This window comes from Clytia hemisphaerica, unplaced genomic scaffold (assembly GCF_902728285.1).
Source record: "Clytia hemisphaerica strain Z4C2 unplaced genomic scaffold, Clytia hemisphaerica genome assembly, whole genome shotgun sequence".
Taxonomy (NCBI): Eukaryota; Metazoa; Cnidaria; class Hydrozoa; order Leptothecata; family Clytiidae; genus Clytia; species Clytia hemisphaerica.
In genome coordinates, this window is record NW_027103794.1 from 181,985 (window position 1) to 323,314 (window position 141,330).

The following is a 141,330-nucleotide window of genomic DNA, read 5'->3' on the forward strand; positions in this document are numbered from 1 at the left end:
TAAACTAACGGGCCTGTAATTTTCTGCAAGGTTCTTTTATCCTTTCTTGTAGATCGGGGACACATGTGCAGTCTTCCAATCATCAGGTAGATTACTTTCTACGAAGGACTTGGCCATGATAGTATGTAAAGGACCGGCTATGTAAAAGGCCAGCTTTTTCAGCATGACTGGGTGAATCTCATCAGGTCCTAGCGATTTATTAGGATTCAAATCTTTCAGTTCCTTTTTGATCATGTCGATTGTTAGATCGAATGCTACATCTGTGTCTGTTCGTGATGGAAACTCAGGTAGTGATCCAGCAGGTTCATTCGTAAAAACACTGCAAAACTGATCCTGTAGGATGTCAGCATAGTATAAGAAAGCCGCGGCTGGAATGATAACATCTGAATTTCTACTGTTCTATCTCTGTCGTATTTGATGACTATTTGTTGATCAAGAAATAAGTAGTGTAGCATCTTTAATGGTAAACTTTATTAGTTTGTCGTTAATACTTACTTCGCAGTGCGTTTTAGACATTAATGATATGCCCTTGATAATACACGTGCATTATAATAGCATTGTTCAGGAAAGATTAACAATAAGAAATTTAAACAAGCACAAAATGGCTGGGCTGAAAGAACTCAAAAATTAATAAGGTGCCTCGAAATGCCTTCACAATATTTCAGTGAAATCTTTCTAGAAATCAATGAAATAGTACATCAAGATAATTCTGTGAAAATTTCAAGCCAGCACCTTCAAAATTTATCATTCAAACTGACAGGAAAGTTGTTATCTTAAATATAGTTCTTATAATTTTAATTTTGGCGAAAAACTATCGTTTCCATAAAATACCCCTAAAATATGTCCACAATCAGTTAAAGTGTTTCATTGGGTACAGATTCAAAGATATCTAGAAATAAAAAATCTTCTTGTGAAGGAAAATAAGAGAAAAATTTCAAAAACTATCTACCAATAATAAACTAACAATCTTGATGTTCTTATAAAGCTCGGAGACAGAGATGGAACAGCAATTAACTGAAAAGACAATGCGGTACATATTCCAGCCGCGGCTTTCTTATACTATGATGTCAGCTTTATCCTCATCAGTAAAACAAAGTGATGATTTATCATTTGGATCAAGGAGAAGAGGGGAAATTCCCGTTTTGGTCTTCATTGAGTTCCGGATATGCTTCCAAAACTTCTTAGGGCTTCTTTTTGCTTGACCACAAATTCGTTCTTCTAGTGTTCTTCTTTCTCGTCTGATCTTTCCTGTAACCTTGTTTCTCGCAGTAGCGTAAATAGCTCTATTTCTCTGTTCCGAAGTTGTACCTATTGATCTTATCCATTTGCGATGAAGGCGACGTTTTTCTTTTAAGCTTTGTTGAATATCTTGATCGATTGCAAAACTTCCCTTTTTTCCGTAGGCATGTTTCCCCTTCGTACGAGGAACGTACCGATTCCTAAGCTCGAATAATTTATCTCGCAACATCTTCCAGCAATCATTTACGTTTGCATTTTCTGCTTTTTGATGGAAACCTGTAACCCAGTCAGAGTTCTCAAGATGTCCTTTCATTGCTTCAAAATCTGCCTTATTGTAGTTATAGTTTTCAATAATGCATTCTGTTTCAAGGTAACATTCGAACGTAAATGATAGAACACTGTGATCACTTTTATGAAGTGGTGAAAGATAGGTTATGTTGCTAACCTGGCTTTCTTCATTTGTCAGAATCAGGTCAATAATTGATGGCGTATCGGTACCTCTAGCTCTTGTTGGTTCATCGACGTGTTGGTAAAAGAAGGAGTCTCTTAAAGCTTCGAGAAATTGTTCGTCTTCTTTCGTGTCATCGTGAAGAGTTGACCAGTTTTCCCAATTGATATCTTTATAGTTGAAGTCACCGACGATACACTTATGACTGTATTTCTTATTCATTGCTATTAGAATATCGATTCGTCGGCACAGCTTCAATATATGATTTTGACCTATGCTTTTCACGGTAATCAGATTGTGAATGTTTTCTACGCAGCATGCTGAAGCTCTAAAGAGATGTGTGAAAACATAACAATATCTGACGAATATGCAATCTCGAAATCGTAAGGGCTGCGTTCGTCTAAATGGACTAGGAAAGACAACAAAGTTGTGTGATTGTGTTTATGAATAGGGTGCCGTATCAGTTTTTAACTTTCCGACGCACAACAAGATTCTTGTTGCAGAATTTCCTGCGGGAAGACTATTTTTCTCAGATGTATAATTTTCAAGCGCCTTCAGAGGTTTACCGTGCGCGTAAGAAAATTATGAATAGTTGTTATCAGGTTAACTGAGAGGTATTTATTAAATACCATTTTTGTACTAAGTACGTAGTCTTTGGTATGACCTGACCGGTAAGGAACCAACGACTTCGCACACCATAGCTGGATGCTCTACCACTAAACTACGGTCAATTAAGACATTGAGAAATTAATAACTTTACTACTTAGACTCCATCGCTTGAAATTCATTCATTTCAGACTCGGTTTTCCTTAAATAGTTTTCAACGTTTTTGAGCCTTTCTATTATCATTCCTTATAAAATAGTTATTGAAAAAAGTGACTCAGCGAATATAATTGGGCAAGAAGAACTCGTAGTAGAAAAAATTAGAAAAATTATATCAATCACTTTAAGGTAAGTTATGTTAATGCAATGACCCTGGATCAAGCTATATCTACCATCTTTGATTGGAGGTTAAAAGAAATACCCTAATTGTACTACTCGATAAGGGTCAATTTGTAATTTAATTATATTCTCCGTTGAAATGTCTTTTACCAATATTGAGTTGTGCTACGGGTACAGCTTTAAAAGTCTTCGAAACTGTTTGCAAGGGTATATAAAGATCAGTGGCCATGACACGTCACAATCACAGCATAGAAAGTATTTCAAAATCGATAAATTCATTCAATTTTCATTTAGTGGTATTAAAACGTAATTTCAAAAGACAGCTGTGATTTCGGGTTGTGCTTGAGACATTAATTTTGATTTTGAAGTACATATGTATGAGATGATTTTTTTTTTAAAGAATTTGAAATAGTACACATTTTTTAAGAACAAACTATATAAGAACATAAGGGTTCAGCCAAAATGTTAAGAACAAGTTAAGAACATTTTAATAAGACTTCGTGGACTCGAAAACAGCCAATTTATTAGGAAAATGGACAAAAATACATAAAAAAATGAGAAAAATAAGAACGTGTTAAGAACATTTTTAGGCTTGAAACTCAAAAAGTTAAGAACATCTGAAGGCTTAAAAAATTCTGGATGTTCTTACAAAAAAAGGTGTAGGGCAATTTTAACTCTTTTCATATAATGCTTATAAAACTATCAATTAATTTTACTTACTTATTTTATGATCTCTACATGTTTAATTGTGAAGTAATAAAATTAGTCTTACTTTTTTGTATATAATTGGCAATGATGTAACATCCAACTTTATTTTATACTCTCTGGAAAAATGCGATAGTAAAAATTTCAGTTTAATCGAGATTTGGATTCGCATAAAAAAGATTCTGTTGTGAGTTTATTCATAACTGGTGATTTTAACTTGAATGCGTGTGGTAGATTTGATATGCTGGGTGTCATGCCACCGTCGTTTCAGGTTTGATTTTTCTCGGGATACACGTTTTTTCTACATAGTTCATTATCTTTTAATAAAACAAAGACAATAATTACAATAATCCATAATCCATAAATTTTGCAGGGTAACGCCTATGTAAGTCTCCAAAGCTTGTTTTTCAACTAACCAGTGTTTTGGTCTTTTCTCGCAAGAAAAGTGGCAGTGGAATGCAAGTCCGGAAAATGGCATCTTAACTCGAAAGAAAGGTAATAAGTGCGATAAAATAGCGGTGTTTTCTTACAAGTAGGATTATCTTTGTGAGTTATTGAGGCTTTTTACTCTTTACCAGACTATGCTGTCTGGAAAGGGGATTAAATGTTGAATGTTAATGATGGAAAAGGGATACTATATAAAGGCAATCCATGATATGAATTCTTAATTTGAACTCTATTCTATTTCCATATCGTAACATCCTTGTCTACACCCCTGTCTCACAGCTCCAGTGGAACTTTCTCCTCAGTGGGGATAAAAATTCCTATTGAAATCTCAATGGGGATAGAAAATTTATTGTTCCAAGGTTAAGAAATCCAGTGGGGATGGTTTTGAAGTACAGTTTTTAAACATTGGATCTCGAATGGGGATGAAATAAATGTCAAATTCCCAGTGGGGCTGAAATTACAGGGTATTTTCCCACTGGGGACGAAATCTTTGCCACAGCGGGTCTGTGACACAGGGATGTTTGTCTCATTAGCCTAGGAGAACTTTTCAAAGGGTGGATCTGGTTAATGTTATCAAGTTAAGCTGAACGCTAATGGAGAAAATATCTCTTATTGTCTTTAAAACTCAAAAGTCTCTTGGTGACCGAATAATACCATTGAGTTTAAAGCCCAAAGGGCTAGATTAGAATCTAACTTTTCCAAGGCAAGAAAAAGTGAAGCCAATTATTTCCCATCCAAAACGTGCCTAGAACGTGCTGTAATCATGATGGCAGATTGTATTCAGTTGTTCCCTTGTTTTTGACTTCTTTGGCTTCATTTCTCGAGTCTAGCCCTTCGGGTTTGGAAATCAATGAGTAACACTAAAATTTTGACACTCTTGAGAGTAACTAACAACGTAATCTTAAAGTACAACATTGTAATCTTAACAGTGTTATAAATATAGAATTCCCTTATGGAAACACGATAGGAGAGACTCATAAAATAACAGCCACACAGGAGCTATTAAATTTAGACCACAAAGAAAAACAATCTTAAATTTTCGAGTAGTTTTTATGACCATGAAATTGTGTTAACCCCTCGAATATGCAAAACACAAACTGAAACTTTTGAATCATCATTTTCTAAAAAGTGTGGATGTTTGAGTTGGTCATGTTTGAGTTGGTCTTTTGGTATGATTTGCGAGATCTTTATAGCCGAAGATATCTTAAACAGTAACCAGTAATCATCAATATTTCTTTACATACATAAATTTTTTTGACTTAAAAAGGTTCGTCCATCCCCCCCTGTATGGTTTTTGGTTTCTTAATGGAACAGCCCAATCGGAGATTAGACAAGGAAGAATTCAACTCTTCAGTTTAACTAACTGATTGTTACAGGAGCCCGCTGTCATTGAATTAAAGTAAATCTTTTTTTCATCGTTTTGTGTCCATTTTAGTGTAATTTCTTAAGAAAAATGTATTAAAATGATGTTTGAAAAGTTCTTGACATTACAAACATGACTTTGACATGGCATTGTATCGATGTTCAGTGCCAGTTCAGTTGTATATGTTATTCTTTAGCAATGGGTCATTCCATTTCATATCCATACAGTGGGGTGGACGAACTTTTCTCGAGGGTAGCCCAAGAAAAATTTCCAGGGGCCGTATTTAATTTTTCGAAGGGGGTAAAAATTTATTATATTATGATTTTAGTTTGTCCACCCTATATCTAATCTAAGATAATAAAAGGGTATATTTGCAAATTTTGCCATTTTCCAGGGGGTATCCACACACACATTTTCAATAATTTTTTTTGACACGAAAAGGTTCATCCCCCGGTATGGTTTTTTAATGGAACAGCCCAATCGGAGATTAGAGAAGAAGAATTCAACTCTTCAGTTTAACTAACTGGATGTTACAGGAGACCACTGTCATTGAATTAAAGTAAATCTCTTCTCCATCGTTTTGGATTTAAAATGTATTAAAATAATGTTTGAAAAATTCTTGACGTTACAAACATATGCCAGTTCAAAACCTAGGAGGTCATTATTTTTGTTGATAGGATTCTGACACTTTGGTATAATTCAGAACTTCACCCTATTCCAGATTTTGTTTAAGGACACTTTTGTAAGCGTCAATTATGGAGTTAATGAGCACCCCTGTGGGGGAGCGGTACCCTGGGGGTAATAGGGTTAAGGTATGTGCGTGCCGAACCTTAAAATACTGTCTCTGACACTGACTCTTTAGAGAGACTCAATTTTGCTGAAAAGGTGACTATTTTGAAAAATTTTCTTTTACTTTTGAAAAAAGTCCTACCCTTAGAGAGACATTTCTATAATTTCTTCTCTGAAAACTAAAACAATTTCCTAAAAATCGCGATTTTTCCGACCCTTAGCGAGACTTTAAAAGGTGAAAAAACGAACCTTAAGGCACTCAGCACCCATTTTTGCCTAATTACCCTCCTCCCGGGGTTCAATGTTCGAAAGTCGAGCGGCACATCTCCCGTTAGCCTGCAACACAAATACCCTCCGCCCTCGGGAGAACACTTCCATAATAGCAAGTATTGCAGGTTTATGCCGGTGGTGCGAGCCCTGCTTTATGTATTACCAAGAATAAATCTTAACTTTTTACTGGTTAGTATAGATGAACGAATAAAACTGGACAATCTGAAAAATTCCCGCGGTAATGAATCATGATTCTTTATCTCACCTTCAAATCTCAATTACAGATCATGTGAAAATATTTTATGGTCAGTGAGTCTCACAGACAAAAGTGACAATTTAGATCAATCATCTCCAAGATATTCCCTCTATTTCTCGATCCAAAAATATATTTTTTGAGAAAGCAGACATAAATATTTGACAGGCCAAATTACAATGTCACCAAAATATTTGACACATTCTGAGACAAATATTCAGAAATTCAGAAATAAAATATAAATTTGTCTTTTATTTCTCACGAAAACGTTTGTGGTCTCCCCATGGTCTTCATTGGTCGTAGGACAAGTTAAAGGCAACAAAATTTGAAAACAAAAAATGGTTGAATCCCGGTGAGTTCATTTTTGCATACGCATGAGCGTTATCTTGTGAAGTTATGGCAAATTTTAGTCAAAATTCAACAAAATCCTGTCAGGCTTAATAAGTATTTGTTATAATTGACTTTCTTCCGTGAAAGATCCGTTCTCATCACGGTTGGATAAAACATCCGGGGAGGGGGCACCCTACGTGCGACTCAAAATTAGGCCTTTGAAATTATACCCTTACAGTGCAGAGAAAATTTTACAAAATGTTATCAAATTTGAGCGAAAAATCGACCCTTACGGTGCATTTTCTTGAAAACTTTTGACCATTTTCAAGCAAAGTATGGTCAGGTTTTCGGAATTTTACACCCTTACAGTGCACTTTGAGAAGCTTGGAAAATACACACTTAAGGGCCGCATGTATGGTAGGTCATTTACGTTGAGTGACCCCCCCCCCCGGTGGATAAAACGCCCTCATTGGGTAACTGAAACAGGGATGTTACTCCTCGGAGTTGATGTATTCTCGTTAAGCAAGCTCTAAACTATGAAAAAACAACAAGTCTAAATTATGAGAAAAAGCTTCCTTATCTACAGTAAATTGTTTGATAATTCCATCAAAATTCTCGAATTATGACTCTAAAGCTATTGCAGAACAGTGGTTTTAACGAGTTTGAGAAGATTTCACTTTGGTGTTTTTTGACGTTTGAAAAAATTATGTCATCAGGTTTAAGTAAGACATATCTTGTTAAAAAGTCTTTGGATAACCACTTTTTTATAATTTTTGATTGCTCTAAAGTTTGAGGTTGAGTCACTTTGAAGTTGATGACATGAAGGTGTAAAGAAGATATTATTCATATGGTTCACTTTTGATTTGCTTTTATTGCCAAATTTCAAGAGTTAGCTGAGAATTTAGATTTAGATTTTATACCACGTCTACTTTTTGGAAAAAGGATTCTACCCATGAGAATTAGTTGCCCTGTCTTAATGTCCTGTTTTTTTTTCTCAGTCGGGATAGGAAAATATCATAATCCAAATAGGGATTTTATTGCTTTCAGTTCAAAAATGTGGGATATTTTACAGTGGCGGCCTGGCAGGGGGTGCAGAGTGTGCAGTGCACCACCCAGAAAGACCTGAGAGGGGCGCCAAAAAAGCTTTTCAAGGGGGCGCCTAAAATTTTTTTGATGTTTGGTTGGGCGATTTTGCGCCCTTTGACACATTTTTAGCGCCTTCTATAAGTACAATGAGTACAATGTAATTTTTTTTTCGCATGCGGCGCTTCGTTTTATTTTACGAATTTACCAAAACTACTATCAACATTGAATTGCGAAAAGTCAAAGCAAAAGAAGTGTTGTGTATCCACCAGGGGTTAAAGAGTATGCTCACCCCCAAAATGAGAGATTGATCGAAACTGCACGCTGTGGTATTTGTGCTCTTATGCGGACTAACTTTCTCCTTTTTAGAATACCTTATAAGCTGTTTGACCTTTCTTACACCAAATTTTTTTGTCTGCGGCGCCAGAATTACAAAGAACCCTTATTCTTACCAACTTTTGAATTTTTGGGGCCTCTTTCAACCATTGATCTTTAATGGAGAGTACAATAAGACCAGGAAATAACAACGAAATAGATATCAAATTATCATTACCACCACCTTCGTATAAATAAAACTTTGTTAACTCAGAGATTCCGGGCGTTACTTTCAACCAGTCACTGCTCTTACCAGTTTAATAGTTTCACTTAACGGTATAGGGCGCGTATAAGGACAAAAATACCAGGGGCGCCAATTTCATAGTTTGCACCACCAAGAAAATTAAGCCAGGCCGCTACTGATATTTTAGATGGATACTTTTTCCTGTTTCACTTTCAACGAGGTTGATTAATAGGATTTCTCAACCCAGCTGGCACACAACGTTGTTTCAACGTTTATCAAACGTTCACAATGTCCATTTAACGTTTGATGAACGTTGAAACAACGTTGCCTTAGCGACCAGTTAGATTATGCGGGTGTTTGAAATAAATAGTTGTTCTGAAAACTTGTATTCGTCTTACCAACCCCTTTCTCAAAGCCCTGTTGGGATTTTTTCCCACGGCAGGGAAAAGAATTTCTATTGAAATCCCAATTGGGATAAACGTTCTCTTGTTCCAAGGTCAAAAAAGCCAGTGGGCTGGTTTTGGAATGAAATTGTTGGTACATTGAATTTCGAATAGGGACGAAATCAATTTCAATTAACCGGGGTGTTTTCTAGGGTATAACATCCCTAAAATGTTATATAAATGTTCAAAGTAGGGGTCTTATTTAGGCACGGCGAACGGTGAATTTTGCCGGTCTAAGGCACAAAAAAATTACAATTCGCCGTTCGAAAAGTTTAGTTCGCCGCCTCAAGTAAATATTTACGCTAAACAATACACTGTATTGCTAAGAATTCGTCGGCCTAGAATCTAGAAATCGCCAGAGTTAATTTTTCATTCGCCAGCCTACAGAAAACAAAGCAAAGTCCCTGTAGGGTATAGGCATAGTGTAAATATATTTAGCTCTAAGCAAACTCTAGCAAACCCAAATAACATTGTTTGTATTGTTTCACGTTTATAAAACCTCTCATCGTGTTTTAACCGAAATCAACTGCTACACGTTTTTTATAAGCACAAATTATATAAGAAAATAAGGCTTCGATGGATCAAATGTTAAGAAGAAGTTCAGAACATTTTAAGGCTTTGCAGACTCTAAAACACCCAATTTCTTAGGAAAATGGACAAAAAAAGGGTGAAAATAAGAACATTTTTAGGCTTAAATCTCAAAAAGTTAAGAACATCCAAAGGCTTCAAAAATGTTGCTGGATGCTCTCATAAAAAAACGTGTATTGAAAAATTGCAACAAAATAAATGTTACACAGTTTTTCCAGATAGTAAAAACTAAAATACAATCCTGGAAATCCTCTTATTCCAAACTGTCTCGTTTCAAAGTATTTATTTTTATGGTCGGCAAAATTTTCCGTCAAAAGGCATTAAAACACATCAAGTTGTTGACTTCACCCGGGGGGGGCACTCGATCTGAAAACGACCATACGTTCGGCCCAAAATTTGGCTTCTAAAATCGGACCCTTACAGTGCAGTGAATTTCCATGAAAAATCATACCCTTACAGTGCAGTTTTTAAAAATTTCTCGCCCGTAAGGGCGAAAATTTTTGCAATTTTCCAAGAAAATGTGGAATTTTTCCTCCAAAATTGACCAATTTTGTGCCAATTTTACCAAAAAATTGGCCTTTTATCACAATTTCCTACCCTTACAGTGCAGTTCAGTGCAGTTTTGTAATTTCCTACCCTTACAGTGCACTAGCTGAACTATGAAAAACCTACCCTTAAGGGCCGAACGTCTGGTAGGTCATTTACCTTGAGTGCCCCCCCCGGGTGACTTCACCCTAGCTTATGTACTTAATAACAGAGTCTGACTAACAATGATGCCATTTTTATATAAAGTGGCATTCGATAGACAGTTTTTTGTGAAAACAAGGAATGTTGTTTAGTTTCATGGGAAAGTATTTTTGGTGTAATGGTATGTATGCACAGAGTTTTTAAAAGATGTTTTACCATTTTTTTAAGGCTTCAAATTTCTTTGGATTTTACAAACTCGGAAAATCTGTTATTAATTTCAAAGATTCTGTGAGTCTAACACAAGACTCAGATGATGTTATATCTGTATATGATGTTTACCAGGGACAAGCTGGAGTTTTTACAAGCTCTTTTTTGATTTGGTTGGTCGTTAACCAGTAATAAAACAATTTTGTTACTTTTTCTAAAGAACGTGTCATTTTTATTACTTCAAATGAGCAATTAGTAAAGTATCTTAAAAACTCCATCTCATCTGGTTTACCAGGACTTCCATAAAAAATTTTCAGAGACATTTTACTCAGTGGTAAAACTTTTCTGATTTGCTTTTGACTTTCCATTACGTGATTTTTTTTCGTTTGATTTGAATACCTCAAGGTCAATATAACGTCATTAAATGAGTCTTTCAGAGTTTTGAAGTTGTTTTGAATAGTAACATAGTAGGCCATATATAACTTTTTCTTAAGCATGGTTAATAATAAGTCACTGTTTCTTTGCTGCATATTTGCCAACTTTAAATTGAATTAATGGCGAGACAATTCAATGCAATGCTTATGTATCAAATGCATGTCGTCTACTCGATGGAAAGTCTAGTTTTCAATAATGAGTTGGTTTTTATTCGACCACAATAGAGTCTAACCTGTTTAACCTGAATCTCTATAAATCAAAAGTCTCCTTAACTCGAGTAAGTTACCTGCATTATCTCTTCGGTAAAGAAACCACTACAAACAACTTTCACAATTCAAAATTTCTTTACCTTGCCATGATAATAAATTTGCGTTTCTCTTGCACTTTTGACTTATGTAAACTCTGATTTCTTTTAAGTGAACTTTAGAAGGCCACACCTACCTTAGGCTTTGCCTTAGCTTAGAGAAACCTGGCTACTCGTTTGGTAGAGAAAGAGGAAAATAGAAGGAAACAACAAATAGCGAAAATGAAAGATTTTTGAAAATCTTTTATAAAAAACGATAGGCAAGTCAGTTTCCATCTTGCAAAAGAAGGTCAAAAACATGTTTCTTTCTCAGATAGCACAAGGTCAAATCAAAGTGAATTTTAAACGTTCTAAAACGTCAATAACGTCGAACTAAATGCTCTGTTTCGCCTTCGTCCGGAAATGAACAAACTTATTATTGAAAGTTATTGAAACATCCCCTTCTCAAATAGCGGACCAAAACTCAATGGGGATTTATATTTACATGTTTTCTTACGGCTGGGGGTTTGAACTCGTTTGTTTTCAAGCTAGAAAATTCAGTGGGATGGAAAGATTAGCACACTAATTTGCAGCGAGGATTGGTTTATCTGATTATTTATAGCTTGGATGATAAAAGAATATAAAAGAGTATAATTTTCCACTGTGGACGATATTTTGACAAATTTTTCCAATGGGAAGGTGTCCCAGTGGGTCTGTGGAAGGTGGTATATGGAACTTTCCACGTCCACTATCATTTTCCAAGCATAAGTCCTCAACCTCTAAATTACTGTGTCCTGTGAGAAGCAAATCATTTCGTAAAATCATATTTTGCACTAAGATGACTAATCTATGATGTTTTATTTTGATTTTTATAGAAAGAAGTAACCACAAATGCTAGTAAGTGGTATTTTCTAATTCAATGTATGAAAAATGCGTGGGCGACATGCTAAGCCTTAATGTCTCAGTCTGCCACTAACACATATGGACAGGAAATTAGGGTGGAAAAGGTCACTCATTTATAGAATTTCTGAAGAGTTGAATAACATTTTTTTAAGATATTCTTTTTTAGGACTTGAGGGATTATTTAATATCGAATTACTTCGAATAAACGCCCTGTTGTGTTTATTATTACTTTTGGATCTTTAATAATTTAATAATTTTAAATCAGGTCATGTGAATTGGAACCTTAGTTTGCCTTTTCAATATTGTTTCTGTACAAATATGAAAATTTAGGGATGTAGAAATGGGTCAAAACCATTCCGAGTACTAAAAGAATACAACTAAGTTTTTATCCATATTATACTTCTTACTGCTTCCTGTTTATGATAAACATCCAAGAAGTGAGGCATTTATTCGAAAGGGGTGTTTATGTGAGGGAGCAAAAATGGAAAATTTTTCCATGAAGGAGAGAAGCGTTTATTCGACGTGATACGAAAAACATCGAGGGTGGGGTTTTCATCGATTTTTACTTGACTATTTTTGTCTTTAATAATCTTCAGCTGAATCATTAACTGTGGATGGGTGTACATTTCGATTATAATTTTGGAGAATTTTTAATCCCAAAGTTGGCCTCTCAAAATCAATATAGACGGATTTGGGACAATATTGAACCTTGGTTAACACTTTAAACACACTTTATCATGTCACTATTAAGAAATTAAGCAAACATTCCACTGTTTCCTTCTAAGTGTCATTAGCTGTCATGTGATGATTGTTTCAGTCGGTACAGAATCTTTTATTTTGTTTTAGAAGGTTTACCAAATAGATAAAAAAATTATGTTTTGTGTTTTGTGTTTCGCTTTCGTTTCGGGCATTAAATTTAATGAGAAGGGAAAGGGAATTTCCGGCATAAATGAGCTACTGTAACTTTGGTAAAGGGTCAATCTAATAAGCAACAATACTTTCTTTTCGGCTTTCAAACCAGCTGAAACACTATCGAATTTTTCGAATCATATGCTCAAATTTTACATAACAGACTGAAAAAGCTTCTTTCCGAGTAGAAGAGTAACTTAGAAGAACTACCCATTGAAAGTTAAATTTTATCTCAGTATGTGTAAATTCGAATATCCATCTAATTGCTTTAAAATAAACTTTAAAAAATTTTTGGATACGAAAAGGGCAATGAAACTCGTCGTCGGAGGTTAAAAAATGGCTAGCACGCTATCATATGCCAGCTGGCACACAACGTTGTTTCAACGTTCATTTAACGTTATATTGACGTTGTGAACGTTAAATAAACGTTGAAACAACGTTGTATGTCAGTTGGGATACTAAAGGGGGATTAAAAGTTGTTCCAGTTATGAAATTTCGAGTATGGAGATTGGCTTATCAGGGTTTGCTTCCTGAAAGGGGACACTTGTTCGAGTAAGGAAACATCTGGAGTTGTCGAGATTCCTACGGTACTCTAATCTGAAATCAATGAAATATCTGGCTAACTCACACAAAAACACACGTGTTGAATTTAGATATTTCCTCCTCTATCTGTGCTTCAGTGGTTTGTTGTTGAGATGCAATGCAAGATATATATGATACATACATGTTTTGGTCAAAGTACACAGATAAGATATGATTATTGAATTAGATGTAATGAATAATAACAACTTGTTTTTAAACTTACAGTTTGGTATTATTGCATGGTTTAAAGATACCTTATTCATTAGTATAGTTAAAGCTTTCTAAAAGTAATGATTTAGGATAGGTAATTTTCAGGAGTATTGGATATTATTTTGTCAATGGGTATGGTTTCACTGAATCAGAGACATGCAGTAAAGTTGCAAAGTTGCAGTTATCCCTTAAAGGTTTTGTTTTTAAATAAGAGTGATATCGTTTGCTTACTCATCAATTTTAATTTACAAGCTTTTTCACATTGGATTGACACGGATGTGGAGCAAGATTGGTCAGAAAGAGGAAAAGAAAAAACATTTGTTTATATCAGCATAATATAACAATAGGCAGACACTGTCCACTGTCCTAATATGAAACATGTGTCTGATATGAAACGGGAACATTTATGTAAAAAATAAAACCTTTAAGCTCAAACATATTTCTTGGAAAGAACTTTTTTTTTTAATCTTAATGATTTTTTATGATTTTACAGGCTTTAGGTACATTTTCTAAAAATACTTTTGACGCAAGTTCCCATAAGGAAGCAATGGTTAAATAAACAAAGCACCAGCGCCCACAACCAAGGGTTTCTAATATGAACCCTCACACCTTTCACTTTTCCGTTCAACTCATAAATAGCCAAGCTGGGAACCCGTGAAAACAATCGAAAGGCTGGGTGAAAGTCCTTGATTACTTGGCTAATCATCGTGAAATATCGAGTCTAAAAAATAATTGGTAAAGTTTGTAAAAGCGTCTTGTCTTCTTTGATATCTTGAATCAACATTGATGACAAAAGGACATGACGTTATTGGTAAACTATTTGATGAAAACAAATGAGTTATTGTCTTTTCAATGACTCGGACCTCCTTACTTTAAAATACCTATTTTAGTTTTGGTTCTTTAATTTCTATATCTTTGGCACTATATGTAGCCCCCTAGGTATGTGTTTGTATTAAGTTTGACTTCCTGTTTATCTTATTACACTTTTTTTATAAGAACATACTATATAAGAACATAAGGCTTCGATGGCCAAAATGTTGAGAACCAATTAAAAACATTTTAAGGCTTTATGGACTCAAAAACACTCTTCTCACATTTCTTAGGAAAATGGATATAAATCGTCAAAAATTGATTAAAATAAGAGCATGTTAAGAACATTTTTAGGCTCGAAACCCAAAAAGTTAAGAACATCCGAAGGCTTCAAAAATTTTGGATGTTCTCATAAAAAAAACGTGTTTTAATGTTAATCGTTTGAAAGTTTGAATTGAAATACTTAAATAGGCTATATACTTTCAAATTTGCTTTCGACAGCTTTGGATATGTTAATTGCCTTGATCAAGGCAATTTTTCTCTTCGCTTCAGACCCGTCAAGGAAAAGAAATTCTACAGACCAAACCAAAATTTACACATTTCGCCCGCCTATTGAATTAATTAACGGGTACGGCGGACGGGCGCGAATGCAAAAACGCGGAGTTACGAATGATTTCTCAGCACCCTATTTCCGTAGAGCTTTAAAATGGTATTTACATTTATAATGAGAGTGAATTTTATTAATTAGTCCATTTCAAACAAGCATTTAATAATATTAATTATGATAATGAGCTTTTTATTTTTCTGTATCCTCAGTTTATAGACATAGGATTAGCTTAATTAAGGATGTATCGCACGCATTTATACGGAAGTGTTTGAGTAGTTTAAAGACTTAGATATAATTGACAAGAGAGAACTATTTATTGTATACCGAATCTTTCTTTTGAACATGGATATTCCTTTGCTAATTCTTTGTTTAAAAAGAAGATTTAGGAATTATGTTATGATTGGGTTTTGGATATGTGATTTTTCTAACTACTATTTGATATGGAACGGAAAATCGGAGGTGTTATATGAGTTTGTGGTTGAAACGCTTAGTTTTGTTGTTTTTAATGATAGTTGGACATTGTGAAATTCTTTTGAAGATTTATTCGTGTCAGATTTTAGTCTTAGGCGCCCATGGCTACTAACTTTGTCAACTGATATATGTGTACAACTACGGCCAGAATGGACCTTACTCGGGACTCTAGGAGTTAGGCCAAAGAGTACCGGCGGCACACTCGTGTATCCGCTTTTAATAACGTCCTGCTTCCTCGGGGCTTAGGAGAGTACATGGCTTGTTGTTTAGTCTGTAATATTCAAGTGCTTATGATTTTATAATGACCTCATAGGCCCCTTTGCCAGAGAATCTACCGTTTTTTATATTCCGGAACATTGATAATTTTCTGTTCCAAAGAATCGCGTGAAAGTTTTATGATTTTTTTAAACAGATCGGTCTTTACATGCATGAAGTATGTCAAAATCAAATTAAGTGTTTTCTATTGTTTTTGTCAAGTCAACAGCCATGAGATGATGATGTTGTCAATCTAAGGCACCTAACTCATTTACTGTCAGAAACTATTGAATTGGCAATGATTGTGAACTTAAGATAGCTTCAGGTTTTCTGTTTGGGGCCTTCTTAATCATAGATACTACATAACATCCCTGTCTCAGTGACCCCGGTGAAGTTTTTTTCGCCAAAATACACCCCTGTCTCGCAGCCCCGGTGGAACTTCTTTCCATCGTGTGGGGTTGAAATGTCTTTCAAAATCCTAAAAGGGATAGCATTTCTATTGTTCAAAGCTTAAAATAACCCAGTAGGGGCGGTTTTAGACTGCAATGTTTTCACTTGAATTCCAAATTGGGATGAAATCAATCGACCAAAGTCAATTTCCAAGTGGGGTGTATTGTAGGTTGTAGTGTATTTTCACACTGGTGATGAAATTTGGGTAAAGTTTTCAAGTAGAGTGGTGACAGAGGTGTCAATTCGGGACAAAAATGACGAGCAAATGAAAAACCTTTAGTAACCGTATATAACTTGCGTTTTATGCTTTAGGATACATCGTTTTTTTTCGGATATTTTTGGAGTGGGTTCGTTTGCCATCGGGCACTGATCCAGATATGACTAATTGTATACAGAATATATAAGAACGTAAGGCTTCGCTGGCCAAAATGTTAAGAACATTTTAAGGCTTTGTGGACTCAAAACTCCTCGATTTCTTAGGGAAATGGTCAAAGATATTCACAAAATGGTCACAAAATGGAGAAAATAAGAACATTTTTGGCTTAAAACTCAAAAAGTTAAGAACATCCGAAGGCTTCAAAAATTTTGTATGTTCTTATAAAAAAGGTGTACATAAGTAATAACGATAGTAACATAAGCTTTAAGTGACATGCTCCGAAAAATCATTCAAAAGCTTTTAGGCAGCTGATTAGGCAGTTGTTTCTACAAAGGGCCGCTGAATTGCTAAACGATGTTATCAAGCACTAGTGTTATATTTGAGTATATTCCTGGAGGTACATGATGTATTTTCGCTCGTGAGTTGGTTAGGCACCAATTTTTATATAAACACATTAATTTCTGACTAATTTTCTACACACGAATGACAAAAACACAGTAAAAAAGTAAAACACATTAAAATACCATTTCCCGAGAGAAATGAATTAACATCTTTCTATCAATTTAGTAATTTATTAAATCAAAGCTAGACTGACTGTTTTTTCTTACGCAAGCAAGGAAAGGTACTATTTTACTGAGAAAATAGAACGGTTAGTACATAAGATTTGACAGCGATAATGTTGGGTTTACTACACTATACAATGACGAATTTATATTGTAGGAAAATTTTACGTGCTTTTCCTGACTTTTAATTTCTGTAAAATTGCACAATTAAAATAAATCGTTGCTGATTTACTGATCAAGAATATTTTGAATAAAGGGTTTTTGTATTTAATGAAGAGTTAGAGGACGGTTCCAGAATAATTATCTTGGTCCCTGGAGGAATGCAGTAATGTAGTAGTTTTTCAGTGAGTGTATTTATTTTGGGGTGTCGATGACGTTTATGTACCTTTACCACTTGGAGCCGCTTATCACCGGTTACGCTTTCTACAATCATTGTCGTAATATTTGAGAAAGAAAGGAAATTCCTACGATATCTTATAACCACAAACAATTTGGAAGTGCTCTAAATTAGGTTGGAAGGGTAGACTTTTAACTCTGAGTTAGGACTTTAGGATCTCAAGATCAAAAAGTTCAAGAATGGTCCAATAGGGCTCAGAATAGTCTATAAACCCCTCCCTAATTGAAATAATCGAATGAATTTATTAATTAGCCCAAAATCGACTTTCTCGCCCGAACTCCAAATTTCGAAAAACTAGGAAATAAGCTAAATTCTCAATAGATTTTGACCATGATTGGGTGTATCATTTTCAAATTTCCATTCTTTATCTTTTAATTTAGAAGGGTCGGCCAACAAGTCATATAAAGTGATATTTTTATCAGAATAAGTCAATCTATAAATCTTTCTGATAGTCAAAAAATATCAAGGGGCAAAGATTGAAAAAAGTTGATTACATTTTGGTTTTGAGTGAACAAGGTCAATGGCTTATTTTTTGATTAAATATTTTTCTCACTTTTTATACAATATCAAGACTTAAATTTAGAAAGTTGTACGTCTGAAGTCTTACGTGGGTAGTCGTGCTCTTGATTTTTGCTTTGAAATGAAGATCATAATCATGTAAACGAGGTTTATTTAGAAAAATAATTGTCGGGATATGTGCGGACACTGAATTTTTCATCTTTTGAAAGTCTCTGTAAACACCAAATTTGCAAGCCCATGAGGATTTTTACCCCAGTGATTTCTATCTACGGGGTACCTTGAAAAACACGGGAGTGGTTTTGAAATTTTGCGAAAATCCCGAAGGGAATTTGTTATGTTATAGGCTGAAATTCAAGGTCAATGAAATTCACACCAGACCTATAAAGGGGAATTTGAGAAAAAAGGGCCGATTGTTTGGCTGTAAAAAAATATGGGTTAAAAAGTTTGTTAACTGAGGAACATTTTTAGATGACGCGAATTCCGTAAACAATTGTAAACGTTATTCTTTCAAAAAGTGACGAATTGGAGGGTCTCAAAAGAAAATTGTTATTTTTATAATCCACATAATGTTGATCCTACTAAATTGTGTGCGGCGCGTCAAAATAAAGCCGTAAAATAACTTAACGTTCAAGTGTAAAGAAAAAAAGACCCCTCAGTAGTTTATTTCTTATTAAAGCGATTCGGAGAGATTTGGTCTTGATCTTTATAAACTCTGAAATCTCTATCAGGGATTTCTTTTAGACTGTTTAAGTGGTTTTTTGATGAGCATAACGGATTCTCTTTGGATTAATTTACAGGTTGACTTGAAACATATTTTGTCTTGACCTGAAATCAGATTGATTCGGAAAAAAGCTGTTTCAAAATCCTCATTTTTGATCTGGAAAAGTATTGAACTAAAATGATAGATTTCTAATCGGTAGCATATTCAGTCTCGTAAGGAATCATTTTTTTTATATTTGAAGGGGGGTTGAAAATTTAGTAACACCAACCAGTTTGACCCGAGGGAGAAAATTTGAAAAACATTTGAAAAACACCAAAAAGTAATGAATGGCTGAAAATTTAGGCGAAAACATTTCACAAACCATTTTAGAAAATATTATTGGGGGTGCTAAACCCCCTTGCCCCCCGGTTGCTACAGGACTGACTTCAATATACTCGAAACCTCTGTATGCAATTTTCAGCATTTTATTCTTTACATTAGTGACAATAGCATGGGTGACTTCTTTAATGGGAAATAGAGATGAAATTAGTAGTCCTCATGAATGTCGATAGAGCTAGTGATATATTTGATCAAAATGTCAAAAACATTTAATCGTGAGGTTTAGGGAAGTGCAATTGTAGAAATAAGACACAATGATTCAACCGGGGGGGGGGGCTTACAATTACAAACCGCAAAGGTTAAAAAATTTATAACTCTTTTAGTTTCGGAATTTTGGGATTTCAAGACTATTTAATAAAATTCCTTAGCACCCTACCAATATCTTAACGAAGGAATATTTAAAAGAAATCTGAAATTGAGTGATGATTGATTGATTTTTCGATTTCTACAGATGAAAAAACATTTAACACACCCTTCACTGTAATTTTTCATTGCTGACAGCTCAATGGTTTAAACACGAAACAGATTCACTCAAAAAGTAGAAAAATCAACCGCAATGAAAAATTTCAAGAATCTGGGCTAAAAACTCTTATGTTACAAAAACTGTAGGTTTCACATTCAGGGGGTCGGTCATACACGCTTTTTTTATATAGATTATATATATTTTATATATATTTTTATAAGAATGGTGTAAATAAATTTCATCATAGATATTCTTAACTTTTTTGGAAAAATCATCCTAAAATATTCTTACAGCATTCTTCAGTTAGGATCCTAATTCAGACTAGATTTGATATTTAGTACATGTGTCTTAAGCATAAAATGGCATTTTTGTGAAATAAGTGAGCCTTACTTGGCGTCTTGGGGGGTAATTGAAAATTTATAATCGAAAGTGCTCTGAAAATGGCATTCTTAGCTTGAGTAGCAAAATTCCATGATGGTGATATTCTCAGCATTGCTCTTAATCTTTTGGCCATTTTCATCATTGACATTCTTATAAAGTGTATTCTTACAAAAAAAGCGTGTATCTTATTAGAAAAATTTTTGGAAGGCGCTAATATGACTTTTTCATCAATCTTACATATTATGTGGCTGATTTATTATTTCATGGCGATTTTCATTCTTTGTGAGGTCTACCAGACCCCATAGTTTTAAGACCATCGTCTCCCAGCTGATACACAACGTTGTTTTAACGTTCAAATAACGTTATTTGGGCGTTATGAATGTCAAATGGACGTTGTTTTGACGTTGTGCAACGGCTGGGCTACTTCAACGTCTGGAAGTAAGCGAATTCCCGAGACTACCCTGGTCTTTAACCTTCATCTTAAACAAAATGGATAAGATCTGGCCTCACAGTGAGAATTAAAAAATCCAGATTTTAAGAGAGACTCCTAAAGTTCGAAACAAACTTGGGTCACAAAAACCTCATGAAACGCAATCCTCGTCAATCTTATTTACTTGGCTAATATTTTACCAGTAGGTAAATTTTGAGTAAATGGAATGTTTTCTATCTATCATGTTTTTTATAAGAACATATAAAATTTAATAAGCCTTTGGATGTTCTTAACATGTTCTTATTTTCACCATTTTGTGAGTATTTTTTGTCCATTTTCCTAACAAAATAGATGTTTTAGAGTCCTTGACTTAAAATGTTCTTAACTTGTTCTTAATTGTTTGGCCATCGAAGCATTATGTTCTCATATATTTTTTTCTCATAAAAAACGTGTCATACTTGAAAACTTTCTGGTCACTTGTTTTATTATTTCACAAGGTGAAATTTTGTAAAGTTTTATTGAGTCAATTCCAGTTCTCTGCATTAAGATTTCGTTCGACATCATTGTCTTCATGATCTTGTGGACGCCACAGCCTTCACATATTTTACCGTGGTTGATTTTCAATATGATGTGTTGTAAATTTTCTGGATAAATCAAGCTCTTTTTTTAAAGTTACACTTAGTTTGAAAGCTGAGTTTTGGTTCTTTTTTGTGTAAATTTTTCAATGGACAACTCAATTTGACTGATTTTAAAAGACAGGGATATATCAACCATAAAACAAAACTGACCAACACTTTCAACTTTAGTATATCAGATCAAAATGTGATGAATCTAGCAAAAAAAACCCAAAAAGTGAAACTAAATTTAGTGACAATGGATTGAATTTATTGTAATACAATTCCATTGTTTTCGAAAAAGCGTAGCGAAATAAAGTAGGCGGGTAAACACGATTATCCAATCCCAGAAAACCGGTGAATTTAATAGCATTACGTGACCTCCATGGTAGGAAACCCTACCAATAATCAAATCCCACCAGGGGGGTACTACCCACAGATATCTGTAAAGCCCGAAGGGCTAGATTTGCGGCTTTTATCGAAAAGTGAAGCCTAGGTTTGGAAGGATTTCCTACCAAAGTCACGTGACTAAAATATGCAATTTCACCGGTTTGAGAGATGTGAAATAGCGTTTTTGATCTCGCGCTCCGAAAACAATTAAAATGCTAGATCCTATCCATCGGCACGAAATTTAAAAAGTCAAATTTTTGCTTCACTTTTTTTTGCTGGAGAAAGCTTAAAGTTGCCTATCTAGCTCTTCGGGCTTAGATATCTGTGGTACTACCACTACCAACCGACAAGAGTATTCCACTGAAGTTCAAAAGATTGACCCTACGTGAGACTGGTTTTTTGAAAAAATTGTGAAAAAGGTGATCCTGAAAGGGACTTAAAATCCAAAATTTTCTCAAAACCTTCCAATTTTTTCCAAAATTCTCTTCAAAATTTGCCCAAAATAGAATCCTACGAGGGATTGATTTTTCTACTTTCCTGTTTTAGCGACCCACCAGGAACTCATAGTGAAAGAATACCCTGACCTTCGGAAACTCCCCGTTCCCTTTTTGTCCGAGTGCCCCTCCCCTGAGAAAAATTTCACTCATCTTACAAGGTGTTCTATCTATTTAGGATTTACAATTTCAAAACATTTTGAAATTCTACCATTATGGAAAATGCCTTGAGGTGAGAAAAGTACGGTTTTTCATTCCTAATCCAAAAATTCGATGTGGACGCAAATTTTCGGTCAACCCTAAATTCCCCTGGACTAAATTTAATGACTCTTTGCTTCGATTTTGTGACGATTGAAATGTTACTGTTATCAAAAACACCAACACAACACAAACATAAAGAGAAGGGTGACTTAATATTTGTTCAAACATTGTAACAAAAACAAAAGAAAAAAACGTCTCTGAAGTGGTCACTAAAAAGAATGGATGGATATCTCTCAAGAGATTTATTCATGTTATGGTGGGTTTAGTTCAGCTTTATGACAGCTCCTTAATCAAAAAGTCCCTTGATGACATTTGGGTTGGTTGGGTAATGGATTGTTCATCAAAAGTTATGATTTTTTTTGCAAAAAGCTCTTTTGAGAAACTGTCTTGAGTTGTCTTTGACAAGATGAAATATTTTCCAGTTTTACATATTTAAATATGTTTGGAATATGTTTGATTATTTTATATAATTTTAATATAAAGTTATCTAATGCAATAGCGTAATTTTCTGAAGTAAATTACATATACGTAGTAAAGTTAAAGTGTGGTTATCAAGGCTGTAGAGTTTATTTCTATTTTGATGTTTCTAATCTACCTAGAAGTTGGTAAACCTAGAGTCGACAAATTTTTAGCTGACATGCACCTCATGAATTGAGCGAGTTCGCATTCATTGAATGCCAATTTTCGGTCGACTAGAAGCATCAATTTCCAAGGCCAAGAAAAGTAGCAATTATCTAATAGGAAATTCTGAAACTATGTCAAACATATTTTGTTAGTTGTTTAGTATAGTTGGTCTTTTGCTGCATGTAATTTTATGAATTCTACTCGTTTTAAATTTTTCCTATTTTTTCATACATTTTAGAGAAATACTAAATATGAGCAGAAATCTTGCACCACTGGTATTCGTCCTTTTAGGATTTTTATCCCTGGCTTCATCAAGGATGTTTATCGGTGGTAAGTAGAAAAAATGATTTTAATCTCTATCATTGTCACACCCCCGCCCCCTCCCCCCCGTGTCCAAGACCTCCGCACCACTGGAAAATTTGGCAAAAATTTTATACCCGGTGCGAAAAGTTCCCTAAGATTCCAAACCCACTGGGAAATAAACACTATTCAAAATTGAATTTAGAAAATTAGACACCTAAAATAGTATCCCCACTGGATTTTTCGAGAGAACAATATAATTTCTATCCCCATTGGGCTTTTCAATAGAAAACTCAAGGAGTTTCACTGGGACTGTAAGAGAAGAATGCATTACCATTTATGTGGAAAGTAAACTTTTCAATTTTGGGGTTTTGTATACCTTATCGGTAGAAAATTTGTCGGTCAAAAATATTGCCGGTAAAAAATATTCGTCGGTAAAAAATTTCATCACTTGGCAAAAATTTCGTCACTTTTTGCCAACGAATATTTTTGACCGACGAATTTCTTTTCCTTTATTGTTCTAAATTTCCCCTGCTGTACAGCATTTTTCTGTACTAAAGAGCTCTAAAATGAAACAATATGTTCTATTCAATCCTTCCAAAGGTAAAACGGACGATTTTACGAAAAGAGTACTTTTAATTTTGACAATTTCGTCGGTCAAAAATATTCGTCGGTCAAAAATTTCATCACCAAGCGATTTTTCGTCACTTTTTGCCGACGAATTTTCTACCGATAAGGTATTTTGTCTCATATGATCTGGCCTACGTGCCGCGCTTAAGGGTGGGGTTTTTCAGCATCCCAAAATGCACTGTAAGGGTGTGTTTCTGTGAGATTGCACTGCAAGGGTCGAATTTTAAAACAAATTCAAAATAATTGATAAAAAGAAAGGTTTTTACTTCTCGTTTGTTTGAAAAAGTTTCTATTGCCTGATAATTACACCTGACAAGAATAATTTTTCTTTGAAACTGAAAATTTCCCAAGCTTCTTTTTTCACGCAGATTTACAGCTGAAAAATATAGTGCACTATAAGGGTTGGATAAATCAAGAGAAAATGCACTGAAAGGGTACCTTTTCAGCCAAATTGAACTGCACTGTAAGGGTACGATTTTGAAAAGCAGATTTTGCGCGGCACATACCGTCGTTTCGAAATCGAGTGCCCCCTCCCTGGGACAAATCGTCATACCAAAATCGAAAGTCCATTATCATGATTTTAGGCAGTATTTTAAAGGGAAAGTCCTAAATTAATCAATAATCTTTTTCTTTGGGGAAAACATGGGAGGTTATGAACATCAAAGCAGGATTAACATAATTAACGGGAGAATCTTTTATTATGAGTGCTTTTCAAGGATTAGTTTTTGAAACCATTACAGAAAAAGAGAAAATCTAGTCAACCAATTACACTCGTTTCGTAGCTAAACCTTCTAAGCCAATGAATGGCCCTAAAAACTAATCTGAAATATTAATTTTTTAACTGAGTCCCACATATATCCCGTGCAATGCAGTTTCTGCTCGGATATCAAAGGGATTTGAAATTGTTTGAAAGATTTAGAATGCCTGCTGAAGCCACTGAAACAGAAAGTAATTCTAGGATTCATTAGACATTGGCTATGCTCCCTTTATCGCGGTTGAAAGCTTTCAGCAAATTTGGATACTGAATTGAAAGGACTAAACATCGGTGGTGATGGAAAGTGTGTCATTTTTCCCATCGTTTACAGTCGGAAAAGATGTTTTAAATTTTTGCTTAATGTCCAGTCAGGGTGACAGTTCAGTGTAGCTAACGAATTGCGATAAGATTATAGGGTTATTGTTGGCCATTGTTCCCAAAACAGGTCGTTTTTTGACCAGTTTCTATAGTGGGGTAACCTCTCTACCTGATCACGGGAGTTTCATACATCTCTTAATTGAAAATTGATCTCGAAGCTAAGTGTTAGTGCCGAAAAGGCTCTACCTAACAACAAAATATTTTCCGTGAGTCATAAATGTCTTCAAAGAAAACTACTTGACAAATTCTTTCATAAAAATGTCACTTCCGTGCCTATAAACTCTTGAAAAGTTTATATGCAGTCATTAAGTGAAAAGGCCAGCCAAATACCGACGAGGGGTACTTAACTGCGGTATTTCGATATAGTGTTCTTTTATAAATACTTTACTACTGAATCACAAAAAGTCTTTGCCTTTCCCATTTAGTATTACATCACAATTATGTGAAATTAAGGCGTCGCTGACACCATTACGTACCGAAGGGGCTAGAGGTAAATCGTTAACCTTTATCAATCAAGAAAAAGTGAAGCCTTAAGATTTACACCGTATTTAGAATAAAAGTGACTGAATCTAGCCCCGGAAGGGGGGGGGTACTAGGGTTGCGAGCTAACGGGTGGTGCCGCCCGACTTTCGAGCTTTGGACCCTTACCGGGACTAAAAAGGAGAAAAAAAAGGAAAATTTTGGGAATTTTACGACCCTTAGCGGGACAAATTTGACCAATTTTGATCTTTCAGGGGGTAAAAAGTTTTTTCAAAATCTAGCGATAGGTTTTAGTTTTACTCTCAGTTATGCGTTTATTTGAAAACCACGCGGGTCACGAGTTTTGGATGGCAATAAAGTGGCTTCATTTCCCATCCAGGAGTTTCAAGTCCTCAAAAACTTCGGGGCTTTAAAGTCAATGGTTGACACATCTTTAAATATTTTTACCAAGAAAAACCGTTTATTCAAAAGTATTTGGTAAAGTAAAACGGCTTATCTATGATATTTTTGGTGTTACCAAAGTCAAATACCTCTCTACACTTTTCAAAAATCGTTTAACTTTTTCTCCAGAAACTTCTCAATCTAATACTCAAGAGTAAACAATAATCTCTTTTTGCAAAGGATAACTTCAACTGTAAACTTGGGTTTTTGGCTTATAAAAGGTGTAGTGTAGTGTCAAGATAAATAAAAAATGTTCATAGCGCTTTCCGGCAACCTGTCAAACGGCCGACTAAATCATAACTTGCTAATACTTCCGACGGGATAAAGTGAATTTACATAAACACTTTTTGACAAGACACTCCCTTATGAAACATTCACAAAACAAACAAAAATAAAAGCGTATAAATGTTTTTCTTAGGTTAAGCTAACGTACAAACCTTTTTGAGCTTGTCGACCAATGCTTTGGCAGACCTAACCAAATATTTAGCTCTACCTTAAACAGAGCCCTTTTTTTTCTAAGTTATTAAATGACTGTCTTTTTCACAAAATCTTTTCCATTCAGGAAACCCCTTGTATTTTCTATTGTTATCTGATATTCCGATGGCGGCCGCCCACGCTAAAGTTCTAAAGGAGCGGGCCAAATTCTCATAAGAGAGGAATGATAGTCGGCCTTTGATGTGCCTCATCCCCAGTCGGGCTCAACTACTCTTGCGCGTGAAGGTAGAAATATTTCGGTTGGACCCGCCAATCCCCGAAAACGAGGCCTGGGACAACAGACCTCTCGCTGCAAAATCCTTGACGCGGTCTTGCAAAATTCCGTACTTTAAACCTAAAGCGACCTTCAGAGCTTTGGCGTGTCGGATGAAGATTTCTGCATCTGGGTGCCAGATAACTTCTACTGAGCCTAAGATTCTCTTACTGGATGAAATTATAGATAGACAGATCATAGATCGAATCATATGGATATACTGTATGCCTTTCGAGGATGGGTTCTACCTACGTGGGAACCACTTTGTTCTAGACCAATCTTGTATTTGTATCCGAGCGTCCGAGATTAGGGTCACATACCACTGCTGGAACCTCACTAAGTAATGATACACCCCTGTCTCGCAGTCCCGGTGGAACATTTTTCCTCAATCATTATGAAAATCCCTATTTAAATCCAAATGCGGATAACAATTCTTTTGTTCCAAGGTTAAAAAATCCAGTGGGGATGATTTTGAGTGCAATTTTCAAACATTGAATTTCGAATGGGGATGAAATCAAAGTAAATTTCCCAGTGGGGCTGGGGTCCCCAGCGCGTCTATGACACAGGGGTGTAATGATATTTTTCTGACTTTGATAGCTCATCTTATTGATAACATTCCAAAACTGAAAAAAGTGAATGCAAATATCTAAAAATATGTTTTCTTGCTCCAAATTTCTTTCAGATTGTTCGTACAAATTCTGTCACCAGAAATGCAATCAAATAGATGAAGAGATTATAGAATGTCAATGTTTCAAGGGATATGTCTTGGAAGCTGATGGACGAAAATGTGTTAAAGGTAGTTCTTGGCATATCAAGACAACATTGAGATTTCTGTAGACCCAAAAAGACACTTTTATGGGTAGTAAAAAACCAAAACTCTACAGTGTGTCCCAGAAAGCGGACAACTTTATATATGTATAAAATCCTCAAAATTCATCATCTTAACTGGCCTTGTGGTCTTAGAATCATTAAAATAAGGAGATTTAAATACTATTAAGTACTGACAAGTATTATATAAAATATGAGGACTTTCGATATTAATGGGACACACTGTATTAGACCCTTCTCCACCGATTGCACTAAACTCAGCCTCACGCTTTCTTTTTATTTGAAATAGTTGAAAATGATTCAAGAATCAATCGTTAATAAGTACTTTGCTTATGTCATTTAAACTGAATGTGACCTAAGATTCGGTATTGTTTCCTTCTAGGTGATGGTGATGTAAGTGATCCAACAACGATAGCAGAGTCATCAGGAGATGATATTGACGATGCTGAGCAAAAAGGATCTGGCAACAAAGAAACCACAACCAATAACTGTGATACTGAAGGTGGTTGTGGTGAAAATGAAGATGGTAATGAAGGCTCTGGTGAAGAAGAGCCTGATATTAAACCATCATCCAGTATCATACCAATGACCACAACATCAACAATCCATGAAGTAACACCTTCCATTGATGTCATCCCTGTATCAAGCAGTAGTACCAAAATTGTTCATTCGACACCTGTTAGAGCCTTGAAACCATCAACTTCGATTGTCCATCAAGAAACATCTTCAATCATCTCCTTACCTATGGTAACAACAGAGCAACCGATCTCTACAATTGCAACGGATGCAACAGAGACGACATACGAACCAAAGGTCACAACAGCGGTTAAATTAACAACCGAATCTGAGACAACTGTCGCAACAACTGAAGAATCAGATAATGGAATTATAGGAGACAAAGACTCGACAACAGAAACATTGACAACACAAGCAACGACAGAAGATACAACACCTTCAACGGAGCAACCTCAAACGACAAGAGCTGTCGATCTCACAGGTCGTGTATCATCTACAGTTGCACCAGTTGAAACAACAGTCGAAACAACAGAATCAACTGACGATAGTGTTGTTGTTATCAGTACAGAATCGACAACAGAAGTTCCTCAGCAGTCAACAAAAGAATCGACAACAGAGGCAATATCTACAATAGAGCAATCAACGCTCCCTCCCATTGGCGACAAGAAAACAACATCAGCAACACCTCAAACAACAGAAGATACCGATTCTAAAATCATCGTCACAGAAGCAAAAACAACAACAACAACAGTTATGACAAGTTCAGAGCAACCAAAAACAGATCCAAAAATCGCTGTTGTGCCAGTCGTCTACAATACAACAACGCTCAAACCTGCAGCATTCACAACAGAACGCACGACATCTAAAGAAACCGTCAAACCGATCGTAACTGATTCAGGGACACAAACAACTAAAGAACCAGTTACAACAGAACAGATCGATATCGCTGATAAAGACCGATCTACAGCTCAAAAGTCCACAGCAACAGTCGCTGCAACAACATCGACCACTGTACAACCTGATAAAACAAAAGAAAAGGTACCTTTTGTTGCTACAACCTTGCAACCGGAAACAACAGAAAACATCAAAACAACGATCTCAGTTCAAACTACCATACAACCTCCGGTTATCATGACAGAAGAAAATGCAAAGAAATCAACTGAATCTTCGGAAATTATAACAAAAACAACTGAAAACATTATAATTACAAACAAAAACATGAAAACTACTTCGAAAGCAACAAAAACATCTGCCACCGATAAACCATTGATAAATACATCAACAAAGTCGAAATCTACAAGAGAACCATTAAAATCTACACGCCGCCCATCGAAATCTACAACATTGAAGCCAGAAGTAACAACAGATAAAATCAAGAAATTGACAACAACGAAAAACACCATAAAAACAACAAAAGCAACAATAGCTCATACTACAATAGACAATGACATTAAAGATGTCTATTTCACTCAGACAGACTCTCCAACGTTAAATGAAATAGACAATGATAATGAAATTATTATTCTAAGACCTACAGAGGAAGTCGAAAACACTGTCCGAGATCAACCCGTGGTTGGCAAGAAGGGCAACAGTAGTAGTACCATTAGAATGGATTGGACTTGTCTACTTTTAACATGTTTTTTAATGCTCAGGTTTATGGTAAACTGAAATTTATAGCGTTGTTATAATTGTGGTGTTTTTGAGATGAGAGATCGTAATTGATACTCATGGTGTTAAATTCAACATCAGTGAACGCTGGTGAAAACAGGTTCATCCTTGTTAGCAATTCTGTATTGAAGACATTTTCAATAAAATGTGATAAAATGGATATAAGAGCTACGGTGAAAGCTTTTTTAGACTACCAAAAGTTTTCATTGTAGAGTTACGATTTTTTAAGCTTAAAATTTAAATTTACTGATTGTCTCATCGGTTCGCCTTTTTCTGTTATGAATCTATCCACTCGGTTGGTTTTTCTGTATGATAATATTTAGCAAATATAATCAACTGCTTAATTTCAAACCCTATACGTAGAATAGTTCTCCTCTAAGAAAATTTCCATATTTTGTCAAGGTTTGTCAACAGTGGACGGGTCTATGGGTAGATAGCCAAGATGCCTGACATGTCTGACTTAAGATGAAATTCTCCAAACCTTGTTACTGTTCAGTAGAAATATTGATAAATTTATTTTCGTGTTTTAAATTACTTATTATAAATATAAATTATATAAATTAAACTTACATGAGTTGTTCAATATACTCTTTTTATATGCTTTGAATCCACTTAAAGGACAGACAGAACTAAACAGAACAGAACCCGGTGAAAATATCCAAAAAATTCACTCTAATCGATTAAAAACAAGGAGCGAGGGGAAACAAAGATGAAAATGAAGAAGAAAAAAATGAAGATCTTTGTAGAAAAGTGCTATAACTTTCATTTTCACTGGAGAGATTCTTTGATCTTAGGAGGACATCACTGTGAAGAAATTTCACTAAAATATTTATTCAATTTAAAGTTATTATACAAAGTCAATAAGTGATTGACCCCAAAAAACAGCAAAAAAAAAAACAGAAAACAGCGTTTTTAGACGCCAACCAGCTTTTAAACTTTGTTTGAGATCTTTTGACTGAATGATTATTTTTAAGAATTTTTTTCACAGTGCTGACGTTCGATGTGAAGAGATTTACGGCAAGATAAAAACGTTGCAGAGAAAGGCTTTAGACATGTACGACTATGATATAAATAGATAATATAATATGTCATTGACCGAATTGCCATCAAAAATTTTGAACAGAATTAATAAGGTTTTCTTTTTAAATAAAAGTGATATCGTTTGCTTACTCATCAATTTTAATTTACAAGCTTTTTCACATTGGATTGACACGGATGTGGAGCAAGATTGGTCAGAAAGTGGAAAAAAAAAATATTTTTTTGTTCTTATCAGCGCAAAATAACAATAGGCAGACACTGCCCTAATATGAAACGGGAAGACTTATGTAAAAATAAAATCTTCAATACATTCCGATCCCTATTCAGCACCAGTTGAAAATTGATGCTGTGAATTTCAATAATACATTACAAAAACATTTATACAATGTTCATCACTCGTATTATCCCATTCAAAATAATCAAGAACGTCATCTCCATACCAAACTCGTAATTCTTGATGTTTGGTGACTTTATAAGGTTTGCCAGTATACATCACCAGATCCTAAAATTGTAAGTCAAACAACATCATCATACAAAGACACATATACTGAGGAAAATCATTTGAACATTTTACAATCATGGACAAAAGGTTTGCAATATTTGCAAAATACTTCAATATCGATCAAAAACAAGTTCCCAAGAGGTTCTGGGTGCTTTCCAAACCCATCCAAAGTCTTTCAAAGTCTCTCAAAGTCTCTTAAAGTCTTTCCCCTTTCAGACACATTGAAGAGTCATTTTGCACTATTTCTCATCATTTTTTTTATTGAAATTTCATTTGTCTACAACCTTTTGTCCATGATTAGACAATTCATTTCAATTTTTACTGATGATGTAGTCTGGACCCATACAAATTTTTACCCCATTTCACAAAGCTCACATGAGATAAAAATTAGTATGGTAGAATTGGAGATTTTGAATTTGCCACCAGAAAAAACCGTTTGAAAACTGGCCAATCAGAACGCACGAATTTCGCTCAAATTTATGTCATAAATTACTAATAATTAGCAAAAATGTCCCTTTAAAAATGGGGCGCGCTGAGGTAAACAAAGCAACGCGAACGAAAAGTTAAAAAGTGTGTGTAAAGACTGTCAGAAAAAGATGAAGGTTTTCTTTGAAAAAAAAACATTCTAGAGGGTTTTTTTTACCTGAAAACGATTGATCGATGCTTAAAAACATTTGCCAGATTTCTATGACGTAATTTACGAGGTGCTTATGTCTTCTTGGAGCTTCAAAATCATAAAATTATCACAAAACATTGCACTTTTACAACAGGTCTCCTTCCGCTACCATAGAACGGCAGCCATTTTGTGAAGTTTGTTTTTATTTTGAAGAAGAGAGTGTTTACAACTACGTGGTCGTTTATCTTAACATCCCTTCCTTAACTTTGAATCACCTGAATCGAGACAAGTGTGACCATTACACTAAGTTCCAGTTTATAGCCTTTAACAATTTTATTACAAAGTAGACAATTAGTTTTTTTATAAAAACCAATTAAATACTAAACACCAAGTAAACACAGTAAAAAAACAAAAATGAATAAACAAAATGAGTAGTAATTGAACAATAATTTCATAATAATTCATCATTATGGATTACAATGGCATTGTTTACTAACTAAAAAGTATAAGCAGCTCATTTGCTTTAAGCGGGAAATATAGCTAATCGAAAGTGAAACCAAAAAAAAATTTCGAAAAATGAGCGCGAAAAAAAATTAATTTTCCTCCTGGAAAGAAAAGTCACAAGGGAATATGGCAAAGAAAACCAAAAAATCAAGTAAATGTAGAATTTGTGATCACACATATAAAGATACAGATACCTCAAATGAGCCAAGGCAAGGTTTTTTCAAGCGTGATAGGGATGGTGTTTCTGTACAAACTCGAATGGCATCCCTCGGTTACATAATAGAAAAAGACTCAGAAAAGTCAGACACAGTATGTAGAACTTGTCAATCAAAACTGAAAATTCTAGAAAAAGCCCAAATCATCGAACAAGAATTTTCAAGCCATAAAGAAAAAATCAAATATGAGAATTGTGAACCCCCGGCAAAAAGAAACAAAACTTTTGAAGAGAAAAACGAAGTTGTTGAGGAGCAAAAAGAATTCATCGAGGAGGTAACATTTTAAAGATGCTCTCAAAATTCAGATGTACACATTTTTTTATAAGCAACTCCATTTGGGTCAGGCCTGGAGTTGCTAAGCATTTTTCGAAATCCAGGCCCAAAGTTGCTTGTAGGGTTGCTTAAAAACTTTCAAGCTTAAAATGTTTGAAAAGCACATTTGAATGTAGAGGCATTTTTCGAAGATTTTCAAGGCTTTCGTTTAAAGTTGTGTCAAAATTATTTTTTATTGCTGCTGAAAAAAGTTGCTCATTTGGATTTGAGGCCTCTCAGGGTTGCTAAGCAAGTTGCTTATTTTTTTGGGCCATTTTGAGGCCTGGGCCCTTAGCAACTCGGTTGCTTATAAAAAAAATGTGTACCAGATTACAACATTTTAAAATTTTGTTAAGCAAGGGTCATAAGTTCTGTGTCCACTTGAGCATAACATTTTTATGGTTTTACCAGTAACAAATATTTGTACAATGCTTTTGATAGCCAAACATAACTTGGGTTTTTTTCTGGGGGAAAATTTAAGGAAAAAATTAGGAGGACTTTAAATTTACAAAGTTTGGGGATACAGGCTCTTTGCACGCTTCTCAATCTTACCTTAGGCTGAACTTCTTGATTTGGTAAAAAGAAAATGTTACGAAGAGTCAAAAAAGATAGCCGAACTACCAAAAATGAAAGATACTTCTGTTGAAAGTATAGTAAACTTCAAGGATAGTGAATTATGTGATGAGGTTGATCAAGCCTGTCCAACACTTTCAGCTGCCTTGAAAGGTAGTCTTGGTTCGATCAACGACGATTCAACAAAAGCAAAAACAGTTCGTGCAAACTTGTACTCGTCGGTAGTGAAAGTAAGGTATGTAAGACCCACTTTTTTTAAAGTCCCTAATAGATGGGGGGACTAGAAAATGGGGGTCCCAAAATCTTTTGAAAAAATATAATAAACCGGAAGACCTAATTGTGAGGGGGTGGAAAATATACTCCTGAAAACCCCAATGAGTTAAATTAAAACTAGGCTAAAATTAGGCTAATTAGAGAAAAAATAAGGGGTTTTCCCGTATTCAACCTATCAAAATGATTAACGGGGGTCCGCAAATTTTTTAAAATTTAATAAGTGGGGTGGAATTTTTATTCTGTAAACACCCTTAAAAAGATTAAATTGAAATCTATTTTGCTTGCTTACGATAGGGGAACATCATTTAAAGGATCATGTCTCTGTTATCATTTTTTTTGTCTTTAGAAACCCGAAACGAAAATCTTCATTGGCAACTAGGAATGATCAACTTTTAATGGCTGGAGGTGCTAAAAAACGCTCATTTGGCTGGTTCAATAAAATGAATGTAACAAACTGCTACTCAACAGCTGTGAAGAAAAATGAAGAATTCGCCGTAAATCATGATAAAGTAGTACTTGAATGGAAGGAATCAATCGAGAACTATTATTCACAAATGAAAGCATCAGGGATAGATATATGTGATAAAGAACAGGTTGCAAGATATGCCTCGACTGTTCCGAGACCCTTTTGCTACCAGGTAAGTATGAAATCTTAAATTCATTTTAAGAATGATATTCAGCGTTTTCGAGGAATCCTAAAAAAATAAGTGAGAAGTTGTTTTCTTTTGTAAATATTGATCCTCAGAAAGCATTTTCAATCTTGATGTCTGAATAATAAGTAAGGCGAATTATATTTTTTCAGATAATTATGGACAACTTAGACTTTGAACAAAAGACCAGACATCAAGGGAAAGGCAATCATAACAACTCCATCCACTGGGTACAATTTATGGCAGTCAAAGATAGAATTGCTCCTGCTGATGGTAAGTCAAACTTAGAGGACATTCTTATTCCACACTTTAGTAGTGCAACTGAGGGTAATCTCATGAATTTTTGTGTTACATATTTTATAAGCACATGATCTTCAGTTGTCCTTAGGAATATTTCAAAGTCTCAGAAGCAAACTCAATATTTTTCAAAATCATCAAAATTGCAATTTTATCAAAAGATTTTGATGTAGTCTTAGTTCTGTATCTCTATGTATAGTATGTTCAATCAATTATTTTTCATAGTAAAGCAAACCCTGGAGGAATTTGCTGATTCTGATATTTTACCTGGTGAGCAGACTCACGATATTTTGACCAAGACGTTCTCAATACTGATAGCTCGCACTATCGTCAAATTCCTACCAGCTTTCAAAATTTTTGAAAAAAATGTACCAGACCATATCAAACACATTTACACAGAAGAAATGTCCAAAAAATCAGAGCGTGTAAGTTTGATTTTTAGGTATCTAGAACTCTTCTATGTATAATTGAAAAGAAGAAAAATCTCGCATTTCAGGTGAAAAAAGCAATATTGGAGGATATTGCAGCTATTTTACTTGCCTGTTATAAATTTTTTCGATCAATTTTTCAACACCACTAGGTTGGATTAGGATTGATTTTCAGACCAGAGACTACGACCAGTGACATGGTCGCTATTATGAGAATGATACAAGAGAAGTATGTTCCACAAGTTAAAGATGAAAATGGGCTTATTGAAGTGAGTTACAATTTTATAATTTTTTTTCTTTACAACACAGTTTATAAAAAATTGATTTATTAAATTTTAAAACTTTTTCAAAAAAATAGGTAATTTTGTTGTTATGGAGAGTAAAAACCTAATTTTCTTGTGGGGTCAAAAGAAACGTTCGAGTTACTATATAGAGGTTCGAATTACGAAAGCTCTATTCTAATACAGTACAGCATAGATAGAACTGTGAAATCAAAATTTAGAAATCATTTTAAAATTATCTTAACAGATTATCGCTACAATTCTTCTTGGGGGCGATCAACTTACCGAGGAGAGAGCAGCTAACTCTCAGAACGGTTTTCTTGATGGCAAAAATGATTATGAGAAGCTCAAAGGATTATGCGCTAAATTCGAAGATTGGCACCTGTGGAGGACACTTTACGGGGTTAGCAGGAGTATTATATTATTTTACACGCTTTTTTTATAAGAACAATTTTATAAGAACACGAGGCTGAAATTTGGCCAAAACCTAAGAACAAATTAAGAACAAGCTGAGCCTCAGATTTCAGAAATTACTAATAATTTTAGGGGATTTTAACAGATTTTAAGCCATTTTAAGTTCTTAAGTAAAGATACTAAGCGTATTTAAGAGCCTCGTAAGAACATTTAATCCTAAAAAATTCGAAAATTTAAGAACAGCCCAGCCTGAGCCAAAATTTACTAGTTTTTATAAAAAAAAGCGTGTAATACTTATATTCTATTGTTCTCATTTCTAAAACTTTTAGAAAAATCCTACTTTCATAATTTTCATTGAAGAAATGGGAAGGGTCATGATAAAAATAGAAGCAATTATATTTTTATTTTCATTGTTAGACCAAAGACAAGATATTTAGAACTTCAACATCAGGGGCACAGCACGGTACAACTGAGTGGTCTATGAATGTTAGTCATATGACCAATGCCAAGAGAGGGCCTCATCATGCATTTAACGATTACAAGGACTTTTCAGATGTTGAATTGGATGCCCAAATACTTGCTGCAACCATGGCATATTTCAACATGGAAACAGTCGATGGTAATATGATTATCAATGATTTATAATATTTTTTAATAAGAAGAATCTTATAAAAAACTGCATTCCGAAAGCTATTCTGATTTTTCTTTATCCTAGTATCTTATTGTTTTTTTTCACATATATTATCTTCTAAGGTAAGTAGAATAAAATGGACAAGCAAATTAATTTAAAGGTGAAATTTTTTTTCCTCATAGATGATCCAGTTCCAGCAGATATTAAGATAGGAAATCCTAAAGAAAAACATGAATGGTTCTTCAACAAAATTTATGCAATCTTAAACAGGTATAATATGAAAAAATAAACTTAAAAAAATGAAACTATAAAAAAGTACCGTGGGGCTTGGACAAAAATTAACTTTATTAAATTTATTTAGAAATTCACTTAGAAACGTGATAAATGATAAATACTGTATATTAATTTTGTTTCAGCTACACAGCCTCCTATGACACAAATATGCAGCAAGCATACGAGAAAAGGAAAGGAAAAGTTGATTCACGTATGGTGTTTCTATGCAACAAACGTTGTGATAATTTTGCATTTCTAAGTCGAGAGGAAAGAGATTCTCACGAAGTTGAAGTTCACTCTTATGAGAGGTAATTTCGATAATTTTGTAATATTTTGTACATATAGTAAAGTGTAATACTTTATATAATTTTTACATAAGAAAAAAAACCTTTAAACCAAAAGATAGCAAAACAATAATAATAATCAATGTTCCTAAACCGAAAATATGAATAAAAAAAGTATTGAAGCTCTATACTTAAGACAATTTTAAAAGCATGAAAAACAGTCGAAACTGGTCGAGATTAATTTACAGTTATTGTATTTTAGGAATGCTGACAAAAACCATCGTCTGGAGTATCAAAAAGCTCTGTTCACACTCAACTTGTTATTGAAAGCTATCAACGATTCGATCAAAGAAGGAGATGGTGCGCGTTTAATGGAGTGTTACAGGCTAGCCTTACTGTACTTCAAAGCATTTGGCAACACCAAATACGCCTTTTCTGTCATGAAGCTCTTGAATCAAATAAAACTCCAACCAGAAAAAGCTCACAGTCTGATCTGGGAACGGTTTATAAACACGAAAGGAAAAATTGGAAAAAACAAATCTCGAGATTTGGATTTAGAACATCTCAACAATTTTCTCAAAGAAAATCTGAAATCTCTGCGAAGTAATTTAAACGAAAAAAATGCTGATCGAATTTCAAAGTCAATTAATAATCTCAAAAAATTAGTTGAAAATACAGAAGCAAACCTCAATTGCAGAAAGTCACTTTCAGGAAACAACAAAAACACTAAATATAAAGAAAATGTAATGAATTTGTTGAAGGAAGTGATCAAGGAAAACCCTTTTGCAGAGAAAGCAAAAGTGGAATACGCATCATTTCCAAAGTTCGATGGAAACGTTCTATCAAAGCTGAATGTTAACAAATTTATGAAATGGGCAAAAAATAAATGCGCTCAATTTGAAAAAGAATTTTCCTTGTAAATATAGATTGTTTGAAAACCTATCTAGAAATATAAGAAATTATTCGTAGTTTTTGATAAGATTTAAATATATACTCTTGCGTTCATATTGTATCAGAAATATCAAAGTTTTATCATGATTATTTTTGAAGAAACATCCAAAAGAACTCTATTTAGACATCTTCCAAATTTACTGGTCAAAAGCTATTATTATTATTAATATTATTATAGAAAATAAATGCATAATCTTTTTAATGATAACCATCATAAGGAGAAAATAGGTTTAGCTGGAGTGCTCAAAGTCTATGGTTGATTTTTTTTCAGTAAATGTTGAAAATAAGAAACAAATAATCTTTTAACTTCAACAGTCCTTTCACATTAACATTAGAAATGCTAGAGCATAGAATTAATTTTTGATTTCGCTCGATTAAATACCAAAAAATGAAGAAAATGTCCCATAATCATAAAAACTCTAATATCATACAAAAAGGGCAAAAATTTAGAGCCTCCTGCCTAATATTCCAGTGTATGCTACTTAATGAACAAAAATAGTGTAATATGAAATTTGTGCTAAAATCTACTAAAAATATCAAAGGACAAAAAAATTTTATAAAATAAAAAATGGTGTAATATCAAGCCAGTGTGCATGTGCTAAAATCTATAAAAAATATCAAAAGACAAAATATCAAAAGACAAAATATTTCTATAAAAACTAAAAACTTTTTCAATAAAAAATTCATAAGTTAAATGTGCTCTTCATCATCATTTTCAGTATCTGAAGAGTCATCAGAAGTGTCATCGGAAAATTCATAGCGCTCCTCTTCTAAAAAAGTTAATTTTCTCTTCCTAAGTGGTGGCTCATTCACTGTAATGTCCTCCTCAAAGTGCTCTTGTATCATTTTGAATATGTTTGCAGCAGAGTTTGCTGATAGGTCTAAGTTTTCTACCAAATATGCTGGGCTGTTAATGTAGGGTAAATTGTCCACAACTTTATTTATAGTGTCACTAGTTAGCCCACTAAATATTCCAGAAGGAATAAATAATTGTTGAGAGGAACACTGTTGGCTGTGATAGCTTTGCAAGTAAGCTTTAATAGAGATTTTGTCATCAATAGTCACAGATCTTACTTCTTCGTTCTCAGTAACTTGCTCTTGTTGCTGTAAAGCACTATCAAATATATTTGGTGGGCAACTGCCACATTTGCAAAAATGTGAGCAATTACTGCAACAGCTATGGAGAGGTGTTAAAGGGTTAATCGGTTCATTGTTGGAATTAAAAGGTGCAAAAAGACATGAACGCAAACAATTCTTTGAATCAACATAATTTTTAATGTCAGATGAAACTTCTTTTACAGCTTGTGGGTATTTATAGAGTATTGCATAACTTTGCGAATCAATACCTCTACCAGCTCGTCCAATTTGCTGGTTATATTCAACCAAATTATGGGATGTTCCAAAATGACAAACGTAAAGAATGTTTCTACAGTTAACACCACAACCAAGAGCACTTGTACATATAACAATACGAATATTTGAATCACATTCATCTGATGTCAGCATTAATAAAACTTTCTCCTTTATATAAGGCAACGTGTCAGCGTGAAAAAGGGCCACGATAGCATTATCTTGATCCATAATTTTGTTTTTATACATATTAACTCCCAATTCCAATAAAAAAGATTTGAAAAGCCAACCAGCAAGTTGTTGTGTTCGGCAATAAATCAAAACTTTAGGACATTCAGTATTTTTTTCACAAATAAGACTAAACAGCCAATCAAAACAATCAATTTTCTTTCTTTTAATGTCTTTAACAATGAGAAAAATATTTGGGCGGTCACTACAAGAATGGATAATTTTCACAGTTTTTGATAATGAGCACACACTCTTGATAAGTTCTGTGTAATTTTTATCAACAGTTGCACTTAAGCATAAAACTGGCACATTTTCTTTAACAAATGAACGCATCTCCCCAATTCTGCCAAACATCTCACGAAATGGTTTTTCTCCGTCATTTGAAACGCCCCATGAAACTTTATGGGCTTCATCAACCACAATGCAGATTAAGTTCTTTGTGAAAACTGGTGATGATAACATAGCTTTCCTTGTTTTTGGGTCCCCCATCCATAGTTCTGGAGAGTCAACTATAATATTAAATTCTCCAGATAAAATTTTATCCATTTTGCTTGAAGATGACAAGGAACAAGCATTAAGGCCAAGTGGATCTTTCAATTTGTTTGCAGATTTGACTTGATCTGCTATCAAAGCTTGAAGTGGTGATATTACAAGCACAATCCCATTATCAGGTTTGGAGGGCAGCTTTTTACACACAGCAGGTAACATCTGAAAGATTAGGCTCTTTCCATAGGAGGTTGGAAGGATGGCTAACGTATCTTTGCCTTCGATAATGCTTTTCATGGCTTCCAACTGTTTGCATTTCACCTCAAAATCTTTATTCACCAATTTTATTATATTGTCTGCAATCACCTCTATCAGAGCCGCCATTTTGTTTGTTTTGATTTTGTCGCATAAATTTTTCGGGAAAACAATAGACATCATCGGCCAATCAGAAGCGTTTCTACAAAATATCGTAGAAATTTTTGTTCAAAACTACCCGTCTACTATCGAGTTCAGAAAAAATCGCCAGTAGACGGGGCCCCATCTACTGATGATGGTGATCGGAAGACACCGAAACGTCTAAAATATATGTTTTAAATTTTATTCAAATAAAATGAAAACGCTTCTGTGCTTGAACTTCGCGTCAAAAATATTCAGGAGCATCAATCAATTTAATTTGCACTTTGATAATCCACGTTGGATTTGAGTTTTAAAGAAGGTGACTTTAAAGGTCATTTTGGCGTCTAGTTACTTCATTGTGTCTTCAATGGCTAAACAATTCTGGGGGGGGGCACTCAAGGTAATTCAACGTGCATTGTAAGGATCGAAATCAGCAAAAATGAGAAAAAATACATTCTAAGAGTGTAAAACTTTGCCTGAAGATGGTAAAAAAAAATTCAAGAAAATGCACCGTTAGGGTCGGTTTTTCGCCCCAATTTTCTCAAAAGTTTTCTCTGCACTGTAAGGGTCCGATTTCAAAAGCCAAAATTTGGGCCGCACGTATGGTTATTTTTGAATCGAGTCCCCCCCCCCTCCCGGGAACAATGCTCACCAGGGTCAATAAGACTGTTTTAATCTTAAAAACCAATGCAAAGCAAACATAAATATAAATAGGTAAATATGCTTGCGGCAACAGTCGTAGGTGACTCGAATTCCAGTAGCTGTCTAGCCGAAGGTAGCAGGTAGCCCCGCCACTCCTTTCCCTGGATTTTTCCATTTATCTTTGACCCGTCTCTTTTAGTTCCTGAGCATTTAGCAAAGAAGCCTCGAATACCATTTTGGGGATCTTTGGTATGACCCGGCTGGGGAACGAACCCACAATTTTGCTTTACCTTCATGCTACGGCCGCTCAAATATATAGTTATAGTCCCTGGCCTTAAGGGTTAAGAAGAAGAATATTTTCCAAAATAAGTCCAAAGTTTTCAAAAAGCAACCCAGCTGACACACAACGTTGTTTCAACGTTTATATAATGTTCATAACGCCCATATAACGTTAGATGAACAACATGTTTTGTGCCAGCTGACAAACCTTCGACATAGCATGATATGGAGGATATCTCAATGAATCTATTACAGCGGTATTGTATTCGTTTGGGACAATATATTTCCTCTCTACATCTGTAAAATAAAGAAAAATGTTATACTGTAGGCTGCCTAAGGATTTGTTGGACATCACAAGTAAATATATGTAGCCTATACCATTGTATGAAAGTTCCACTTTCTTACTCAAGTTTAAATGTGGGTCTTTACACTTATTAGCGAGCGTGTCAAATTTCGTGGAGGAGGTCTTATTTTGGAAAGGTAACCCTCTTGGTATTTTTTCAATTTTTATTAAGGACCTCATTTGATTTTTTTTTCTCATTTTATGGACCACCCTGGATTTTCACACCTCATTTTACTGACCACCCTGGATTTTTAAACTCAAAAATCAGACCTCCCTTGATTGTAGTTTTCCAGAACACGTCAAACCTCCTGAACATAGGGTGTACAGACTTATCTTGAATAGCCCATTATATCCCAAAGATTTATTGACAACTATGGTCTCTCAGCTTACCTGTGATTACAGTCATGATAACATCTTTGGTATAATGTGTTGCACAACCCCAATAACTCTTGTCACCACTGATACATCCCACTGACCCTGACACATGCTCCATACGAAAACCTAAAAAGAAAGATTGTATGCCACAACTTTATGTTCAAACTCGTCCCCGTGTATCCCAGGCTTTATTTACGTTACTGATTGACGCCAGAGAATACCCTGGTGTTGCCTGTCAAAACAATATCTTACGCTATCAGGAAGCATCAAAAAGCTGATAATACACAGGGATGAGGTTGATGTATTTTATCTTATTTAAAAGTTTATTTTTCAAGTGTTCCCATTTCATATCAGACACATATTTCATATAAGGACAGAGTCTCCCTATTGTTATATTGTACTGAATAAACAATTCTTTTCCTCTTTTTAGCCATGATCTTGCTCCACATCCCTGTCTATTCAATGTGAAAAAGGTTGCAGACTTAAACCATAGTATAAGAAAGCCGCGGCTGGAATGATGACGCTATTGTTTTTGTCGTAAATGGATGTTTTATCTGTGTCACCGTGGTTTATAAGAACTAAGTCGAAGGTAACAAAATCCTTAACCTTAAAAGTGTTTATAATATTCAATTGAAGAACAACTACTTTTCAAGTCTCAAATTTTTCCCACTATCCTCTCTTATTACCTTATTTGAAGTATATTTTTATAAATTCCAAAGAAATTTTTATAAATTTAGGACCAAATAACACACATTTTATTAAAAGAACTATTTTCCAAATGTTAAACTTTGAATGCTTGCTGTCACCTCAATACTGTTGTTTTACAGAATGCAGCTTGAATATTTATTTACTAATACCAGTGATAATTTATCAGAATAATCAGGAAGGCATTTCAAGGCACTCAATTTTCTTCAAGTTCTTAAAGCACTGACATTCTGACGTTCTAGTACTTTTAAACCAAGAGTCTTTTCTTTTACTTTGATGTTATGAATGCTTTGAATTATCAAGAGATTTGCGTTTATGAGCAAAATTACGTCTAACGAGGTAGTTTGTTAAAAGTCAAATTAAATTGACAATAGAAATTGTCACCGAACCATAAAAAAATTCGTTCTTACGACATAGATAGAACAACAGAAATTCAGTTGTACTCATTCCAGCCGCGGCTTTCTTATACAGGGTGTCCCTAATTAAAGTATCGAGTTTGAACATGCGATTGAGTAGAAAAGTTTGTGTGTGTTATCGCTAAAATATAAGAACGGTCTCCATCACACAGGCTTATTACAAAAGGTAGTTACAACGTATAAATTAATCGTAATGACAAAGAAAAAAGAGGGAGAGCTTAAAATACAATTTTGTGAATACACACTTAAAACTTTCTACTCAATCGCATGTTCAAACTCGATACTTTTATTAGGGACTCCCTGTACTATGCTTAAATTGATGAGTAAGCAAACGATATCACTATAAGAGATAAAACCTTTAAAGAATTTTGTTTTCATGATACAGAAAGGAGGCCCAACTTTTTATCCTGGCAATGCAGATTTAACAGTAGGATGTTGTTCCTTTTTTCTAGCAATGTTAAGTAAAAAATGGTAGGAGAAATGTAGCCTATACTAGATGTCACCCATGACTTTTTACGCAATTAACGTCTATTCCACTTTGCGACTTTTTCAAATGTTTGGAGCCCAGGTTTTCAGGCTCTAAACATTCGATTGTTGACGTCACTTTAAACTGTCAAAGCCCTTGCAGTAGCAAAAACCGAATTTGCGTCAAAGCACTTGGAAGGCTTCTTTTTTTCGAAAATTGTCAAAGTGAAGAAACGGGATGAAAAATCCCGGTTTTTGGTGAGGTACTCGCTACATTAAACGATGTCCTTTTTAAGAAAATGATTCTATATTGACATCACACGGCTGGACGATGATATTGTTTTGTCTTTTCTGTTAATGGTTCAAAAAAAAACGGTTCAGGGAACTAAATTCCCAGGTTATCCGAGCTAACTTTTTTAGCCGCTTGTAAAACTTTTGAGATTCTGACCGTTTTTTTACCATTTTTGGTCAACGAGTGATCCAGGATCCTCCAAATCTGGCCCGGTTTTACTTTATTCTGCCCTATAACGGATTAATTTGAAGTTTTACCACTGGGCACCTTTCCATCATTCAGTCAGGTCCGCGTAGGAAAGATGAGCTATCCAACGAGCTATGAACAAGCTTCTAAATCTTTCTAGATCCGGAGATATAAACCTTTAAAATTTGAACTAGCGATTTTTTCTTAAAAAATATTAGAAAAAAAGGACCGTATGGTTAAAGATCTTCAAAGAGTTGAAATGAATAAGTTCTTTCAAAGTAAAAAAAACTACATGAATAGACCTTTTCATAAATCACGTCACGAACATCACTTGCCTCGTTTTCCAACAACTATGGTAATTATGTCCCTTGAACCATTGAATTATTTTTTTTATGAAAAGAAAGTAGTTTAAATAAAATACGCTGGGAAATAATCAGGTAGATTCGCTGGATTGTAGGATTGGGATTCAAGGATTCGGATTCGGATTCAGGATTCGTAAAAAGCTTTGTAAAAAAAATTGAAAAAAGATATTAACTTCAAACCAAAAGATCTTAAAAGATTACATAACATAGAGCAGTTCTTGACAAAAATTGATGTAAAAATGGGCGTGGCCTTGACGCTAATTAGGGAAATTCCCCTTTTTAGGATTCAAATTTCCAGCCCATTGCATACTTTGGCTAGTTCTCAGTCCCTTCGTTGTATTTGGATCAATTTCTAAACACCTGATCTTATGACCGGAAATGTCAATGATTAATCGTGGACAAAATTTATTGACAACAAGGGCGTGGCCTCGATGCTAATTAGGGAAATTCCCCTATTTTGGACTCAAAACCGAAAAAAAAAAATGCAAAGTTTGGCAAAGTTTGGCTAGTTCTCAGTCCCTTCGGTGTATTTGGATCAATTTCTAAACACCTGATCTTATGACTGGACATGTCAATGATTAATTGTGGACAAAATTTATTGATAAAAAGGGCGTGGCCTTGATGCTAATTAGGGAAATTCCCTTATTTTGGACTCAAAACACGAAAAATGCAAAGTTTGGCAAAGTTTGGCTAGTTCTCAGTCCCTTCGGTGTATTTGGATCAATTTCTAAACACCTGATCTTATGACCGGAAATGTCAATGATTAATCGTGGACAAAATTTATTGACAACAAGGGCGTGGCCGATGCTAATTAGGGACTTCCCTATTTAGGATTCAAAACAGGAAAAATTGCAAAGTTTGGCTAGTTCTCAGTTCCCTCGTTTGAATTTGGATCAATTTCTAAAACACCTGATCTATGACTGGACATGTCAATGATTAATTGTGGACAAAATTTATTGATAAAAAGGGCGTGGCCTTGATGCTAATTAGGGAAATTCCCTTATTTTGGACTCAAAACACGAAAAATGCAAAGTTTGGCAAAGTTTGGCTAGTTCTCAGTCCCTTCGGTGTATTTGGATCAATTTCTAAACACCTGATCTTATGACCGAAATGTCAATGATTAATCGTGGACAAAATTTATTGACAACAAGGGCGTGCCTCGATGCTAATTAGGGAAATTCCCCTATTTCGGATTCAAAACACGAAAATTGCAAAGTTGGCTAGTTCTCAGTTCCCTCGTTGAATTTGATCAATTTCTAAACACCTGATCTATGACTGACATGTCATGATAATTGTGGACAAAATTTATTGATAAAAAGGGGGCGTGGCCGGGATGCTAATTAGGGAAATTCCCTTATTTGGGGACTCAAAACACGAAAAATGCAAAGTTTGGCAAAGTTTGGCTAGTTCTCAGTCCCTTCGGTGTATTTGGATCAATTTCTAAACCCCTGATCTTATGACCGGAAATGTCAATGATTAATCGTGGACAAAATTTATTGACAACAAGGGCGTGGCCTCGATGCTAATTAGGGAAATTCCCCTATTTAGGATTCAAAACAGGAAAATTGCAAAGTTTGGCTAGTTCTCAGTTCCCTCGTTGAATTTGGATCAATTTCTAAACACCTGATCTTATGACCGGACATGTCAATGATTAATTGTGGACAAAATTTATTGATAAAAAGGGCGTGGCCTTGATGCTAATTAGGGAAATTCCCTTATTTTGGGACTCAAACACGAAAAATGCAAAGTTTGGCAAAGTTTGGCTAGTTCTCAGTCCCTTCGCTGTATTTGGATCAATTTCTAAACACCTGATCTTATGACCGGAAATGTCAATGATTAATCGTGGACAAAATTTATTGACAACAAGGGCGTGGCCTCGATGCTAATTAGGGAAATTCCCCTATTTAGGATTCAAACACGAAAATTGCAAAGTTTGGCTAGTTCTCAGTTCCTCGTTGAATTTGGATCAATTTCTAACACACTGATCTTATGACCGGACATGTCAATATTAATTGTGGACAAAATTTATTGATTAAAAAGGGCGTGGCCTTGATGCTAATTAGGGAAATTCCCTATTTTGGACTCAAAACACGAAAAATGCAAAGTTTGGTGGCAAAGTTTGGCTAGTTCTCAGTCCTTCGCTGTATTTGGATCAATTTCTAACACCTGTCTTTATGACCGGAAATGTCAATGATTAATCGTGGACAAATTTTTGACAACAAGGGCGTGGCCTCGATGCTAATTAGGGAAATTCCTTATTAGGATTTCAAAACAGGAAAATTGCAAAGTTTAGCTAGTTCTCAGTTCCCTCGTTGAATTGGATCAATTTCTAAACACATGATCTTATGACGGACATGTCAATGATTAATTGTGGACAAAATTTATTGATAAAAAGGGCGTGGCCTTGTTGCTAATTAGGGAAATTCCCTTATTTTGGACTCAAAACACGAAAAATGCAAAGTTTGGCAAAGTTTGGCAAAGTTTGGCTAGTTCTCAGTCCCTGTTTTTGCGCTGTAATTGGATCAATTTCTAAACACCTGATCTTATGACCAGAAATGTCAATGATAATCGTGGACAAAATTTATTGACAACAAGGGCGTGGCCTCGATGCTAATTAGGGAAAATTCCCCTATTTAGGATTCAAAAACAGGAAAATGCAAAGTTTGGCTAGTTCTCAGTTCCCTCCCGTCGTTGAATTTGGATCATTTCTAACACCTGACTTATGACGGACATGTCAATGATGTAATTGTGGACAAAATTTATTGAAAACAAGGGCGTGGCCTCGATGCTAATTAGGGAAATTCCCCTATTTAGGATTCAAAACACGAAAATTGCAAAGTTTGGCTAGTTCTCAGTTCCCTCGTTGAATTTGGATCAATTTCTAAACACCTGATCTTATGACCGGAATGTCAATGATTAATTGTGGGAAAAATTTATTGATAAAAGGGCGTGGCCTTGATGCTAATTAGGGAAATTCCCTTATTTGGACTCAAAACACGAAAAATGCAAAGTTTGGCAAAGTTTGGCTAGTTCTCAGTCCCTTCGCTGTATTTGGATCAATTTCTAAACACCTGATCTTATGACCGGAAATGTCAATGATTAATCGTGGACAAAATTTATTGACAAAAAAGGCGTGGCCTCGATGCTAATTAGGGAAATTCCCCTATTTAGGATTCAAAACACGAAAATTGCAAAGTTTGGCTAGTTCTCAGTTCCCTCGTTGAATTTGGATCAATTTCTAAACACCTGATCTTATGACCGGCCATGTCAATGATTAATTGTGGACAAAATTTATTGATAAAAAGGGCGTGGCCTTGATGCTAATTAGGGAAATTCCCTAATTCCCAGTTTGGCTAAAGATAGAAGCATGAAATTTGGACTGAAGTTGCATATCATTAAAAGGATCATTTTGCAAAAGAATACTTTTGAAATTTTGCTGACATCAGCATTTTATTGCAAAATTTCGTATTTTGTTGATTTCTGCTGACGAAAGCAAAATTTCGAAAAGTTTTTTTTGGCAAATGATCCTTTTAATGATATTCAACGTTGGTCCAAATTTCATGTTTCTACCATTAGTCAAACTGGAGATATTTAAAAAAACAAGTTTTGCTGACGTCAGCACTTTTTGGTTTTTGCGGTTTTTCGCAAAAATTAGGGCGTAAACAATTAGGTAACACCTCTACAGCGAAACTTCATCATGGTACCTTTCGTAGCAAATCATTGGTTTCCTCATTTTCTGCCGGCTAATGGCCTTCAAAAATTATGGTAATTTTCAGGTTTTTGAGACATGCCATAACTTACCCGAGTAATAAGCATCGAGGCCACGCCCTTGTTGTCAATAAATTTTGTCCACGATTAATCATTGACATTTCCGGTCATAAGATCAGGTGTTTAGAAATTGATCCAAATACAGCGAAGGGACTGAGAACTAGCCAAACTTTGCCAAACTTTGCATTTTTCGTGTTTTGAGTCCAAAATAAGGGAATTTCCCTAATTAGCATCAAGGCCACGCCCTTTTTATCAATAAATTTTGTCCACAATTAATCATTGACATGGCCGGTCATAAGATCAGGTGTTTAGAAATTGATCCAAATTCAACGAGGGAACTGAGAACTAGCCAAACTTTGCAATTTTCGTGTTTTGAATCCTAAATAGGGGAATTTCCCTAATTAGCATCGAGGCCACGCCCTTGTTGTCAATAGATTTTGTCCACGATTAATCATTGACATTTCCGGTCATAAGATCAGGTGTTTAGAAATTGATCCAAATACAGCGAAGGGACTGAGAACTAGCCAAACTTTGCCAAACTTTGCATTTTTCGTGTTTTGAGTCCAAAATAAGGGAATTTCCCTAATTAGCATCAAGGCCACGCCCTTTTTATCAATAAATTTTTGTCCACAATTAATCATTGACATGTCCGGTCATAAGATCAGGTGTTTAGAAATTGATCCAAATTCAACGAGGGAACTGAGAACTAGCCAAACTTTGCAATTTTCGTGTTTTGAATCCTAAATAGGGGAATTTCCCTAATTAGCATCGAGGCCACGCCCTTGTTGTCAATAAATTTTGTCCACGATTAATCATTGACATTTCCGGTCATAAGATCAGGTGTTTAGAAATTGATCCAAATACAGCGAAGGGACTGAGAACTAGCCAAACTTTGCCAAACTTTGCATTTTTCGTGTTTTGAGTCCAAAATAAGGGAATTTCCCTAATTAGCATCAAGGCCACGCCCTTTTTATCAATAAATTTTGTCCACAATTAATCATTGACATGTCCGGTCATAAGATCAGGTGTTTAGAAATTGATCCAAATTCAACGAGGGAACTGAGAACTAGCCAAACTTTGCAATTTTCGTGTTTTGAATCCTAAATAGGGGAATTTCCCTAATTAGCATCGAGGCCACGCCCTTGTTGTCAATAAATTTTGTCCACGATTAATCATTGACATTTCCGGTCATAAGATCAGGTGTTTAGAAATTGATCCAAATACAGCGAAGGGACTGAGAACTAGCCAAACTTTGCCAAACTTTGCATTTTTCGTGTTTTGAGTCCAAAATAAGGGAATTTCCCTAATTAGCATCAAGGCCACGCCCTTTTTATCAATAAATTTTGTCCACAATTAATCATTGACATGGCCGGTCATAAGATCAGGTGTTTAGAAATTGATCCAAATTCAACGAGGGAACTGAGAACTAGCCAAACTTTGCAATTTTCGTGTTTTGAATCCTAAATAGGGGAATTTCCCTAATTAGCATCGAGGCCACGCCCTTGTTGTCAATAAATTTTGTCCACGATTAATCATTGACATTTCCGGTCATAAGATCAGGTGTTTAGAAATTGATCCAAATACAGCGAAGGGACTGAGAACTAGCCAAACTTTGCATTTTTCGTGTTTTGAGTCCAAAATAAGGGAATTTCCCTAATTAGCATCAAGGCCACGCCCTTTTTATCAATAAATTTTGTCCACAATTAATCATTGACATGGCCGGTCATAAGATCAGGTGTTTAGAAATTGATCCAAATTCAACGAGGGAACTGAGAACTAGCCAAACTTTGCAATTTTCGTGTTTTGAATCCTAAATAGGGGAATTTCCGTAATTAGCATCGAGGCCACGCCCTTGTTGTCAATAAATTTTGTCCACGATTAATCATTGACATTTCCGTCATAAGATCAGGTGTTTAGAAATTGATCCAAATACAACGAAGGGACTGAGAACTAGCCAAAGTATGCAATGGGCTGGAAATTTGAATCCTAAAAAGGGGAATTTCCCTAACTAGCGTCAAGGCCACGCCCATTTTTACATCAATTTTTGTCAAGAACTGCTCTATGTTATGTAATCTTTTAAGATCTTTTGGTTTGAAGTTAATATCTTTTTTCAATTTTTTTTTACAAAGCTTTTTACGAATCCTGAATCCGAATCCGAATCCTTGAATCCCAATCCTACAATCCAGCGAATCTACCAAATAATCACCGTGGCAATAATTTCAAAACGAGGAAAATGATGCTCATGATGTAATTTATGAAAAGGTCTATTCTAGGAACTTTGAACATCATTCCCGCAAAACCATCCCCTTCTAACATTTTTAAAGTGATTCAAACAAAGTCTACTAACCTGCAATAGATCCATCTTTTGATATGTTGAATTTGGCAAACGACTCGTCACGTGTTCCATAACAGATAGGATTGGTCGTCATCTGTTGCCAAGGTCTGCTTATTGAAGCTGTAAAATAATTGACAGATACGTTTGAGGGTTAGGTGAAAACTGGGTTGAAAGCCCGAAGGGCTAGAGTAGAATCTCCAACCTTTCCCAGGCAAGAAAAAGTGAAGCCATTTGTTTCCCATCCAAAACGCGCCGTAATCACGACGAGGGACTAGCGGTACCTTTGTTTTTGAGAACTGCATTTTTGAAATATAGCGATAGATTTTACCTTCTATCCGGCATTTGTGTAAAAACCACGCGCGGGCGTTTTGGATGGGAAATAAATGGGCTTCATTTTCCATCAAGGAGTCTCGAGTCTAGCCCTTCGGGCTTGGAAGTCAATGGGGTAGAAATTTCTATCTCCATAGTGAAAATTAAAATAACGCTAAAATGTTCTTGTTAATTTTCTACTATTGAAATTTAAAAAAGAAAGCCCACTACACACCCTTGCCAAAACTGGCGCACTTTTATCCATTGTGCTGGTTTTATCGATTTGATATGAATTACTTGGCAAAATAATTGTTGGTTTTGACCGACTCCGAATTTCTTTATGAAGACGAACTTTCTTATCAGATACATATTTTATATCAGGGCAGTATCTGCCTATTGTTACATTATGCTGATATAAGCAAAAAATGTTTTTTTTCCTTTTTCTGACCAATCTTGCTCCACATCCGTGTCAACCCAATGTGAAAAAGCTTGTGAATTAAAATTGATGGGTAAGCAAACGAGATCACTCTTATTTAAAAACAAAACCTTTAAACCTTTAGCTTACATTGATACAAGTAGCCACCAACGTCATTTTCACCATCTACTGCTTCTTCTATTTTACAATCTTCATCAAAATCTTTATCATTCCCAGGTAAACAATAACATCTCTCGTCAACACTTAAACTTCTTTTTCCTTTGAGTCGACACCGCGAAACACATTCGACCACTGAACTGCAACCAGATTCCAGATAATTAATCCAACATTTAGTATCTTTAACCTTAACTGAGTGTTTCGAGTAAAATTTAGCCTCGATTGTTCCGATGTATGATACAAGGAGATAAATCAAAATTTTCATTATGGAGCAACGAGTATCATGGAACTATACAATATCTGTTCTAAAAACGGTCTCAAATTTAAAATTCAAATTTCGAAACATATAAAAAGTTGAAGGTGATTATCGGGGTTGATAGATTCTTAACCTCGACATCTCAAAAATTTATGATATGAATTGAACCTTTTTGAAGCCACCATATTTTCAGATTGTCATAGAATATTCCCTATAGGGTGTCCTTGTTTCTATATTCTTCAAAATTGAAAAACAATTTTGTGACAAAATTTCAAAGGCGTGTGGTAACATTTTAAATTGTGCACTCGGTCACATGGGTGACGGTTTTTTATAAGAACATTCATAATTTTTTTCAAGCCTTCGGGTGTTCTTAACATGGTATTGGTTCTCCCCATTTTTGTTCTTAATATTTTGGCCATCGAAGCCTTATGTTCTTATAAAGTTTGTTCTCGTAACAAAAACGTGTATCTTAAATTTTGCACGATATAAAGAGCTCAAGTGCATGATTACATAACTGTGTGTTCTTTTCAGTATCCTTGATAAGTCAAAAACATTTTACAGATATTTCATTCATTTTAAATATTAAAAAGCCTTTCAAAGGTTTGTTTCTGACTATCTAACACTAAGAGACCTAATCCCAATATGGTCATATTGAATAATTAAAATTAATTAGTTTCAAACTGAGCTGAGATCTTCATAAGCAAATCAAAAGATTTAGTCCAAAAAGTTTCCATTTATTTAACTCAGCTACCACATATGGGTAAAATTTTAACAAACGACTACCTACAAGGGCACGGGCCCGTGGACCAATGAACCGACAAAACCCACGTAGTTTAGCACACTAATTATTGATTGAAAATTGGCTCTCAATTGGCTTTTTTTTTTACGTAAAGACTCGATGGGGGTTTAAGATCGGTATTCATTTCCAATGTAAACTTTTCAAAGTTCAGTCATTGTTAACTTAGACTACATAATATATTAATGATGAGAAATATTCGATAATATAGTTTTCGGACCGTAATGTACGGAGTAAACAACATGCTCTATTATAAAAAGGAATATTATGCAGTGTATGCAGCCCTTTAAAGCCTTTCCTCTACGGATCAGGGACGAAGTTTTGCTTTCTACTTTATCAAACAAAAATCAAACTAATTGCAAATCTTTCTTTTCAATCTATGCAATGTATCGATTAATTAGGATGATAATAAAGGAAATCATAGATTTGTAAATCATGTAATTTCAAGTATTCCACTGTTTTATACTTCCGATTTCAAATGATAGAGATAATGCTAATAATGGTCACGTCTTATAGCACATGTTTCAAATATTTGAAATATGAGTGTATGAATTGCCTCATTTTAGATTCTTAAAATCATAGTTTTGAACAGTTAAAACTGATAAGGATACGTAATAACAAAAACTTCAACCTCACTGCTTTGTAGATTTCGACGTTCCGAGCCGAATTTAGAATACAATTGACTTTCACCGATTTGATCTTCAAGGAACCAACAATTTTGTTCGAATCCCTGGGGGGGGCTGCCTTCCGATTTTGGAAAGTCTGAAATTTTGTGAATTTTTCCTAAAATTCAGCCTTTTTAGGGATATATATTGTGGTAGAGAGACTTTGAAAGTCCAAAGAATAGCCCCCTTTAAGAGCAGCACATAACCTTACCCTCCATTTGCCTAATTATCCCCCTGGGGTTCAAATTTATTGAAAAAGATTCGAAATACAGAGAGTAATGTAAACCACTTATTAGCTGAGGGGACGAATGTTTTAGTTCGAATCACAGAAAGATTCGAATAATAGAAACTCGAATACGAGAGAGTTGACTGTACTTAGTGTAGTAACTAAACTGGCTCGTCAGTCGGGCTGGAATGATATCAGGCGGGAAAAGTGAGCATAGGAGTTAGGTAAGTGTAGGGAGAAATTTTGTCGGCAGCAAGGGCTGTTTAATCAGCAGCCTCTCACCAATTTTTGCTCGTTCTCCTACGCAACTCCTATTCTAGCAAACACCCGCCACCTTTATGATCCCGCCCTCTGACATTATTAATTAACAGACTAGTTTGCTAGTCTATGTAGTAACAAGGAGTGGCAACGGAAGCCAATATCTCTTACCTCCGAAAGATATTTTTAAATTGACGTCAATTTCTTACGTCAGTATTTATGAAATTTTCTTCTTTCATTGAAATTGTAAACGACGGCTATAAAAGTCCAGAATTTCAAGGTCCCACCTGGTCAATTTAGGCTTCAAAATCCAAAAATTCAAGAACTTATTTGCTCTTAAAAAACCGAAAAACAACAACGTATTGTTTGACAGCTGGGCACGACATAGTTTATAGTGATTTTATGTGTAAGCTGTATTGAATGAACAATGTAGAAATCAGATATTCCTATCATTTTTAGAAATATTCAAGTTGAATTTGGCATATCAACAAATTCTAATCTATTATTTAGTAAGCCTCGATTTCTATGGTGAAATCTGCAGTAATAAAGTGTGTAGAAACGGAACATTTTCTTTTGAGTTATGCTTCGAAACCACTTTACTTTGAACTGATAAAGATATGCACCTTGTACAGCTCACGCCACCGGGGAGCCAGTGGGCCATACCCCCTACTTTTTTTCAAAGTAAAGATTTTTGGTTCCGCCTCCTTAGACTCTATATTCATTGCCCCCCTCCCCACTTTCAATTTCATGGTGTGGGCCTTGTGGTAACAAGAAGTGTCAGTGGATTTTTTGACCCTTGAATCATTAAAATGAGAACTCATTAAAATACACTTTATAAGGTTGAGTCACTCTTTAGGAATTCATTTTGTAGAGATTTTAGGCTTGATGTCTTGTATTAAACTCTTTTCTTTAAAAATCCTTGTTTACAGTGATTAATGAGCTACTTGTATTTAGCAATCCGACTTTAATTAGTCTCAAAAAAGATGACGCTAATATCGCATTAAATAAATTCCTTAAAAATCTTTAAAAGATCTTTGATAATCGACGAATTTCAATTAAACACAATGTTCAATTAAGATTGTGATATATACTCCCTCGCACGGTATCTGAGCAATTTTACAGATTACGTATTTTGGCTTGCATGAACGTTATAAGAACGTCTTTAAAATGTATTGGTGTTTCAGAGACCCCGCTTATAACATTTATATGCCTATATACTCCCGCTCCCATACCATGCTGTGTGTATCTGTATGAAGATTTTAAAAGCATCATGAATTAATACTCTTTTTAAGGTAATATATTGATTTTCAAAAAACTTCTGTACCTACCATTATATCTTTACCAATACACCTTTTTCAACCATTCACATATAAGAACATTCAAAATTTGGATTTCAAGCTTAAAAAATTTCTTCAAATTTTCTCACATTTTCATAATTTTGTGAGTATTTCACTCTATTTTCCTAAGAAATTGTGTCTTTTAGAGTCTGCAAAGTCTTTATAAATGTTCTTAACTTTTCTGTTAATATTTTGGCCAATGAAGTCTTATGTTTTTGCATAGTTTGTTCGGGGTTGGTGCTTATAAAAAAGACGTGTCATTAGTCAAAAAGGTGCCAATGTGCCTTTATACTATTTAGAAATTACTAAGCTACCACCCTCTGATGCGTTGAAGTGAATCTCAATGCCAGTGGAAAGAAAACACGTGTTCGTTAGTAATCCCTGTTTCGTTCGATTTAAGTTACTAAGACAATTAATCTGATTATGTAGCCCACTCTTTCAATAATTAGAGGTAAAATAGTTTTTAAAATGGGGTTATCTGATTTATTGATCAATCTTATTGATATATAATGAAACATGATGAGCAATCATATGATGAATCATTTTTGGCTAAACTAGTCTCGAGTGAAGAGTGCAGAGTTTACAAATTTACATAAAATCTAAACTGGCCAATCAGTTAACTGGTTAAATCAGACTTGAGTTTAAAAAAAAGGTAAGATTTTCAAATTATGCGGGGGGGGGGGCATCTTCAACCACCCATTCAATATAAACATCTATTAACTTCACCCCCTTCTCGCAGACCCACTGGGACCCCTTACTGGAAAAATTGGCCACCATATCGTCCCCAGGGGAAAGTTATCCTGGAAACAAAAACTGCAGGATAATTTTCCACTGGGAACGATATTTTGGCCAATCTTTCTACTTGGAAGGGGTTCCGGGTGGGTCTGTGAATGGGGTGGGGATGAATTCAAAGTCAATTTTCAGCTCCACTGGGAAATTAACTTTGACTTCATTCCGATTCGAAAATTCGATGTCTGAAAATTGCACTCAAACCATCCCCACTGGATTTTTTAACCTCAATAGAAAGAACAATAGAATTTCTATCCCCATTGGGAGTTTAATAGGAATTTTTATCCCCACTGAGGAAAAAGGTTCCACCGAGGCTGTGAGACAGGGCTGTTCTCACAGACCACCTGGGACCCCTTCCCAGTGGAAAGATTAGCCAAAATATTGTCCCCAGTGGAAAATTATCCTGCAGTTTTTGTCCCCACTGAAAATAATTAAATAACCAATCCTCACCGAAAATATCATGATATTTTTCCCATCCCCACTAAATTTTCTGACTTGAAAACAAGGAAATTTAAATCCCTAGCCATAAAAGATATGAAAATATCCCCAACGAGTTTCAGTCCGTTATTTTTAACCCCACTGGTTGCAAAAATCCTACCGGGTCTGTGAGAAGTGGGTGTATTAACTACTAGCAATCTAGTAATGGTACGGTATATAATAAAAGCTTTTTTATAGTGCCAGGAGTATTATATCATGAAAGTTTTCCAATGTCTTCGTTACAAATTGATAACCGGAATTGCAGAAACAGTTCTGTTAATTGACACTCAACATTTTGTTTTTAGGATCACACAGTACATTCAAAATGGACCAATCCAAGATCCTTCTCATTGCTCTTGTTGCTCTTGTTTTAACTTCTACCGCGCATGCGCAATGCCCTGACTCGTGCATCTGTGGAAGTAATAACATCACTCGATGTTCCCATAAAACTTTATCCATCATCGAAACATCGAAGATACCCAAATCAACAGTTCAGCTCTACTATAGTGATAATTTCATAACCAGTATCGACAAAAATGATTTTGCAGGACTGACTAATTTGCATACTCTTCAGTTACAGCAAAACCAAATTTCTAATATTGAAGATGGTAGTTTCCAAGATCTTCTGAATCTCAAAATGTTGATTTTAAGTGACAACAATTTGAAGTCGATTACCAAAGATACATTTAAAGGACTTTCAAACCTGGAACATTTGATGTTGAATGGCCAAAAAAATCAACTTGAGATTGAAGACAACGCTTTTGTGCACAACCCTAATCTATTAACACTTATGCTTACTGGAAATAAAATTCCAACCCTAAGGAACACTGTTTTCAACGGCTTAACTAAACTAAAAAACTTGTATTTCGACCTCGACAAGATTACTCACATCGAGGAAAATGTCTTCAAGAGTATCCCCAAAGGAGTCACAATGGAAAACACTGGTAGAAAAGGAGTAGCTAGTCCCAATGGTTGTTGCTGTAGAAGAGCGAGAGCTTTAGCTGGAACAAAGTTTGAAACACTTTGCTCAATAAATCAATGTAGCTCCGCTGGTGCATGCAAAGAGGTGAAACCATCTTCATCTACCACACAACACCCAAAGACAACAACTCCAGTCCAACCATCTCCTCAAACTTCATCATCTGCTAATTTAGTTAAACCTTCAAGCTCCGAAGTTACCGCTCCAAAGATAACATCTTCATCAAATTCTCAGCCAACATCAACCATTAATCCACAAAAGAGCTCATCAAAAACGATGGTAAAACCCTCAAGCTCCGAAGTTACTGCTCCAAAGATAACATCGTCATTGAATGCACAGCCAACATCAACCATTAAACCACAAATGAGCTCATCGCATACGATGATAAAACCCTCAAGCTCTGCAGGAACTAAACCTGAACCAACCTCATCTCTAAATCCTCAACCCGCATCCACTTCGCAATATCAAAAGACTTCCACAATCAAACAAGCTAAACCATCATCATCTTCGATCGAACCGGAAATAGAAGCATCGATCACCACCATGCAACCTTCACAATCAACAGCACCAGTAAATATAATTCATTCATCAAGCTCAGCAACCGTCGAATCATTAACCTCATATTTTCGCCAGGAGCAATCCAGTGCAGCAATCGTCATTAAACCGTCTCGAACCCCATCAATGGGATATTCAATGGAAAGCCTCTCAGCGTCATCACAAACACAAGCATCAATGTCACCAAGCACCTATCTATCACAATCTCCATCTGTTTCCAAAGAATCAAGCCATGTCATGTCTTTGCCATCACTTTCAACAAGTATCAAACCATCATCAACATTAGGCGAATCGATGTTCTCTTCCTCGAGTTTGATTTCTGAATCCATTGATAAATCCTATTCAGCGATGCAATCAACTAACCTACCATCTTCAAGCTCCTCCATTTCGATCAAAAGTGCTTCAATTTCACTCAACGAATCATCCGTGAAAACCTCCCAAATGCTCTCACAATCAAGATCATTAACACCTTCAGCCTCACCAAGCAGTTCCTACCAAACATCAATGTCATCCACGACAATAATCATTACCTCTGCATCAGAATCCCCAGATTCTCAAGAAGAGTCGTCTACTCAAACACCTTACATCTCCAAAATGATGTCATCAATGAAACCTACTCGGACATCAGCAACACCAGCTCCTGAAACAGAACCTAACACTATCACACCAAGCTCATCTTCGGTACAACAGCAGGCCAGCTCTTCAGTTCAAGGCAATGCCGTTCAAACAAACTTTTCAATCAAAATATTAATTACTATGCTGATTGTATTTGTAGCTGTTTTGTTTTAAATAGATTAATACTTGTATCTTGTATTTGTTAAAATTATTGTAAGATAGACACTTTTGAAAAATGCGTTTGATTTTCGGACTGAAGATCACCGGCAGAACCTCTTTAGAAAACTATATATGGGAAATATACTGATTACATTCTTCTTTTCTTTTCAAAATTTTACTTGCAATGAAGCTTACTTTGCTTAACCCTTTAAGTGCCAATGTCGTATATATCAGACATGGGCTATGAAGGATGGCGAAGCCCTCCTGTAATGCCCAGTTTGAGTTACAAATCGTCATTTTTGGTCTAACTCGTAGGAATCAAATTTGCTTCATGGCCAAGTAAAAAAAAAATCAAAAAGTGAGTCTTTTCAGCGAGATTTTAAGCTAAAAAGTAAAAAAAAATGCAAAAATTTGACAAAAATCCACTTTTTTAAGATTTTGACCGTTTTTTGACCATTTTTGGTTAACGAGTGATTAAAGAGCCTCCAAATCTGTCCTCAAGCGAATTACTTTGAAGTTTAACCACTAGGCACCTTTCTATTATTCATTCAGTCAAGTCCGCGCAGCGGGCCTGAATGCTTTAATTTCCCTTACCTACCCCCCCTCTTAGCCACCTCCCACCCCGCGCCCTTCCTAAGTCAGGCGGCGCCGAAGTCCTCTACAAAAAAGAGACTCTAAGCTATCCAACAGGCTATAGAGTAGCTTCTAACTTCTTCTAGATCTAGAGATATAAGCCCTTAAAGTTTGAACTATCGATTTTCTTTAAAAAACTTAGAAAAAAATGACCGTGGCACTTAAAGGGTTAAGGAAAGTCAAATAAAAAAATAACGAAAAAACAGAAAGAGTCCGTTTATGATAAACGATGAAAAGAACAGATTCAGAATATCCAACTAAAAGACTTTTCCAGAAAAGATTTGAGTATGGGGGTGGAGGATATAACAATTTTCAGTGATTTACCCCCCAGGACAAAGTGACTTTTGGCTCCCCGGACAACGGGCTTTAACCCCCGGACAAGCAACAGTTGACCCCCTCCCCCAAACAACCCAAATTACCAGAAAATTGACAGAAAAAGGTGAAAAACGAGAGCATTAAATTGATTGTAATAAATAGAGGCACAAAACGATTTTATGCATCAGGAAATGTATTTCCATTATGTAAAAGGCACTTATTTACAAGATTATGCACCCCTGTAAACACATTCCATCATCTCTGAAAAAAGATGAGCTGCAACAGTTCAAACGAAGCATTTTTCTCAAAACTTTCACCTTCTCCACTTTTCTCAACGATGTTGCACACACAGAAAAACTTTTGGAAACTCTTGGGAAGATGTTGAAAATTTTGTGGGGTTTGAAGCATTCGGCATCTTGTTTATGTCCAAGGGATAACCAGAAGTGAAAAAAAGAAAACATAAAGAGTGTTACAATGAGCAAGACTTTGTACTGTAAAAAAGAAGTCGTTTCTCTCATAAATTGATACCCTTGTTTTTAGCCTTTTTTGACATTTTTCAAAATTGACATTTTAGGTTTTTGAACATAACTTTTGAACAAATGAAGTAAAATTAAAAAATAATACACCAAATTTTAAGTGCGGCTTTCCTCTGAATAATTTTGAAACAATCTTTGAAAATATTTCTACTACTGCCTGCAATATCAAATCAAAGAGAGTAACTTATTTGTGGTACACCTGGTAAGTCCCCCGGGGGGGGTACTACCCTTGTCAACCGACGGGGGTGCTCCGCTGAGGTTCGAAAAATGGACCCTACGTGGGACTCGAAATTTGCGAAAAAAGTGACCCTGAATGGGACTGAAATTCCAAAATTTTCTCAAATTTTCTACTTTTTCCCCAAATTTTCCAAAAAAAGGCACCCTACGAGGGACTGATTTTTCTGTTTTGGTGTTTTTGCGACCCTACCTGGGACTCGTGGAGGTTAAAAAAGGTACCCTGACCAGCGGAGTATCCCCGTAACCCATCTTGCCCTAGTACCCCCCCCCCGGGGTAAGTCCTATAATAGCACCTTTAGCACCTCTTAATCTCATCCTTGTCAAAGTCTTATAACAAAAATATTGATATTTATAAAATTATTATGATAAACTTATGAAAATTTGTCAAATTTGCGTCATTAAAGAAGGAAATACTTAAATAAAACTTTGTACGTGTGTTATTATGGTTTATTATACATGTGTGTACGTTGGGAAGGTAAAATACTCAACCCAATATGTATTGTACCTGGGAGGGGCACTCAAAGTAAATGATCTACCGTACGTGCGGCCCTTAAGGGTCCTTTTCCCAAGCTTCCCAGAGTGCACTGTAAGGGTCAAAATGAGCACGTATGGTCTACCGTGAAAAGCACAGGCAAAAATCATATATTAACCTGTGCCGACCAATCGAGATTCTATTCAGCGCGCGATCAACGCAGAGAAAAGTAACCATGACGAACATCCAAGATCTTGGGTGAGGTTCAAAGTTGATATTTCTATTCCCGTCGTTGAAAACACAACTTAAGAATGTCATCAATGCTTTTCAAAAAGAGTCAGTGATAGAGAATCATAACATATCATAAAGATCTGCCTATTATTTTCATTCCATTAAAGTAACATTATCAAAACTAATAGTTTAGTAATTACTGGTATACATTTGGGAATCATGTAAAAGATTTCTTTCGAAAAAAACTCATTACAATTACATTTGGAGGTTTCTGGGGAATTTGTAAATAGTAAACTGCAAACTAATACAGTCTGCTAGACATTAATAAGGTAATATTTGCTCTTCATCTTTTATTCTTTCTATAGTGATTAGATTGACACATACACGATAAAATTTCTATTATTGGTCCTCAGAGGTTGATTATATTCTTTGAAAACTCAACCTCTGATACTCAGGGTACGCACGATCACTTTTTAATATATTTTAATATACATCGATCAAATGTAGCGCTACTTTTCAATTTTCACTTTACACTGACTGACACACGTTTATAAAAAATCATACTCTTGTCTCCCGATTAGACGGGGGGTCCGAATAAGCAGTGGGGTAGGAAAATTTTCTAAATTCTAATAAGGGGGGGGGGGTGGAATAAGAGGGGGTAATTTGAAGACGGATTTTTTTAACTGATATCAATTTCAACAACAAAAAAGAAACTTTAACAAAGGAACACGTAAAATAAGAACCAATACTACTAACAAAAAGGAAAATTTTAACAAATTTAAGGTTTATCTACACTGTATACACAAATTTAATTAGCGGGGGGGGGGTCTTAATAAGAGCGGAGGGGTTGGATAGTACGTCTATTCGGGAGACAAGAGTAAAAAGCAAACCAATCTAAACCAGACCTAAAATTTCAACTTACCACAAGACGAGGAGGAATGAATTAACAAATGTTAATTATAACGACCCCTCATTCTTCTTCTCTTATCACCCTCTTAAAGATGATAAAACTCATTTTAAGAATTCTTCGCCATCCCTACCACAGGAGCCTCTGAAAGACAAACTTTTGAAAAAATTCTAAGAGATCGAAATTACTATTTCTGAAAAAGGCTCAGCATCAAACGTGTTAAAGGGTTAAACAAGGCGGTCTTTAATTGGAATTATCGGATTCAAAAAATGTCCATTATTGGCAGTAAAAAAATTGATGATGTTAAAAGAAATGATTTTTTCCTTTTAAATAAAACGAGGGCTCATTGAAAGTATCAGAACACTACTCCCATTGAGTATAAAGCCCCAAAGGCGCTAGAGATGAATGAATCTTCAATCCTCAAGCAAGAAAAAGTGAAGCCTTAAGATTTGTGCCGCATTTAGAAAGACGGATTAATTCTAGCACTTTCCTTACTTTCGTTTTTACGCTGTGTATTCTTCGAAATTGGGCGATATGTTTTACTTTCAATCTAGTGTTTGTGTGAAAACCATGCGGGTCACGTGTTTATGATGGAAAATAAGAGGCTTCATTTCCTATCCAGGAGTCTCGTGTCTAGCCCTTCGGGGCTTGGAAGTCAATGACTACTCCCTCCGAATAATTTGGATTTTGTTTTTAGTTTCGATCGCAGAAAATCTTGATCTTGATCTCAAAATTTATTTGAAATATCACCTGGCGTTCAAACCAAATTTTTAACCTCAGAAGTATAAATATTCTGAAACTATAAACATCTTTACACATATCAAAAGTATACCCTATTAACAATAGATAAAAACTATAAAATTATTAGTTATGATAAAATATCGAGAGAAAATCATCAAAGTTTTTTCTCTTGAATTGTAAGTTCTGCTATTTTCATGTTATTCGCATTCATATAACGTAATCGACGGTTTGTTTTATAAGCCTCAATGCGTCTTATCTCATCAAGCATATTATCACACGGGCTATCCCAGCGAAGACCCGAATCTTCGAAATCTAAGGGCGTCTTCGAGGCGTAAGAATCTTTTACAGGCGTCTGATCTGGCAATCGATTGGGTGGAGCATTAAGAACAAGTTTGGAAATCATATCACTTTCTTTGTCACCGTTTCCCGTGTGCCGCTGACGTGTTTTCATTTTCGATTTCGATAATTTGCGTTTTGTTTTCTTAGGTACGGGTTGCGAACGTTCACTACTACTTTTTCGTATACTGGAGGAGTACGATTTGTGTGCACTTGAGGAGCCACCAGTTGTTACACTACCACTACTTGCTGGAGTTGTTGAAGCTGTAAAAGGCAAAAAAAAAATAACTTAAAATGGGTGAAACTAATGAATTTCAATAAAAATTCTTGAGTGGACTTACTCTAACCTTTGAGTAAGAGCCACATGATAATCTCAAGAATTTTTATTTGAATTCATTAGTTTCACCTATTTTAAGTTTATTGTCCGAATAAAATATACATCATTACTTTTTCGTGTACTGTAAGGTGATTATAGAGCAATTTAGGATGTTGATAGCTGAAAATATTTTCAAAAAAAATAAACGGTGGGGGGGGGAGTGTCAGTAAACTTTTCGAAAATTAATAAGCTGAGGGAGACGTTATTTACATTGGATTACATTAAATGCCCTTTCTAGATATACTTCGCATTTAATGTCAACTCCTACATTATTAGAAAAACCTAAAATTATCATAGATTTCTAACGAGTTTGCGAGTTTCACTGACCCGGAAGATATCTTCCGTCCAATGTGAGGGAAATAAAATGAACAAATCCTCACTCCATCGAGTTTTATTCCGTTATTTTTACCCCTATTGGCCAGGCACGACGGAAGCTTTTTATATCTGGTACGGCGAATGAGGAAATTTAAGCGATTTTATAGCGATTTGACCGACGAAGAGGAAACTTCAGGTATTTTTGTGAAAATCTGGTACGGCGGCCGCCGTACCTGCCGTACCCGTTGCGTCGTGCCTGCTATTGGCTGTAAAACTCATATCGAGTCTGTGAGAAGGGGGTGTCTCGAACGCTTTTTTATCGTTTTGTGCCAGCACTGGAAATATTACTATTGATGGGTACTAAATCATTCTCTCAATGCGATGTTTGTTTTGTGGCCACATTCGTCATTCATGAATAAAAACCATCAAACCTTTACTTTTGACGGATACGAGAGCATGTTTCCTTAACTTCAACAAGCTTGCTTCACTCTTGGCGTTTTGCTGATCACAAGGTGCAATGCTATTCGATGCGGGAGTGTTGATCTTCTGCATAGTGAGTGGAGAATGGACAGTTTCCTAATCAATGAAACTATATCAATCCTATATCAATTTATTTTGTTATTTTTATCATCTTTTAATTCTTGTCACCTACAAACAGATAATAAAACGAATTATAAACTGAATGAATGCAAAATTTGTGTAGGATACCACATTTGTATAGATAATTTATACTGTGGCATAAAAATCTCCTCTCCTACTCAAATGCACCCCCCCTTGTCTACGCTATTGCTATAGGGTTCTATTTAAAAGAAAATTTTTATGCTTAAAACTCAAAAAGTTAAGAACATCCGTAGGCTTCGAAAAGTTTTGGATGTTCTTATAAAATGAATGTGCACAGCAAATTATGCGAATTACAGGGAGTCTCTACAACTGACGGGGAAAGAAGATTTGGAAAATTCGTGTTATAGAGTTTGAGGACCAGGAGACATTCGAATTATAAAGGTTCGAGTTATGATGGAGACTCTATTGTACAAGGCATTGAAAGATAATTTCTTACTATCGTACTCTTGGTCGTTTCTATAAATTAAAAAACCAAAAAACGCCTCAAAAAAGGTATTATGAAAACATTCAAAAAATGCATGATAAAATCTAATCCAAGACAGATAATTTTATCGTATTTTTATTGTCATAGGCAGAACAGAGGTTTGGAAACAGTTTTCAATAACATAATGCATATAGATGATAATAGTGACGAACGGTTTTGACAAAAGAGGAGACTTTCTTGACAGAAGTGAAACTTCCCAGAACATTTGGCAAAAATCTAATTTTGTTGTATATTTGGCGAAAGAAACATTTTCAGTTAAAAAGTGTAAAGCAGAGACCCAACCAAAAGACAACGGCTAAAGCTTCCTGTAAAATCGATAGCCTATCCCATTGGAAAAATACTGGAAAGAACGGTTTGGATACTAAAATTTGAGAAAAAGATAAAAAACACTACCAGAAAAGGACAATATTGTGTTTTGCGTGAAAATGGCAAGAATGACTGGCTGCATATTTGGTTTTGGTTTGATTTGTATAGCTCTTGGAGCAGCTTTATTTACGATTGGAGAAAAACATAACACGACTAATAAAGATGACGAAATAAAAAGAATTTCAGGTGTGGTCGCTGGCACAATTTTCTTGATCTTTGGATTGGTTTTAAGTTGTACAGATTTGGTTTCGTTCACTTTAAGGTGTAAACAAGAAGGTTATCGCGAATTTGAAGCAACCTTTTTAAGTGCACAAACTGAAAGAGCTATAGGCGAATGGTTATAAAAGTCAAGTATCGTTAAATATCAATATTTTTAAGAAACCCTTTCTAACATGTTTATGGTTCTACCTTTGTCATTTACTTTACATTAAATAGCTAAGACCCACAGACCCGGGGCTACGAGACAGGGGTTAGCAAAGACCGTCAAAAGATACCAATCAGAGAAGTGAGACTGGGGTTGGAACTTTCCAATTTTGGAATATCACGTTTTTTATTTAAGAACAACTATGTAAGATCATAAAGGCTTCGATGGTCAAAATATTAAGAACAAGTTAAGAACATTTTAAGGTTCAAAATTCAAAAGGTTAAGAACATCCAAAGGCTAAAGCAATTTTGGATGTTCTTATCATGGAAAAACGTGTACCACCCATGCAGCCTCATTTCAAATTACTCATTCCTTAGAAGATCTCATGGGGGCCGTCCATATAGTACGTACGCAAAACTTTTCCAAATATTTGACACCCCCTCCCCCCTTGTACGCAGAGAACAATAGAAATGACGTCATTTAAACAATAGACGTACGCTTTCGCTAAATCCCCCTCGCCCCCTTCACTGCGTACGTACTATATGGATGGGCCCATGAAAAAAATTTTGTAAAGAATAATAATAATTGCAATGTAAATAAAGTTTTGCCAATAAGTTCTAGAGTAGAGGAAAGGTAAGTTATCGTTAGAATAAGCCATTTAAAATAGATGAACTTCAATGAATTTGAAGTAGAAAAGGATGTTTTAGTTTGACGGATACACGTTTTTTTTTATAAGAACGTCAAAAATTTTCGAAGCCTTCGGATGTTCTTAGTTTCTTGGATTTGAAGCCTAAAAATGTTCTAAAAATGTTCTTATTTTCAGCTTTTTTTGAGCAATTTTGATGTTATTTCTTAAGAAAATGCATATGTTTTTAAGTCTCCAAAGCCTTAGAATTTTCTTAGAATGTTCTTAAATTTTTAGGCCTTGAAGCCTTATGTTCTTATATAGTTTGTTCTTATAAAAAAAAACGTGTAATAACTACTGATCGAAAATACAACAGTGACAATAACAATGTTTTGTATATGATTATAAATTTTATCACTTCAGGAAACTTTCACTTTTTGAGAACAATTTTTTAGAAATATTTTTAAGAAAGAAAAAAAATGACCATTCTAACAGTATTTAAAAACAAAAGAAACACCATAGGACTGATATTCTCTACGGAATGGCCAATCAATTTTCAACTTTTAACCAAACCGCGATAAACTTTTTGTGTCCAATTTCTTTTTTTTTTTAATTAGGGAAGCGTTGGGACCTGAAAACTTATAAAGGATATAGAAAGTGTGTCCGAGAAAAGTATTCGATAAACAAATTTGAGTTGTAAAATCAGCCTTACCAAAAGTTATTGTTTATTTTACGTAATCTGAAATAGGTTTTTATTGGTAACAATGAGAGGTGGTTGGTCTGTAACCAAACTTTTGAGTTCCATATGTGCTATCACGGCCTTTATTTTAGTTGGAATCGGCGCCCCTTTACTTGGTATTGGACTAATGGCGGATATAAATACAGTAAAAACAAACCCTGACTGTCTTCCGAGTTTAGGTGAGTGATTTTTATTTAAATCTAAAAAAAAATGGAGAAATTCCTTTAGAATCGGGAGATACTAAAGCCCTCTTAAAAAATATGTCAATAGGGCAAAACCACGAAAATTAATTCCCGCGAAATGCGATTTTTCGAATTTTTTTTTTCGATGGCGAAAATTAGTTCCCGTTAAATTTATTTCTTGAGTAAGATTGCAATAAGAATGAAGGCGATTCTGCTTTTTTAAAACGAAATAGCCAGTACCCCCTATGTTTTGAGAGAAATTTCCACTGTTCTGGTGTTGTGTTTAGTGTCCGGAGAGTCGACTAATATTTTTCCCGGGGTGGAAACAAATTCAGCGGTCAGAGCAAGGTTTTTCGCCTGAGACAAAAAATCGATTTTACACAACAAACTAACACATATTCTTGAAATTCTGGTGAATTATACAAAACTTTGAGACGGTAAAGCTCTTTACATACTTCACTGAGAAAGAAGGATTTTTATACTGAACAAATTGTAACGGGTTCGAGAGAGTTAGAAATGGTAATGTATCGTAATGATTTCAACTCATCCTCTATTGTTCGAGTTAAACTTAAAGATACTCTTTTGCACTTTTCCATTATAGGAGAATGTCAGTATATCAAGAATCCATCAGATATCGAATCAAAACATAGCAAAATCAAAAACGGGGGAATATGTCTTGGTGTCGCCGTTTTACTTCTTATGCTGACAGGGGTTTGCTCTTCGTGTGATAAGAGAGAGCGACAACACCCTCCGTCTGTAGTGGTCTATCAGAAGAAAGATAGAAACCAATCCAAGACAAAGAATGGATCAAAAGAGTCTTTAAAGCTAGAGACCAATCCTTTATTGACAAGACATTTGGATGTACATCCAACTCAGCAGAGACCAGTATCCTACCATTTCCCGCCACCAGAAGCCTATCCACCCCAAGTGAATGGGCGGCCCGTGTCTTCATTCCCTGCTTATGCTCAGTACATCTACGTCCCTATTGCAGAACCACCTACAGACCCGACATCAGCTGGAAGTAACATAAGCCATGGGAGTAACCAGACATCTACATCGGCTGAAGGAGTACCTCCACCTTTAGGACCTGTATTCCCACCAACTTTCCAACACCAGCCACCGTACCTATATCAGTCATCGTCATGTCAGAGTCCAGCACCAACTATACTTTTGCCTTACCCTATCAGTCAGTTACCCCCTCTCAGCCCTGGGACACCGTCACCCCTTGTCAAACACATCTCTTTCACTCAAGACAATCCTCCGACCTCACCAAGAGATAACACAGAAAGCGTTGATGAAGGAATACCCATAGTAACAAATTTCCAAACAACCAGGCTCGACAATGTTGGTTGCAATGCAGGTAAGCCATTGCTAGGCTATTCCAACCTCATCTCCAGGCCTTATTGTGGATGATATCAACCCTGAGATCGGAGGTGAGGCTTGAGCTTGAAATTCTATTAGATTCAATAGCCTGTAGTTTATAGTATTTGTAATCCTTTAATTGTTATTTTGGACCCTTTAAGATGGGCAAGACAAGAGTAAAAGGCTACTCTCAGATAATATGTAGGGTCCACGAACGAAGTGCCTTCTCCTTTTTCTGAGAAGGTCCTTGAAACTTGTTTACAGACAAAACATCGTTTCATCCCTGTCCTCGTCATTTAAATAAAAAATCGAAAAAGTACATAAAAAGATGGCATAAGTAAGGAATTAGTCAATATTCATCTGTCCCGCTTTTTTCTAAGAATATCAGGTTCAATTTGAAGACAAGTAAATTTTTGGTTCAATCTTCAATTTTTCATTTTTCATTTCTCAAGAACCAAAAACCAGAGAAGTAACATTCTCCGCACACCCACCACCAAATTATGAGGATGCAGCAAAGATATAATTCATGAATAATCTACCACACAAAACACCTTGTAGCTTGTACTGGCCAACCGTGTGATTTTGGTCTCATGTTTGGAACAGTGTGCTGCAAAAAAACCTCAAACTCAAAATGGTTTGCTCAATCAAAACGCACCGTCTTAAGGAGGGAGTTTTGCAAAATCTGGAAATCTGGTTCATACGGATTTTAATTTCAAATCACAGCGAAAAAAAACAAAGAAACTCAAACTCAAGTCTAAACTTTGAGGCTGTAAACGAACAAAAGAATTTGTAATTGTACATTTTATATGCATAAAACTATATTAAATGGTACATATTTCATTTTTTTTTCATTATGTAAAAATATCTTTATGTTGAATATTTTTTTTTAAGCCATAAATGATTTATTCATTGATTTTCAAATGAAAATTGTTTCTGAAATTGGAAAACTAATTTCTTCTAATGTTTTTCAGTCGAAAACCTTTTGTCAAATCGAAAAATTTTAAATCGAAAATTTTCTAAATCTAAACCTTTGCATCAAATACTTTTTCAATTTAAAACCTTTCATCAAATATTTCTTAAATCAAAAATCATTCGTCAAATATTTTTCAAATCGAAAATCTTACATTGAATATTTTTCAAATCGAAAATCTTACATTGAATATTTTTCAAATCGAAAATCTTTCGTCGAATTTCTTTCAAATCGAAAATCTTTCGTCGAATTTCTTTCAAATCAAAAATCTTCCATCAAATATTTTCTAATTCGTCAAGTATTTTTTAAATCGGAAAGTTTTCATCAAATCTTTTCCAAATCAAAAATATTTCATCAAATATTTTTCAATCCGTCAAATATTTTTTGAATGGAAAAGCTTTCGTCAAATATTTTTCAAATCGAAAACCTTTCATTAAATCTCTTCCAAATCAAAAATATTTCATAAAATATTTCTTAATTCGTCAAATATTTTTTTAATCGAAAAGTTTTCGTCAAATATTTTTCAAATCGAAAATTTTTCATCAAATCTTTTCCAAATCAAAAATCTTTCATCAAATATTTTTAATTCGTCAAATATTTTTTAATTCGAAAAGCTTTCGTCAAATATGACAGTTGCGAGTACAATATGGAGATATTTCACTCGTTCCGGATTTTCCGTATATTTTCTTCGCCTAAAGGCTCGGAAAATATCATACGGAAAAATCTCGGAACTCGTAAATTATTTCTCATATTGTACTGTCCGATAACTGGTTTACCGGTTGCCCAAAAAATGCACTTTTTGTGTTGGAAAAAACCGCAGGGCACTTTTATAGAAAAGTGACGTTAGATTGCTGCTACCGCTACAATGCAACAACGTCTTTTCGTCAATTTATATTTTGTACACGTAAAAAACAAGATATATTGTACTCTTTTTAACCAATCAGATTGCAGATATTTTTGGAATGGCTGATAATTTCTAAATCAAAAATATATCATCAAATATTTTTTAATTCGTCAAAATTCTTTCGTCGAGTGTTCGTGTCATAAAACTTTGAAATAGATGAAATACTGTAAAACAAAACAATACAGAAATCGAAAAATTAGTCGATCATAGGGAGCGTTTTAAATGAAATTTCAATCTCAGCCAACTCGAATTGCACACCAATCGACGCAGAATTTCATGTTGATTAAAAAAATACAATAAAAACCAAAAGGTTTCTGTATAAAAAATAATGAAGGTATTTTGACCCATCTACGACTCATAGTCGGTAACGAATACCCGAGGGTAGAGGTAATCATCCTGGGGTTAGGAATATACTCCCCCGGAACATCAGTAGACCCCCTTATAATAAGCCACAGTCGACCTAATTCAAAAAAACCTAAAAGATTTCGTATTTTCTTATAAAAACAATGAAATTTAATCGTTTTCACGTCACGTTGTTTTGACAATCAACAGTGAAATGTTAAGATATGATATTATCAGCGGTTTATAGACTCAACTACTCTATCTTGTTGACATCCTCGGTAGTATAGTGGTAAGTATCCCCGCCTGTCACGCGGGAGACCGGGGTTCGATTCCCCGCCGGGGAGGATGTATTTTCCCTCCAGAGATCAAAATAAAAAATATTTCTAGTACAAAACCAAATAAACCAGCCGAGGCTGGAAGGTCAGCCATAGAGCTTAGCTAGATAGCTTTAATAAGTGGGTTAACAGATGTAAGAGATGTACTGAAACAGAGTAGACTAAAAATGTTGAATAATGTACAAATTGTGAAACATTTGATAACTTGATTTAAAATTATTTAAAACAAGCCTGAGAGCTCCTCCACCCCCCCCCCCCCCACGAGAAGCTCAAAGTATACTTCTCTTTAGCATTGTAGCACTGTTTCTATGACATCAAACAATTAAGCTATAGTTCATTACTATAAAATAAAAGAGAAACATAGTGTAATTAAACTTTTTGTTAATTTCATTCCAGTCAGTTATGATACATTTTTTCTGTTGGATGTAGACAATCAGAGACAATATCCATTATCTGACCAAAGTGTTATTTATACTAGAAAAAAATAAGAAAATTGCCAAAACGTCAGTACCAAAATAAAGATATCCATCAAATATACATAGAAACTGTGCTTTTTGTTTTACTTGATAAAACTCCAATAACACTTTAAACCAACAAGCTACAAACTTTAAGTCACAAAGCGCAAACTCCAGAAAAACACAATTTGCATAAAAAATTCCGGAGAATCTCATTGTCATGAACAGATTTTCTACAAAAACCCTATTTTTGGGCCTAATTTGGCAAAATGACAAAATCTTGAAAAACACAATTTGCATCCAGTCTGCGTAAAATTTTTTTGTAGTTTAGTACCGTCAAGTTACACAACATGCACACAACCATCTTGAAGAGTTTGCTGGTCGCAAATGATAATCGAAAGCAAAACTTAAAATTCATAGCTATGCGAGGAAGCTCATTTTCCCCCCGTTTTGCTTTAAACTCGCTTTTGATTGGTCTATGAATTCGGGTGATTGCTTTACCGCCTTGGCGGAATAAACACACGACCATAATAAATAAATTCAACAGGGCAGCGGAGTAGCAATTAATTTCAACTGGGAGTCCTCTCTTCTGTGCCAAGCACTGGCAGTGTTTTTTAAACTTTAAAACAATGTTAAATGAAGACCAGATGGATCTGTTTGTTATGGCTGTGCAAGTTGTGATGAGAGTGTTTTTCATAACTTTCTGCAGTCCGCTTTCTGCGAGTCTGATAAGAGATATGTATAAACTGTTATCGCCATTTATTCCATTCCATCATTCAGTCAAAACGTGCGCCAAGGTTAGAAAAGGTTAGAAAAACACAATCTGCGTCCGGAACTGCGTGAAAAATAGTTTGATCAATTTCAACAAGAACTGTTTATATTAATATTAATATAATTGATCAAATTCCAAAGACCATTTGTCATAATTTTGCAAGTCCAATAATAGGAGATGTGATGTCATTATTTGGTTCCCGTCATCTGACTGACCCTGATTTACGGTCAGCAGGTAGAGTTGGAGAGTCGGAAAGCTTTTCGGCTGCTTTGCTGGATTTCCACTGTCGACCTCTGCACGCTCTGTGTTTACAAGTTTTCAAATCGAAGTAGCGAGCCGCATGCTAATGGAGTAAACCGAAAACCAGTATATCCACGGTTTCTCAATTTCTTAATTCGGATCAGTTCACACGGATTCCCTTTCAACAAGATGCAGCTGCTTCTTAAAAGAAAAATATTTTCGACCGACAGACCGAATAGACCTTTTCGCCTTTGCGTCCGCCATATTGAATTGTATGCAAAAATTATGGTTGCCGAATTGCCGTGGTGAAATTCCCTTAGAAAGTATGCAAAACATATGCAAGTTTACACAAAGATTAAAAAGACAACAAAGCATCTTATAAATAAATATTATAATCATTAGAACAATAAAAGATGGAATTTCTTAATCCAAAAGGAAATATTTACAGAACAACAAAAGCCTTTTAGGAATTTGTTCTTAAAGACATTGCATATTCTGTTTTCATGCCATTAAAAAATTTCACGAAGACGGAGTACACACATCAAACTTTCAAAACACGCAAACTGAAAGCAGTAATTATGACGTCACACTTCATCAATGTTTTGATTTGATCATTTGGCGGCTCTATTCCCAGGAGAATAATTTGCCGTCAGCCGAATAAGGATTGTTTTTTACCTTCGTGGGTGATTTTTCAGTTTGAGTTTATGTCTAATGTTATGGTTTTTTGAAGTGCTTGTTCTAAGAGATGAGTGAATATAATTGTTTTTAGTTTTCAAAAGAAGCAAATTTAATCTTTCTTCTACAAGATTACACTTTAATATAATGCCAATTATGCATGTAAGTTTTTATTTAATACTTTCTTTTTGCATATGTTTTGCATACTTTCTAAGGGAATTTCACCACGGCAATTCGGCAACCATAATTTTTGCATACAATTCAATATGGCGGACGCAAAGGCGAAAAGGTCTATGACCACCACTTTTTAAAGTAGAAATGACGGGAACCAAACAATTTTTTGCGATTCGCCTTATCAAACAAACACGTCCAAACCAAGTCCAAAAAAGCACGATTGCATCCAGTCTTTATCAAATTTAGACAGTAGCTGTACTTTTGTAAACTTTATCAAATTCCAATAACATTATAACACCATCAATCCCACCTAGAGGGAAACAAGAAAAATATGTTTTTATTGCAAAAACTAATAAAAAGCAGCAATAAAAAGTATATATCAGAAAATTCAACATTTAAACAAAAACTTGAGCAAAAGGCTTCAAACCTTCAAAAGATGTAGAAAAAAAATCCCCTTGATGAAAATCATGTGTTTGATTTGCCGAGTTAAAAAAATAAATGACAGAAATAGAAGCTTGCAACAGATTTACACTGGAAATACTTTGGCACAACACTGACTTATCACATCTGACTTATTGAGCCGCCATCTCGAAACACCACATTATGATCTGTAAAAACAACGCACGCTAAAAGTACCCAAAAAGTTAACCCGATATCGGAAGAAAGTTTAAAAATCAAAGTGAGATCGGGAAATCGGATTTTTTTTTTGCCGTCTTATGGAAGAAGAAGTAGTAGAAGAAGAAAATCTTACCTATTTGAATGCTCAGCTTAGGCTGACCAACAAAGAGATCGGTGTCATATTTTCAGAGTTTAAACTGTTTGAGCGTTTTAAGCCAGCTTCAACATCTAAAGGACTTTTAGTGCGTTCAGCTGCAGTTTAATCGACGTGCGACGCCGGGTACCGGCTAGTGTGTGTTATTACAGCAGGCAGGCATTAAAACACACAGCTGAGAGACAGAGCGGCCCTCCATCAGCCATTTTCAACAATATCCTATGAGGGGTTGGGTTTGCTGGTTGGGTTTGGGGGTTGGGTTATAGGGTTACAAACTAGTTCTGCTAGCTAATGTGGCCAGGGTCTTTTCCTCCTTCATCTAGTTGCCAACACATGTAGTTGTCAATATTATTTCCATCCATGACAAAAGCTCTTTTCTTGCATTGTCACGCCTCTCAACTCGTTAAAAATGCCACTACCTCTATCTCTTTCCAATCTCCACACTCTGATGGGGGGGGGCGTACGGGACTTCCAAAAACCGATAAACCGCGCAAAAATAGCTCTTTCACCGATAAACCGACAAAATTTATCCTCTTCGCCGACACCGACTTTTTACTCTTGGTCTTGCTTTAAAAAAGGTCTGTAGCTCTTAATAAAGTAGACTGCATGTATCCCCGAATTTTTTGTAGCAAAACTAACCCATAATCCCCAATGCATGCTGGCAGGAATTCAAATTTTTGGAGGCGCAACCATGGTTTGCGCCGACGGAAAATTTTTCAGTTTTCTAGCTTTCGTTTAGGCTAAAAACGCCCTTTTTAGACACTTTTTTCCGAAAATAAGCCGGCTTAGTGAATCAATACTATTCAATACGGGTTTCTGCATTTATTATGTTGGTTGCCCTCGATGGAGAAAACTTTTGTATTTTCTCAACCCTCCATGCGAGCGAAGTGAGCGAGAAAAAATAGATGGACTTATTTGTGCCGAGATTTGTGCAAGTTACTTGTCCACGATTTTAAACTCAAAAATCATAATCTCTAAAATCGTGTTTGAAAAAAGCATCTTTTGAGGCCCTAAAAGTATTACTGGACTGAACTATTTTATTTTCTGCTGGTCATATATACACAGTAGAGTGGTGGGTAGGTCAAGGCTGGGGAGGCAAAAGTAGAATTTTTGCTGAAGGCGTCGCCTAGGCATATTCTGGCGCCCCCTTTTTGGTCGCATTAGTATACCGAAATATGTTTAACTTGAACTTTTGGTAATTTTAGAAACATTTAGGAAATGCAAGTGAAGCGAGCAAGAAAAATTTGCGACATTGTTTAGCGAGATGAATTGCGTAAAGTCAATCAGAGTATAATGATACTAAAATGCGAGCGAAGCGAGCACAAAATTTTCGACTAGAAAAGGAACAAAATACGATCCTTGAGGAACTATTATTGGTTATGCCTGTTCTAAAAAATCCAATGTAAAAAGTTGGGTCGTTTGACCCGAGCGAAGCGAGGGAAAATTTTTTTCAAAATAGAGCTTAAATTTGATCAAAAGTTTAGTAAAAGGGCGCCTTAAAGGGAAAGGGGCGCTAAAGTTACATACTAAAGAGCAAATACGAAAGAAAACTTTCTTCTTTTGGCGCCCCTTCAAAAAGCCTCCACTGGGAGGGAGAAGTTGCCCCCCTGCCACCACGCTACTGGATGTAAACAATTTTTTCCATCAGAGCTTTTACTAATGGGCTACTGCTGAACATATGTTATTTAGTTAGGTCACTCCTGGTGTTTTCTGCGAGCGAAGCGAGCAAAGAAAATTTTACTTATTGATTTTCGATCATTTATGCACAAGGATAATCGATTCTCAGAAACCTGATAATCACCGAAAAACCGCTATTTTTGGATTTTTTTCACCGATAAACCGAACAAAAACAGCTCAATCACCGACACCGTGATGTTTTCCCTTCACCGATAAACCGACATATTTCGAGCTCTTCACCGATAAACCGACAAAAAAAAGGGCCGAAACCGACAAACCGCGCAAAACCGCTTTCCCGTACGCCCCCCACTCTGATTTGCTACACAACTCTTCTGCCACAACTCATCACCCATGTTTTTCTTTCCAATCTCCACATTCTGTTTTGCTACACAACTCTTCTGCCACAACTCATCACCAATGTTTCTCTTTCCAATCTCCACACTCTGATTTGCTACACAACTCATCACCCATGTTTCTCTTTCCAATCTCCACACTCTTCTGCCACAACACATCACCCATGTTTCTCTTTCCAATCTCCACACTCTGTTTTGCTACACAACTCTTCTGCCACAACTCATCACCCATGTTTCTCTTTCCAATCTCCACACTCTGGTTTGCTACACAACTCTTCTGCCACAACTCATCACCCATGTTTCTCTTACCAATCTCCACACTCTGTTTTGCTACACAACTCTTCTGCCACAACTCATCACCCATGTTTCTCTTTCCAATCTCCACACTCTGGTTTGCTACACAACTCTTCTGCCACAACTCATCACCCATGTTTCTCTTACCAATCTCCACACTCTAATTTGCTACACAACTCTTCTGCCACAACTCATCACTCATGTTTCTCTTTCCAATCTCCACACTCTGATTTGCTACACAACTCTTCTACCACAACTCATCACCCATGTTTCTCTTTCCAATCTCCACACTCTTCTGCCACAACACATCACCCATGTTTCTCTTTCCAATCTCCACACTCTGTTTTGCTACACAACTCTTCTGCCACAACTCATCACCCATGTTTCTCTTTCCAATCTCCACACTCTTCTGTCACAACACATCACCCATGTTTCTCTTTCCAATCTCCACACTCTGTTTTGCTACACAACTCTTCTGCCACAACTCATCACCCATGTTTCTCTTTCCAATGTCCACACTCTGGTTTGCTACACAACTCTTCTGCCATAATTTACTACCTCTGTCTCTTTTACCAATTTCTACACTCCGATTTTTTCTATATATTTCCTATAAATTTCAGATCCACAACTCTACTAATCTACAAGTCTATCCTCTGAGGTGACCTCCTTAAAATAACTCTACAATCCTTCCAAAAGCTGTCCTAATCACAAACATCTGTGAACACATATCATGGCAAAATTCGCGTTGCCATGCGTGGCAAAGTCGTTACGCAATCAGTGTAACGGTACTGCTCTGCATGGCATACAATAAAACTTTCTGGATTATTTAGACCGGTGATATCTGAGGTCTGCTGCATTTTCGGAACAGATACTTACTCTTTTCTAGATTTTTCGAAATGCTTAGATAATAGCTTTCTCTTAGATTTTACTCCAAAGTTCTCTTTCCTGGAAAAAAAGAATAGATATTTTGAAAAATTCCACCGCTTGCTGCTCCTGACAGTGCATGGAAAAATTTGCGCTGCATTATTATCCATTTTAAGGTAAAAATGGTCAATTGTTTTCATTTTATACACCCTTAAAGTACACGACGACTTTAGGAAGCCTCAAAAACACGTGTGTTTCACAAGGGAAGGGGGGGGTACTTAGACAAATGGAGAGAACGGGTACAGGATGTAAAGACACCCTTAAGGGTGCCTTTTTTGACCTTGAAAGTCCTTCTAAGAGCCGTAAAAATTACAATATCACACCCTAAAGTTTCCTATTTTCAAAAAATCGGGCGGCATTTTTTGCAAACCTAGTATCCCCCGGAGCTTCCTCCAGGTGTTGATTACATTGGATCCTACTTTTAAAAGCTAGGAGATTGGGTGAGGAAAGTCACCATATTTTCTGCGTCATGGTATTCATATCTAACTGCTAGTGTGCCTTAGCCACACACAGTGTCAGACAAAAGCATGAAATACTGTTCTTTTTTCCACCCGAGCACTGATAGCCTGAAAAGGGAACCTAATCAAATAAACATCATGTGTCATCCTTTAAGTTTTTATTCAACCGCATAGTTTTTTTAGATTAGAGATAATTTCAGATGATGTAAAGATATAACAATGAAAATATCCTGAAAACGAGATGTATTCAGAGTTGGAATCAAATAATTTCACATTGTTGACAATTTTGTAACGTATGTGTCGTTTCCAGTGTAGACAATGCCTTGGATTGTGAAGCCCAGGCGGTTAAACATCCATTTAGAGACTCCATTTTAACCGAATATTGTGTGCCCACTTGCTCTGAGACATGATGTTTGATCACAGGTTGCTCCGCCACATTTGAGACAAGTTTTCAAGAGTTTTTTCAATTAACTTTCGAAGACGAGCAAAACTTTGTCTTTTGTGAAGTTGAATGGTCTCCTGGTGGCACGAAAGGCGAGTGGTTCTTCGTCATCTTTAGAATCGTTAACCTCCTCTTGACTTGGATCAAAGTTAAGGTCAACCTTTTCTCTCTTCTTCAACCAAAAGTCCTCTTCACTAGAATAGAAAGAGTTCAATTCATCAGTACAAAGCTTCTTACCTATTCTTAACTTAAAACGCACACAGACTATTAAAGATGGATTATTCGTTGTACTTGCAACTTTTTTCGTTGGTGTCACTGTTACTTACTACAGTATCTGATGAAAAAGAAAGATTTATTGCAACTCTTTTCGTTGGTGTGACTGTTACTTACTATCTGATGAAAAAGAAAGATTTATTTACCATGTATTACATTTGATTTGACTTTAAAAAAGCCATCTGAAGAACAATTTGTAGCATCCAGAAGTGTCAAAATTAGTCAAAACTATCTGCTATCTGAAAAAAGATACAGCCTTTTTTTATAAGAAAAACTTCTATTAAAAATATCAGAGCGAGATTTTAGAATTAGAACAATAGGACTATTATTGTTTAGAACAATAGAAAAATAAGAACAATGCTCATCCTCAGCCAAAGTACACTATTCTTATAAAAAAAGCGTGTATTGAACGATGCAAGTATTACCTGATGGAAGCTCCCAAATTTTTCTTCGTTCTGGTCCGCGTTTTGATCATCCTTTTCGTGTGTCCGATAAAACTTTCTATGAAGAAGTGGTGGTAAATAGTTTTGGGATCCACTCTGGAACTTGTCTCAGATTTAAATGCTATTGATTAATGTTATTTCTACACCCGGTATTAACACTTAAAAATCTAGCTCCTTTGTAAATTTCTTATTTTTCAATCATCCATTCAAACTGCCAAATCTCACCGAGGCACAAATTTAGATTTCGTTCTCTATTCAACAAAAGATTTGATTCAACTCACCGAACGATTGATGGCAAGGAAGGTAAACCTAGCAAATCAGCCATCGTTTCAAGTGCTGTTGTGTTGAATATGGTATTTAGTTCCTCTGATGTAACGTTTTCTTCGCGTGTTTGAGTTCCAACATCACTGGTCTGGATGGGCGGTTGAACATGATCTGTTTGCGATTGTGCCGATCGATTCTTTTTCTAAAATAAGGAAAAAAGGATCAAGCAATATATCATATTAATCAACTTCTGATATGTCTATTTCCTTATAATGCATCTTTATTGGCAAAATCTACTCACAATTTGTGTTCTCAAATTGGTCTGAGTACTTCTCTTATGCACGAGTGTTTCTTGCCATTCAATAACAGGGCTAAGTGAAGGTGACAAAAGTTGACCTGATGGAGGTATTGGCGCAGATTCTTGCAAATCTGGAGGTTGTGGAGACTCTGTAGGTTCATTCAACAAGTCTTTAACAATGTAAATTAAAAATGATCTACTTTAGTCCTGAACCCAGTTGGCACACAACGTTGTTTTAGCGTCCATCTAACGTTATATGGAGGTTGTGTACGTTAAATGAACATTGACATAACTTTGTGTGCCGGCTGGGAAAACCCCACTTTTATTTAGACCCACTGCAGTTATTATACAAGATCTTAGAGTAACGTTGTTTCCTCGAAATTATCAAACGATATTCTAATGTTGATTTTTGGGAAATATGTATAATCTACTTACTTGTCGTTCCCTGATCTTTGTCATAATATTTGGTCTCTTTACCGCTTGTTTCGAAGACGAGAATGGGAAAATGTCTGGTACGGCAGTGGTAATTAGTTTTCGTTGCTTTAACTTCATGCCTCTTTCTAAAATGATTGACAGATATTATTTTCTTAGGAAGAAACACTTGCATATGCTTTTAAGTTGAGCTTAGCTATTTTCACCGGCCATGATTATTTGGGTAATTTCCCAGTTGAAACATACGTAGTTCTAGTGTGTAGATTAAAGGCTGATAATGATACAGATGAAGAAGTAAGCTTTTCAGCAAGGGTAAGGTATGTATACGTACCTTTCATGAATCTTCTTTGAAGATCCACTGACTTGTCAAACATTTCTGCACTAAAATGACTTTCACATAAAATAACCTTCTTCGGGAGAGGGTCTTCTCTTTTTGTTTTCAAACGATTGACCCATTCTTTTGCTAAAGTATTATCTTTGGGCAGACCAAAGAAAGTAACATCATAGTTTTTCTTTTGATTTCTCATACAACCAACTGCAGCACACGAAGACATCTTATGCTTTCATTTAATGTAACTTAGATGATGTATTTTTGACAAATCTCAGCCCTAATCGAAATGATTTTTCAAGCTCAACGAAGACTATGAATTTAACAACACCTCGTCATCCTTCCACTTTTCCATAAAACGAGGTAGATTGATAAACGAAAAATAATTTCTTCTCTACTGGACACAAATGTTTCCCTCTTTTTTTATCTAATTCGTGAGGTCACAAACCAATAAAAAATACGTTTGAAAAAAAGATGGCTATTGTTGATTTTCTTTCTCTATTTGTCAAACAAAAGGTGCTCCATAATCTCCTTATGAGAAACTTTTAGAGGAAAAGATTTTCGTAAATGTTTTTATGAGCGTATTAATATGAAAAAATAACTGGAGAATCCCTTTTTAATTTAATATTTGATGGATCTTTTTGTATATTTGAAAGTTGAAACAAATTTGAAGTCTTGATCCAACATCATGTCTTCAATGACTTATTGGGTAGGTGGTATGAGAGGTATGAGTGAATGAACTGAGTGAGAAGTGATTCAATATTTATATAAAAATATTGATGATGTCATCATAAATGTACTTGAAATGGTTTGGAAATAATATATGTACAAGAAATGGTTTGGATCTAGCAAAATGGTAGCAAAAATGTAAACAAAAACTAGTCTGCAAACATCCTTAATGAAAATGGTAGACAAATTAACCCTTTAAGTGCCGATGTCGTATATATACGACATGGGCTATATAGGAGGGCGAAGCCCTCCTGTAATGCCCAGTTTGAGTTAGAAATCGTTATTTTTGGTCGAACTCGTAGGAATTAGATTGTCCTTTATGGTCAAGCAAAAAAAAATTCAAAAGTGAGTCTTTCCAGCGAAATTTTAAGCAAAAAAGTCAAAAAAATGCAAAAAATTGACAAAAATTCACTTTTTTGAGATTCTGACCGTTTTTTGACTATTTTTGGTCAACGAGTGATCCAAGAACCTCCAAATTTGGCCCTGTTTTACTTTATTCTGTCTTCTAGTGAATTGATTTGAAATTTTACCACTGGTCACCTTTTCATCAGTTCAGTCAGGTCCGCGCAGCGGGCCTGACTGCTTTAATTCCCTAACCTACCCCCCCCCCTTGGCCGCCGCTCACCACGCCCTTCCTAAATCGGGCGGCGCCGAAGGCGCCCAAAAGAAAGAATAGACTCTAAGCTATCCAACGAGCTATATACGAGCTTCTAATTCCTTCTAGATCAGGAAATATAAGCCCTTAAAGTTTGAACTAGCGATTTTTTAAAAAAAACTTAGAAAAAAGGACCCTGGCACTCAAAGGGTTAAAGAGAAGTTTAAAAGTAAAATTATTCTTTATTTTTAGTGCTTTTTATTTAGCTCAAGTTTTATAAATTTTTATCTGGTTATTCAACACCCTTAAGGGTGTCTTTTTGGAACATAGCACAAGAAGAAGACAAAAATGATATTGAAGAGCTGCTTGAAAGATATCGGCAGCTGTGACATCAAACCAACACTTTACTATAAAATTGGGTTTAAACATGAGCATAATGCGCCCGATAAAGGTGACAACATTTCAACCAACATTTGAAAAAAAAGAAACTGAAAACTAAAAACGTTGAATGAAAATCTAGTCTGATAAGCAACAAAATTTTTTATCAAATGTTTGATGCCGAACAAACGTCACGAACGTTTTCTTCTTCTTCTATGAATTTTTCTTTATTTTGAAAATGTTACATTTGCACAAACCGGTCTAATATTTCATCAAAGTGGCATGTTGGATGAAATGTTGGACCGGTTTTCCCTGGTCTTTGTTGCTACCTTTCCGTCAACATGAAATGAACGATAAGGTACATACAAAATGTTCAAACTCCAAATTCAATATTATAAAATCGTTATAAAAGTGCTCCTAATCTCCAAAAACATCCCAGTTTTCATTAAACAAATAGCACGGTATTTCCTTCAATTAATAATCCAAGTACATTCAAAATTCAATGTTTGAAATCGTCGCCAAGTGTCTCTAATTTTCATTGTCAGAATCCAATCTATTATCAGTCAATCTCCAAACATCCCAGTTTTCATCAGGTTTAACACAAGCACTGGCTTCTTCTTCTTCTTGTTCACTGTTAGATTCACCTTCTTCAAATTGTCCTTGGAATTCCAGCGCTTCCCAATAGTTGGGTGGATGCAGAAGTTGATCGTAACCTGGCGGCACATCTGGAAAATACGATAATAATAACCTCGAAATTTGAAAATACGGTTCCCCTGAAGTAATGAATTTGAAAGAATCTCCTGTCAGACCCAATCTTAATCTAATTAGACTATGGCATCACTGTGACCTAGTTCCCTCTGTACTTATACATTCTACCATTATCCGATTAAGCTCCTGTTTTCGATCTAATCCGTAAATAACGCTTTTCTGGCATCTTCGGTGAAAAGCGTGGAAATAGCCCTTTAGAACTACTATTCATCACAGTGTAATGGCGTTCTTATATCGTTCTTATATGGCGTCATAGCTGAGTCTGATTGTAGAAAATTCTCATGGGTATTAAACACACATGGAGAGACCAGTGCCTGGAAACAGCGCTTGTTAAAGGATCGCCTAAATTCTTGATATGATATTCCGGGGGCGGGGCAGTTAGGAATAATCAATGGTGAAAAAATTGGTACCGTTCCAGTCAGTCTTTGAAGTCTTCTTCGATTTTCTTTTTTGACGATTTTTAGATTGGCTCGAATTATTAGTCGATGCAACTGATGACATTCCTGCGATAGAACTTTCTGCAGTTGAGATCACCTGGCTTGAAGGTGAAGGAATACTTTTGATAGGTGTGTCACTTCTTGGGGATGAAGTTATAATTTCATATGAAGGTGGTCTTGGATTAGTTTGTGATGAGGTAATGGAGAATGGCGCAGAAACAGTAGAGGATGATGCAGAAATAGTTAAGGATGGTGCAGAGACAGTCGAGGATGGTTCATGATTGCTCAAAGGTTGCTCAGAGCCAGTAAATGATGGAAGTTGAGGAGCAGGTGAGGATGGTTGTGCACCAGGAATTCGGTAGTCGGTATGCTGTGATTCTTGTGAGGCGGTCGAATAAACTTTATGGGAAGACTCAGAAGGTGTTCGCTCACCATCTTGGGTAGGAGAGGTTGTTTTCTTTCTTGCTCCACTTAATCTCTGCAGATAAGAAGCTTCTGTTGATTGAACATTTCTAGAATCATCGTCCTCACGAGAAGAAATACTTTGTACATTCGGAGATTGCAGTGTCGGCCCTTCACCTGTTAGAAGATGGTTTCTAGCAGCTTCTCTTCTGGCGTTACTCAACTTTAACCATTTGTCAGCTTCATCGCGTGCTTGTTCTTGACGTTGGAGTTGTTCAGCCTTTTCTTCGTTCGTAGGATGTACCTTGGCCCATACATATATTTTATTATTTATGATTTCTGATTTTTTTTTGTGCTGAATGCAGGGTTGCCACTATTTTGTTTTGATCAAAATTTAGGAGAATTTAGTAGATTTTAGGTGATTTTCAACTATTTTTTTAGGAGAAACTGAAAATTACGGGGAAAAAATTTAGGAGTTTTGAGGAGATTTTCACACTTTTTAAAAGAATTTTAGGATTTTTGAGGAGAAAATTCTACAAAATTTTCATAACTTCCAATGTTCTTAAAGACCTTTATTAAGCATACAGAGTGAAATGCTTTTGTCAACAATCATGTATGCCATGAATAGGATCATTAGCAATGAAAATTTGATAATCAGAATAAATTAAATTTTTGAAAACTTGGTAAAATATTTTTAAGCAGATTTTAGGAGAAAGTATTCAAAGATTCAATTTCCTAAGGAGATTTTAGGAGATTTTAGGAGACTTTTCAAAATTGTTGTTCAGCCTTTTCTTCGTTCGTAGGATGTACCTTGGCCAACACATATATTTTATTATTTATGACTCTGATTTTTTTTTTTGCTGAATGGCTTTTAAACTCAAAGTGTCTCTAGTTCTAAAAAAACATTCTCTTATGACAGTGGCCTCAAAAAATTAATTTTTCCAATCAATTTTTGAAAATGTTATTTTATGCAAAAACAAATCCTTCAGTTAAAGGTTTTGTTTTTAAATAAGAGTAATATCGTTTGCTTAATCATCAATTTGAATTCACAAGCTTTTTAACATTGGATTGACACAGATGTGGAGCAAGATTGGTCAGAAAGAGGAAAGGAAAAACTTTTTTTTCCTTTTACCAGCATAATATAACAATAGGCAGACACTGTCCTGATATGAAATATGTGCCTGATATAAAAACGGGAACACTTAAGTAAAAATAAAACCTTTAATTTCTAATCTCATAGCAGCTCAAATTCATTACATGTCACAAAGGATATTGGTGAATGTGCATTTCTTACACAGCGAGGGCCTTTATAGTGCATACATGCCAGTAGGGAGTAATCAAAATCTGCTTGGAGATCAGCTAATTTGCAGCTAATCATTAATAATAATTATTGAAATAATTCTGCCAGCCTAATGGTCGAGGCAATGAATACTCGGGTAGTATTTAAGGACAGGTGTTGTAAAAAAGGGGGTTACTTACCCCGGACGTTTTATCCCCGATGAGACAGTATATCAAAAATAACTAACAAACCAACATAAGAGACAGATTCCATTGAAGCCTTAACAATTTCATCCAATGAAACCAAAATCATATCGTCTGTCCCAACCAATAGATATTGCATTATTCTTTTAAATTGACATTTTATGTATTTTTATTGCTAAAATGAAAGAAAGAAAGTAAGAGGTCAGTAAACACTACATTTCACTATCATTTGGATAATTATTGTGAAGGAATTTGAGAAATTGTGAACCCTTTCTTATCACATTATCGACAACAATGAATGGTGCTTGTAAAAGAATCATGAATCATGCCTTGCGGCACGTCTATTATCCGTAAATATCTAATAAGCTTAGTTTGAAGACAGTAAAAAGTTTATTATTTCTTTAAATATTTGAAATTAAGACTTCGGATTCATGAAACAGATGAAATAACAGTTTTAAAAGAATACATTTAACAATTCAACCTTTATATAATAACAATTTGGCCCGGGGGGGGGGTACTAGAGTTGGCGGATGAAGGACATCTGCGGATGGGGCCCTCAAAAGCCGACCCTTAGAGAGACTGATTTTTGCTGAAAAGGTGACCGGGAGGTGACCCTTAGAGAGACTTTTTCTGAATAATGTTTTTCGATTTTTGAAACATTGCCTACCCTTAGAGACTTTTTTACAATTTCTTCACTCTAAATCAAAAGTTCTTTCTAGAAATCGTGAATTTTCCGACCCTTAGAGGGACTACTGTTTATATTTCTGATTTTTGCGACCCTTAGAGAGACTTTGAAAGGTGAAAAACCGACCCTTACCGTCCGTATACCCAGCACCCATTTTTGCCAAAGCACCCGGGCAATTTGGAAGACTTGCATTTCAATTTTGCATTGATATTGTGAATTCTTTTTTACATTTTAACTATTGCATAAAAATCCCATTATATACACATATATTCCAACGAAATAAATAACTGTACTGTATAATATACAAAATAATTTAGGGTCAATAAGGTTTATTTTTAATTATAAAAACTAGTTAACGTTGATTACTCTCTGAATGAGTTAAAAATGACACGATGAAGTTTGGTTTTTCTCTTAGTGCAGATCGGGTAGATTTTTCACTAAACAATATAACTAGAGACAGTTCTCGTCGTTGCAAACGTCTGGTTAATACGCTTGAAATAAATAACTTAGTCTGATAAGGAACATATTAGGCAGAGGAGCGACAATCATGGAATGTGACGCCCTGAAAAGATATTTTATCCCTCAAAAGACCCCTAAAGACCATATTATCGACTTAATTGAGAAGTTTACTAAACACCTATTGCAGAGCTGCTAATCAACCTGAAAATTAATTATTTTTGAAATTATTTCAACCAAAATTTCACGTCAAAAGCCTTTAGGAACGTGAAGACAACATTTTTTTATTCTTTCATAACAAATGCCAGATAGATTAGCCAATCGCCTTGCACAGTTGCAACCTCTCTATTGTCTCGAAATCCCCACGTGGCTTCTGTATGTCGAACCAAGATGGTCGTTTTCGTATTATCTGAAGGATGAAGAATTTTGACGCATTTCAGATTCATGAAACATCTCCAACCTAAATCAGAAGGCTTAATGTAATCTTGGATTCTGAAGGAACGATAAACAAGATTTGTCAAAGGTTGTCGATCGCAAATAATCTTGAAGATTAAGACATCTTTGGTTAAGAAACTGGTTTCGATTTTGTCGAATAAGGTTTTGTACCATCTAGCATAATTTGATGATTTCTCAGTTTCAAAAACCATTTTGGAACCAAGTGTTATGATGAGAGACAAGTCAGATGACATTTGGCTTGAGCTCAAAAAGCCATTTTTCAAATTTTCATTCTCCTGTTGTAAGCTTTCGATTTCAAGCTTTAAGCGACAATTACTGTTTTCTTTTTTGTTTAAAGTTTCATTCAATCTTTTATTCTCAATCCTCAAAATCTCAAGCTCGTTGTCATTCTCGAATGAGCCCTCCTCATTTTGTTTGCCACCGTTACTTTTCTTGACTTCATTTTTCATTTTTCCAAGTTCAGCTTCGAATTTCGTTCTCTCAACTCCAGACGCACTGTCCACAAACTCCGCTTGACTTTCCTTCAATAAGACATTCTCCTTTTCCAGAAATTCCTTCTCAGCTTTAAGTATTTTCAAGTTCTCCTCAACTTTCAATTTCTCATTTTTAAGAACTTTCAACGAATCACCGTACTGTTTCTCAGCTTTCAGTAACAAATTCTCAGAACGTAATTTCAGAATCTCATTTTCACTTTGCATTTGATCCTTGACCAACTCCAGCTGCTTTAATTCACTATCTTTTCTCAAATTTTCGTTTTCGAGTTTCAATTTCTCAAGTTCGTTCTTAATCTTCAAGTTCTTCAATTCTTCTTTATAAACGTAAAGTTGATTAATGCTTTCAGCCGTCCTAGAATCCCATTTATCAGACCCATCTGAATTCAAATCTTTTCGAAAACAAGCTGCATTCAAAATATGTTCCTTGGTCACATCTTCCCGGACCCCTGCAGCATTGCAAGGATCAGCCACCAGTCTTTGACTGTGAGCATTATGCATCGCTGTAAACAATGTCCTAGTCAAAGTTTATTTATTTACCATTCTTCTATACGCATTTCTTTGTGTCTATATTTCATGGATAAATTTTTATCCACCACTATCTACTGTTTATGAGTCAATCAAATCCATTTTATATCCTAATAAAGTGAGGCCTAAAACGAACAAAAAAAGAATAATGCATGACGGGGTCGAAAACCACGTCTTTGGAAAACAGAATCTAATTATATTTGAAGGGGGATGGTTTTTCGGTTCGAATTTCAGCTCCTTCCAATATTTCATTCGGCTTATTACAGATAGCCAAGCCGGCTGACCGTGAACCCCGAGAAAATATGCTCATACAAATTCACTTTGAAACTCTGATAGTATTTTTTTCTAAGGTTTTTGAGCGGCATGGATATCTTTTCACTAGTTTAAATACGACGGTCGTGTAAAGTCACGTGACACAGATTGAAGTCGGCGAAGCCAATCTAAAAATGCGCAATGCTCACAGTGGAAGAATAACCAAATACTGCATACACGCTTTCTTTATTTATAATTATAAGAATACATTTTATAAGACTGTCCATGATGAAAATGGCTAAAAAATTAAGAATAATGCTAAGAATATCACCATCATGGAATTTTGCTACTCAAGCTATGAATACCATTTTTAGAACATTTTCAATTATAAATCGTCAATTAGCCCCAAGTAAGGCTCACTCCTTTCCCAAAAATGGCATTTTATCCTTTAGACGTATATGTACTAAATCTAGTCTGAGTCTAAGCAGATATTCAATAAGTTTTCGTTGGTTATTGGGATTATTAACCCTCGGTGATGTATATATGATGAATATTACATCACCTCGGGTTAATAAATCTCAATAACCAAGTTTTACCTATTGAATATCTGCTTAAAGTCATATACGGTCCTAGTGTGAAGCTTATAAAAACTTTTCAAATCTGTATTCGCGGGTTCGCGAAAATCGTTGAAAATTATTGACACAGCATAAATTCTTTGTAAACATGTCGCGACGTTTGTTTATCATCCTAGCCGGCTAAAGTAATTTGAAAAACAAAACAGATTCTGAAAGAATTTTTTAGCCAGTGGGAATAAAAATAACGGACCAATCGCGATGGGGGTTTATATTCCCATGTTTTTTATGGCTGGGGATTTAAATTCCATTTTTTTAAGCTAAAAATTCAGTGGTGATGGAAAAAATAGCACAACATTTTGCAGTGAGGTTTTGCTTATCTGATTATTTTCAGCGGAGGCAAAAATTAGATATGATAATCTTCCCCTAGGGACGATATTTTTGGCCAATTTTTCCAGTTGAATAAATCAGAAATTGAAGTATAAGTGAATTCCAGCAATGAGTATATTGCAGTTGGTTAAAAAAGGTTTATTGTCTATATGGTGGTGCTTACACGACAAAAGTTCCTTTTATTATCCAGTTTACCCAGGACCAACACTCCATCTAGTTCAGTCAACCAATCACTCGTTGATCTATTGATTGACCAATAATCATTGTCATTAACATTTTCATTTATTTTTTGGAATTTTCTATGTTACTTTTTGAGCATCTATAAAATATAAAATAAATGATATTTATGTAAACAAACATACTAAGGATCAACCTGTAGAGGTCAATCATAAAATGAATCGATTCTCTACTTTAATCGGATTAATTTTCACGACTTTGAATTTTGCGAGATAAATATTTTGATTTTAGACTTTAAATATAATATTCCCTTGGGTTTATCTATGCCAGTAAGCTATCTCAGAGGATTGAACGTTATTAATGTCACGAAAGATTAAAAACCACGTAAACAAAAAAATTAAATATCGCAAGAATTAATTTTTAAGTATTGTTGGCTTTTTGGAAATGGATAAAATGGTCAACAAAAACCCTAGTTGATTGAAAGAATGGAATAATTAGGAATTATCAAAGATCAATTGACAGATTTTAAACATTACAAAATAAATTCCCATTTTTGGGAATTAGCCCCCAGAAATTTCGACAACTCAAATTTGGCCATTTCATTTTATATTGTACGAACATTTCCAGGTCTAGATTTGAGCTCGATAAAAGATGTTTTTTCTTCATTTTTCCAGGGGGTCAAAATTATTTTAAAATTTCCAGAGGTTACAATACTAATTTTAGTTAGTCTACCGACACTTTATGGTATGAAAAGTAATTTTTTAAGGTTTTTTTTTTGCAAATTTACCATTTTCCAGGGGGTATCCACACATTTCCAAGAAATGTTTTTTGATTTTTAATGGAATGGTCAAATGAATAATGAATTAAAAATAAAATCAAGCGTAAACCAACGTTATGCCCATGTAGAAATTGTAAAGTCTACATTGAGATGTCAGACTTATTGAAGAAAACACCCTTCTCGCAGACCTGGTAGAATTTTTTCAGCCAGTGGGGGTAAAAAAAACGAACTGAAACTTGATGGGGATTGGTATTCCCATATTTATTATAACCGGGGACTTAGATTTATTTGTATGCAATTCAGTGGGGATAGGAAAAATAGCATAATATTTAGTAAGGATAGCTTTCATCATGAATATAACCATAACTTTCCATAAGGGACGGTATTTTGGCCATTTTGTTCAAGCAAAAAGGGTTCCCAGTGGGTCTGTGAGAAGGGGGTTTCAAGATGTAACAAAAACCCAGCATAATACAAAAATACTATATTAAAGTATAATTAAGATTCAAATTTACCCTACAAATTACATGAAAATTACTTTCACTCTCATATAAAACATTTCAGTTATACAAAATAATTCTCCTCCTACAAATCTTATGAATACATTACCCGGGGTCCACTTTGTCTGTACACAGACCCAGTATCTACGGCTAATTTAAAAATCTATTGCCGTAGAGGGACTATTGTCATTGTCTTTTCTCATTTGAGATTTTTCAAACCGACCGCTGCGATGGAGTGCTGGTGAAAGAGGGGAGACGATGAGAGAAGTTATGCTATTTATAAATCATACTTCATCGCAGAGGTCTCCATACGGGAATTTTTTATCAAACAGACAATGCGCACAGAGTGTGAGACCTGAAGCTTATTGATAGACTGGATGGCGCGATTAAGTGACCCAGTAGCATATGTTAAAAAAGCTTAGGCGGACTGCAAAACAGTTCAGTTAGAAGTTAGAAGTAGACTCTAATCTAATAAGTCCCCGAAAATAAAAAAATATGACAATTGAAAAATTATTTTACCTCGACAAGTACCACGCACACAATATTATCATATCCACATACAAAAAAATCATTATCACTTTCAAAAAACCAATTGCCGTGGTGGTCGTTTTTCTTTAAAGTTAAGGATTTGAGATTATCAGTCGGGTGCAGAACTTTAGCTTTCTCTATATCATGCCAATTCGCGATGAAGTCACGCATATGTATATGAAGACCAGTTCCATTAGGCCATACTTTCCGAGATGTATCGGTGAAAATATAGGTTTTGCCTGTTGAACAAGGTACTTCTAAACTTCTTAATGCTTTGTACATATTTGCATGATGCGGATAAGGAATTTGTTTGACTAGCACTTGAGCGGCAAATTTTACCAAATCGATTTTACCCATATTTTCAAAATTAGGTGCTACTGTATATAGGTTCACCATTTCTTTCAGCTTCTCTTCCGTTTCATGAAACTTGTTTGTCATTATTTCCAGTTCATCCTTCATCACTTTGTTCTCAACTGTCAATTTTTGAGGTGAACCGCCCTCTTTTATTTTGTCAGCTTTCAAAAGTTCATATTTTGTTTCCATTTCACGCTTTTCTTCTCGGCACTTCAAAATATCCTTTGAAAGTTTTTCCATCTCGAGGTTAATTTCATTTCCACTGCTTCGCTTTAATTCTTCATTTTTTGCTTTTAAAGCTTTCACATCTTGCTCCAATGTCATTTTCTCCGCAATCAAGACATCCTTTTCAATACCAAATTGTTTCTCAGCTTTCAGTAGAGCATTCTCTGATCTTAATTTTAAAATTTCGTTTTCATTACGTAACTGGTTAATTTCATTTTCAAGCTTTAATTTAAGATCCTTAATTTCATTTTCCTTTTTCAAATTGTAATTTTCAAGTCTCAATTTTCCCATGTCGTTTTGCATTTTCAAATGTTTGATTTCTTCTTTAAGCAGGTTAGCTTCATTACCGTTGGAGTTCGTATCCTTATGTAAATCTCCACGAGCTCCGGCAGCATTTTGTGGATCAAGTATCCTTTCGCTGTGGGCATTGTTCATTCTCCAATCATCAACGTCAATCTTTTTTTGTGATGCCATCGTTACATTTACTTGAAATCCAACAAAAACAGAATTTTATCTATATGAAATGACATGACAAAATAGTTATGGTACAAATAATAAAACCATGGACACATCTAACCAACAGACAAAGCAGATAACATGAAAGTAGGTCAAATACAGGAACGAAAGGAATCTAGTTACAAAGGAATCTAGTTACATTTACATTCAGGTTTCAAACTGCTAAATTTACCAATAAAGAAAAACTCACATCACTATCTGTAATAGTAATCACTGCTTAACCCTTTAAGTGTCAATATCGAGTATATTGGACATGGACTATATAGGAGGGCGAGGTCTAACTCGTAGGAATTGGATTGTGCTTCATGGTCAAGCAAATAAAAAAATTCAAAAATGCAAAAGCGAGATTTTAAGCCAAAATCAAAAAAATACAAAGGAACCAAGGAACAAGTGTGCAAGATTTCAGCCAAATTCGACCATTTTTGAAATCTCCAGCCTGCCCTAAAGTTTTGAAGTGACAGACAGACACACATGGACTGATACACATAGACTGACAGACTTATCTGATATTCCGATGGCGGATTAACGGCCACCCACACGCTAAAGCTCTAAAGGAGCGGGCCAATTTTCCATCGGAGAGGAATAATAATCGGCCTTTGATGTGCCGCATCCCCAGTCAGGGTCAACTACCCTTGCACTTAAAGCTAAAAATATTTCGGTTGGACCTGCCAATCCCTAAAAACGAGGGATGGGTTACCAGACCTCCCGCAGCAAAACCCTTGACGCAGTCTTGCAAAGTTCCGTAATGTAAACTTTCCAGATGTTGAATTTTTTTCCTTCAGTGTTTAGCGTATCGGATGAAAATTTCACCATCTGTCAGATAACTGACAGACGGACATTCTCAGATTCTAGCTCAACTGAAATTGAAAATACCTCTTCAACTCTATATTCGACGGCGGATCGAGACAAAAATAAAATTAGATGCTAGAATAAATTCCTAACATTTTTAAATCCAAAGTTGAAATCAACCCATTGATTGTAGTGAGTATTCAAGACATTTGTTCATTCATTCATTTATTCATTCATTCATTGGATTGATTAGTGTTTTTTTTTTTTGTTTCATTCATTATTTTTTCGATCTATAAATAAAAGAATGAATAAAACTACAGAAAATTAATTTTAGGTTTAGTTTTGTAACCCTAAAATTTATTCACAAATACAAATCGAGAAAACCCCCTTGAACTTTTTCTCTCATTGGGGATGAAAATGTCTGTCGAAATCGCAATGGGGATAGAAAATCTATTGTTTCCAGTCGCAGTGGGGATGGTCCCCGGATGGTTTTGAAGTGCAATTTTTCCCATTGAACTTCCATTGGGGACAAAATCATAGGGCAATTTCCCAGTGGGGTTGAAATTTTAGGTATTTTTTCCACCGGGGACGATTTCTTTGCCAATTTTTCCAATGGGGCGGGGGGAGGTTCTATAGGGGGTGAGAAAGAAAGAAAATATGGGTACAATGACCAGACAAGAGCATCAAAAGTTCAAATTCTTTTTAGCTTGCTTGAAATTGTTTTATAAAAAATACACTACATGGTAAAAAACTAAAGGTTCGTCGGAAATAAAAAAATACAGTTAACCCTCACTAACTCGAACGGGAAGTCTGATTAGTTCAAATTACAGAGAGATTCAAATTATAGAGCGTATTGAGGGTTTTCTTTTCACGGGAACTGATAATTAGTTCGAGTTACAGAAAGATATGAATAATAAAAGTTCGAATTGACAATAGTCAAAAGTATTAAAAATAAGCTCACTTGTAGCTGAAGGTAAGAAAATTTCGGCAAATAATTAAATTTGCAAATTTTTGGACAACTTATTTTGGCGAATCAAGAAAATTTTCAAATTTGAGGAGAATTATTTTTGGCGAATGACCCGTTGTTTGGTAGCATTTTAGCTGAAAAGGGAGGAATTAAAACGAAATATCATTCATATTTGGCAATAGTTAAAATTTTCGAATAAAAAAAAAATCTAAATTGAGAGGTATTAAATTTTGGCCAGTTTGGCTAAATTTTAAGGCAATTCACCAAATTTTCTTCCCTTATTAAAGTAACTAATAAACTTAATGGAATTCCGCAAAAAGCTTTTTCTTTGCGAGCACCAAAAAATAAAGACCTTTTGTATTTTTCACATTAACTGCAAAGTCATAATTGATTTCTAGATTCCAAAGTCCCTCTTCGCAGCGTTTTTCTAAGACGATGGATTTACGGTTATCAGTTGGGTGAAGAATTCTAACACACTTGATATCATTCCAAATTTTTCGTAAACGGTCCCGCAAGTTTAAATGATGAACACATCCGTCCGGTAGAAGAATTTTCGACGAAAATGCCAATCTGAAAATTAATACTTCTCCTGCTGTTCGACCACTAATTAAATCGTAATTCAAAGCCTGGAACATTTTCTCGTAGTGTGGATAGTGTTCTTCCTTATCGAGAACATAAAGAGTAAATTCCACCAAGTCGGGAAAAGGTGTTTTCATAAAATCGGGTACTAATTTGGCCGATTTTTGTGATGCTATTTCCAATTCATCAAGTGTGTTTTTTGTTATTTCTAGCTCATCTTTTAATCTTTTATTTTCAACCATCAAATTATCAATTTTTTGATCAAATTTATGGATTTCACATTCCATGATTCCATTGTTTTTTGCAATTTCACGATTTTCGTTTTGAAATTTTAAAATTTCAGCGTGGGATTTCTTCATTTCAATTATACGTTTTTCAATATCATCTCTCTTGTTTTCTTTCAATTCTTCATTTTCTGCTTTTAAAGTTTTTACATCTTGCTCCAATGTCATTTTCTCCGCAACCAAAACATCCTTTTCAATACCAAATTGTTTCTCAGCTTTCAGTAGAGCATTCTCTGACGTCAATTTTAACATTTCAATGTCCTTTCGCAACTCCTTTACTTCATTTGCTTTCTCGAAAACATCACTTTGAAGTTTTGATTTCAATTTCTCGAAGTCACAATATTTCTTCAGATTGTCATTTTCCATTCTCAGTTTATCCATTTCATATTGAGTTTTCAAGTTCTTGATTTCTTCCCTGAGGAGGTTCACTACACTATCAACATTACCAACTACCCTAACTGAATCCATTTCTTGATTTGAATCTTCTCGGAATCCAGCAGCATTTTGTTGATCAATCTTTCTCTCACTGTGAGCATTATGTATTTTCAGATTGTCGTTTTGAATTTGTGATGCCATTGTTAAAAAGATAATGTTCACACATACAGTAGTCTTACAGAGAAGGTCTGCAAAACATTTTGAGCATGAAAACTTGTACGATATCTGCGTTTATTTGCAGTGCAAGTGTGAAAATATCGAACCAACAGGCAGTATATTAAAACACTGGAAACAGAACTTCTTTCATTCACACCATTGTAGTCCAGTAGAATTTTGAGTCGACCTAGAAAAAATTTGTTGTTGACATCGAAAGCAAATGGATCAAACCAGACTGTGTTAAAACAATAAAAAGCAAGCAGTTTAAGCCCCTGATTTTTTTGGGGGTGCCAAAAGAACAGTGGTGCCAAAAGACCACTGGTACCAAAAGACCAAGGATGCAAAGAGGCGTCCCTGATTACAAATTTTTCGGCGCCTCTTTGGTAATTTAATTTGTTTTCTAGTAAATACTTTCATAAGAGCAAGAAGCGAACTTTTAAGAAAACTACAGTATGTATCAAAAATTACCACGGCGAAATCAAACTACTAAAAATGCCAGGAAAAATTAACAATAAATAAACCAATATTGACAACAAATTATCACCGATCTACCACTACCAGACCATTCATTTATCGACTAGATCCATGTATCTATATAGCATTGATAACTCCAATCATATTTTTTATTTTCCCTTTTTTAAATATACTTTTTTGATTCTGTAAAGAATAACCAAGAATAATTATATTATTACATTCTTTGTCATACGTTCTTTGTCATAGAAATGTGTACCGTCAACTGCTCTAACTTGGGACTATCTGACAAAACATGGGACGGCAATTCGGCCACCATTTCACCGAACCTCCAAAGTCATTTGATTTGACTTAATGAACGGCGTATTAAAAAATACACGAAAACAAATTTGTTGTCAAAGAGATTTAACAGTAAGTGAAAATACAGACTAGATATCAACCAGCCCATGTTTCGACCAATCGTCCGGAGTTAGAGCAGTTGACGGTAAGTAACTAGGAGCCATATAGTGGCAGAAGGGGGTCAGTCTGATCCATCCTTTCTTAAATGACACCCTTCTTGGTATCCCCCAACAGTGAAAAAAGCTGACCCCCCCCCCCAACGTCTTCGTGCTATACATAATTTTGAAAATGTCACTGAGCTGAAATTTCTCCGGCTTCCTCATCTTAGTTAGGGTGATTAAAGTTCTTATCCTTTCACTCGTCTTAGTTAGGGTGATTAAATTTCTTATCCTTTCACTCGTCGGGATTTCAGATTAAAACAAAAATTATGACCTTAAAAGAGTTGCAATAAATATCGACCCCCTTCTTCCTATTCCATATCCCATTCCTTGATTTTGTGGAGGATTCCTTCCCCTCTCCCCTAATAAAGAGGGTACCAACAAAGAGCCAGGGAAATTCGTGATCTCCTCTTTGGAACTCCCCCAGAAGGGCTACTAAATAATATTGGTGAGAATGATGAGGTCAGGGTAATCGACACATCAGTCCACAATACACGTTTTTTCTTTATAAGGAACTTTAACTTTGCTCTGAGCCTGGAGTTCCTTATTTTTACAGAGAATTTCAGTCTCAAAGTTCCTTATCGAGTTCCTTACTACATAGGAAATTTTGAACTTTTTGCCCCTTGAAAGATCAAAATTTGGTCAAATTAGTCCCAATAAGGTACATTATTTTCAAATCCACTTATTCTCAGCCTGAGCAGTTCCTTAACAATTCCTTATTTTTTGAACCATTTTCAGCCTCGAAACGTGTTCCTTATAAAAAAAAAACGTGTAGGTAAAAATAATTCACTATGGAGGCATAGACATTAACAGTTATATCATATATGTATTTTGATACAAAAAACTATATTGTTCATAAAAATGGACTATAATGTTTGTGTGATAAATATGAGGAATAAAAATAAGTTATAATGTACTAATTTTATACACAAGGTTAATTTAAAGGTTTATCGGTTAACAAAAAAATAGTTATACTACAGTAAATGCAAAATATATTACACCCTCAAGAGGTGATTGTCAAAACAATAGGGTAAAATAAAGATAATGACACCATTGCATACATTATTGAACTTGATATAATACAAAAATACTGCTTGTGAATAAAAACTTAAAGCGCTATCTTATGTCCATAAGAACCAGTAAATTAAGACTCTAGGGCCTATTTTTGGGGAAAATTTTAGGTTCAAATAATCTTAAAATGTTCTTAATACACTTAACTGATTGATTTATTGCCCGGGGGGGGCAGTCAGATTTTGGACTGACGGTATGTGCGGGCTAAAAATTGGCGTTCAAAATCGCACCCTTACAGTGCAATGGTTTTTCCCGAAAAATACACCCTTACAGTGTATTTTTCGCCAAGTTAAATACCCTTACAGTGCAGTCCAGCTTTTTTCCCTGAAGTGATTGAAATGGAAATTTAGAAATTTTGCATCTAAAAAGGGATCCAATACGTACTTGATCCAATATTTGAAAATAATTAGGTAAAGGGGATTGAATCCCTTAAAAAAACTTTGACTGGACAATTTCATTTTTGTTAGAATTTAGAAATTCGTACCCTTACAGTGCTGGTGGCAAAAAACCTACCCTTACAGTGCATTTCGGATGCCTTGAAAAACACACCCTTAGTGCCCGCACATACCCGTCAGTCATTTTGCTTGGCTGCCCCCCCCGGGATTTATTGGCTTAAAATGGGATTGAAAACTACAGCTTTGGTAGATTTTGGTCGAGTCTCGCGTTCTCTTTTTTTTCTCCACAATTTCGGACAAAAGGTCTATAGACTTTTCAAAAAATCCTCAATAGTGCCAAGAAAAACCTGGGAAATTCCCAAATGAACCACCAGTGATTATTTGGCAGATGACACCTAAAGTCTTGCTAGCAGTCCTTATGGCTTTAGTCATTGTGACTTTTATACTTTCAAAGACTTGGAAGAATGGATTTGGCAAATCTAATAAAAACCACATTGGCCCTGGTAAAAATGGGTTTTCAGAGCTTATTTTGAAAATTTCCATGCATTTTTGAAAAGACTATAACCTTCTGTCCAATATTGTATGAAAAGAAAAGCGTGTCTTTTTTGTACACGTTGGTTGCTTTTGATACTACATACAACTCCATAACTGGAACACGCACGGAGAACTTAAATTTTTTTTGAGTCTAGGAAATTGATTTATGGAGTAAAGTTTATAAGGCATGGATCCCACTGTCTAAGAGCCTTGTGAGAATAGTTGACAGGAACGAACTTAGTGAACGAGTGACTTTGATATCAAACAGAGGTTTCATTATTGCCACCAGGTGAGATTCTCTCTTCATTGTTTTGTGTCATTGACTCTTCGATGTCATTATCTTCAAAATGTCCTTGTTGTTCAAGAGCTTCCCAATAAGTTGGTGGATGGAGTAATTGATCGTAACCTGGCGGTTGGTCTATAGTAAAAAAAGTGATCATAATAGAAGTAAGTTTACGGTATTTTTATTGAAAACTATGACAGGGAGTAAAAGGTAAAAGTTGATCATAATTGAAGCAAAAGCCAATGGCATTTCTATTGAATCTAAAGAATAGATTTAGATGCAAACTTTGTAGGTTTGTTGTCATGACTCAAATCATCTATGAGGATTCCACTACTGTTGAATTTAGGATTCGTTAAAAGTTTAGTATTAAGAAGGGGCTGCATAAAGACTAGAATGTTATGAAATACGCATGGTTTGTCAATTGGCCAGAAAAAATAAAAGGACCCAGAAGCTGTCTCAGTGGATATTACTCTTAAATACCGTTATATCTTGGCGGTTGATCCTGTCTGTTATTGGCACCTCTTGTTGATGACGTCACAGGTGGGGAGACGGGTGCACTTGGAGAAGTAGAAGGGCGTGAGGGTGGAGCAGAAGGGTAAGAAAATGCAGGAGCATTAGGTCTGGTGGTTTGAGAAGTTCTAGGTGATGTACTACTTGGTCTTGGATAATTATTTCTAGCAGCTTCACTTCTCATGTTGCTCCGTTCAGCTAAGGAAGGTTGTCTGTTAGAATGTCGCCAATTCAAATCCGGTTCTTGTCCTCTACTGTATATTGGTCTACGTTCTTCTTCCTCTTCAGAATCATTTGTATGCATGGTACGATGGTTGCGAGCTGCTTCTCGCCTACGATTACTAATCTCTAAGAAACGATCAGCTTCTGGACCCCCAATTCGTGGCTCCTCAAGTCTCTCGGCCCTATCATGCCAAGATCGGTCATCAAGGTCCTCACCAAAGTTTCCCTTATAGAATTGACATATACAGGATCCAAGATCGATAGCTGATAATATTACTCCGATTGTGAAGAGAATAATACCGAAAATCTTGCAGTAGTAGACGTTGTTGCGATCATATTCTGTTACATATCTAGTAGTTTTAGGGAAGGGTGCTTGAAGGTGTAATGGAGTTTGGTTTAAGCCTTAGATTCATCAGATATTAATAAGCAGGTATTCAATAGGTAAAAGTTGGTTATTGAGATTTATTAACCCGAGGTGATGTAATATTCAACGAGGCGAAGCCAAATTGAATATTCATCACCGAGGGTTAATAAATTTAATAACCAACGTAAACCTATTGAATATATGTTTTATTATATGCCCAAAGACGAAAACAAGTTATAAGTTTCTATTTTGTAGAGAGATTCCGAGAGATTCACACAAAACTCTTACACAAATCGAACATTCGAATGTTTTTTCTTTTTAATTGCTTTTTAGATGACTTAAGTCATTTAATTGTTCACGAAATTCACAATTGAACTCTTTTATTGTCTCTCTTTTAAATAGCAACAAAATAAAAGTGACAAAAAATCAAGTTTCGAAAAAAAGTTTGAAAATAAAAATTCTACTGTGGTATAATACCGTGGTATATCAGGAATTATTCAATGGCTGTTTTCGCCTACCGGTATATAATAATAGCTTTTATGATATTACACTGATTATAGTGTAACATCGGTTTAATTAGAGCAAAACAAGGTTATACAGTAAACTCTCACTTATTCGAACTTCTGTTATTAAAACTTCTTTCCAGTCCCCGTCAAGAAGAAACCTTCTTTAACTACACTTTAAATACTTTCTATAATTCGAACAAATCCCAGGGGGGGGGGGTACTTAGGCAAATGGAGGGTACGGTATGTGCCGCCCTTAAGGGTACCTTTTTAGTCCCGCTAAGGGTCGGAAAAATCAGAAAATCAAATTTCAGTCCCACTAAGGGTCGGAAAAATAGGAAAATTTCAACTTTTTACCCCCTGAAAGATCGAAATTTGGTCAAAATTGGTCAAATTAGTCCTGCTAAGGGTCGTAAAATTCACAAAATTTTCCTTGGTTTTCTCTTTTTTAGTCCCGGTAAGGGTCCAAAGTTCGAAAGTCGGGCGGCACCCCCCGTCAGCTCGCAACCCTAGTACCCCCCCCCCGGGGGAACAAATCAGATTCCCTTTCCGTTCGAGTTCGAATTGGCGAGAGTAAACTGTATGAATGGGGAAGATTCTGAGGAGTGATGAAAAAATACAATATACGAACACAGTGATAATACGTTGGAAGATTTCACTCCCTACCCCAACTCATTTCGTAGAAGACATACCTTTCACATTCTTGTACTTCATCGTCACACTTTGGGTCCACTTTAAATTTGGTTGGTGGCGTTAAACCCACACCTAAAAGTGCACTTCCAGCCACAAGACAACAAAAACCTACTCCACATACATAACCATTCCATTTTCGCATCAGGAGAAACAATCAATAATCGGCCTTATCTTCGTCTCATAAGTATTTTAGACTATTTAACGATTGACTTCACATTGTTTTTATTTTTATTTTTATTTGTTTCTTTCTGAAATGGAAAACACGATATTATCAAATTGGACATATTGAGAGCTACGTGAGAAATCACCGAATTTACGGCACTTTTCCAAGCTAACTAAAAAGTTTCAAGTAATCATTATTTTTGGTATTATTTCATAGAGATTACTATAGCAGGTAGGCCAGGGTCGAGTTCAAATTAGCCACTCACATCATGGCTCCGACTGGGGTTCTAGGTCCCCCCGCCAAATTTAGGTCCCCCCTGAGAACAAGGTCCCCCCAGCCTGATAAAATTTTAGGTCCCAGTATAGGGGGAAAATTTTATGTCATTCACAAAGCTCTATTTAAATATGTGTGCACTTTTAGAGAATGCAATAGAATGTCTTCTTCATTTTTGCATTGTAAGGATCAGATCACACTCTGCATGAAAACATAAAGGTTTAGAGAAATTAAAAACCAACAGTAAAGAAAAATATTTAGGAAGTGTTATTTAGCCCCCAGAGTTACATAAACTAATGCAGCCCCCCTCCCAAGATAGAGCTCCCCCCACCTATCGGGAAAAACAACCAGCTCCCACCTCCTATATGGCAAATTTTAGGTGTAGCTCCCCCCGCTCAGGCGTGCCAGCCATGCACATTTGTTCTTTAAACGATATTATAATAAAGTGTAATTAGTTTAAAGAATATAAAATATGTAAATTTCTGTCGTAATATCAAAAGTCGCGTCTTGTAAGAAAACAATAGAACTTTCATGCGAAAAAAACATGTCATAATCCATTTTTATGAGATTTCAAATTTTCACATCTCAACTTCGAATCTCAGACAAAAAGATTCGGAGGTTTCGCTCATGATTATGAAAGGAACCTCAAGACAAAATATCTGAATCAATCTGATTATCCCTTCAAAGAGTGTTGCAACTACCCTTAAGGAACTTATTTTGGCGATTGAAGAATTTTTTTAATTTTGCAGGAATAGACGATATTGGCTTAACATAAAAACTCAGATTTGATCCCCGAGGATTCCCCACAATGCTTTGTGCGGGAAAAAGTTCGCGGTGAAATATTTTCCGCGCAAAGCATTGTGGGGAATTCTCGGGGATCAAATCTGAGTTTTCATGTTAAGCCGATATCGTCTATTAATTTTGACGAATGACAGCGTAAATCTGTACTATTTTGCCTTTTGAAGCTCTTTTGCGAACTCAAGAAGTTATTTAGGCAAAATACCAAAATATTTAATTTTGACGGAAACTAATTTTTGCGAATTTTGTCTAAACTCGCCAAATTCGCCAAAATTAGTTCCCGCCAAAATAAGTTCCCTTAAGGTAGGTTTTAAGAATCGAGACTGAAATCACCTGACTAAAAACCCTCTTCAAGGAAAGACGGATATTGTGTATTTGAATCTCAATTGGACGGATTTTCATCTCCAGACGGACATTGTTACCTGAAACATGGCCTACTGAGAATAAAGATTAATGAGATCTGTGACAATCGCAGGAAGGCTTATTTATGTCTCTTTTTATTGTTAAAATTATATAGAGCTTACATACCAAAATCGATTTATTTTGCAATTTTTTTATCACGTGATTAGGTAATAGACCAATCCCAAGAGGAGATTTTGGTAACGTGATCAAAAAGTATGCAAATCGCAACTTGTCTGTTGTTTGTAACAAAAAAAAATTAAAAAAATGCTAAAACGATACATTGCCAGACCGGGTTTTTTTATAATGACTATGAGATCAGTTTTTCAAGGCAAACTTAAAAATCATTAAAGCGCCGATAACGCTATATTGCCGTCAGCCGTATCCTGTCCGTAAAAAGACGGACATTATTACCTGAAACATGGCCTACTGAAAATAAAGAATTTTTGAGATTTGTGACAATCACAGGCTGTCAGGGTATTACGTGCCCTTGTTTACACATGCAGCTAATATTATATCCTTGAAAGCCTATGTGAATTTTATAACAATGATACATATATGTTAAATAACTAGTGTATTGTCGACTTCTTTTTTCCCTCCACGATGAACTGGACGAATATAGTAAGGCATTGAGGATAGAACATATTAAAACGCATGATAAACCAGAATTGTATGTCAGAAAAATGTATAATGATATAAATATTAAAAACAGGGTATGATAAGCTATGATAATGTATATGATAGGTATATGATAACCGAGGATACAACAAAAAGTTTGAACTTTCTAGACGTGAACGTTCGAAATAACAATGGCCGTTATGAATTGAAAATCCACCGTAAAAATGCGATCACTAACGTGCAAGTTAAACCTAATTCAGCTCATGACCCAAAGGTGTTGAAGAGTATATTCTCTGGATTTCTTAATCGTGCGTACAGAATTTGTGATGACCGATTCCGTCAGGAAGAAATTGATTTCTTAATAAATAACTTTGTCGAGAACGGTTATGATCGTAACACTTTAACCCGTATCGCAAACGATTACGACAGAACCAGGAACCAGACAACCGACAATCGAAATGATCCAGAGCAACTACCAATCGTTAAATTACCTTGGATACCTGGTCTGAGCCCAAAACTGAGGAAATCCTTCCGAAATGCTGGGTACAGAACAGTGTTCAAGAGTGGTTCAAATCTAAAAACTTTGCTAACTTCTAAGAACAAAAGCCGACTACCACCTAACAGTCACCCTGGTGTGTATATGATAGAATGCGAATGTGGTAAAAGATATGTTGGCGAGACCGGGTTAAAGATATCCACACGTGTCAGCCAACACAAAAAGAACGTTGAAGATGAAAAATGGGACATTTCGGGTATAACTAACCATGCTAAAGACTGTACCCAAGGACTTAATTGGAACGAAGCTAGGCTTTTAAAGACTGAAGAGAACAAATTTGATAGAAAAGTGCGAGAGGCATTGGAAATCCAATTCCGTCAGACGGCGCCACATAGTGACCATGGTCTTAATTTAGACGATGGTCAGTATGTGACATCTAGGTTTTGGAAGCCAATGCTCTCGCACATTAGGGAGAAGACACTACATTGACTTTTTTGACGTCAAAAAAAAAAAGTCAAGGTAGCGCCTTCAACCGTTTGTATTGTTTAGACCTGACGAAGACCTGCACCAAGCAGGTCGAAATATTGTTTACACGAAAAATATATACAGAATGACCATTAAAATGTTATTTAAATTAAGGGTATGATAAGTATATATAATTAGATAGATTATAGATTATGGTGTGTTATATAATACATAGTTTACATAGGTTATAAAAAATTAAATTGGTTTAAAATAAACGGCTACAATTTGAATATAGACCACTTTTAGGACGCGATATCATTTGAATCTAAAATTTAGCGACAATTGCCCAGTCTATGCGACCAATACAGATAAAAATTTAACCGCAAAGCAATTGATAAACTGACGCTAAGGTTATGTAATGTAAAGTCATAAAAATGATGTTTCGCCGTTAGTTTTTGGATATACAAAAAATATTTACAAGAATTGTTCTGTTATTGCTGAACTCTGTAGACCAATCTACTGTTAGACTTTGGAAAGAACGCATGCGTACTCGCAGCTAATAATTGAACGGATCATGGGTTATCAGCTGTATCACATCAAGCCCTAAGTTTTAGAACTTTATGTGATTGGTTGAAGTAATTTATTTTGGAAATTTTGAGCATGGATATCAAAGATATTTTCTTGAATACTGATCATAGGCGGTTTTAGACCATGTCAAACTTATCAGAGGAAAAGACTTGTAACTGTTTATTTCATTATCTTTTAACGAGCTTGACGCGTTGCAATCCTTCGCATGTTTCCGACATACTTGCTCTATTGTCTTAAATCCGCCAGTGCATATAATCCTTTGTCTTGAAAATGGTCTTTTCACAATCAGGGTGCTCGATACTGCAGCAGAGCAAATTACTTAAAAGAAACATAATTTTTCATTAACCAAGACCGCTGCATTTTCGCACATCATTGATGCAATTATCAGTTCGATTATTAGAAAAGTGAATTAGAAAAGTGAATATAGATTACGGTTAAAATTTGTACAATTATCTTATCGGGGAAAAAATCGTCGGGAAAAATTTTGATCGGGGAAAAATTCGTCACTTGCTGGTAGTTGGTAAACGCATTAAGGCCGGGGAAAAATTTTCGTCGCGGAAAATATTCGTCACTTGTCCAAAATTTCGTCACTTTTCCCCGACGAAGTTTTCCCCGATAAGGTATAGTGTCACAGTGCTCGAACTCAAGCCCCCAGAGGAAGGTTCCCTTTGTTTTGTAACAAGCTATACATGTGACAACTGAGGTGGTTTTTGATCTTCAAGACCTCATAGAATCAATGTTTGGCTTGGCATTTTATAATTTCATGTACTTGGGTAACATTCTCCTTTGTCCTTTTGCCAGTTGTCTTCTAACAGTTATGTGTCCATTTCTTCTCTGTTATTATCTTCAAAAATGATCTTGTTGACCATGGCTTGGCGTTCGGCCTTCATTTTTATATGATTTTATTCATTTAGGTAACATCGTCATTTATTTAGGTCATTAGCCAGCAGTCTTTAAACAGTTGTGTCTCCATCCTCATTTTCTTCTGTGTCGGCGCCTCCTTCATCAAAATGACCTTCAAGTTCAAGAGCTTCCCAATAAGTTGGTGGGTGGAGTAATTGATCGTAACCTGGCGGTTGGTCTATGGTAAAAATTGATAATAATTGAATTAAGTTTACGGTATTTTTATTGAAAACTATGACGTATTACATATACTCCCATAATGAATATTTCAGCAATTTAGGGTCAACTGTCGATTTTTTAATCATAACGAACCAAGCCTATTTTGACTGAAGATCTTTTTTTAACTTTTTAACTTATAAAATGGCTTCAGCTAAAAACTTATTATCAAGAAAATTTACTATGGTTCGTATTAAATTTTCTGATTATGTGACAAACTACTAAGTTTCTTACCATTGTACAGTTGACCTGGCTGTACACGTCTTTCAGGAACACTCCCTCGGCCACCTGTCGCTTGAGGAGGCGCACTGGGTGTAGAGCTGCTAGGTAGTGGTGCTGATGGTGTCACCATGGGTGAACTAGAGCGTCGCTCATGATGGGAACTTGGTAATGATGTCTCATAGGCAGCTAATAGATCATCTAGTCTTTCTGTATTCGACGTTTCAAATGAACGATTTCTCTCTTCTTGACGGATGCGCTCTGAAGTTAGTCGGTTCAGTTCCCCGATCGATAGCTCATCATCGTCGTCGCCGTAACTACAACATCCGTCGTCGCCACACTTAGTCACCCACATCACGATCGGGATAATCATGAGAACAAGACCAAGAATAAGAGAAATGGGACCGAAAACTTTAAAATATAATTTTTTCTCACCATCCCAACTTTTTTCCTTACCGATCTCACATTGAATCAAGTCCCAACCATATGGATCGTCGCAAAGATCACCTTTCTGATATGTTTCCACTGGTTGACAACCAAGTCCAAGTAAAACAGCTCCAGTAATGAAAAAACAAATTCCCATGAAACATGTTTCGCATTTTTTTAATTTACAATATTTTCCCATAAAATTTTGTTATTCACGGTATTGTTTCGTTTTTTTTTAAGTTGATTTATTTTATTCTAAAATGAAATGAAATATGATGAGTTATTTTTTCTTATTTAGCGCGCCTTCAAAGAGAGTAATCAATCGTTAATTGCATCCCGGAGAGAGCAATTAATCGTTAATCACACTCTTCGATGCGGCGCAATGTTTACAAAATTGATTTTAATGTTTTTTAAAAATTGTTTAATTACCTTATCGGCCCTTTTTACGCCGGCCCTAATTTAACACCGGCCCCTTTTACGCCCGCCCATATTCCGCCACGAGCCTAAAAATAACGCCAATAAGGGCCGGCGTAAAAAGGGCCGATAAGGTAATAATAAAAAAAATCACTCGTGCAATTATTCTCGAATTTCACTCGTTATCATGATTACATTATACAAATCGATATTCGACATTGTACACTCTATATAACACTCAGATGGATTGTGTGGCAGAGCAGTTCTTCCTTATTGGGACGAATCAGCACTGCGTTACTGCAATGACTTAGCCAGAATATCTTAACCACAAAATCACTTGTGGTTCGAACAGAAAAGATTTACCCTCTAAAAATTGTTATAGTAAAAGGTTGAGTAAAGCTTCAAATAAAATATGTCGAAATCCTGTGCAAAAGATATAAATAAATTTTATTTATAAAATGTATGTTGATAATAGTGATTAAATAAAGTATGATACAAAATAAGATAAATTTTATACGAAAAATACAATATATTATACAAAAATTATAAAGGCAATATCAAGACTTTTTCATAATCGCATAACATCGGCATAACTTGGGGGTGGATCTAAAAAGAAAAAAGATTGAGATAAAATCTAAGTAATGGTCATGTCTATGGAACAAACATCGTTGTCATTACCTTAAAAAAAGTTTCAAGTTAGGAACTAGTGTATATGTATAAGAATTGCGAAGCGATCCAGGCAAGTCACTCGATTCGCAAGTTGCAAGCAAAATATTTATAGGGTCACACACAAATTGCAAGTTAAAATAGATTGATAATCAATTCGTAAATGTAAACCCCGCGAAACCCCGACAACTGCTCAGGTTCAGGAAGACCGAGCCTCTTTAGAGATACACTCAAACACTTCAGGTGTACAAACTTACGACGTTTACTTCTACGGATTTGAGGAAAATTATATGATTTCTTTCATGAATCGTTGTGAAAAGTTCAATAATCATTTGTCCACCCTGAGCCTTGAGTATTTTTATTTCTTAGTTTTTGTTTTTTTAAACTCGTTTTACTTCCGGTTTCGAACTCCTTGCGTTCAAAATCGAACTTTCGAATCTTTCTAATTTTTAATTTCGAACGTTCGAATAAAAATAACATTCGAAAACTTTTTACCTAACATAAACACCCCTGTGTCATAGACCCGCTGGAAAACTTGGCAAAAATTTCGTCCCTGGAGGGAAAATACCTCTCTAGCCTCTTCAAAAGGTCTTCCTTTCAAAGAGCCCTGAGAATTAAAAAAAGTCGCTCGGTTTATTGAGACAGAGATGTGAAATACAGAGGATTTCAAGACTAGAATTTAATAGAAATAAGTTGTCTTATGTAGTTTAAAAATTCAATAACCATATTAATTAGGAATATTGTATCATTGCATCGTAAATTCTGAAAAATTTAACAAAGTTCTAAAATTATATCTAAACTATTAGCGCTGTAAAATCCTGAGATAAAAATAAAGAAAAACCAGATAAAAAAACTGACATGGTACTTTAATCGTAGAAATTTTAGCGAGACTAATTTTAGCGTTTTAGCGAGTTTTCCCTATTTTCGCTAAAATTAATCTCGCTAAAACACGCCGAATCGACAGATCGCTAAAATTTATCCGCGCTAAATTTTTCCAAAACACTATTCGCTAAAATAAATCCAGTTTTTTTCTTCTTTTTTTTCTTCTTTTTTGTTCACCAAAATACATCTCAAAAAGTTATTTGGAAATGGCGATTCGCTAAAATTAATCCACGCGAAATTTTCTCAGACAAGTATTCGCTAAAATTTATCCACGCGAAATTTTTTGAAATCGTGATTCGCTAAAATAAATCCAAAAAAAATCAAGATTTTCCTGACTCGCTAATATACGCTAAAATTACTCTCGCTAAAATTTCTACGATTAAAGTAAGTAAAACCTTTTACTGGCTGTGATTTTTTTCAAAGTTGGGAAACTCTTAGCTTAAGTTTGCTGTGGAGGCAAGTACAGTACTTGACAGACTTTTACCCTCTTACTCGAGTTGTTGACAAACAGGAGCAAACTCTTCACATAAAAAGTAAAAAATCGGTGACTTTTTTCTCGGCTGTAGCATACAGGAATTTAAAACAGTTAAAATGCACCCATAAACATAATATGTCATGTTTTGTCGTTGTATTTCGACATTTTACAAGTCATTACCATTAATTACCATCACCAACAATAAAATCTTTTAATACAATCACATGTCAATGTTCTATTTCTCTGACCATCGATGCGTATTCCCAGTATTCATAAACAACAAACAACAACCAAAGATCCCACATCATCGAGGGTCGGTCAAGCCAAAATTTCATAAACAACGACAAACAAACATTTCTCCTTCCACTGGATAAGGCCATAAGGGGCGGAATAAATTCTTCCAGGTTAGCCATATCCAAAAGCGCAAAATATTTTTGTTCCTATCAATTCAAAATATACAAAAAGTCCAGCACTTCAACATACTACCAAGATTCAATCTAAACCAAAAGCCAAAAGGAATGGCTTTCCCACCATATGTATACAGTTCATTTCTTCAGCTTTTAGATCCTCTTCTTGCAATGAAGCAACAACTCTGTTGAGCCTTGCCTGTCGATGAAAGAATAAAAATTCCATCTTCTTTTTTCTCATTCCGCAAGTTCAGCTGCTTTCTTCGTTTCTTTTCATCAAGCATCATCTCTTTTCAAAACACCAATTTCTCTTTTCAAAACAATGTTGTTTTTAGTCAACATTCGAATTTGGAAAAGTTCGAAAGCCCTTCGAAAGTCTTTGCTCGAGTCAATGCAATGACTTCTTGAAAAATGAGCGCCATTTAAACGCTTCTTGAACGCTTCCAGCCCGCGCTGATTTTCCGACCTCTTCTTCAGATTTCCTAATTTAAACCTTAAGGAGATAAAAACAAGGTTTATCTAGTACCGGTAACCGGGTGTATTACCTCCGTAGCTTTTAAGAATTGGTATATCTAAACGCACGAGGCGACACTTTTTGAAAAAAACGAATTTAACCATCCGTAATTCCAGGTCTCTCCGCCGCGATTCTAGGTTTGATCTAAGGAAGGGCGGACGGCTTTCTCAATCATTTCTGCGTTTGAAAGATTGGATATATATAGTGATTTTTCATTTGCGCTCCCCAGCGTAGGTGAGATTTAAAGGTACATATACACGATAGCAAAACTGCTTCGCTCATGTATATTCGCTTCGCAAAAAAGGATAATCTTTTCTTCAAACTAAATTTTATATCAAATTCATTTTCCAGTATACTACTCTCAAGAACGGGATATAATAGCCATTTCAAATACATACAGCTGTAATCTTACTAAATTAAGGTCGACCTTATTTTGGCAAGAACAATTGTTGGTGAGCAGCGAAAATATTGAAGATTTTTAATGTGGGTGAGAACTTATTTTAGTGAATGGGCAAACATTTTAATTTTGACGAGAACTAATTTCGGCGAATGACACTCGAAATCTGTCCTCTTTCTCCTTAATTTGAACAATTTTGATGAAATTTAGGGGTTATTTAGACAAAATGCAAACAAACAAAAAAGATTTTGGCGAGAAGCAATATATGTATTTTGGCGAGAACTAATATATGTATTTTGGCGAGAACTAATATATGTATTTTGGCGAGAAGCAATATATGTATACCAAAAGGGAACACAATTTACGTTTGTGGGTGTGTTCTGGGAATACCAAAACGCCAAAATAATACAATTTCTATCAAAAGTCTGTGTTAAAGCCTTATAAAAAGAAATGGATTCCGGCAAGATGTAGGTACTAACCACACTCTTCAAAGTTCTTTTAAGGTGTACATGTCTAAGTTTTTTTTTTTGTTTTAAACCTTAAAATGTCCTTAGCATGGTCTTATTTTCCCCATTTTCTCCATTTTTCTAGATAATCGGGTGTTTCAGGGTCTGCAAGGCTTAGATGTTCATAACTTGTTCTTAATATTTTGGCTATCGAAGCCTTATTTTCTTATATAAACTATATTAAAAAACGTTTACAGTCTTTAATAGTAAGTGGAAGCCGGTGCGAATTTTTATGTATAAGAGGCCCCCCCAGCGGTAAGTCTGATCGCGCAACGATATCACGCAATCTTTTGTCTTCAATCACGATGACAAAAATCAGCAAAAAAATTGGATAATCACGCATCCCTTTGAAAAAGTCCAAATTACGCATCACGGCTCAAAAATCTTTCAAATCACGCTTTGACCTCTGATCACGCAATCACGAAGAAAAAATTTCCAAATCACGTAATCACGCAAGAAAAAGGTCCCTATCACGTCTTTACGAAAACCACTTGAGGGCCTCATAAGGTAGATTACTGCTTGCATTGAGTGTAAATCGTTGCTTAACAGCAAGAAAGCTGTAAGTCAATTCTTTTTTGTAAAAAAGCAGTATCTCTTGTCAAAGGCTGTCATTATGAACTTACTTCAAAACCAAATTTTTCCCCAAACACAATGGAATCAAAAATGTGAAGAAAGAAAGCTCTATGTCAAAATATTTTTGGATTTTGCTGAATTTTGCCTAGGATTGATAAGCCTGTCAATAGATGTTCGAAAAATATTTGAATCAAAAGAGCTGCAAGTCATTTTTCTAAAATAAAGTTTTTTCTCTAGGTTTTATATCGAATCAAGAAAAATTGACTTCAGGTTTCCTTGCTTTTAAGCGAAAAAAATTCAATGTTGAAATACTTGCTGAGGCTAGCAATGATTTTGTGCACCACGCGAAAAGAAACTTATCTGACCTTCATCCCTGGTATTTATTTCTCCAGCTAAAGGTTGTTCAATTTCGGTTGCTTCAATATCATCACCTTTGCATTTACCATTGCACCAAAGACAAAGATCAATCGAAACCAATAATAAACCAATAGTAAGTAAAACAATTCCAGATAACTTTAACGCTTTAGTTTCTTCAATCCAGTCTTGTGGTATAATGACTTTCCCGTCTTCATCATACTCCATAGCTTTACGACTATAAGTTCGATTACTGAAACCTAAACATAGTCCACCGGTAAGGACAAAAAATATTAAACCACATAGGCAAGCACATCCACAATAATTGGAATTAGTCATTACACGAAAATTTTTACTTTTACAGTTGGTAAAATTGTTATGTCATTTTTTTTTGTATTTTAGTGAATCTATGAGGAAATGTTATTAATTATAATAATGTTACGCCACTCTTGAATATCTTTTCATCAAGGTTTAAAACAGCACTATTTGATTCTATTTCTATCAAAAGTTATTTTCTATCTTTGGCTCCACTCCAAATTATTTTGAGAAAGACTTTATAAGGAAGACAGCGATATCAAATTATTCACCAATATCTCAGAGTTGTTTCTGGTTAAGATAAAGAAGTAGCGAATGAAGAAGGGCTTTTATGTAGACCCGGCGGCTAACGGCGAATTTTGCGGGCCCAGGGCAGGAAACATATTACAATTCACTGGTCTAAAAAAATTAACCTGATAACAGCTGATCGTAATTTTTTTACGCGCACGGTAAACCTCTAAAGGCGCTTGAAAATTATACATCTGAGGAAAATAGTCCTCCCGCGGAAAATTCTACAACAAGAATCTTGTTGTGCGCCGGAAAGTTAAAAACTGATACGGTGCCCTATTTATAAACACAATCACGCAACTTTGTTGTCGTTCCTAGTCCTTTTAGACGAACGCGGTCCTTACGATTTCGAGATTGCATATTCGTCAGATTGTTATGTTTTCACACATCCCTTTAGAGCTTCAGCGTGGTGTGCAGAAAACATTCACAATCTGATCTCAGGTTAAAAAAAATTAGATTCGTTGCCTCAAGTACATATTGTTCATGCTAATCAATAAAAAACATCAAAGGAACAACTGCCTACACCACTAGGAAAAGGGTGTTCATAGTGAGACCCAATCTGGTGCCAATTCGATTCTGAAATCATACGGGGTTCAGGTTTACCTTGGCGAAGGTGGTATATACTAATCCTGGTAACATTTACTTAAGAATTTTTTCGTGAATATTACACGGAATCGACCCGTTGTTTATTTGCATGTAAAGACATTTACATTATTATATTAGATAGCTACACCATCTTACAACCATTTTGAATGGTATAAAATACACGTTTTTTTTTATAAGAACGTCAAAAATTTTCGAAGCCTTCGGATGTTCTTAGTTTTTTGGATTTGAAGCCTAAAAATGTTCCTAAAATGTTCTTATTTTCAGCATTTTTTGAGCATTTTGATGTGATTTCTTAAGAAAATGCATGTTTTTAAGTCTCCAAAGCCTTAGAATGTTCTTAGAATGTTCTTAATTTTTTGGGCCTCGAAGCCTTATGTTCTTATATAGTTTGTTCTTATAAAAAAAAACGTGTATAGATAATGTATAGTATAGATAATGATATATGTAAGGTGCATATATAAATATAAGGTGTAAAAATGTACAAATTTCAGAAAAAAAGAAGAAAAATGAAAGAAGAATAAATAGATCAGGTCATATATACACACATTGATGGTACAACTGTTAACAGTATTGTCTTGATTTTTTATACATTGAATTCGTTGTTTTTTATCTGGATGCACTGTTTGAATAAACTATTAAAAACTTGTTGCCAATTATCACAAAATTCTACATCGTTGTGAATAAATGTTATGGTCGAGACGTTGAACTTCCTGATTGCATAACTTCAAAATATGAAGGCGGTGCATCTAAAAATCAAAACGGAAGAAATCAAGATATCGAAAACAAGAAGAAGAGTAGACAATTATGCATGGTATAATATTATTTTAGTGGTATCATGGCTGTTTCCTTATACATCAAATGGCTCATGAGTCAAGGTAAAGATTACGTCATCAAACAATATAAACTTGTTTTTTAGTACCTATACAGAAAATGATTGAAATCCCGATTCTATTACTATCTTGACTCAATTATAATAGGCCAAAAGGCTGCCACGGTCAATTTACCGGCCACTTCGATGCGTCCGGTCCTAGACCGACCCTTGATCGACCGGTCGACATCCTTTTATAACAGTTTGTTTGATATAATTGTTACTAACCAACACTAACGAGCACTAACTGGTCTGACGTACGCACTGACCTTTATATATCCATGGAACAAGCTATATCCGCCATCTTTGATCGAAGTTTTTTTGGAATTGGTACCCGCCATTGTAGTGTTTGAAACTTTGCCTAACGACAAACGGCGCTACATAATTTTTAGTGTACAAGCGAGACTAGATCTAGCGCTCTCTCTCCGCGGGTATCAATTTCATAAAAACTACGATCATAATATTATTTTGCTTGACCGACATTGAGTCCAGGGATATATAAAGGTCAGTGAACGTACGTACGTACCAAGACCGTTCCGATTTTCAGGTACTTTATATCGCTTGGAAGTCACATTTATTACCTGATAAAAGTTGTCCCTGGTTTTCGTTGCTAGATCTAACTGGATATCCTGGCGAATGATTGCTTTTAGACTGTGGTAGATTTACAGTCATAGGATGGTTTGGAGAGACAGAATTATGTTGCTGATCACTGCGATCTGGGAAAATCAAGTTCAATTCATAGTCACCAGAGAGTCTCCTATTGTTACTCTCCTCCTCCCTGACAGACGAGGTCTGCGTTAGAGGATCTTGGTATTCAACTTCACTATCACCTGAGGAAGAGGTGTTTCCATTTAAACACTGCAGGACGCAAGAACTTATATCTACCACTGCTATTATTGACCCAATTACGAGTAATATTAGTCCGATCGTAATTTCTCGGCGCTTGTCTTCTTTAATGTGATCTGGTGTACGGTATTGACAAGTGATTGAATGATCATCAATGCATTCAGGATTTATCATGTATTTATATGTCCTATATTTGTTACTGATTTCACCATTACCAATTATCAAAAAAACTCCACCCACAATAATGAAAACAAAACCGAATGCACAAACCCAGCCATTCCAACAGTGTTTCATGCAATCCATGCAGAATTAATCAAAGCAGCGAATCTTTTTTTTTTTTTTACTTTAGTCCTAAAATAAGAAACTTCCAATGTAGTTGCTGGAGCCAATAGCGTGTGCGCTGTATTTTGTTGAACTTTTTGTGAATCCAACTATTCAGATGCTCAATTGTAGCCATAGTAAGAAACTCGTACCTATCCCTAAGATATCAAAATTTTTGATAGCTATCTGAAACCAAGCCAGTCCAACAATATCTCAAACAACTCAAAATGTTTTACAACTTGTAATATGTAATAGCTATCACATGGTACAGAGTACAATATGGCTATGGGATATATTTTTCGAGTTCAGAATTTTCGTCAGATTTTCCGAGCTTTTAGGCAAGGAAAATATAGAAAAATCTGAATGAGAAAAATATATCCAATATTGTACAAGTGAAAGTGTGATAACTGGTTTATTGTCAACTTGAATAATATAAATAAACAACAAACAACTTTCTCCCTCCATTCGTCATTCTCAGTTTTGTTTTGTTTTGTGTTCACTTCCTGTGAAATCAATATCAAAACATTCGAAAATGATTCGAATGCTCATGAAAACATCAAAATACTCTTATTTTACAACTTTTTTGTGATTTGAGAGGAAAACGAAAACATTTCTAGGAATAAATTTCGGTAAAAGATACAACAAAAAAGTTCAAAATACGATCTATCGCTTTACCAGACCCCTTTTTGAACGCAGTCTCTTGTATTTGTACGGTACAATATGAAATATATCATTTATGTACGCGTTTTTAGCCAATCAATCAATTAATTATATTTTTCATGCTGATGATAATATTTTAATATTTCTTATTTATTTCTTAAAGAAAACACAATCGGTAATCGGGACCAGGTCATTTTTTGATAGATCCAACTACTTTGTGTATTATAATATTTTCTTTGTAAAAAATAATAAATATCAGTCGATGATTGAAGAAGCTCTACTCCTGGTTGGTTTATCGAGCACTCTTTTAATATGGTTTCACCTTGTTTGATTGATAAATACCAGTTGAAAAATAATGTTATCTTTACAAAAATTAGTGTATAAAATATGGAATATTTCCCTTCCAATAAATATAACATTTTCTTAGAAAAATAACAAACCTAAGCAGAGTAATAAGCATAAGTAAATTTGAAGATATAAAATGGCTGATAGAATCGATTCTAGACGTCACAAAGATTTCTCCATTCTAATTTAAGAGATATAAATAAAATTGTGAGAAAACTATAAATTATCTATACTACTAGAGCTTGAATATAAAAAGTAGTTAAATCTAATTGAAATTCAGAGTCATATAGAAAACTAGGTTAAATCATTAAATCACTATAAATTATTCACGTTGGAATTATGAAATTGTGAAGAATCCTATATTCCTATTGCGCTCATTCATCGAGCAGTTTCATTTATTAAATAAACGAAACAATGTCACCAAATTTCAAGGTTCCTAAAAAACTTTGGGGAAGTTTGAGGAAAAATAAAAAATGCTTCATGAAATAAACATAGAAAACAGTTTCAACATTATCAAAACTGCCAAAGGCTCACAATACTAAGACCATTTTCAGACGTTACGGCTCCTTATCGTTCCGAAACGAAACGGTTCCGAAACAAGTGTGAAGGTCAAAATTCGAAACGTCAAAAAATAAGACGTCACAAAGCAAAACAGATCGGAACGGTTTCGCTCCACTATTTTCATCGGAACTAAACTGCTCCGATTTCTTGCTCTGAAACGTTCCAAAACCAATATGAACACTCTCGATCCGTAACGGAAACCATACAGGGACGATACGAAACTGTAACGTCTGAACATGATCTAAGATGGTACTGGTGCTCAAAAGAGTTCCATGCCAATAAATTCACTACCACACTCTATTGAACCATGTAATTATATTGAATTCTCGGTAACAGGCCATTTTCTATGAAACGTGCGACGAATTACGATGGAGGCACGGATGAAGTGTCAGGTGAAAAAGCTTCGTTATAAGATGGCGGTGGTGGCATATCTAAAAGAAAGAAGAAAAAGTCATCATTATTATATTAGCCTTTACCATCTTCACACCCACATGTGATTTTGTATTTAAGAAAATCTTGCTCGCGTCATCTTTTCAGTAGCCCGGGGTCCAGTCCTAAGACTCTTTGATAGACTGGGTGGCGCGATTACTTCATTAGACTATGCTTTATCCAAAAGTTTAGGTTAAGCCAGTAGTGTCAATCTAAGAAAAGTTTCGCACTATGAACAGGAAAAGCAGTTATGAAGATATGAGAGAGGAAATATTATCTGAAACTAATTATAAATCGATTGTAGTCAAATCTATAGGGGCAAAATTTGAGTAATCAACTCTGAAAACTTTGAATAATATTCAAAATTAAATTTTACTCAGTTTTACTCTGTCTAAACTGTCCAAACAAGACAGAAACGAATCTCAAATACCTGTTTTCTCGGGAAGAGGTGCAGCCTGTTGTGATAGAGGTACGCCTCCTTGCGGTGGATAGGAGGCTGTTTGTGGTGGTGGGTAGGGCTGCCCCGCAGGTGGTGGATAGGGCTGCCCTGCAGGTGGAGGATAAGGTTGGGTACCGCCTGCTGCTAATGGCGGCGGTGGGTATTGTTGACCGGCTGGTGGTGGGTATGGTTGTCCTGCAGGTGGAGGATACTGTTCACCTACAGGTGATGGATAGGTAGGTGGTGGTGGGTAGCTACCAGGTTGCTGTGGAGGGTAGCTACCAGGCTGCTGCGGAGGGTATCCAATCGTTGCTGGTTGGGTCGGTGCTGGGTAAGAAGCATTTGATGTCTGGTTAATGGTGACACCTCCGGTAGCTTGGTAACTAGCGTTACCGCCCATCATCATCATGGCTTGTTGCTGCTTACGTCGGATGATACAAACAGTGGCAATCATTACTACAGCAGTGACCAAGAGGAATGGACCAAAAACTCTCAATACAGATACTTCAGCTGTGCTGCCCACACTTGTCATTATGAAACCGATGAAAATGCAAACAATTGCACCGATAAACATTGTAGTATAGCATCTCTGATTCTCGAAACCCATTTTTTTAAATTTAGTTGTTTCTTTTTGTTTATAAATATTTTGATGTTCTTTGGGAGAAAATAAAGTATGTTTGTTGTTGATTTAGAGTATTTAATAAAAGGTACAATGACTAAGAACAACAGCAGTTATAAACATGAGAGTTTAAGCATCCAAGAAAAATCAACATATCTTATTAATAAGCTCCACACAAGACAAGAACTGAATTTAATTCATGCCTCACTGTTCATAACTTTACAAAATATGAATTTATGGATTCGCATTTAATCTTAACATTCTTTAAAACCAAATGTCTTTCTTTCCTTTCAAAAAAAATTATGATAGATTTAAAAATTATAACTCTACTAGCCGTCCCGGCGTCGTCCGAGACGACTTCTTACTCCTTTTAATACGCTCGCTTCGCTCGCTTTTCTATTTTTCAGAAACTTGTAGGGATTTGTATACAAATGTACTTATTTTGCGAGAAGAAATGTTCTTAAATTTAGGCCTTTTTCGTAAAAATTGATGTTTAAAATTTTTAAGGGGACACTAAAATTAATGCACATTAAAAAATATGGTGAAAGTATTTTTAGTTGAATTTTGATTTTTCTTCTCCTTATTAAATTGTATAAATTTGTCATAATTTCTTTTGTTGAAAACCTTCAAACAATAATGTTCTTGACTCGCTAAAAATAATGCTCATGCAAATATTGGTGAAAATTGAGTTAAAAATTTCTCGCGAGAAATCGGTCATACTTTAAACGTGCTTTTTTTTGGGTTTTTGGGAGAGGAAAGACTACTATTTTCCTCACGCAAGGATGAAGATAAAAAACAAATAGAAATTCAAATTCAGTATTAGAGGTACTTGGCAATACCGATCACTCCAAAGACCACAGTGCTTTACGGTGGAATATAAAGAGTGCCTTTTTTCAATACCTCTTAACAGAGTCAACAATTATTTAACAATTAAACTCAATGCGTAAGTAAAAGCGTTTTCATTTTGCTATCTCAATAGAACAAAAAATAGCAAACATTGATTAAAAAATTTCATAATTGAATTGGGAATAAGTCATCAACTTTTCTCATATTGTCAAGTCCATTAAATTGAAATGTTTTTATCAGAGTATCAAATAGAAGGGAAATGTCATCGGAGCTTTATTAATCTCAAGGGTAATCATAAATATGATGTCTTTTTGAAAACTCAAATTTTATCTTCGACGTATTCCCATGTGAATCAAAATTATTTCATAACCGACATAAACTTTTTTTTAAAAAACTATAAATTATGCTGATAGTGCTATTGCACAGTCAGTTGTGTTTCTCCATCAAGGAGAAATGTGCTCTCTTGAATGGAAGTGCACTTGGCGAATAGAATTGAATATAATTAAAAAGGCGCGAAAAAAATTGCCGTGTATTTAAAAATCGCTAGCGAAAAAGCCTCATGCGAGAATGGGAGAGTTCCGATTTAAGCGTATTATAATATAGAAAGTTATTCTTAGTCGTTCGTCTTATACTTCAAACATTTTTTTACATCTCAACTCTCTTTAATAACTCTGCTCAATCACAAAAATGAATATTGATATTATATATTATGCTAGATAGCATGATAGGAAAAAAATGCTCTTTTAACTATATGAGCTTTTACATATTATCAAAGGTTATTATTGAAATTCAACTCTTTTTTTCTCTCTTTCATTTACAGCTTGATAACATTGTTCGACCGCTAGAAATAATAAAATGCCAATTATCTATACGATGAATGTAAATTGTAGTTTTCTTCGATAGCCAATAGTTATAGCGACGTTTAAATAGCCCCTTCATTGTTCCAGGTCTGGCCCATGAGGAAAACGAACATCAAAAATTGGTTTTCAGATGTCTCCTATGATCCAGAATAATTGGTGTTATTGAATTTCTGACGTCGTGCAGAATATAGAGAGTAAAGAATCATAAAACCTAGTTGACTTTATTCACTGGCTTCCTTTCTCTTGGCCCTGCACCATGTTCAAATAAAGGCAAAGTACCGGATCTTTTTTTTTCACCGTACCAAAGTATTTTTGAATCACAAGTAGAAGTGAAATAATTTTCATTAAGAATCTGTTTGTATTAGTCTCTGACCTGATATCTTTTACTTCAAAATCATAAGCGTTAATAAGATCGGAATGAGTCCTTCATTATCGGATATGATGGACGATTTATGACCAAAATCCTTTCTTCTGGACTTCTTGAGTTCAAAATGTCAGTGTAGAAGCAGATAAATTATATTTCAATCGGAAAGTGTGGCATCTTATTCTTAATTAGTATAATTAACTAATTATCTGCTTGATAGAGAAACATGATGTTAAGCAAGAACATAAGAATGAAGTTAATTATAAACTGCTACTTCAGAAGGGAAAGTGAAGATCATCCTTGCTGACGGTTCACCATCATCTCATTCAATAAAGAATAGGACAATTGGAAGAAGAAGAAGATTTTTCAAAGAGTTCGAAGAAGAAGAAAATCTTTGAGAAAGTTTGACTGAAACACTCATTACTGTGCTTTGATAAAAAGAACCGTTTTTTGAGGTAAGTTCTATTTTTAAGATTCGGTAAACTGTTTAAAAAGACTTCGTATATACTGTTAAATACTTTAGAACAAAAATGATTCATGTCCGATCTTTAGATAGTAAAAAATTTAGAAGAAAGTGAAACCATAAGATTTGCGCCGCGTCAAAAAAGACGGATTGAATTCAACACTTTTTCACATATTTTTCAAAATCTGACTATGGATTTTACTTTCAATCTAGCGCTTGTGTGAAAACCACGCATGTCACACGTCTTGAATGGGAAATAAGTTGCTTCATGTCCCACTCAAGAGCTTCAGGTCTAGCCCCTTCGGGACTTTCAATTCAATGGTTTGGCTTCCCGATAAACAAGGTTCTACTGGTGTCATCGTGTTACGATTCGATAGTTTGCATTTGTAGAATCGCAATGATTGGCTGCGCTGAGATATGTGATTTTTACTTCACCCTGGGTAGGACCCGTACCGAGAGTTCGGAGGGCATACAGTATCGTATCTAGTTGAGAAAAACTTTCCCGATGAATAAATACAAATAGAACGAAAATAGGCATTTGTAAACCTTTATTGAGCTCTTATTTAAAAAATTGTTTCTTTTTTGAAATTCCAGATTTCCAAGTGGCAATAAAGCTTGGAGCCGCGGTAGCCGGGAAGTTTTGAGCTCATTTTGGTACTATTGGAAAGCTATTTTTATATATCCTGTCTGCGCCCCTTTAAATCAAGAGGTTAAGAACTATGACCAAAAGTCTTGGACTTTTGACCTACTTTGGACGTGTATAACGTCTTTCGGGGGTAAAAGGGTTAAACATTTACAAGTTATCATGTGACTCTCCTTTTTCCTTTTTCATTTACTTTAGATTTACAGCTAGAACAGCCAGACGTCCGATCAAGACAAACTACTTCACGTCAAGAACATTTCTTCGTACCTAATGTAAACATAAATATTTGGTGTATAACAATCAAAGCCACGATTTACTAATTCACTTGACAACACTGAGCCAGGCCTGAAAATTCCGAATCTCGTATCATACCAAACCGCAAAATCGACCTGAAGTTTCTATTCCGGTTATCAACATTCAAAGACAGTTGAAAATTTAAATACTTTCACTTTCCGTACCAAAACTATTTGGAAGCTAGTAATTTGGAAATTTCGTAACGAAAGACTTCCTGACCTTCCTGCTATCCAACATCAAAACATGTGACAACGTGATCAGAAAAACCAAAACAAAACAACTATCCTGTATTACTTATTGGAAGTGACCACATAATAATAAACAAAGCTATATACGTACTGTACGCATCACAAGTCAATTATCTAATTTGCAACAAGAAATTTACAGGAAGAATCACCTCATCATAAGGATAAAGGAGACGAGGACACAATTCTTGGCACTCACTAAAATTGTTGATTCCGTTCAATCCAATATCGATGTACTATAGCTGATGACGCATTGGAGCTGACATTGATCATTTTGGACCAGAAACACTTAAGGAAGGAACCGACAGATTACTGTAACAAAATTCGTTCGTGACATTCGATTCCAATCAAAAGATCTGAAGTCATTACATTCCACCAAATTTTATTCTCGAATTTGATAACTTTAATTTGATCGTTAGATCATCAAAGAGTTGTGATCGTTGTGATGAGAAAACCAATAGAAATTGAATTGGGAGATTTACATTTAGTTTGACGATAAAACCTGGAAAATTTTACCCTCGTTATCGATTCATTATCAATCTTTGGCTCGAGAAATTTTTCATTGTCGAAGTGCTTCTAAGGCTTTGATCAAAAACAAGAAATATATATATTTTAATCATAATTAAGCTCAAGCTTTATAAAAAGCAAGAAATATCCGAGAAGGAATATCAAAGCTATTCATTCCGTTCGCTTTCATATACAATTCCCTCATTAACAAGATCGATTGTTAACTGTTCCTTAACTTGTCAATTCATTGTTGGTGGAGGAGAACCATCTTCGTTACCAATGCAACCGTTTAAGGAACAACGACGTACCATTACCGATCCACGAGGCTGGCGTCGTGACGTCAAATGTCTCCTGAAACTGTTCAGTGTTTTTCTCTTCATATCCGGCTTCGTGTTGACAATCTACGGAAACATTCATAAACCATTCCACCGTGAAGCAACCAACTGGTGCAAACACTGCATAGAGGATCTCGAACAAGAACGTAAAATCATGTCATTGGCTAAGATTATTGGACCAATCATATTAACTTTAGGTGTTATTTTGACAATACTTACTTGTAGGTATTCAAAATGGCTGACAGAGAAAAAAGAGGAATTTAAGACTACCAAAGATATTCAAAGCCGCTTGCAACGCATCATGGAAGGCAGTAGTAGTAGCGGGAACAGTAAACCAACCACCACCTCTGCAAGCAATTCTAGTATAGCAGGAAAAGCTATCACTGTCGAAATTGATATCGCACCACCAGCACAAACTGTGACCATGACTAAATCATTAAAGCTGAAAAAATCTTCCTCGCAGAAAACAGTTACTCTTCAGAATAAAGACATGAAAAATGTGATATCTCACGACCAAACAGATGAAAAAGCTTCAATGTGCGAAGATGAATTCCCGGCGATAAGTTTAACTAAAAATCATAATTATAGTGGCAGTATAACCGATGAAAACGATGGTAATACGGAACAACAGACCTGTAAATCAGATATGGTTACACAAGTTCATGAAAACCTTGGTTATAAAGCTTCTCTCGGTGGTAATAGCGAGTTTGGTAATTTCATGCAAGCAACAGTGATCGAAATACCAAGTATAGAAGCTTCAGTAAATGACATTGACGATTCTAGCTCTAACAGAAATGATATGAGTGAATTATGTGCAGGCTCATCGCATAATGAAAAAAATTTTTCTCAAGAAGTCTCTAAAGATAATGTGAGCGCAATGGATAGTGGACTAGATACCTCGGAAAGAGGAGCGTGTGTTTCTAATGATAAAGTAGAACTTTTACACAATGGACTAAGTATTTGTAAAGTTAATGAAGAAAGCGGTTCCGAGAGTATTGATAATGTTTCATGTAGAGAAAATTTAGTTGGGAAAACACTTTCCAGGCATAATTCAATTGTAAAAAACGGAATGGATGAAGTATCATTTGATTGTCAAACCTCATCTAAGAACCTAACGAAAAATTGTATTGGTAGATTTGAAGTAACTGTAATTAATACATAATGATACGTAATCAAAAAGTATTATTTAGATAAAAAAACTGCAGTCGACGTTGTATGTTCTTTAATACTGTCTTTAGATGTTAACGTTTGGAAAAGCTACTCTCTATACTCAGAGTATCACGTATCTTACGTATAACGTAGCTTATACGGAAATGAATTTTAAATTGATGTATTTTCACGTGAACTTTACGCGAATCGAAGATCTGAAATTTCACGAATCAGACTCTTTCAAATAGCTTCTTTCATTTGTTACCTATAGGGGTTTTGACTTAAATCCTGGTTTTAAATTTTTGCGAGGACCAAATTTTACAAAAACGCTCCAAATTCGCGAAAATCGCCGTAATTGCGAAATTTAATGCACTTTAAGGTAGATATTGGGTCTGTTTACGGACGCGTTAACATCATTTAACGTCATCCACACGGAAAAATCAAACTGCAAGAAGCAGCTACAAATTATAATTATAATCCCGTTATTTAGGTTCAAAAATTATTGTGTGTCATTTTTTATACAAAAAATATATTACGTTACTGAATTTGAAAACTTTTAAAACAGAAAATGGATTGCTACTGCAGCTAACAATATGTATATGCCAGTTATTTTCAACACATAAATCCAATAAGCTCCATAAAAGAAATAAAGGAAAATGGGGATTTACAAAAATTGCACTGAAGGCATTCTTTACCACAAAACCCCTAAAGCTTATTGCGATCGAGGAAAAAATTGCCGCTCCGTTTGAGCCCTATCACGTGGTATACGTCGTTTTTTATTTCACCTGGAGACGTTAAAAACGTTAAAAAAACCCCAAGCAGCATCCTAAAAACGACTAAATTCAATTGTCGAATATTTTTCAAAAATAATTAAAAAGTTTTGAAACTTTTTGAGGGGACTGACCATGCCTTTTTTGTTAAATTAACTTTTAGTCGCGAGATTTTCAGAATACAGTTATAACCAAAACAAATCAAAATATTTCAAATAAAAGATATCTTCACAGAATTAAGTGCTAACATGGTATCTAAAAAGTGAAAAATCACTAATTATCAAAAGGAAATGGAAGAAAAAAAAAACAAATTATTCATACCACACCAAGCAAACCATGAATGAAAGCTTTGTAATTAGCTCGATTTACGTAAACCATTCTTTCATTAAACAAATTCATGAAAAAAATCCAACATTATCATATTATCGCCAACATGTCCAATCATAACTGTTTCCCATGTCCAATTCAAATCATGCCGTAAGTTGGTCTCATGTCGACACCCTCATCTAATTCCGACGCATTTCTTTAGTGCTTGGAGTTAGGAAGGTCGAAATCACTGATTGAAGTTTTATTACGTTGCTTAGCACTAAGAAAGGAAAAGGAAAGGAAAAATTATTTCTCAATCAGTGATTCTGACCTTCTATCCTTGTATAGAAAAAGGGTGTCGGAATTAGATGAGGGAGGTCGACATTTGACCAAATTAAGGTGTTCCAGGAGCTTTAACATTTTTGGTGTTTTTTAATTCATTTCTTTATAGTCATTTCTTGTTAAAATCTGAAACGAGAAATAGAGAATAATAAATACACTGTATTACCGTATTACGCTTGTACCTCGGTCAATGAACGATTTTTGAAATACATTAGAGGGTTGCAGTTGTGGGGTGTAGATTTAAAAAACTTTCAATGAAAATTGCCCTTATAAATTTAGCTAAGCAAACTTTACGGCCAATTTGAAGATTCTTCGGTCGATTGACGCGAGAAACCCTTTTTCGTTGTTAAGTGGCCGAAATTTGAGGCTTAAAATTGGACTAATTTCCATTTTTTTTCTCAAAATTTCTACCTCTCTCTCTAAATCTACCAAACTTTCATGGAAAGAAGGACAGATTGTTCTGATTTTTACAATACCTCCCTCACATTTTAGTGTCAAAAAGTGACAAGATTTATGCTTGTCGGTATTAATGAAAGTACAAAACAAAATGGTGCTTAAAACTAACTTTCTATTTACAAGGCCAAAAATAAGTATAGTAGTAAATTTACATAATCAAATATGGTAATATTAAAATAAATCTAATTAAAATCTCTTAATTTAAATACTTGTGTGCAGAAAATTATCTTTTTTATAACTATATAATGTACAAAAAGTACAGACAGGAAAATACTGATAAAAGAACAATTTATTTTGCACCAGAAATTTCGCTGTATGCTGGAGGTGGTAAGGTATTAGCCATGCCTGAAATAGATAGAAAAAAATAAAAGAATTCTTTTTTCCTACTTAAAATAATTATAACAAAATTTCCAATGAGAATATTAAGATATTGTTTATCAGCCTTTGTTGCTACCTTTTAGTCAGTCAACATTAGACAAACTGTTACAATAGAAAACATGTGTCCACTGGTTGCAATCATGCAACTGTACAGACGTTTCAAACAAGCTAGCCATATCTACACCCCTGTCTTACAGCCCTGGTGGAACTTTTTTCTCAGTTGGGATAAAAATTCCTATTGAAATCCCAAATGGGATAGAAATTCCTTAGTTCCAAGGTTAAAAGATTTAGTGGCAATGGTTTTGAAGTGCAATTTTTAACATTGAATTTCGAATGGGGATGAAATAAAAGTTAATTTCCAAGTGGGGCTGAAATTCTAAGGTATTTTCGCCACAGGGACGAAATTTTTGTCAATCTTTCCAATGGGGCTGGGCACCCAGCGGGTCTGTGACACAGGGGTATATATTTGGATACTAGTGTGAGAGTTAAGAATTACCAACTTCCCAGATCAAGGGTATTACCACCAAACTACTAAAGAATATGAACTTATTACCTAGAACAGTTGCATTTTGCTGATAGTTAGGATGTTGCGTTGGTGTTTGCTGTTGAAGAGGATATTGGTGTGGTGGGGGAGGATACTGTCCTGGAGGTGGGGAAGGGTACTGTCCTGGTGGCAGGTAGGCTCCAGCTGGGTAGTAGCCTGGTTGCGTTGTAGGTGGAGGATACCCAGACTGTTGTGGGTAGTTACCTCCTGGTATGGAAGGGTAGGAAGCTGGCGGCGCAGTGGCTCCAATTTGCTGCTGTTGAACTACAGCATAGGTCTGTTGCTGTCGTGAATGATAGTCTTGTAATGGAAGCAGTCTACGCTTGTAATACCAAAAGGCTGCTGCTGTAAATACAACACCAAATACAAGAAGTATAGGTCCCCAAGATTTTAATTGACTTAACAGAACAGTCTCATCCAGATTACAAAACCATTCACAGTCAGGGTCTTTTGTAGGTTCATGAATAAAGCCATACATTGTCATTATAAAGCCAGAAACAATACACACACAAGCAGAGAAACATAGTAGATAATATCTGGTTTTAGTTGATAAGCCCATTTAGGTTTTCAAGTTTACAAGCTAAATTGTATGTAGTTTCAGTTGATTAAATAGTTTTTAATTTTTTTGCAAGTTAATTCCTAAAATGATAAAAACAATTTATGCTTTTTCATGTTACAAAAATAAGCCTCAAAAGTTACAAAGGTTTCAATTATCAAATAACGAAGACATAAAAAACTGAATGAGTATAAACAAGAGTTTACAAACAGACGTCAGTAGATATAACTCTGAGGTTTTATGAAGTTCTCTTTTCTAAGATAGATGTAATATTATTCACCGCATGTTTGACTTTAAACCAAAAGGGGGAAATATGGTTTTTATATAGAGTAAGACGTTTTAACTAACTGAGAACTGTTCATTTCTTTGAAAATTCTATTAAGTTGAAAAAGAGACCAAAAAACACTTTAGTGTTAGTGTATAGTAAGCCATTTTATATGAATAATGCATGAAGCCAAACTGAATATGGAAGTCTCTTCCCTTATTTTGCTGACATTGTAAAAGCTGATCAATCATAATATCATACAATTTAAAATTCAAAAAAACTACATGCATGTATCTAAAAATGGCAATCAAAATTAAAAATGGACTTTATAGGGCTCTGATATTCCACTTTATTTACGTCTAACTGGTTGGTAAAAGTATCACCTAATAGGTTACTGAATGGACTTTGAGAAGGCTTGAAAGATTGAAACGAATTACCATACAAAAGCTCTTTAAGAAAGATAAAGAAAAAATAAAGCCAATTTATTATGAGCTTGTGTATCAAGATGTTCTTCCTACAATTTTAATGACCAACAACCCCCACCTCAAAAAACTTGGTTTAACAAGAAAGTGCAAAGTGGATTTGATTTTAGAGGCTGATTCACATCCCTTGTGACAAAATAATTCAGAGGATTGCTTGCAACCTAATTTCAGCACTACTTGTAGAAATTATACTTTTGAACAGTTTGATTGATTGTTGGGTTTTTTTTTGGCTTATTTACATTTTAATATTAGGCGAGGCCAATTTAATTAGTTGTTTTACAGGCCAAGCTACCCAAAAAGGAGGGTCAGTCGATCGGCGAGAAAATAAGGATAAAAGTAGAATTTCATCTTTAAAATCTCCTAAAAAGGCAACAAAAACTGCTACATCTTAACAAAATTGCAAAATAAAAGATAAAAAGGCACAAAAAGCTCGAATTCATGGATAAAATCAAAAATTAAACAAAACTACCAAAATTTTGAAAATTTGGCAGTCTGTATAAGCAATGAAAATACAAATGTATCACCAAAACCAATTTTATTTTTATTCAATTTTCGGAATTTCAGGGTCGGTCGGGCCCGTAAAACAACTAATCAAATTAGTTTCACCTTATAAAGATTGTACAAGATGCCCCAAGACTAATAATACTATAAAAGTAAGGTAAAAAAGAAAAACACCAAAAAAAATAATGATCATGCATACCAAAAGTTTAAAACAAGTTTCCTGGAGAAAGGTGTCTGTAAAAATCTTATGTATAAAAATAATTTCTAAACTAACAAAAGAAAACATAATTTCCATGTCCTCCAACATTTTGCATGATTGCATGAATGGACTATGCATAAATTGAAAAGCTTCCCATGAACAGAATTTTCGTGAATTTTGAAAAAGATTTTGTGAATGCAGGAATTTAGAAAAAAAATTGCGCGATTGCCCGAATTGAAAGTCTGCTGTATATCAAAATTACAATCAAAGTACAAAATAAAAGAAAAAAGATTATTGAAAGACATAAGGAGTTTATTAATAGGCTCCTTTTACACACATCAATTTTTCAGCATTTTTTTTAATCTCTATCAAATGAAGCAAAATTTTATGTTAATAGATCTAATAAACCATTGGACATAATTATTATAGCTTATGAAAGATTTTTTAGTGTTTTAATGACGAAAAAATTGATTTTGCCAAAATCAACACGTTTTACGATGGCGGTGCTGATGGCATTGTAGCCTCATTGTACGAGGGTGGCGCTGGATAATCTGAAAATAAAGATATCGTAGAAATAATAAGGAAAAAAACACACGAGGACCAAAATTGCTGATTCAACCTAATATATTCCTTCAAAAACTGTTTTGAATTTTGTGTTTTCAAATTAAAATTCTATGTGAAATGTAGAAATTACATTTTGGAGATACCAATTCTATTCTAAACAAAAGACTTGCAAAAAGCCATCATACAAATAATAATAGACAGAGACAGAAGGTTATCCAAAAGTGTGAAAAAGGTAAAGTTAAATCAATACTATTATTCTCAGTAACTTACCAGATTTAGCTGGGATTGGAGCAGCTTGTTGTTGTGGGTATGCTCCACTTGGTGGTGGATAAGGAGTACCTTGTGGACCAGCTTGAGGAGGTGGGTACGGGGTAGGTCCCACAGGATATTGAGTTTGTGCAGCAGGATATGGCTGAGCTTGGGAAGGATATGGCTGAGCTTGGGAAGGATAAGTCTGTTGTTGAGGTGGATACTGTTGTGGTGGGTATTGCTGTGGTGGATACGTGTTGTTTGTTGGCTGGTAAGCAGGTGGCTGTTGGTAGGGAGGTTGACCTGGTGCTGATTCTCCTACTGATGAATATCCAACTACAGCACCTCCATGTGAAGCTGTTGCATTTATACCTTGATTCACATGGCTCTTTATCTGAGATCGCCGATAAAATACAGCCACAATTATCACAACTATTCCCAAACAAAGAAAGATTGGTCCAACAATTCTAGTATTTTTTATATTTTGTCGGTCTCTCTCATTATCATCATTACAAAAATCACACCATGATTCCGAGCTATTTGACCAAAAAGGTTTGTGAAGATAACCATACATGGTCATTACAAAACCAATGAAAACAATCACTATTCCCAAAGCAAGAAAACAACCAAATTTGGCTTTTGTTCCAGCCATTTTCAATGTCGGTTTTATACAACAAAAAGTATTAGACTATATCGCTACTTTTTTTCTAAAATTAAATACAACAAGTTTTCTTAATTTGACCATTTTTTATAGAGTAAAAATGGTAACATAAATCTCTCTCTATATAATAAGCAACCCTGATTTTGGGCTTATGGCTGGGGTTGCTTTGCATTCTATTATAAGCTTAATTTTTGAGCAATAGGGGCGGTGCCTAATATCATGCTTGTTTAGTCATGTGCTATTGTTAATATCACGAAAAGTGTTCCTTTTAAGAGACTTTATTAAAAATATTTTGCTGATTTCAAGGCTTCCAACCTTAGCAACTGGTAACTTTTATAAAAAAAGTGTACAATCAGCAATCGATTTAATTTTATCAGTTTATTTTTTGGCAACAAAAACAGGGGATATGTTGATATTTCTAACTGTTGATATATTGCATAAGAATGGGGATGGTTACAACATGGTAAGCAACAATACCCCCAAGTAGTATTAGGTTTTTTTTCAGTATGATGGTAAAACCCATTATCTCAAAAAGCACAAAATATATTTAGTTGATAAGAGAATATTTTGGCGTCATGATGTGATTAAAATTATTTTGGGCATGATGCCCTAATCAGGGACTTTACTACGCACTCTTTGTTTTTTTCAAATATCATTAGAAATAATGTGAAAATTTATGAACACCAGGAAAATGTTCTGTAAATCACAAGAAAAATCAGAAAAAATTTAGCTGTGGACAAATTAGCACTTTGATTTTAACAAAGTAATATAGTTTAATGTCAAGGATGATTATGAAAAATCCCTAGGAAAGAAATTAGTTTAAACCTTTTGGTTCTATCTCCATAAATTAATAGATAGAGCAGTATTATATTGAGAGTTGACTAAATCTCCCCCCTTGCCTCCACCCCAATCATCAGTGAAACGAGATACGTTAGAAATGACAAATCACTATAAAGTCTTCAAAAACATTTTTGACGCCACATTTAAACGTCAGATAGTTCAAAGAGATGGCGCTATGGTATAGTGGTCATTGTCCAATATTGGACTCACAGCTCGAACCTGTCTTTCTTGTGTATATACATAAAATTATGAAAAAACACACGACGATTCTCCTGTCTATTATTGGACAGTCATTTGTACCCATTTGTCCATTGGATGATGGCTATTATATGTATCATGCAAGTTTCCCTCGCTCCACTGCATGGTTCCTGTCATCTAAAATATCTCAAACCATCTGAATATCCCTTTAAACTTCTTGGTGATGAAGTAATGCTGAGCAAAATTAAAAGTCATCATGAAAAGATTAAGAAAAATAGAAAGAGTACATATTTATTTGGAAACTTTTGACTAGAAAAAGATAAAGTAACCTGATTGTCTTCAAAGCTGTGTGATTGATGAGATAGACGTACTACAACAACTGTGTGCAGTGAATAAAGTGTGGAATTTTATGCGAGTTCAGAAAACAAGGTCTCGACGAAAATTATTTTGTTTTGAAAATTGCTAGGATGGGCGAATTACTTTATTCCCGATTGCACGAGAAGATCACTAATTTTGATTAGCTTTGCAAAATCAAACAATGTAATCAGCTCAAATTAGCCAATCCGTGAGCTCATGTGTAAGTATTGACGTCATATATTATGACGTAATTCATCCTATTTTCTCGCTTCATGCGCCCGTAGGGGAAAACAACTGAGTAGCACGAAGAACGAACCACATGCTTTTTTATCTAAAAAACTACTCTTTTAGGTGCCAAATAAACGGGGGGGGGGGGGGCTGGAATAAACGGGGGGGGTGTTGGAAATTGTACTTCTGAAACCCCCAAAATAAGGTAAATATAGGCTAAAATCAGGCTATTAAGAGCAAAATAAGGGGCCTTCTTTTTGACAGCTGAAAATATTCTTAAGAATTAATAAACGGGGGGGGTCCTTATAAGGTCCGGGGGGGGGCTGGAAAATTTTCGAAAAATTAACAAGCGGGGGGCCTGTTTATTTGGAACCCAAGAGTAAAGTTTAGAATTAGAAAAAGCGAAAAAGGGAAAAAGAAATCAAATTATCTATGTATTATTTTCAATTTTGTCAAATTAGTCCCAATAGATAAGGGTAATAAAATTTTTTCCTCCTTTTTAGTTCCACTAAGGGGGGTCGATCCAAGGGTCGAAACTCAGGCGGTATTGGAAATCCATGAATTTTTGCTTCTCGAGTTTTCGGCATTATGAAGTTTTTATCCCCCTTTTTCGGAATTCATACATGAAAAATCAAATTTGATGAAAAATTAGTCAAAACGCAACGAGGAAAAATACCCATAAAATCGGTATCGGAATTGCAAGTATTTTCTCGAAAGTTTTAGCATCAAAATTATTCGGTATTTGGGAATCGCAAGCCCCGTACTATCCCCCCGTCCAGTTCGCAGCCCTCCAGTACCCCCCCCCCCGGGTTTCTTGGCAATTTTTCTCAGAAATTCGGTCAAATTTCAATGATGAAAAGAATGTTTCAATCAAAATTTCCCTTTAGTGTTTGGCACTTTTCCTTGGAATGAATGCTCTTATTGCCACCGCAGGAAGCCTAAAGCTTCCGAGGATGGCATTCATAGCTTCACTCGTGAGGGAAAGTTGGGAAAACATCTCATAATTTTGCGCGCGCGTTTCAGTATTTTAGTTCCGCTTAGCGGAACATTATCAATTAACGGTTATTTGATTTCCCGGAATGAAGAGCGATAAGCCGTGTTTTACAGGATAGCTCTTTTTTAGCTTGCGCGGCGGACGTTTGTTTCTTCCTATCGTGTCGGAGCTTTCAAACAATGTCAATTGAATTATCTGGTATTTCTTCTATTGACTATGTTTCAAACGATCAGCCGATGGCTCTGGCTTTAGGTATAAGGTAATGTCAGCGATAAAAAAGGAAAGTTGGTGGACCTGATGTGATGGTGGCAGACATCTTGAATTTCTCCCTGTTTCTTTAAATCTGTTTTATTCCAGTTATTAGCACAGTCCAGTAGTCCAATCGCACTACTTTTCTATAAACCCAACAATCCAGTGTGAGTTTGCTGAAAGGAAAACTAAACAATTTGAATCCTTTTTAGACATTGAGATTGATTTATATTTTCCAGCGAAACAGAACACAGACTGACAGAACAACAGTCTGACAGTTATTTATATAGTTTTTTTCCATCATCGTTCTAACACTATTGATACAGAACAGCACACAGCTGACAATTAAAAGAATTTTTGAAACTGAACTAAAGTATAAAACAAGGCGCCCTATAAAAGGGAAATTCCATAAAGGAAAGTTTGCATTTTGCAAAAATCTATATATACAGTAGTTGACACTCTCTAATTCAAATTTCAAGGGATTCTCATCGAATACCACAGCATATTAAATATTGAGAAAGTCTCCCAAATCCCTAAAGTAAATATTGAATTATAGAGTAACACGGGAAGAAGAAGGCGAAGCGAAGGTTGATTATTGCGATTGGTTTTTGAACGTCGAATCAGTACAATAACCGAAGATCTTGCTGAAAATTTATATAAGTTTTTTGGAAGAAATCTTTGATATTTGCAATATTTGAGGAGTCAAATTTTGAGTTTCTAATTTGAACGCAACAAATCGAACATTTGAATTTCAAAATATCTGGCATTTTTTTTGTTACTAGAATCAAATAAGAGAGTGGTTTTTCAAAACCTTTAAAGTGACTTCAAATTTTTATCCAAAACGGGCTTATCAAATAGTAGAACGTCAAATTAGACAGTGTCAACTGTAATTACATTTTTTGCTTTTTGCTCCTAAAATAATTTGAAGATTTTTCACAGTATGGCAGAGGAAGACTTTGCGATTAATCTAGACACTGCATTGAATGTTGCACATTTCCGAAATTCAAGCAGGACAACTGGCAGTCGTACCTATTCTTGCGCTGTTGATTGCTTTCTTGAAATATGTTACCGCTTGCTTCTTCCAGAAATGAAAGCTAAAGTATCATATGAAAAATCAAGTGATTTTTTTAAGCTGCTTCAATTAAGTGGATCAATGGAAATTTCACTTGAAGATTACGATATGAAAAGTAATGCTTTTCGACTGCTGGATGAAATTAGGGAACCGGTATGGTCTAAGATTATTGAAAATTGTGGTACCTTTGTGAGAAGAAATAGCGACGCAGAGTTTCAAGAGATTTTTGGAAGTAATATTTTCAAAGAATTATCAGAAGAAGAGAGACATGTTTTTGAAACAAGTTTTGTAATTCAGGGTACTTGCCACCGCAGGAAGCCTAAAGCTTCCGAGGATGGCATTCATAGCTTCACGCATAAGGAAGTTGGGCAAACATCTCATAATTTTGCGCGCGTTTTTCAGTATTTTAGTTCCGGTTAAATGGTGTACCGGTAACACTCTTAGCTTGACTGTATTTCTATTGTTTTATATTCATTAAGGTGGGAGTCACATGAAAAATTGAGAAAGTTGATTTTTTACATTTTCCTGTATAACTTTTGAACTTGAAGAGATTTTTAAATGAAATTTTCTACAGAGGTAACTTAACAATAGATGATTTCAAAAATGTAAAAAGAAGTCTAAAAATAGCCAAGACGGGGGTAAAACCAGCCAGGGGGTAATGTACTGTGAAAATATTGTGTCAACGTTTTAGAAAAATCTACAAAACCTATCACAAAAATTTTTTTTGCAGCTTGTTAATATTTGGATAAGGAGTGTTATGAATGGAATTTTTTTTTGAAATTTCATTCCAGGGGGTCTGGAAACTAAAAAATGCATTTTTTGAATTTAGAAATCAAAGAAGTATTTTTTCAAAAATGTAATCCATTCATAACACTCTAGACCATAAATTGAATTTCTCCTGAAAATTTCAAGTTCATAGCACTTGTCAATCCTGAGAAAACGTTGCCAAGGTGTGCGAAAACCCCCTGAAACCTATTTTGAGAAAACGGTCCGTAAAGTCAGAAGTAGATATATATCTCTATTTCTCTGTAATAAATCGACCGTTTTACAAAATTCTTTCGCTGTTTGACTAAAATGGACTATAGTTCTACTTTATATACTTTAAAAAAGGCTTTGAAATATCAAAATAGTCCAGAAATTCCAAATTATCACTTTTACGTGATGTGCGCCAATCCTTAAAATTTTGCGCCAAACTCCACGTCAACATTGATTTAAGTCAATTTAAATGTGTTTTCACAACAAAAACCATATTTTCAATGTAATAGATCATCCTAGTATATTTTCCTCACTGATTCTGCCAGTTATAGGTTAATCTAAAGTTGATCTGTTGTGATACAAGAATCCACTTGGACATCTAGCCGTGCACGATTTCTTCGACTTCGTGACATGTAAATAATCCAGCCAGAGGGCGGAGGGAGCGCCCCAGACCTTCAATAATTCATCACACACAATTGTTAAACCAGCCTCCAGGCTTTCAATTCCTTTAACACTTGGATCTTTAAATAGATACATCATTGAATATGCCTTTGGTCTTCGTCCTTCAATAAGTTTTTCGGTGTTGTCAAACTAAGTTCATATCGAAAACGTTGAGTTTGAGAATCAAGTCTTTGGTTTCACCTAGCTCAAGCTTTCTTAGTTGAGAAGAATGACATTAAAGAGCTAAGAAAATGTCATCAGTCAATCCAACATTTCCAAATTAAAGCAGTTTTCAAAGTCGAAATCACTGCTGACAGCTGACAGCCTCCAAAATTTGTATGTTTTTAAAAATATCATTTCTTTGGTTACCATCTTTGATTACGTCATATTAGGAAATCCCGCGAAAAAAAGGCGGTATTGATTTAGACGCCCGAAAAGGGCGTAAAAAGATCTTTCGTTTGGTATGTCATGATCCTATGTTTAGATCAGCAATAAAGAAATCGGGCCCTAGCAACGGGTATGATTTTTCGTTGCTAAGGAAAAAACTTTCGATCAGGGTTTAGAAAAAAACCTTATATCTCAGGAAATATAAATGCTACGTCCTTAAAATTTTCAGAGTGTGTTCAGAAAGGGTATAGGGTCATAAAACACGCAAAATCCCGAAATCGATAATTTTTTCACCAAATCTCAAAACTTCATGTGACTCCCACCTTAAAAACACTTTTCCGGATTTGTTTTGATCTGATTAACCATTTTCAAAGAAGCTCTATATATCTTTTTTTATTACCTCAGGGAGTCGAATTAAGGGAAATTCCTTTTTCGTTGGGAAATTCCCTATTTAAACCACAAGTAGTTATTAACCGCTCTGAGCAATGCAAATTAGAAATTTTTATCCGTTATGAACTTGTCGTTTGATTATTACAGTAAAATGGCAGTTTAGTACAGTAGCGTTTAGTATGATATAAATAAACCATTATATACCATTATTTTGGTAATAAAAGAAATGACAAAAAAAAACAGATAAATAACTTTATATTATCTCTATAAGAAGATATCTATGAGATAGACACAAATTGCTAATATTTGTAGACTAAATTTTGCTTCAGATGAGATGCCATTCTAACAGAAGTAACGGCTATCAGTAACATTTCTTTCCAAATTCAACAACTTATTTGATCGTTCTTCTGCGGTGGCACTTTAATGAAAATTATGGCTAGTGATATGATACAATATATTCAGGGGAGCTATTCATCCGGGATTCGCCTTGAAATAATACAGTCTCTCTAACGCGAACAGGCACACGGAGAGCATGAATTTATTCGAGTTGTAGAGCAAGAACTAGAAAAATTATTCAAGTTAAAGGAAACATTCGAGTTAAAGTCCGTTGTATATAATTATTCATTCAAACAACAAGTGCAAATTTGATGCGTGTTCCCTTGGTTTCCTTAAAGGCGTCATGGGTGAAGTTTCCAGATAGCAAAAGTAGAAAAAAAATCTCAATTTTTGTAGAAAAAAATCTCAATTTTTGCAATCGCAAATTTGACCGCTAGATATCGCAAATTTTTTAATCGAATACGTTCAAATATAGCGCTTTTGATCCTCTAAAACAAGCAAAAAAACCTGCAATTGTATTTGACTATCAAAAGTTACAGGCATTTTTGTTTCAACTGCCAATTATATTTGGATACACTTTTAGGACCACAATTATTTCGATACCTTAGAATTAGGTTTTGGTGAGAACACATGTTTTGGGTACGCTACGATGCAAAAAGGATTGATCGATCATTTCGAACCTTTTTAATTATATGGTTGATTACATTTAGCTTAGATTTGTAAAGGACGAGCGGGGCGATAAATCCGTAATAGCCCCACTTTTTTGTAATCGCCCTGATGTAAACAATATTTCTATTGGTTGAAAGAAAAGTATAGTACGATATTTTGATTGGTTAACAAAATATCGTACGAGTGACAGTCGAATGTTTTTTTTACACCTAGTTTCGAATGTTTTTATAAGTTTCGAAAAGAATAGCGATTGAGTGTTCTTCAATTCTTTTTTTGACCATATAATTAACGCGGAATAACATGGTATTCTCGGGTGATTTTGGATTAATAAGGCGAGACCAATTTAATTTGTTGTTCTACGGGCAGATCGTTAGCAAATTATGAGTCGGTCGTTCGGTAAAATAAAATTATCATAAATAAATAAAATTTTCATTAATCAAGGAAGGTAATTGGGCTTTAAGTAATATTTTCAAATAATCTTGGTCGAAAATTCATCACTCATCTTTGATGGAGTTTGTAATAAAATCTTTCGTGCATAGAATTCATGATTCTAGATTATTTTCAACATTGTTTAAGTCTAAATTTTTTAAATAATTAGTACTAGATTTGTGGCTTAAGAAATTCAATATTATTATTTTTTCGTTTGCAGCAAATGCTGGGTCGGTCGCGCCCGTAGAACAACAAATTAAATTGGTTTCGCCTAGCCCCTCACTACGTTCGGGCTATTTTGAAATGTTTTAAATGAACCTCGGGGTTATCAATCCCAAATCACCCTCTAAACCATGTTATTACTAGTACAAATAACGTAATGTAACGTAAAAGTTTGACGTCCATGATCGGCGTATTTTGACATCTTAAAAGTATGCTTCGATGAGGTGTAGGTTAAAACCTCCATCAAATATTGCTATTTGAACACAGCGTACAGCAACCCTATACTATAAAGATGGGATTTTTCAATGGGTTTTGGACCTTTTATCGCCCTATTACTGGTAGACAAGCAAACTAGTCTGTTAATTAATCATGTCAGAGGGCGGGATCATAAAGGTGGCGGGTGTTTGCTAGAATAGAAGCTGCGTAGGAGAACGAGCAAAAGTTGGTCAGAGGCTGCTTTCAACCCTTGCCGCCGACAAAATTTCTTCCTACACTTTCCTAACTCCTACGCTATCACTTTTCCCGCGTGATACGTTTCCAGCCCGACTGGCGTGTCAGTCTATATGAATGGAAGAATTAGGCACTAAACGTCCGGACAGTATGAAAAGTCTTCGAACTTGGAAACTTAAAATGCGGGCTTTGAATGTTACCGACGTACAATATACTGAAGAATTATATGATAATGACTAGACTAGTAAACTATGTCGTTGAAAAGATATAGCATAAATATTATCTATATCGTGGAAAAATAACGAGCGAAAGTAAAATCGGGGAAACTGTTTTGTGACGGGAGTTTCCAAATTTTAATTCGGTTATTTTCCTCACTCTCTACGCGCAATTTCCCGTGTGAACGTTTTTCTGATTTTACCATTAGCCAGTACCCGGGAATTATAAATAACCGACTTGTTTACAAGTCTAGATAATGACGTAACGTAACGTAAAAATCTGATGTGATATGCACAACCGGCATCTTTAGATTCTACCCGCATGCGCTAACCGAACCACAATTATTTTAATGTCTTGAAAGTAGGCTTGGGTTTTAGGTGTGCTATAGAACTAACTTTCAACATTTTTTTAGTACAACGCAATGACGCAAATAATTGTTGCAAATATAGTCTAGCAAGCTAGACGACTAATTGCCCCCGCAGGAGCGCAGCGACGAGGAGGCACTCATAGTTTCACGCATAGATATTGGACTGGAATCTCGAAATTTTGTTGTTTTTTTGTTTTGTCGCGCAAGCATCCCCGTAGTTAGTCTCTTCCGTAAATGTTCGGTTTTTTTTCCGGGACGGCAGTTGCTAGCCTAAAAACTTCTTTTTTATAGCAGGCGCCGCGGGCATTTTACTCAGCTTTCGAGAGTAGATTCTATTCCGCTTGTAGAATTTTGCCCGATTGGTCAACATGCAGGAAATGGAATGGAGAAGTTTCTGGAAGTTTTCTTAAATTCAAGCTCTCTCCTCATGCAGTCAAAACGCATTTATGATTTACTTTTGACTTTGGGATTAAACAAAACAGTTTATCCCCAATAATGAACAATGATTACAATGATAATAGTAGAACAATGATTGAATATGGATAAAAGTGATTATTGTTGGTGGTTGAATTGGCAACCAAACTGTAACTATAAATGGTAAATGGTACTTCGACAGTAAGTACAAATATTTTTTTTTGTCTACTTTTATAAGACTTGGTTTTATTAATCTTTTATGTTTATTAACCTGTGTTCTTGTTGATACTTACCAGGCACTATTTGGGAAATTATTATCAAAGATTGAAAGAAACTTTTGTGAACTATTTTTGAGGAAATTTCAGTACACTCACTATATTACATCTAATTTCATGTTTCTTATTTTTCCCTTTAAGCTTTTTATGAATGAGGATTTGTTTACATTGACAACGCAATATTACCTCGTTACTGCTACTATTACCACGTTACGTCATGATTTTCCATCCTTCTACACGATATTGCTGTTACAACTGCAAGATAACTGGCATATCTTTTTATTGTAAACAATTTTGTCCATGAGATCCCTTATCATGTCGTTGGAAAAAGTCCTGAATGTACGCTATTTCCTGTTAATACCTGCTTCCTGCTCATCAATATTGCCTCGTTACTGATACTATTACCACGTTACGTCCTATCATCTTCCATCCTTTACACGACGCTGTTACAGCTTCTAGATTACTGGTAAATCCATTTAATGTAAACAATTTTGTATCACGATATCATTTGTTAAACCGTTGGAAAAACTCCTAAGTACGTTGTTACCTGTCAATTTTTGGTTCCTGCTCGTTATGTTTCTGGCTCATAGCATTTCTTATGCTGTTTGGTTCTACTATGTTTCATTTACCTTAAGGGAAGAAATTTTCGCGAGAAGAAATTTTCGCGGAATTTAATTTCGCGAATCAGAGTTTTAAAATGGCAAATTTCGCGGAATTTAATTTCGCGAATGAGTCGATTTCAAAAGTTTCACGGAATTTAATTTCGCGGTTGAGGGAATCATTTGTCTACGAAAAGCCCTATTTTGCCCTAAAAAGACCAATTTTAGGGGTGATTTTTTAATTGTGAGAATATTCGTGTTTCGCGGAATTTTATTTCGCGGTTAGCCATTTTGGTGTGTTTCGCGGAATTTAATTTCGCGAATTACACCCAATTCGCGAATTAAATTCCGCGAAAATTTCTTCCGCGAAAATTTCTTCTCGCGAAAATTTCTTCCCTTAAGGTATATTTCAAATTGGTTGAAATAAATATAGTTGCATGTCTTTTGACTGGTTTAGTATCTATGTAACTGTCTGTAATTGATTCTACCTGGACACTTTTCCTAATGAATGTTTTAAGATTCGTATTTTATTCTTTGTAAAAAGTAATTCACATGTTTAGAAAAAAATATGTTTCATTTATGTTAGCTTATTCATTGATATCTCAAAGAAAATGCTGTTGAGAAGAATCATTCTAACTATTCCAAATCATTTCCAAACTTTTGCTATAAAGCATTAAAAAGCCTTAATTAGCATTAATTAGTTTTTACAAGCATTTGTACAAGCGGGTGGCAGTTAGTGAAAGCTATGGCTAGTTCAGATATAGTAGAAATAAAGCAAAAAGTAATGGAGGGAACAATTTTAGTCTATACAAACTAAATCCCGTAACAATAATCGTATAACGCCTATACTAATGTATTACACGAATTATAAAAACTCCAGTCTATGGCAAATAGGACTTTTAGACCGTTTGCACTAAATGAAAAGTTTTCAAAGCTGGGCGACTATAAGATTGGGGCTTTGAACGTTACGTGCATACCGTCAACTGCCCTAACTTGGAACGATTGGTTGAAACATGGGACTGTTGCATACCTGGTCTGTATTTTCTCTTTACTGTAAAATCGAAAGAGAAATCGTGTATTTTTCAATACGCCGTTCCTTAACTCAAATCAAATGACTTTGGAGGTTCGGTGAAATAGTGGCCGAATTGCCGTCCCATGTTTTGTCAGATAGTCCCAAGTTAGAGCAGTTGACGGTACTATATACTGAATGATGAAAAGATGCAATGTGACGTCATAGATTGACATGCAGAATCGACATCTTAAAAACAGCTCCGCACGTGCCAAACCACCAAACAAAGTAGGCTTTGGTGAGGTGAGCTACTAATCAACTTCCAATACATGTTATTTTGTCCGCTGAAAAATTTATACGTTTTGCTCCTAAAAGATAAAAATTTGGTCAAATTAGTTCCAATAATGGTCATAAAAAATCGCAAAACTTTACTATTTTTTCTCAATTTTATTCCTGCTAAGAGTCCTAGGGTCAAAAGTCGGGCGGCACATACCCCGTCAGCTTTAGTCGGGGAGCAGAATCCAAAAATGGCATTTTTGCTTAACCCTAAAAAAGAATGGGGTT

At 35.2% G+C, this 141,330-nt stretch overlaps 16 protein-coding genes, 3 long non-coding RNA genes and 1 other non-coding gene across 21 annotated transcripts; 7 read left to right on the top strand and 13 right to left on the bottom strand.

Moving 5' to 3' along the window:
* Positions 1-23,117: 23,117 nt before the first annotated feature.
* LOC136806274 (uncharacterized) lies at positions 23,118-30,187 on the top strand. The gene is made up of 3 exons (XM_067062833.1): positions 23,118-23,209; positions 27,293-27,406; positions 27,821-30,187. The coding sequence occupies exons 1-3, from the start codon at positions 23,131-23,133 to the stop codon at positions 29,620-29,622; spliced, it is 1,995 nt and encodes a 664-aa protein (XP_066918934.1). The 5' UTR covers positions 23,118-23,130; the 3' UTR covers positions 29,623-30,187.
* Positions 30,188-30,901: 714 nt separating this feature from the next.
* Positions 30,902-51,710, bottom strand: LOC136806276 (uncharacterized). Its single transcript, XM_067062834.1, has 5 exons — positions 51,367-51,710; positions 50,505-50,612; positions 41,979-42,089; positions 41,454-41,542; positions 30,902-31,162 (listed from the first exon to the last, which is right to left on the bottom strand). Exons 1-5 carry the CDS (start codon positions 51,656-51,658, stop codon positions 31,016-31,018), a joined length of 747 nt encoding a protein of 248 aa, XP_066918935.1. The 5' UTR covers positions 51,659-51,710; the 3' UTR covers positions 30,902-31,015.
* A 3,757-nt stretch (positions 51,711-55,467) lies between these two features.
* LOC136806277 (uncharacterized) lies at positions 55,468-58,649 on the top strand. Its single transcript, XM_067062835.1, has 2 exons — positions 55,468-55,583; positions 56,503-58,649. The coding sequence occupies exon 2, from the start codon at positions 56,523-56,525 to the stop codon at positions 58,518-58,520; it is 1,998 nt and encodes a 665-aa protein (XP_066918936.1). The 5' UTR covers positions 55,468-55,583; positions 56,503-56,522; the 3' UTR covers positions 58,521-58,649.
* Positions 58,650-62,625: 3,976 nt separating this feature from the next.
* Positions 62,626-64,248, bottom strand: LOC136806306 (uncharacterized). Of its 2 annotated transcripts, none has more exons than XM_067062860.1 (2): positions 64,042-64,248; positions 62,626-63,177 (listed from the first exon to the last, which is right to left on the bottom strand). In XM_067062860.1, exons 1-2 carry the CDS (start codon positions 64,154-64,156, stop codon positions 62,732-62,734), a joined length of 561 nt encoding a protein of 186 aa, XP_066918961.1. In that variant the 5' UTR covers positions 64,157-64,248; the 3' UTR covers positions 62,626-62,731. The 2 variants fall into 2 exon arrangements, with proteins under 2 accessions (XP_066918961.1, XP_066918960.1); XM_067062859.1 differs by having other exon boundaries at positions 64,036-64,248.
* Positions 64,249-66,637: 2,389 nt separating this feature from the next.
* On the top strand, positions 66,638-68,959 carry LOC136806278 (mediator of RNA polymerase II transcription subunit 1.1-like). Its single transcript, XM_067062836.1, has 3 exons — positions 66,638-66,982; positions 67,587-68,345; positions 68,800-68,959. The coding sequence occupies exons 1-3, from the start codon at positions 66,829-66,831 to the stop codon at positions 68,868-68,870; spliced, it is 984 nt and encodes a 327-aa protein (XP_066918937.1). The 5' UTR covers positions 66,638-66,828; the 3' UTR covers positions 68,871-68,959.
* A 1,876-nt stretch (positions 68,960-70,835) lies between these two features.
* Positions 70,836-70,907, top strand: Trnad-guc (transfer RNA aspartic acid (anticodon GUC)). The gene has a single exon. It is a non-coding gene; the product is annotated as a tRNA-Asp (tRNA).
* A 7,832-nt stretch (positions 70,908-78,739) lies between these two features.
* Positions 78,740-80,471, bottom strand: LOC136806312 (THAP domain-containing protein 2-like). Its single transcript, XM_067062866.1, has 4 exons — positions 80,176-80,471; positions 79,848-79,972; positions 79,132-79,316; positions 78,740-78,908 (listed from the first exon to the last, which is right to left on the bottom strand). Exons 1-4 carry the CDS (start codon positions 80,396-80,398, stop codon positions 78,740-78,742), a joined length of 702 nt encoding a protein of 233 aa, XP_066918967.1. The 5' UTR covers positions 80,399-80,471.
* Positions 80,472-82,239: 1,768 nt separating this feature from the next.
* On the bottom strand, positions 82,240-85,102 carry LOC136806313 (uncharacterized). Its single transcript, XM_067062867.1, has 3 exons — positions 85,016-85,102; positions 83,053-83,854; positions 82,240-82,599 (listed from the first exon to the last, which is right to left on the bottom strand). The coding sequence occupies exons 1-3, from the start codon at positions 85,100-85,102 to the stop codon at positions 82,403-82,405; spliced, it is 1,086 nt and encodes a 361-aa protein (XP_066918968.1). The 3' UTR covers positions 82,240-82,402.
* Positions 85,103-86,195: 1,093 nt separating this feature from the next.
* On the bottom strand, positions 86,196-91,965 carry LOC136806315 (flagellar attachment zone protein 1-like). Its single transcript, XM_067062868.1, has 2 exons — positions 90,762-91,965; positions 86,196-87,570 (listed from the first exon to the last, which is right to left on the bottom strand). Exons 1-2 carry the CDS (start codon positions 91,824-91,826, stop codon positions 86,389-86,391), a joined length of 2,247 nt encoding a protein of 748 aa, XP_066918969.1. The 5' UTR covers positions 91,827-91,965; the 3' UTR covers positions 86,196-86,388.
* Positions 91,966-93,831: 1,866 nt separating this feature from the next.
* Positions 93,832-95,731, bottom strand: LOC136806279 (microtubule-associated tumor suppressor 1 homolog). Its single transcript, XM_067062838.1, has 2 exons — positions 95,547-95,731; positions 93,832-95,265 (listed from the first exon to the last, which is right to left on the bottom strand). The coding sequence occupies exon 2, from the start codon at positions 95,061-95,063 to the stop codon at positions 93,924-93,926; it is 1,140 nt and encodes a 379-aa protein (XP_066918939.1). The 5' UTR covers positions 95,064-95,265; positions 95,547-95,731; the 3' UTR covers positions 93,832-93,923.
* Positions 95,732-96,852: 1,121 nt separating this feature from the next.
* On the bottom strand, positions 96,853-100,865 carry LOC136806280 (drebrin-like protein). The gene is made up of 3 exons (XM_067062839.1): positions 100,621-100,865; positions 98,810-99,411; positions 96,853-98,464 (listed from the first exon to the last, which is right to left on the bottom strand). The coding sequence occupies exons 1-3, from the start codon at positions 100,761-100,763 to the stop codon at positions 98,307-98,309; spliced, it is 903 nt and encodes a 300-aa protein (XP_066918940.1). The 5' UTR covers positions 100,764-100,865; the 3' UTR covers positions 96,853-98,306.
* A 2,137-nt stretch (positions 100,866-103,002) lies between these two features.
* On the top strand, positions 103,003-103,857 carry LOC136806316 (uncharacterized). The gene has a single exon (XM_067062869.1). The coding sequence runs from the start codon at positions 103,003-103,005 to the stop codon at positions 103,855-103,857; it is 855 nt and encodes a 284-aa protein (XP_066918970.1).
* A 923-nt stretch (positions 103,858-104,780) lies between these two features.
* Positions 104,781-106,446, bottom strand: LOC136806281 (uncharacterized). The gene is made up of 2 exons (XM_067062840.1): positions 105,775-106,446; positions 104,781-105,502 (listed from the first exon to the last, which is right to left on the bottom strand). The coding sequence occupies exons 1-2, from the start codon at positions 106,382-106,384 to the stop codon at positions 105,375-105,377; spliced, it is 738 nt and encodes a 245-aa protein (XP_066918941.1). The 5' UTR covers positions 106,385-106,446; the 3' UTR covers positions 104,781-105,374.
* A 579-nt stretch (positions 106,447-107,025) lies between these two features.
* LOC136806285 (uncharacterized) lies at positions 107,026-111,782 on the bottom strand. The gene is made up of 2 exons (XR_010846547.1): positions 111,385-111,782; positions 107,026-107,205 (listed from the first exon to the last, which is right to left on the bottom strand). It is a non-coding gene; the product is annotated as an uncharacterized lncRNA (long non-coding RNA).
* A 222-nt stretch (positions 111,783-112,004) lies between these two features.
* Positions 112,005-114,681, bottom strand: LOC136806284 (uncharacterized). The gene is made up of 2 exons (XR_010846546.1): positions 114,032-114,681; positions 112,005-113,328 (listed from the first exon to the last, which is right to left on the bottom strand). It is a non-coding gene; the product is annotated as an uncharacterized lncRNA (long non-coding RNA).
* A 772-nt stretch (positions 114,682-115,453) lies between these two features.
* LOC136806282 (calcium-binding protein P-like) lies at positions 115,454-117,728 on the bottom strand. Its single transcript, XM_067062841.1, has 2 exons — positions 117,043-117,728; positions 115,454-116,614 (listed from the first exon to the last, which is right to left on the bottom strand). The coding sequence occupies exons 1-2, from the start codon at positions 117,656-117,658 to the stop codon at positions 116,547-116,549; spliced, it is 684 nt and encodes a 227-aa protein (XP_066918942.1). The 5' UTR covers positions 117,659-117,728; the 3' UTR covers positions 115,454-116,546.
* Positions 117,729-119,998: 2,270 nt separating this feature from the next.
* On the top strand, positions 119,999-123,808 carry LOC136806283 (uncharacterized). The gene is made up of 2 exons (XM_067062842.1): positions 119,999-120,195; positions 121,045-123,808. The coding sequence occupies exon 2, from the start codon at positions 122,172-122,174 to the stop codon at positions 123,387-123,389; it is 1,218 nt and encodes a 405-aa protein (XP_066918943.1). The 5' UTR covers positions 119,999-120,195; positions 121,045-122,171; the 3' UTR covers positions 123,390-123,808.
* A 1,537-nt stretch (positions 123,809-125,345) lies between these two features.
* On the bottom strand, positions 125,346-127,056 carry LOC136806288 (uncharacterized). Its single transcript, XM_067062845.1, has 2 exons — positions 126,182-127,056; positions 125,346-125,595 (listed from the first exon to the last, which is right to left on the bottom strand). Exons 1-2 carry the CDS (start codon positions 126,729-126,731, stop codon positions 125,540-125,542), a joined length of 606 nt encoding a protein of 201 aa, XP_066918946.1. The 5' UTR covers positions 126,732-127,056; the 3' UTR covers positions 125,346-125,539.
* A 1,511-nt stretch (positions 127,057-128,567) lies between these two features.
* Positions 128,568-129,725, bottom strand: LOC136806287 (calcium-binding protein P-like). The gene is made up of 2 exons (XM_067062844.1): positions 129,010-129,725; positions 128,568-128,726 (listed from the first exon to the last, which is right to left on the bottom strand). The coding sequence occupies exons 1-2, from the start codon at positions 129,638-129,640 to the stop codon at positions 128,668-128,670; spliced, it is 690 nt and encodes a 229-aa protein (XP_066918945.1). The 5' UTR covers positions 129,641-129,725; the 3' UTR covers positions 128,568-128,667.
* Positions 129,726-138,575: 8,850 nt separating this feature from the next.
* Positions 138,576-139,388, top strand: LOC136806289 (uncharacterized). The gene is made up of 2 exons (XR_010846548.1): positions 138,576-139,084; positions 139,300-139,388. It is a non-coding gene; the product is annotated as an uncharacterized lncRNA (long non-coding RNA).
* Positions 139,389-141,330: the final 1,942 nt, after the last annotated feature.

What these genes read in the sequence shown, in the direction of transcription:
- LOC136806274 (XM_067062833.1), top strand. Translation starts at nt 23,131, where the DNA reads ATGAGCAGAAATCTTGCACCACTGGTATTCGTCCTTTTAGGATTTTTA. An exon ending in ATCAAGGATGTTTATCGGTG is followed by an intron (nt 23,210 to 27,292) that starts GTAAGTAGAAAA and finishes AATTTCTTTCAG; the next exon opens with ATTGTTCGTACAAATTCTGT. An exon ending in TGGACGAAAATGTGTTAAAG is followed by an intron (nt 27,407 to 27,820) that starts GTAGTTCTTGGC and finishes GTTTCCTTCTAG; the next exon opens with GTGATGGTGATGTAAGTGAT.
- LOC136806276 (XM_067062834.1), bottom strand. Translation starts at nt 51,658, where the DNA reads ATGAAAATTTTGATTTATCTCCTTGTATCATACATCGGAACAATCGAG. An exon ending in TATCATGACTGTAATCACAG is followed by an intron (nt 41,543 to 41,978) that starts GTAAGCTGAGAG and finishes TTTATTTTACAG; the next exon opens with ATGTAGAGAGGAAATATATT. An exon ending in CATATCATGCTATGTCGAAG is followed by an intron (nt 31,163 to 41,453) that starts GTTTGTCAGCTG and finishes TTACAATTTTAG; the next exon opens with GATCTGGTGATGTATACTGG.
- LOC136806277 (XM_067062835.1), top strand. Translation starts at nt 56,523, where the DNA reads ATGGACCAATCCAAGATCCTTCTCATTGCTCTTGTTGCTCTTGTTTTA.
- LOC136806306 (XM_067062859.1), bottom strand. Translation starts at nt 64,156, where the DNA reads ATGCAGAAGATCAACACTCCCGCATCGAATAGCATTGCACCTTGTGAT. An exon ending in CGTATCCGTCAAAAGTAAAG is followed by an intron (nt 63,178 to 64,035) that starts GTTTGATGGTTT and finishes TGCCTTTTACAG; the next exon opens with CTTCAACAACTCCAGCAAGT.
- LOC136806278 (XM_067062836.1), top strand. Translation starts at nt 66,829, where the DNA reads ATGAGAGGTGGTTGGTCTGTAACCAAACTTTTGAGTTCCATATGTGCT. An exon ending in TGACTGTCTTCCGAGTTTAG is followed by an intron (nt 66,983 to 67,586) that starts GTGAGTGATTTT and finishes TTTCCATTATAG; the next exon opens with GAGAATGTCAGTATATCAAG. An exon ending in CAATGTTGGTTGCAATGCAG is followed by an intron (nt 68,346 to 68,799) that starts GTAAGCCATTGC and finishes TCATTTCTCAAG; the next exon opens with AACCAAAAACCAGAGAAGTA.
- LOC136806312 (XM_067062866.1), bottom strand. Translation starts at nt 80,398, where the DNA reads ATGTCTTCGTGTGCTGCAGTTGGTTGTATGAGAAATCAAAAGAAAAAC. An exon ending in TCAAAGAAGATTCATGAAAG is followed by an intron (nt 79,973 to 80,175) that starts GTACGTATACAT and finishes CAATCATTTTAG; the next exon opens with AAAGAGGCATGAAGTTAAAG. An exon ending in CAAAGATCAGGGAACGACAA is followed by an intron (nt 79,317 to 79,847) that starts GTAAGTAGATTA and finishes TCCTTATTTTAG; the next exon opens with AAAAAGAATCGATCGGCACA.
- LOC136806313 (XM_067062867.1), bottom strand. Translation starts at nt 85,102, where the DNA reads ATGCAATATCTATTGGTTGGGACAGACGATATGATTTTGGTTTCATTG. An exon ending in CAATGGAATCTGTCTCTTAT is followed by an intron (nt 83,855 to 85,015) that starts GTTGGTTTGTTA and finishes AAAACAAAATAG; the next exon opens with TGGCAACCCTGCATTCAGCA. An exon ending in TTCAAAGACTGACTGGAACG is followed by an intron (nt 82,600 to 83,052) that starts GTACCAATTTTT and finishes CGTATTTTCCAG; the next exon opens with ATGTGCCGCCAGGTTACGAT.
- LOC136806315 (XM_067062868.1), bottom strand. Translation starts at nt 91,826, where the DNA reads ATGGCATCACAAAAAAAGATTGACGTTGATGATTGGAGAATGAACAAT. An exon ending in GCGTGGTACTTGTCGAGGTA is followed by an intron (nt 87,571 to 90,761) that starts AAATAATTTTTC and finishes TAAACTTTGACT; the next exon opens with AGGACATTGTTTACAGCGAT.
- LOC136806279 (XM_067062838.1), bottom strand. Translation starts at nt 95,063, where the DNA reads ATGGCATCACAAATTCAAAACGACAATCTGAAAATACATAATGCTCAC.
- LOC136806280 (XM_067062839.1), bottom strand. Translation starts at nt 100,763, where the DNA reads ATGCGAAAATGGAATGGTTATGTATGTGGAGTAGGTTTTTGTTGTCTT. An exon ending in GAAGTACAAGAATGTGAAAG is followed by an intron (nt 99,412 to 100,620) that starts GTATGTCTTCTA and finishes TAAAACTACTAG; the next exon opens with ATATGTAACAGAATATGATC. An exon ending in TCAACCGCCAAGATATAACG is followed by an intron (nt 98,465 to 98,809) that starts GTATTTAAGAGT and finishes TTTTTACTATAG; the next exon opens with ACCAACCGCCAGGTTACGAT.
- LOC136806316 (XM_067062869.1), top strand. Translation starts at nt 103,003, where the DNA reads ATGATAACCGAGGATACAACAAAAAGTTTGAACTTTCTAGACGTGAAC.
- LOC136806281 (XM_067062840.1), bottom strand. Translation starts at nt 106,384, where the DNA reads ATGGGAAAATATTGTAAATTAAAAAAATGCGAAACATGTTTCATGGGA. An exon ending in GCCAGGTCAACTGTACAATG is followed by an intron (nt 105,503 to 105,774) that starts GTAAGAAACTTA and finishes TTTTTACCATAG; the next exon opens with ACCAACCGCCAGGTTACGAT.
- LOC136806282 (XM_067062841.1), bottom strand. Translation starts at nt 117,658, where the DNA reads ATGGGTTTCGAGAATCAGAGATGCTATACTACAATGTTTATCGGTGCA. An exon ending in ACCTCTTCCCGAGAAAACAG is followed by an intron (nt 116,615 to 117,042) that starts GTATTTGAGATT and finishes TCTTTCTTTTAG; the next exon opens with ATATGCCACCACCGCCATCT.
- LOC136806283 (XM_067062842.1), top strand. Translation starts at nt 122,172, where the DNA reads ATGCAACCGTTTAAGGAACAACGACGTACCATTACCGATCCACGAGGC.
- LOC136806288 (XM_067062845.1), bottom strand. Translation starts at nt 126,731, where the DNA reads ATGGGCTTATCAACTAAAACCAGATATTATCTACTATGTTTCTCTGCT. An exon ending in GCAAAATGCAACTGTTCTAG is followed by an intron (nt 125,596 to 126,181) that starts GTAATAAGTTCA and finishes TATCTATTTCAG; the next exon opens with GCATGGCTAATACCTTACCA.
- LOC136806287 (XM_067062844.1), bottom strand. Translation starts at nt 129,640, where the DNA reads ATGGCTGGAACAAAAGCCAAATTTGGTTGTTTTCTTGCTTTGGGAATA. An exon ending in TCCAATCCCAGCTAAATCTG is followed by an intron (nt 128,727 to 129,009) that starts GTAAGTTACTGA and finishes CTTTATTTTCAG; the next exon opens with ATTATCCAGCGCCACCCTCG.